Genomic DNA, 142711 nt, shown 5'->3' with positions numbered 1-142711 from the left:
AGAGTCAATTTTGAAATTAGAATAATCAGAGTTTCTGATAAAAGCCATATATCCCTGCACAACTCACTTAACCTTTCAGTGCTTGTGGGGGGAATTTACATGCCTAGAGTCCCCATACAAATAAAATTACCATTGTTACTCATTAATAAAATATGTGCACAGACACTTTTGTTAGTTTTATTGAAAAAAAGTTACAAAGTGAAAGTAGAGTTGACTGATGGACAATTCCACTGGCGTGTTGATGATATCAAGAGACAATAAAAAAGACCTCCATAACATTGGTGGAGCCAATGGAGGGGCATGGAGTAGGATCCCAGGAGATGGGAAGGTAGAGATGATTTATGGTCTGCATCATTGGTGAGAATACCCACACCAGAGGATTCAGATCTGGAAGGGACACCGGAGATTGTTCACACCGATCCTTCTTTATCTGAAAGCCAAATATTAGTTTTCTTTCTTTTAAAAAAAGTTTGATAAAAGTATGTCAAAATAATTATTTCCTTTGTATTTTCCCTTTCATTTTGTTTTATATATTTAAGAGTATATTCTGAGAAGGGGACCATAAGCTTGACTAGATTGTGCAGGGTAAGCAAGGTGGTGCAGTGGGTAGAGAAATGAAGCTGGAGTCTTCAAATCCTGCCTCAGACGCTAACCACACAGCCCTGGGCAAGTTATTTAATCACTGCTTGCCTCAGTTTCCTCAACTATAAAACTAGGGTCATAATAGCGTTTACCTAGCAGAGTTGTTTTGAAAATAAAGTGAGATAATTATAAAGGATTTAGGACAGTGCCTAGTATATAAGTAGATCTTATATAAATACTAATGGTGGTTGTTATTGTTATGGGTTCAGGACATAAGAACTCTTGAATGAGACCAATATTTTTTTTTAGGAAATGGAGATCCAGAGGTCACAGAAGTTAAATAAGTGTCAGAGTCAGGATTTGAATCCAGGTCTTCTGACTATGGCCAATCACCTTTCTACTCTACATTGATGAGATCACAGCTCTCTTAGAATATTGGAAACTATATAGTACATATAGTCAATGTGCATATATAAACATTATATATATGTGTGTTTGTATGTATATATATCATACATACGCGGTATATTCATACATTTATATATATATATATACACACTTAAGAGTTGTGCAGTGTGTTTCAATTTTAATAAATTTAAAACTACACAAGGACTTTATGTATTGAATATGCATATTTTATATGCTCATGTTTGTTATGCATACAATTTCCCTAACACTCCAAGGTACACAAAGCCCTTTTTGTTTTTTGTTTTTTTTTGGCAGAAAACTCCAGGGTGATGAGGAGTGCAAGAATTTCCCGTTTTTCAGCTAATGAAATTGTTATCCAGAGAGGTGAATCAATTTGGCCAGGGTCACACAGCTGGGGAGTATGTTAATCAGGAGTGTGTACGAGAGAATTGCGATAATCTCCTGCCTCTGAAAATGTTGACTGGGAATGGAAATTGATGAAACATACATTCCCTCCTTTCATTGAAGAGATAGGGGACTATGGGTATGAAATACTACATGCATTGTGTCAAATGAAGTTCTAGTGGGACTTGTTTTTGCTTATTATATATATATATGTGTGTGTGTGTGTGTGTGTGTGTGTGTGTATACATATATATATACACACACACATATATAATATGTTTACTTACGCACATTAATTATATATAATAAACATTGTATATTTGCTTCTTTCTTTGTTATAAGAAAAGGGGCTACTGCACAGGGAAGGAAGTGGGTGTGGCAGAAATGGAATATATCCAAAATGATACAAGCCCCCCACAAGATATGAATATAATTTCATTTAAAAAAGAAGAAATTGAATTGGTCTGTTACATGGAAGTCATCTCACGCTGACAGACATGAAATTATCACTCAGGAATCAGCTTGATTTTATCCTTAATTACAAAGTGTCATCTCTCCAGCCCTCCCCGTGCCTGCTTTCCTTCTGTTTGGAAGTCTGATGCAGACCTTAGAGCAGGCACCCTTTGGTGAGCTCTCTTTTGATGCAGGAAATAGTCTGAAAGCTTCTTCCTAGAAGTCGGTCTGCCTTGACTTCTGAATGGAGTCTTTGTAGACAAAGAGAAAAGGAATCAGAGACAAACCCTGGAAAACAGGGTTGAGGAGAAATAAGTGAGAAATGGAAAGGGGGCAGGGAGCAGGGCAAGATGGAGAGGAGAATGAAAGAGAGGGCCACGGGGAAAGAAGAACGTGGAGAGTGAGGAAGGAGACCTCAGTGTTTGCATTTCCATCACCTTCCATTTACTTTGTGTTCATACAGCTGGGACTCAAGGGGATCTGTACTTGGTAAGCTGATCTTAAAGGGCAGAATCACGAGCAATGGGTGAGGAAGCAATTGCCAAGAAGCAGATTTAAGATTGGGAAAGGACAAAGTGCTTATTAATGAAGGGGATCTAGAAATGAAAGAGACTGGCTGTGTCTTTTGCTCTGGGTCTTCAAGCAAAGGCTCGGTGCCTACTTGCGGGTACATTATGATGGAGATTGTCCATCAGGTATGGTGGCTGCTGAGATCATAGGATCATGGATAAATAATTGTAAAGGATCTCAGGGGCCATCTAATCCTTCAATTCACAGATGAAGAAATTAGACTCAGCGTTTAAGTGACATGACCAAAGTCCCACAGACAGTAAGATTTGAATTCAGAAGTAAGATTCTAACTTAGGTTATCTGGCTCCAAACCTGGCTCTTTTTTCTGTTACCCCCTTTCTCCTAGTTCTCTTCCATAGAACCCTTTACTAGGTATGGAATTCTCTGATATACTTGGCCAAACTTCTAGCCTCACCAGGATAGTAGCCAGAAGAACCTTGAAGGTGTGACTTGACTGCTACTGAGCCGCTTTCCCCCAAATAGACTTATGTTTTACCAATAATTCCTGACAATTTCTTCCTAGAGCAAATGTTGGAGGCTGGAGACTAGAATGGAGCAGGCATAGGGTATGGTATCAGGGCTCTCTAAGCAGCAAGCTTGATGGAGCGGAATCATAAACAGGTAGAACTAGCAGAGGTATTTAACACACAACCCATTGCATTGACACTACTACCATTCCTGAGTTCATTCTGAACCAAATTAAAATGCAGTTGAGAAAATGAACAAAATAAAGGAATGCAACACAACATAGATAATATTAATATATGGTCTTCTAAATCAATATGTGGTCTTTAGGCATCCTTGTGGGTGACTTAATATATATTAATTAATTAATGTTAATATGTAATATTATATATGAGTTTAACACCATTGTCCTCCTAAGGCTCCATGAGATTCCCTTAAATCTAGGAAGAAATCTGTCCCTCAGTGAATTTGGTGGATTTTTTGTGGGCACATCAAAGCCCATAATGGGAGATTTGTATGTGTGCGATTCATGCATATGGTAGCCACTCATAATGTCCAAGGAAGGAATCTTATGAAGAACACACAGTTAAAATGTATCTGGGACAGCTGTGTTCTCTATGAATCCTGGGCTTTCTCTGGAATCTGATGCACTCTCCAAAGGCAATTAAAACTTCTTAAAGTTTCCACAAGAGCAGCAGGTCTATTATTCCCTTTCTCTCTCTCTTATATTTCCTATTATTTGCTTACCTTCGTGGTCCCATAATGGAAACATAAAGCAAACCTGTGGCAAGCAGCTGGAGCTGTCCATTTACCGAAGTGCTGACAGTTAGCTGCTACTGGGAACCTGAGAGAGGAGTAAGAAAAACTCAAAAGCAGACATTTGTTAATGTTTTTCAGTCACCAATGATCCTCCAAGACCCCATTTAGGGTCTTCTCAATAAAGATACCAGAGTGTTCTGCCATTGCCTTCTCCAGCTCATTTTACACACACGGAAACAAAGGCAAACAGAATTAAGTGACTTGTCCAGAGTTATATAGCTAGAAGTATGCGGGGTAAGATTTGAATTCGGATTTTCCTGACTCCAGGCCTAGTGCTCCATTCTGTGTCACCTAGTTACACCAAAGCAGACATAGAACTGTACTACCTCAAAGTACTATAATTGATGGTCATAAGAAAACATTAAGTCACGTTCACCAGCATTTTATAAGAGAAATGGCTGACACCAAGGGGAAAAGATTACCACACTTAGGAGACTGAGCAATCGATCTGGGGGGCAGAAAAGCCCAATATTCTTAGCAAGGGCCCAACCCTCTCTCCTTGCTCTCTAAAGTCAGCTTTTAAAAGCAGAGCTCCCCTGACTTCTGAAACCATGTTGCCTGTTTGATAGATAGCACGAGACTCTTAATAAATGCTTGTTGACTGATTGTTTGATTGATTGGTCCTCCTACTGCAGAGTTGAGCGTGTTGTCAGGAGAGAATAAGAGATACAGAGTAAGACTCCTCTATTGAATCTGGTTACCTGGACAATTTTTTCTATGTGCCTGTGTTTGTATTCCTCTGCACTGTCCCTGGGGAGAGCCTTCTGTAATGGCCTGAACTGGAAAGAGTCCAGGAATCACGAGACTTCAGTTCAGAGCTATCTCCAACATTTATTACCTGTGTGCTCTTTGACCCATCATTTAATCTGAATGAGCCTTGGTTTCTTCATCTGTCAAATGGAAATGATGCCATTTTTATTACCTATCCCACAGGACCATTGTAAGGAAAGCATTTGGTGAAGGCTAAAGTGTTACAGGAATAGCTAGGAATTGTTTTTATTATTATTTAACTTATGGTGAGTTTCTGGAGGTCTTGAGACAGATCCTATGCCAAGAGCTGTTCAGTGGTGACTAAGTCATGAGTTCAGTAATAGATGCATTCTTAAAAATACATAATCACATAATTTTCTAGGCGGAAGAGACCTCAGGAGATCATCCAGGTCAACCCATTCCTCACTAAAATTCTCCTTTATTGTTTCACTTTGATAGTATTTTATTTTTCTAAATACATGCCAAGATAGTTTTCAACATTCATCTTTGCAAAACTTCATTCCAACTTTTACCCCCTTTCTCCATTCCCCCTCCAAGACAGCATGAAATCTGATAGAAGTTAAACATATGCAATTCTTCTAAACATCTTTCCATATTCATTATGCTACACAAGAAAAATCAGAATAAAAGGGAAAATAATATGAGAAAGAAAAAAGAAACAAGTAAAAACAACAAGAAGAGCAAAAACGTTCGTGAAAGTACTATACTTTGATTCACATTCAGTCTCCATAATTCTCTTTCTGGATGAGAATGACTCTGTCCGTTACAACTCTAATGGAAGTGGCTTGAATCACCTCATTGTTGAAAAGAGCCAAGTCCATCACAAAAAAAGAAATCAGTTTGTTTATCAAATCTTATAGAACAATAATATTCCATAACATTCACATACCATAATTTATTCAGTCATTCCCCAACCGATGGGCATCCACTCGATTTCCAGTTCCTTGCCACTACAAAAAGGGCTGCCATAAACATTTTTGCATATGTGAGTCCCTTTTTTCTCTTTAGTAATTTCTTTGGGATACAGACCCAGTAAGAGATACTGCTGGATCAAAGAATACGCACAGTTTGATAGTCATTTGGGATCGTTCCAAATTGCTCTCCAGAATGGTTGGATCATTATACAATTTCACCAATGATACATTAGTGTCCCAATTTCCCACATATATACAATATACAATATAATTACCCAAGTATTCATCTAGCATCTGCTTGAAGACCTCCAGTAAGTGGGAGCCCAGTTTCTCTGGAGGCAGATTTTGGGAAAGCTTCAAATTGTTGAGAGATTCACGAGAGAGAATTCCTCTGGGGGAGGAAAGTTGGAGCCCAGTAGAGATTTGTTCTAATGGGAACATCACGAAGACTGTACAAAGCAAGAAAAAAAATTTCCAGTCATCAAGAATCAGGTTTACCACCCCCTTTTGTGACATATCTTTTCTGTTCTTGAGCCAAATCTCTCCAAGGATATTGTATATGCACCCTTGCATTAGTGAGATGTTTCCATCACATCTCTTCTTGACATACCTACTTATTAAATACTCCATCTAAAAGCTAATTAATTCTTGCTAATAAATGATGGGAAGAATACTAATGGGGGCTCATGGGTGACAGTACTCCATAATATCCTGAGGGCAGTAACAGTCAGCCACATTCTTGGCTTTCAATCTACTATTTCTACTGGGAGTTAGGGAAGTAGTCTCCTAGAAGGGATAAAATACAAACTTCGTGTAACCAAAATATTTGACAAACATACTGTCTATTCCTTAGCTTGTTAGCCCTTAAAATAGTTTCTTCAGAATAGCTTTGTGAGGGAGGTTGTACAAATATCCTACCTTCTTCAAAACATTGTTAAAATGTTTAAAAGGAAAGATTTTTTTAAGCAAAATATAAATGGAAGCTATTATTATCACTCCCATTTTACAGCTAGGGAAACCCGGCCACGTTCATTCAATTGTATCACGCTATTGTCCTTTTCTCATATCTTAACTGCTAAGTTTTTTCTAATTTCGAATCCCCTTCATTTAGGATGATTTGCATAAAAAATGCATGTTATTTGGAAAATTGGCCATCTCAGAGCGAATCAAGAAGATTTGCAACCTCCATCTTTCCTGCAGTAGCCAAAGCAGTAATGTCTTTCTCTTGCCCCGGGCTCTCCAAGTTGCTGGTTTCTATTGATTTGAAACCTAAGTCAGGTAAATGCAATTCTCGGAGAAGCATCCAGGAAACTCTCCAAATCCATCCCTGGGCCGCGGCACGAGGGAGTATTTTAGCAGCTAACCTAATAGCCAAATATTCCACTTTGGTCTTGTCTGTGAATCTTCACTTCATCTCTAAATTACATTGGGCTCTGGGAATTGTCTGTAAATTGGCCTTGCTCTGGCCTGAGTCACACATCGGTTAAATCTTAAAAGCTGCGGGGAAGCGAATCCTGTGGCATTTTCCTATTGGCCCCAACAAGAGCCGACCATTTTGCGAATTCAGCCAGGGCCTTCATCTTGTCGATCTCTTTCAAAAGTCAATCTCTTCAGCATCGGGACTGGAAGCAGTTTGAGAGGCACTGCCAGGACAAAACAGGTCAAACTTGAGCATTCTCTCTCCGAGGCTGGGGAAGGAAAGCTCTGTCTCGACAAAACATAGGGAGAAGTTGGGGTTAAGGACTCTGATGTAGGAAAAATGATCCCATTCAAATAGTGATCGATTTGCTCCAATCAGATGAGCTTTTTTTCCTCCTTTCTTCTTGTCTCTCCCTCCCCATTAAAATATAAGCTTCTTGAGAATATGAATTTTTCCTTCTGCTGTATTTATAGCCCCATTACTGTAATAAAGTGTTGAGGTACTTAATAAATGCTTGATCGGCGATTTCTCACACAAAATACCCCATGGCTCAACTCCCTGTCTTGGAACAGGATGTTCCCCGAATCTAAAATGTTTTTCCTCTTCTCTTCTGCTTTGTATAGAGAAAGGATAAAGTTTCTTTCTACAATAATGGCTAACCTTTGGATAGAACCTTAAGGTTTGAAAAGGGTTTTACATAAATGAAGGGATTAGTCCTTTAACTTTTCAGTGTTTTAGTTCAACTCTTCAAGACAAAGAATTTCCCAGAGGGGAGGAGGAGTTTGCTTACCTGGAAGTCCCTTATAATAATGAAATTACAAGTCAGTTTCTTTCCTTATCTCAAGGGTTCCTCACAACAATTGAATAAAGTAGGCAGATTAATAGTCCCATTTTATGGGTGAAGAAACTAAGTATAAAAAGTTGAGTGACTTACCCAGAATCACACCACTTATAAATTCGAACTCAAATCTTGACTCAGTCCAGTGCTTTATCTCCTACCCCTTGTTGCTTCATACCTTCAATTCCATCTTCCCAAGCTCAAAACTAGATATCATCCTCGACTCTTCACTATCTCTCACCCCGATATCCAAGCTCTTGCCAGGATCTGTCATTTTACTTTTGCAACAACTCCCCCAAATTCCCCCTTCTTTCTTATGACTCTGCCCTCCCCTTAGTGTGGGCTCTCATCACTTCACCCCTAGACGACTGCAACAGCTGCCAGGGGGTCTGCTTGCCTCAAATGTCTCTTCACTCCAATTAATCTCACATTCAGTCATTAAAGAGATTTTACTAAAATGCAGCCATGTTCATCCCAACCTTCAGTAAACTCCAGCGGCTTCCAGGATCAAGTACCAAATGCTGTGTTTGGCATTCAAAGCCCTTCATGACCTGTCCCCTCCTGCCTTTCTGAACTTCTCAAACATTACTTCCAACATATACTCTTCGATCCAGTGACAAACAAGATGGAGTCATCCCTGGGCTCTGGGTATTTTCACTGGTTGCTTCCCCCATTTTTGTTTTTTTTTGTTTACTATCTTCCCTGGTTTCCTTTAGTGGACCTTTAGAAATCTACTTCTGCAAGAAGTATGTCCCCCACCCTCTGACATTTATGCTATAAATAACATGCTTTATATACACTTGTTTTGCTTGTTGGGCCTCCAATCACATCCTGAGTTCCTTGAGGGTAGAGCTATCTTTTGCTTTCCTTTGTATCCTTGGTCCTTAGTACACTGGCTGACACATAGTAGGTGCTTAATGTTTATTGACTGACAAATTTAGATCAAAGAACACCTCCTACATGTAGACCTTGGCTCCTCAATTACTAGCATTCTCTCTCACTTAATTCCCTTGAATTTATTTTGTGTTTATTTCATACAGACCTATACACATACATCATGTTTACATATGTGTGTATACATGCATGTTCATGTTCATGTGCCCTCACCTGTTATATGTAAGCTTGCTGAGGATGGAACCCTTTTCATTTTTGTCTTTGTACGGTCATCGCTTCGCACGGTGCTCAGCTCACGACAGGGGCTTTATAAATGATTGTTGATTGCTGATTGAAGGTAATTTAATTTAATTTTTATTAAATGCTTATTAGTCGAGGATACTAAGACCCAGTGGAATTAAATGATTTATCCAAAACCACTTAGGGTAATGGGATTGTCCAGACAATTCTCCAGGACAGAATAAATGAGACTTTTTCATGGCATATTTGGAAGCAAAGCACAGGTCATATTCTGCCTTAAAACGTGAAAGATCTTCCTAACACTTAGCAAAATTGACAATAAAATAGAATGCCTCGGGAGGTAATGAGTTCTCCATTACTGGAGGTATTTCACCTCCACTGGATGGTACATCCAGGTGGCAATGAGTTTTTGGGCCAGAAGCCATACTAAATGACCCCCGATGTCTCTTTTAACTAAAACTAATAGTTTAGTCCAGTGAAATAAACATGTAATGAGCAGGCACTATAGGCAAGACTCCCTTCTTGTCCTTTTGGTTTGTTGTTTAGTTGTATCCGACTCTTTGTGAGTCTGTGGACCACGGGATAACAATACTGTCCATGGCTTTTCTGGCAATGACTCTGGAGTATTTGCCATTTTCTTCTCCAGTGGATTAAGGAAAACAAAGGAGAAGTAAAGGTCCAGCCCAACTAAAGACATTCCAAAGAATGGACCTGAATGATAAATGGGGAGTTTTGAGCATTGGGCACATTGTGGCAGTAAGTGTTTCTCTCATCAAGGGGACAAGTTTCTTTTGTTTATTTGTTTATTTGTTTGTTTTTGGGGCCAAGTGGCTTGCCCAAAGTCACATAAAGGGACTACTTGGAAGGGGAGTGTATACGTAAAGGGCGGAAACTCTGATATACACTGGAATCAGACAACCGAGCACTTAAGGCTAATTACCGTTTGGACAATACTCTATTAGCATATGCTTGGAAAATGACCCTTCCCACTATTCTGTGCTGGCTCGATTTTTTGGTGTATACAGAGAATTGTGGGAGGGATTGGGGGTGGAGGAAGACAAGCCGGGGTCACTTTGGTGACAAGGAGAAATGTGGTCATGGAGATCCTGTGTCCACCCCTTTCACTTCTCCCTCTACAGACCAAGAATAAAGACCGAGGACTTTTGCTTATCCTGACTCGGGCTGATTCCAAGGCATCCTGGGTGCTCACCCGGACTTCACATGTATATATTCTATATTCCTGTTTGATGCTTCACGCTTCCCCAACCAAAGAATTTTCATAACTATTCTTCCATTTTCTATGCTTGGAATGATCCCTTCTAATTTGTTAAAGGTGCTCACTTCCCTTAAACTTCTCTGAGGAGCATCATAGGACACTTCCAGATACACAACCGTTCTCTCCCAGATTTCTCCGAGTATTTGCCGGGTTCTTTCCTTTACATGTATTTTAGCCTCCTTTTAATCACATGGTTCATGTACTGACCTTTCCCCCACTTAGAAGCAGCGTCTCTCATATTGATTTTGGCATTTTTATTTCTAAGGAGGCACCGACAGCTAGGTGGCGCTGCAGTGGATAAAATGCTAGGTTTGGAGTCAAGAATGTGACTTTGATATTCGCTAGCTGTGTGACCCCGCCACTGCAATGTCCGGGCCAGCTCTCTGGAGGCCTCAGGATCAGTCAGAGTCAGGATCAGTCAGAGTCGGGATCAGTCAGAGTCACGATCTTCACGTGTTTAGAGAATATTTCATTCTCTGCTTTTACAAAGATTTTTTTTTTTTTGGCTGAGGCAACTGGGGTTAAGTGACTTCCCCAAGGTCACACAGGTAGGAAGTGTTCAGTGTCTGAGACCAGATTTGAACTTATTTCCTTCTGACTTCAGGGCTGGTGCTGTAACCACTGCGCCCCCTAGCTGCCCCCAAAACCATTCTACAGTATTTCCCTCCCAGATATACCAGGAGTGAGCCAGAATCTAAGTTCCCTGAGGACAGTGATTGTTTTGTCTTTTCTCTCTGTGTACCTACATTATATAGAGTTCCTGGGCTTTTATCCACATTTTTAATTTAATTCATTGTAAAGTGTGATAGAAATATGAGTCCACAGGGTCAGAGGATTCAGAAACATCATCATAATTATTAATATGGATAATTGACATTTCTGTAGCAAGTGAAGGTTCGCAAAGTCCGTTTTACTTAATCCTCCCAACGATCCTGCGGGGCAAGGGCTGTTACAGCCGCCTTTTACAAATGAAAAGAACCGAGACGCAGAAGAGCTAAATCGATGTCTTGGCTCCGAGGTTGCGAGAACTCAAGTTTCTGGAGTGAGAAGAGGCCGAGTATTCACTGGGTCATGCTCCCTCTCAGGGCTGGGCGAAGATCTCACAGAAACACTGACAACTAAGCATTCTAGATAGCGCGGTTTCTATTTTATGGATATGGAAACAATGACTGGCTCAAAGTCCTTTAACTTGTGTCACACGTGGGAATTCAAGGCAATCTTTCTTGACTTTGACACCGACTCTCACTGACACAGAGCATTGAATGATGGGAACTTCTTTCCCTTCCTCCCTCCCACCTTCCCCCCTCCTTTCCTGAGGCAGTTGGGGTTAAGTGACTTGCCCAGCGGCACACAGACAGGAAGTGGTAAGTGTCTGAGGCCAGATTAGAACTCAGGTCCTCCTGACTTCAGGGCTGGTGCGCTAGCCACTGCGCCCCCTAGCTGCGGAGGGGAACAGTTTCAAGCTGGAGGGCACCAGATGCTGTTTTGTCCAATTTCCTCATTTTATAGATGAGGAGGAAAGCGGCTCAGCGATGTTAAATGACCTGTCCGAGGTCACAAAAGTCACCGAATCTTAGACTTTCCCCCTCCTTTATCTAGAACTTTTATTCCCTCTATTTCCAGTCCATTGTCCAGGAGAACTGACAACGCTGGGAGCGCTCATTTCACTCCTGCTTCATCTGAAGCTTCTAGCTCATCTCCAGCACAAATAAGGGAGCTTCTTGTTGAACATAGAGACTGTTTCTCTTTTTAAGGAAGAGACCAGTTATTTTTTCACATTATGATTTTTAAAACAGAAAGAGTTGCTCTGGTTCATCCAAAGCTTCTCCTCTGTCTCGACGTTTTTCAGACAAAGGGAGCTCGGCGCAAAGCGATGGAAGGGAGCTGCCCGGGGCCACCTCGCTAAGAAAGGGAGTCGGCATTGGAACCCAAGACCTCTGGGGGCAACTCCGGCGCTCTGGGTGCCGTGGCCCCTCCCCCGCGGGCCTCGCGCTTCCGGGAGAGGCCGACCTGGGCCCGCTTTCCCGTGAGCCTCCGCGCCAGCTGGCGCGGTCCCCGGGTTCCCGGGAAAGGGGCTGGGTGTTAGAAGCTTTCACATCCTATTAACGTGTATCAGGGATGTAGGGGAGGCTGAGCATTTACTTACCAGTTAAGCGGCCGGACTTTCTCGGGAGAAGCACTCTGTCATGTCGAAATGACTTCTAGGAATAAATCAAATTTCCCTGTGTACTTAGGGGACAGGGAATTATAGAAACGCCAGCCCCGCGGCTGGGCGTAGAGAGCCTGCAGGCCTGACGAGCGGCCACCAGGGGGAGCGCTTGGCTCATCGCTGAGGAGGCTGCGGGCAGGCTTCCCAACAATCCCCGAGCTGTTCGCCCCCCTCATTCTGCCGCTTTCTCCTTCCCCCCTTCCCTCCTCCCTCCTCTCATTTCCTCTCTTTCCTCCCTTCTCCCTCTATTTCTCTCTGTCTCCATCTGTATCTCTCTCTCTCTCTTTCTCTGTCTCTCTCTCTCTCTCTCTCTCTCTGTCTCTCTCTGTCCCTCTCTCTCTCCCCCTCTCCCTTTCTCGTCTTTCTTTTTGTCTCCCTAGTAGCTCGTCTTTCTTTTTACCTATTTTCTCTCTCTCCTTTTTTCCTTCCTGCCTTCCTCCCTCTCTCCCTCTCTGTCTCTCCCTTTCTTTTTCTCCCTCCTTCCCCCTCCCCCACTTCTCATTTTCCTCTCTTCCCCCCCCCTTATTTCTCTGTCTCCATCTGTATGTGTCTCACTCTTTCCCCCTCTCCTTTTCTCTTGCCTTTCTTTTATCTCTCTATTTCTCCCTCTCTTTTCTTCCCCTCTCTCTCATTACCCTTCTTTTTCTCTTTCCCCTTTCTACTTTTATTCCTGTCTCCATCTGTATGTGTCTCACTCTTTCCCCCTCTCCTTTTCTCGTCTTTTTTGTTTCCCTTTCTCTTGTCTTTTTTATCTATTTCTCTCTCCTTTCTGTCCTCCCTTCCTCCCTCTCTTCCCCTCTTTCTCTCTCCCCCTCCTTCTCTTTCTCTCTCCCTCTCTCTCTCTCTCTCCCTCCTCCTTCCTCCCCATACCTCTCTCATTTCTTCTCTTTCTTTCCCCCTCTCCCTTATTTCTCTGTCTCCATTTGTATCTCTTTCTCTCTCTCTCCCTCTCTTCCACTCTCCTTTTCTCTTGCCTTTCTTTTATCTCTCTATTTCTCCCTCTCTTTTCTTCCCCTCTCTCTCATTACCCTTCTTTTTCTCTTTCCCCTTTCTACTTTTATTCCTGTCTCCATCTGTATGTGTCTCACCTTTCCCCCTCTCTTTTTCTCATCTTTTTTGTTTCCCTTTCTCTTGTCTTTTTAATCTATCTCTCTCCTTTCTGTCCTCCCTTCCTCCCTCTCTTCCCCTCTTTCTCTCTCCCCTCCCTCTCTCCCTCCTCCTTCGTCCCCACACCTCTCTCATTTCTTCTCTTTCTCTCCCCCTTCTCCCTCTATTTCTCTGTCTCCATCTTTATGTGTGTGTGTCTCACTCTTTCCCCTCTCCCTTTCTCTTGTCTTTCTTTTTGTCTCCCTATCTCTTGACTTTATTTTTATTTCTCTCTCTGCCTACTGCTCTCTTTCTCTCTCTTTTTATCCCTCCCTTCCGCTTTCTCCCCTCTCTTATCCTCTTTCCCTATGTCTCTTCCTTCATCTCTCTCTTCCCTTTTCTCTATTTTTCTCCTTCCCTCCCTTTCCCCCTCTCATTCCCTTCCTCTCCCTCCCTTCACCTCTGTTTCCTTCCATCCTTCCCTTCTTTCCATCTAGCTTTGTGTTTCTCTCTGTTCCTATTTCTCTCTGCCTCTCTTATTTTATGGGGCCAGCTTATAAATTATCTCTGGGTCCAATAAGAGACAATTATCAACACTTCCTATGATTTCAAGAGTAATATATTCTCACTTAGAGACCCTTGCCCTTTATCCAAATGGTTCTGGGACAGACAATGGGAGCTGGGTAGGGGTGCATGATAAAACATTGGAAAGCCCCAATCGAGGGCCTGATTCCTGGACCCAGGGGCGTCAGAGATCAACCCTGAAGGCAGTGGGAGCTTAATGATTTTAAGGGGAGGGGGGATGGATGGGGAGAAGTCAGAAACCCAGCACTAGCCAAGAGAGATTCTTCTTGGATCCTCCCCATCCAACCGAGCTAAGGCAGAATAATCACACAGAGGCCTAGCTGAATTGATGAAAAGTCAGAATTATAGATTTTGTTTTGGGAAAAAGAAATGTGGTTTTATTATTTTCAATTACACTCCATTCATTAATATAGCTTAACAGCTAACGAGGCTGCCAAGGAGAGGTCTGCCTGGATCCTGCTTTAATATACTCATAGTATGACTGAACTATAAGGGACTTGAGACATTTTCCATAACACTGCCCCTTCCCAGGAAACTGAGGCTGCAAGAAGAGACCCAATGAGCTAGGATTCTGGTCTCTGACCTCACCCATCTCCTTGGGCACTGGTCCAGGATCCTTTCAGAATGGATCTTCATGGCACGTGGGGGCAGTAGCTAAGTACTTGCAGCCTTTTATAAGGAGCAGCACGGCATGATGGGAAGCGTACTGGTTGGGAATCTGTTGTCCTAGGTTTGAATCTCAGTGGGGTTGTTTTCTGCCTGGGTGATACTGGGCTGTCACTTTATCTTTTTGGGCCTCAGTTTCCTGATGTGTTAAATGACTAAAGACTTCGAGGTTCCTTTTTAGCTTTGACTCTATGACCCAAGGGTTCTATTCTCTTGCATTTGTTCTCCCAACTCTTGTTCACACTGCTGTTTTGCTCTGTCCAGACACAGTGCCTGAATTTTTAGACTCATGAGTTCAATATGCCATCAGTACAGTGAAATCACCAGTCCCCTATGCCTTCAAGGTTGCTATTTAGCACAAAGAAAAGTGACAAAGAATATATATATTTGACCCGGGCACACCTGTGTGGGCAGCTTGGCACATCAGGGCATTTTGGCATCTGTTGGACTGGTACTGTGAGTGGATAATGAGTTGGGCTGCTAATTGAATAGGATGCAGAGATCAAGACAAAATCCATGTAGGAAACTGCAGAACTTTCAGCGATCCCAAGCTGGTTGTAGCTGCAAACACCCATTATCCACCTTCCTCTCGTCCCAACAATGCCATATGGCCAGGGATCATGGAGCATCCCGATCTCAGCCGAATTCCGGTGGCAGGTGTGGACTCTGGCAAGGAGCATGGTAGATATGAGCAGGCTCAGATCAGGACGGCAGCACAGAGGACCAGCACAGTACCCTTGATGACTTGTCATCAGCAGGTAAGATATCCCACACGGTGTGAGCTGGGCAGTGTACAATGGGAAAAGGAGGGCGGTCAGTGGCGGAGCAAGAACAGCACAGAGACGTCCAACTTAAGTGTCATATGGGCAGCCCTAAAATAATTACAGCAATAATAACTCACATAAGGATAAGGAACAGAGATATGAATCTATTGATATCTGGACCTCTCATTTAGGGGACTCGATCTCCCAATGCAGAGCAGCATCTTCTCAGCTACTAATAATCTAGAACAATGAGTTTAAATGACTTGGCCAGGGTCATATGGCCAATAGTATCAGGGTGGTAATTGAACCCAAGCCTTTTGGTTTCTGAGACGAACTCTCCATTTATTCTAGCACATTGCTTCTTTTTTGGGAGTTCCTTTTTATGATCTCTTTTATTAAAACTTTTTATTTTCAAAACATATGGATGAATAATTTTTCAACACTGACCCTTGCAAAACTTTCTGTTCCAAATTTTTCCCTCCTTCTCCCCTGGCTGGTAGGTAGTCCAATACATGTTAAATATGTTAAAGTATATGTTAAATCCAATATAGGCATACATATTTATCTTGTTACACAAGAAAAATCAGATCAAAAAGGAAAAAAAATGAGAAAGAAAACAAAATGCAAGCAAACAATAACAAGAAGTGAAAATGCTATACATATTGTTTCTTAATAAATAGATACCAAATAATTATTATGGGTAAGGGGAATTCAGTGTAAGAAATACAAATACTAAAAATAAAGAAGTTCCTACCCTCAGGGAGCTTCTTTTCTCATAGAAAATGATAAAAGATTTTAAATTTTAGGGAAAGCTCCAGCTTGTTGGGGTGATCATCTCTAGAAAGAATGCACTCATGGAGAAGCAGGGACAAGAACCACCCAAGCTAAGAAAGTATGAAGGAGTTAGAGTCTGGATCAGTGGATGCCATGGCCAATTCAGCCAAGTGTTAGCCCATTTGGATTAGAGTCTGCTGCCAGGAAGGTTTCCTCTCCTAGTGATCACACCTAGATGAGACTTGAGATGATGGAGGGAATACCAGAGAAGGAAGAAGTTCCTCGTGGGGAAATCTTGTCCTTTCCAGCTCTGAAGGCATTTCTACTTAACTTCAAAAGTTTCCCATTGGCCTGAAGGTCACATTGATGATAATATTGTTTTACAGAAGTGGAAATGAAGAGAGATTAGCCAAAGGCAGTAGAGGGGCCATGAGGTGGTGGTCAGCCAAAGTTTGGAACTAGAATACACACGTGTTCATCTGTCCATGGCCCCCTCATAGTCATTGTCCTGGATTCACTTAAAGAAGAGAGTATCGGGAGCTTCCCAAAGTGGTTTGTTGAGTGCTTGGCTTACCCAGTTAGCCACTTTCTTGCCATATTCCTAGGGTGGCCCTAATTATAAGATTAAATTAAGAGCTGGAAGCTCAATGAAGTCTCCCCTCTCCCATTTTGCAGATGAGTAAACTGAACATTGGGTAGCTAAATGGTACAATGGACAGATCACTGCGTCTAAAGTCAGGAAGGCTTGAGTTCAAATCTTTCCTCAGACCCCTACTAGCTGTGTATTCTTGGACAAATCATTTCACCCTATTTACCTCAGTTTCCCCTGAAGAAGGAAATGACAAAGTATTTTACTATTCCTGTCAACAAAACTCTGAATCAAGTCATGAAGAGTCAGATATGACTGGAAAACAACAAAAACTGAAGAACCGATTGGTGAAGTGACTTAACCACAGTCACACAGCTCGTAAGTTTTAAGGCAGGATTTAAACTTAGGTCTTTGTGACTCCCAGTACAGAGTTCTAGCTACTGTGCTGCCTTGCTTCTTCATGAGCAGGTGAGAAGAAGAATCTCACATTGGGATTCCTTCTTATAGGAGGGCTATGGAAGCAGATTTATTGTAAGATGTCAGAGCCAGGAGGGACAAAGCACCTAAAATAGCAGATCTGCCAAGGGCCTGAGAGTGCAAAAGCATAAAGTCTGGAGTAGCTTTAGAACCGGTCATTTTCAGAGCTGGACAGGGCTTTTTGTTCCCTTAGAACAGGGAATGTCAGAGCTGGGGTCTATTTTACAGAGAACGCAAACGATATACACTCACATGCTAGTCAGAAGAAGTGATGTAAGGACACTCTCAAGATCTCTCTGAAAAACTTGAGAATCAAAGCACTGGGAAAGGACCATCCAACATGGAGTGCCCAGGGCACTCCCCTCTATGAGAAAAGCAGAATTGCAGTAGCTCATTTTAAAGCCTCTCCGAATATTCATGTGGACTCCTTGTGCCCAATCGGCAGTAGAACCTTCCAAGCTCATGGTCAGCCACAGGGGATCTTGCTGTTCCCTGGCCCCAATTTCGGGATATGGCTTGGTCCTCTGTGAGAGCGAAGGGCAAGAACCATCCTCTTCTTGGATTGACCCATAACTAGCACCAGTTTACTTGGGCTTTACCCCAGAGGCCTCCTCTTCCTCCCTGCAACGGCCGCCATTGCTTCTGCTTTTTTGGAAGCCTTCCACAGGTAGGAGGACCTCAGATACCCTACATTCCCCCAATCCATGACTGTCATCTCTGGAAGGAGATTCCAAATATCTTGTCATCCCTTAGCCCTCCAGTACCTCTGCCCCAACTAAAAATGTCCCGCAGACCAGAATTCCTCATAACACCTCTTTATCTTGCCCCCCTCCCCTTATCCCTTGACTTTCCTTTTAAAATCCAATAATGGCTAGAGAAATCAGGTGGTGTGGTGTAGTGGAGAGAGCTGATTCGATTTAGAGCCAAGGCCCTGGGTTTGAATCTTGCCTTTTCCATTTATTACCAATGTACCTTGGGGGCCTTAGTTCCTTTCCCTTTAAAAGGTAGATGGCTTTTGCCATTCTTTCCAGCTTTAGATTTGTTGGTCACATGTGAACCTGTGACTTCCTGGCTTCAAGAAGGGTTTGAGAAGCACTAAGTACAGTGGAAGGAGAAGTGGACCTGGATTCAAATTCGGCCTCTGTGATGTACAATTTCTGGCAAATCCCTTTACTATCTCAGGGTGGAAGGAGGAAAATTTGGTCCCTATTTCCTGAACTTCCTGACTCTCTGGTCCATAATCCTCTAGCTCAGGAGACTCAGGCAAGCCAGGGTGGCCTTGCCACAGGACAGGGGTCAAATCCTATGCTTTCCTCCGGGTACCTTCTGCTAGGGTATTCATTCTCCTTCTCCACTAGGGACCCTACCCCCATTCCCAGGGCAGTGAAGCATGGTGGCCAAGGCCACTGCTGCTTGAATAATCCAGGGAACTCTGCTGGTTCATTGTGGACCCCATTCACATCGCTGGCCAACTAACATGCCCAACTACGTCATATCTATCACCGCCTGAAAGCCGCTCTCTCAGATGTTCTTTCTTAGATCAGTGTAACCGGCAGCCTGTTTTGTGACAATTCATCAGCCCTCTGGTTCCCTGGTGACTTCGGAAGGGGGAGGGGGCAGGCAGAGGCTATATTTTTCTGCTTTGGACAGTTTAGTTGGATGAAAAGGTTTATGTGACTTGACAAGCTGAACAGGGAAATTGTCAGTCCCCAAATGCCATTGGGCCCAGTGGTAGGGATGACCTGCCTGGATGAGGACCTTGTCCCAGAGGCTCATGGATAGCCAGACCCACCTCTGTGGACTGCGGCAGGCCGAATAATCCATTGTGAGGTTCATATTTGAAATAATAAGCCAGTAGTGAAATCAGAAGAGAACAGCTCTCCCTGGGGATGCAGGAGGCTAGAAAGCATTTTCCTGTGTGGAGACTTCCTCGGGAGCTCAGTTCACAAAGAAAGCTCTTCTCCTTTGAAAAGCAAAAGGGGAGAAACACAGAATGCCTTGACCTTTCACGTCTACCCCAGGTAGCTTGTCAAGTCTGCTCCAAACCTTAAATCCTCAGATGGAGTGCAAGTATGAAACAGTCACCCAGTGACACCTGGGACAGTCCTGGAGGCTCTAAGAGAGATGGATGTGTGGGGAGGTCTCTGTTCCAGCCTCCCAGAGGAAACAGCAGCTCATTGGAGCCCAAGGGTCATTTTCTAGTGGAGAAGGAAGGGAGATGCTGTCTGGTCTAGCCCAACCCAGTCCGGTCGAATGGGAGATGAATTATCTTGTAAGATCTGGAGCTACAGACTTGGCTGCACACAGTGAGGTAGTAAAGTTCCTACCCAGCACCCAGTCTGGAGACAAGTGGGGATTTATGGACCACAGCTGAAGGGAGCTTTCCAGGCGCAGCAGCCGAGGAGGATGACCTCTCATGGCTACTGTGGGGAGGGGGAGTGAATACTGGGACCAGAGAAAAGCACTGACTTTTTTGGACCCAGGGCAAAAGAGAACAAGGGGTACCCCCTGATCATGCAGTGCCTTTACTGGTGATCTGCACAAAGGACAAAAAAGAAGGAAAAGTCTTGTCTACACAAGACTATTTAGCAGCATTTTTGGTAGTGACAAAAAATTGGGAGAAAAGTTAACACGCATTAATTGGGCAATGACCGAAAAAATGATATCATCTGAAATAATGGATTATTATTGTGCTGGAAAAAAAATAATAGACAAGAGGAATGAGAATCCAGGAAAATAATAGGAGATATGGACGAATGGATGAAAAGCAAACTAGAACCAGGAGAGCAACATACAGAAGGAAGGGAAGAAGGGAGGAAGGAAGGAAAGGAGTGAGGGAGGGAGGGAAGGAGGAAAAGAGGAAAGGAGGGAGGAAGGAAGAAAGAAAGGAAGGAAGAAAGAAAAAAGAAAGGAAGGAAGGAAGGAAGGAAGGAAGGAAGAAGGAAAGAGGGAGGGAGGAAAAAAAGGAAGAAGGGAGAGAAGAAAAGAAGGAGGGAAACAAGGAAACAAGTATTTATTAAACACTCATTATAAGCCAAGCTATATGCTAAGTGCATTGCAAATATTATTTCATTTCATCCTCACCATCAACCCTGGGAGATAAGGACTATTATTATCTCTATTTTACAAATGAGGCAATTGAGTCAAGCAGAGGCTTGCCCAGAATCATACAGCTAGTAAGTTTTTAAGACTGGATTTGAATTTAGGTCTTTCTGATTCCAGCCCTAGTCTATCCTTTGGTATCAGAGGACACAAATAGTTTACAGGAGGGGCATTTACTGACTTGGCATCCCATAGGTATCCTTGCCTACAAATGCATTAAATATCAGCAGGGAGAGGCTTTGTGAACTATTCAGAACAAGGCATACCTTCTCCTGGGATCACAGGCGTAAAATCTAAAGGGACTTAGAGATCATCAAGCCTATTTTGCAGATGAGGAAACAATCCAGAAAAGTGAAGTGATTTGCCCAAGACCACGTGGCTGGTAAGTGACAGAACTAAGAACCAATGTGGCCAAGGTGTTGATTTGTTTGACTCGGTTCTATTACTCTTTTATGGAAGAGAGTTTCTTTGGGGCAGGTGAAATCTCTGGGAAGAGATGACAATCTAAAAATATCATTGATAAGCCTTTCTTATTTTTCAATATTATTTTCAATAAAAAATAAAGGGGAAGCTGGTGACCCTCAATAGGTCTTCTGCTTGGGATGTATTTATTGGTAAACAGCAGCTCCTTGTCAATGGAGCTGGTTGCCGGAGCTTCACAGATGTGTTGAGGGGCAGTTGGGTAGTCCAGAGAGACACACTCAGATCAGAGATAGAGTGATGTTCTGGTGGGAGGTCGAGTCTTGGAATCAGGACCATCTGGGTTCCATTCTGGTTCTTTTACTTACTATCCTGGTAAATCTGTATAAGTCACTACATCTGCTGATTCTCTGAAAGTATAGAGATACAAAGAAATTGACAATGATGGAAGGAATTTCCATACTGGGAGTTCTCTTGATGAAACCATGAGCAAAGACAAAAAAAAAAATGAAAAAAAGAAAAAAGAAAGAAAAAAAGAAAGAAGAAAAGAAAAGAAAGTTTAATACATGGTTGTTAAATGAATGAATTATTATTAGGCCTAGAATGTGCTGCTATTAGGGTTTGAGATAAGTGACCTAATCTTGAGATTAGACCTTCCTATACAAGGTTCTATGAGAGTACAGAATGTTATCTCTGAGAATATTTTAATGTTTTAAACCTTTAGAGCTGTTGATATCTAGAATTTGATTTTCTTTTTAAAAAATAATAATAGCTTTTTTATTTTTCAAAATACATACAAATTCATTTTCAACATTCACCCTTGCAAAACCTTGTGCTCCAAATTTTAGAATTTGATTTTCAAAAGCTCATCAATATTATGACCATAAGGAGCCTTAGAGAATGTGATATAAGAGGGATGTTTGAGGGAACTAGGGATGGTTAATCTTTCAGAGGACTCAGATAAGACACAATAACTGTCTTCAGATAGTTGAAGTGCTACATGTAGAACTTGGACCCAGAGCAAAGGACCAGAGTAAATCCAAGAGTGAAAGTTGAAGAAGCAGACCTAGGATTGGTTTAATGAAAAGCTTCTGGAAATTTTAGGCTGACTTAGGTCATAGGTTTCCCCTCACTAAGGATCTTCAAGAGATACTAAACAGACAATTATAGAATATTAGAGAATGAGTTATTTTGTGTTTTGCACAGCCTGGAACATTGTAAGACCTTAATAAATATTTATTAATCTGAGTTTTCTTAGCATAATATCCAGCACATAGTAGGCACTTAATAAATGCTTATTGAATTGAATTGAGGTTTCTTTAACACAGTGTCTGGAACGTAGTAGGCACTTAACAAATACTTATTAATTTGAATTATGGTGGGGCAGCTAGGTGGTGCAGTGGCTAGAGCACCAATCCTGAAGTCAGGAGGACCTGAGTTCAAATCTGGTCTCAGATGCTTAACACGTCCTAGCTGTGTGATCCTGGGCAAGTCACTTAACCCCAATTGGCTTAGCAAAAAACTAAACAAATAAATAAATAATTTGAATTACATTTAGTGCAGTGTTTGACATATAGTAGGCACTTAGGTGCTTATTGAATTGAATTATGTCTAATACAGTGTCTGACACATAGTAGGTTCTCTGTAAATATTTATTGACTGACTGACTTGATGGTCAAGAAGGACCAATCCCTTCATTTTACATGTTTGGCAATGGGAGCTCAGAGAAATGATTTGTTCAAAGTGAAACAGATTGTCAGTGGTTGAGTCAGGATTAAATGCATGACTTCTGACTCCAACGCTTGCTCTTCCTAATGCATGGCTGAGCCTTCCAGAATGACTTGGGGAGTGGGGAAGACTGTAGACACTCTCAAAGAGCATAGTTGGCTGTTGGTAGTGATGGGATCCAGCAAAGTGCAATCACATGGAAGAGGAGGGACGAACTAGGTTGGACAATAGGAAGGGTAGGGCGACGTGAGTCACTGGGAGTTTAAGGTACTGCACCTCAATACAGTGCCCTGGACAGACAACAAGACAACATAATCTGCCCCAAACAGATGCAGGAGGGGGCTAGGCTGAGTTGCTTCTGGGAAATTGCCCAGTTACTTATAAATCACCCCAATTTTCTCCCTGAAACAGAACTAAGCTCTTTCACATCACTGCTTTTTGTATGTTTCCCCAAGACTCTGAGTTATGAAATATCACAATATTCAAAGATGAAAACTTGAGGATGGTACCCAAAATCAGTGGCGAGGTTCATTGTTGGGGTAGGTCGAAACACGTTATCATCCCAGAATGGCAAATGGGAAGGAAAAGGGAGTGGGAAGGAAAAGGGAGTAGGAAGAAAGAAACAAACATTTACATAGTACCTACTATGTGCCTTGTACTGTGCCATGTGCTTTACTAATATTTTACTTAATCCTCACAAGAAGCCTGGAAAAAAGGCATTGTTATTACTTCAATTTTAAGGTGAGGAGACTGAGGCGGACAGAGGTTATAGGACACACCCAGAGTCACACAGTGAGTGTCTGAGGCTGATTTTGAGCTCGAATCTTCCTGATAACATCTCCAGTGCTTTATCTACCGCACTGCTTAACTGCCTCCAAAAGGAAGGAGAGGGGGAGAAAAAGATTTCCTCAGAGAAATGTGTGATCAATGAACTTAGATTTTAGACAGAAATACAAGGTAGGATAAGCGTTAAGTGAACGCCGAAGTGACAGAATCATTTCAGGTACACTAATACCCATAAGAAACTCTGGTTGACAGGGAACACTGTGTTCTAAGGTCTCTCCGGAAGCTGAGAGTCTGTTCCAAGGTGCGATCCATTTTGTATATTCCATGTTCTAAGGTTCCTCCCAGTTCTGACATTCTGAAGCTGTTATCAGGAAGATTCAAGATCCAAATCAGCCTCAGACCCTAATTGTGTGACTCTGGGTGTGCCCCATAACCTCTGTCCGCCTCAGTCTCCTCACCTGTAAAATAGAAATAATAACAATGTCTTTCTTCTAGGCTTCTTAGGATTAAATGAAATATTAGTCAAGCACTTATGCTCTTCTCATCCCGATCCATCAAAAAGTCCCTTCCAAATCTGACATTCCATGTTCTCAGATCCATTCCGTGCTAATATTCTTTGTTCTCAAGTGGTCAGGCTAGGATCAGTTCCTATTTTGGGGAGCTTTTACCTAGCATACAAATAGATGGATGGAGAGATAGATGGATGGATAGCTGCACGAACGGCTGGATGGATGAATTCCTTCTCCAGTGTGAAAGGCCCTGCAGTGTTTGGCATTAATGCTGAAATGCCTTTGAAAAGGAATAAAATCCAGGTTGATGTCAGGAAAGTGAAGGCAGGCGTATTTTTTTTTTTCGTAGGCAGCTGTAGCAAGACATTAAAATTCACCCAGGAGTCACTAGAATCCATTCAACTGGAACTGAGACCAGCTAGGAATGTGACTGACCACATTTGTTTACAGTGTGCTAATCCCTCTCTGTTTTTAGCTCTGCACAGAAAGACTTCAGGAGAAATGTACTGAGTCTAATTACAGACTGTCGGCACTGAATATCTCAGGGGAAAGCATGTCCAGAATAAAAGTATTACAATGGTTATATATGTGGAGTTTTATTTTTTTTTATCCTGGGTTCATACTGCCTTAGCTCTGAAGAATTTCCTAGCTCAAGATAGGAGAACATTTCCATAAAGATTAACTCTGTTCTGTGTCCAGGGGCAGGGTCAATCTCACCTGTTGTTAACAATGAACATCACGGTGGAAGAGTTGGGTTGGGGCTGTTTGCCGGAGATGAATGGCATGGGCTCCACTCAAAGCTTTTTAGAGAAAGAGCAGATATTTATGCTATTTGTGCACTGCCTCAGATGTTGATGTACCCTGATCGAACCAACCTATCCGCCACAATCACTGCAGCCCATGTCAGAAAGTCAGAGGTAGCTCGCAGGTATACCTTGGGGAAGTTTACGGAGTCTCGCCCGGTGTAGTCTGGAGTTTTTATTCTTGTTTGCCTCAGATTTAAATTGTAGGACTGTGGCCCTTTCAAAAGCACAGTCAGAAGATTGTGTGATGTGTCTGTTCTTCTTTATGTAGCTCACAGTCAGGGTCTACACAGATGAGGAAACTGAGTCTCAATGAGAAGATCATAGAACGTAAAAGTCAGAGTTTAGGAAATTGGTAGAGATAATGAAATATGGGAAAAGCAAATGTTGATTGGAGTGTCTCTACATAGGCACACCGGTACATTGGTGGAGCTGTGAATTAGTGAAGTCATTTTGGAAATAATTTTGTAATTATGCAAATAAAGTGACTAAAATATCTGTACCCTATGACCCAGAGAGTCTGCTCTTAGGTATACACTACAAGAAAATAATTGATTAAAAAATGTTCCCCAGAGACACTAAAGTATTTATAGTAGCATTGTGTGTGTGTGTGTGTGTGTGTGTGTGTGTGTGTGTATGTGTGTGTGTGTGCGCGTGCACCAACAGAAGCAGATTTTGTTTGTTTGTTTTAGATCAGACCTGTTATTACATGGGTATAGGGACCTTCCACTGAGGAAACTTCCTCTGCCATTTTTATTCAACTAAGGAAATTTTAGGACTTAGTCTGAGGTGCTGAATGTGTAAATGCCTTTATTCAGATCACACAGTCAGTATGTATATGCCCAAATTTGAATCCAAGTCTGTTTCCAGGACTGGCTCTTTAGCCACCTGCCAGAATGTCTCTTCCTTCATGAAGAGGCTTTTTAAATGTTCAACTCAAATCCTTTCCCTTCCTTCAATCATATCACCAAGATTCCATATGCTCTCAGTGTGTTGCAAGAACTCCTTGGTCTTAGGTGAGGTAGCACGTCGCCCGCTGATGCTTCTGCGGACCTTTTATAGAAAGCTGCAGTACAGATCTCAACAATACTGTGACCGCAGGCAAATATGACACGCAGAATGTGCTAGGCAATAACTCATGCCTGCTGGGAATTGGACACTAGCAACTATTAGTGCAGCGAGTGATGCCATTTCCAAATGGATTGCCTTTTCTTCTGCCACTCTGCTCTGTACCCCAATCTATCTCTAACAGAGCCTGCAAATGAAGGTGAAACCCATGGGGCCTTTTTGTAGGTTCTGCTGTTCACCTCTTAATACTCAGTCCTGATGCACCTGCAGAGGCAATGGGATATGGAGGGGAGGGGTGCTTCTCTGGGGGTCGAGACAAAAGTTCCAAGCCCAGCTTGAAAACTAAGGAATCTTGTGACCTTAGGCTCGTCATTCAGGTTTCCAAGATTCACCTGCTCCACAGCATGCATTTTGTGTGGAAAGTCTTCTAACGCCTCTCTTCTGCCCAATTTCCATTCATATTTCCCATTCCACAACCTGTACCAGTTACTTTTTCTATCTTCTGGGAGTTGCCAAGGCAAAATATTGAAAGTACAAGGCTGAGTCTGTCACTTGTCTATTCATAGATCCCCAAATCGCAACCTTGGAGTCATCCTAGGCTCCTTATTCCACATGACTGGTCACTTGCTCAATGTCACTACTACTTTTTCAGCTTCTAATGTATCTGTCCCTCCTCTGATCTTAATACACAGCTTTTTCATCTTTTCCTTAAATGAAGGTGAGTTTTCTAGTTTCCTCAAGCTACTTTTCCATCTATCCTTCCATTCAGTTGCCAAAGTGACCCTCTTAAAGCCAGATCTGATCAGGTTGCTGCCTTCTGCCTATGAAATAACAATAGAGACTCATCATTATTTCTGAAACCAAATGGAAACTTCTCTGTTTAAAGCCCTTTACAATATGACTACAACACAATTTATGGTATATTACTTTCTTGACTAAAGGTAATTAGATAACTCAGTGGATAGAATGATGGAATCAACATTTAACACAGTACTAGGACATAACTCCTTCCTTCCTTCCTTCCTTCTTTCTTTCTTTCTTTCTTTCTTTCTTTCTTTCTTTCTTTCTTTCTTTCTTTCTTTCTTTCTTTCTTCTTCCTTCCTTCCTTCCTTCCTTCCTTATTTCCTTCCTTCCTTCCTTCCTTCCTTCCTTCCTTCCTTCTTTCCTTCCTTCTTTCCTTCCTTCTTTCCTTCCTTCTTTCCTTCCTTCTTTCCTTCCTTCCTTCCTTCCTTCCTTCCTTCCTTCCTTCTTTCTTTCTTTCTTCTTCTTTCTTTCTTTCTTTCTTCCTTCCTTCCTTCCTTCCTTATTTCCTTCCTTCCTTTTCTTTCTTTCTTTCTTTCTTTCTTTCTTTCTTTCTTTCTTTCTTTCTTTCTTTCTTTCTTTCTTTCTTTCTTCCTTCCTTCCTTCCTTCCTTCCTTCCTTCCTTCCTTCCTTCTTTCTTTCTTTCTTTCTTTCTTTCTTTCTTTCTTTCTTTCTTTCTTTCTTTCTTTCTTTCTTTACTTCTTCCTCTTGAGAAAAATGACTATTAATTACCAATGACTTGGGAAATTCAGAGTTCCCCTTTTTTCTAATATTCTCATTTCTAGGCCGTCTCTGAAATTTGAATTATCATTTTTCTCACTCTTGATTAGACCCAATCTTACAAGGAATTTAATTTAAGGTGGGGGAGTCCATTATGCTCTATACAAGTTTGGGTGGGGATAAATTCTTTGAATAGATTGCCCAAAGCTGGACAATTTAGAAATAATCAAAGTTCATTAGAATAGCTTCAGTCCCTCATTATAATATTCTTTACCCTTCATGATTTGTTAACCAATCAGAGTTGATTGTCATCCTCAGGAACACCCACTTTCCAAGGGTATATAAACTGTGAAGCTGCTGTCACGAGGAGTTCTTTGGCATTTGAGAGTGTCACTCACCCTTTTATTAATAAATTGCTAGCATTGTTAAAGAAACGATTATCTAGAAATTGTCTCAGACTTCTAAATGTCACCCTTCTATTGTCTTGTGAGCCTTGTGAATGAATATTCTTATATTCTTTTATAAATAAGGAATCTGATACCCAGAGAGAGCCAGTAACATCCTTGAGTTCACACTATTGGGTGTGGTCGAGTCTGATCTTGAGACTTTTTCCCTATAATTTGTACGTTCTCTCCACAACACCAACCTATCTAACCATAACTTAGGCTTTTATAGTGGGCTCCATGTATATATAAATTCCGACCAATCTCAGGGCTGAGAGTCTGCAAGCAACAGCTGCCAACTGGACCCCAATGGGGACTTAGAAGACCTTTCACTTGATTGTGCTGGATTGTTGGTGGCTTCTGGTCTGAGGTACAATATACATTCCGGATTCAGGTATGGCCTGCAGCAGAGGTCCAGCAAAACTTTCTGAGAATAAGAAATGTCTAAACATGAAATGGGATGCTTTGAGAGGTGGTGAGCTTTCCCTTTTTGGAGGTATTCCTACTTAATGTCCACTTGTTGGGTTCCTTTTGTGTATAAATTGGATTAGATGGTGATAGAGTACCTTCCAACTTAATTCCAATAACAATGATGGGAAGGAAACTAGATCAGATTTATTTTGGTTCAATATCAAGAAAATCTGTTCTAAAGTGGGATATGTTGCCATGAGAAGTGGAGGATCCCCTTTCCCCCTCAGGAAATCTTCAAGAAAAGAGTGGGTGACCATTCATCAGGTAAATTATAGTAGGGATTCTTTTTCAGGTTGGTTGAGTTAAATGCTCACTGAGATCTCTTCTGTGATCTTATGAATTCAGGCAGCATGTACTCTACACCTACCCCTGTTATTGGTTTGGGAGTTATGAAGATGAAAAACACTCTGGTCGCTGCTTCCAAGGAGTTTACTACCTCATGCTTTTCAGATTTCAGCACTAAAAAAATCAAATATCCTATAAATTAGCTTCCAATTGATTCCTTTGTATTGTATGGCATTCTATCGCTCTCCATATTGAGTAGTGATGTATGAGCCAGCATGGTTTTATCAAGAATGAATCATGCAAGACTAACCTAATTTCCTTCTTTGACAGGATGACTAAAATGAGCAGATAAGAAGGAGGCAGTGGCTATAGTTTACCTGGGTTTTAGCAAAGTGTCTGATCGTATCTCCTACTATTCTTGTGGAGAATAGAGAGATATGGATTGGATGATAATAGGGCTGGGAGGATTCAGAAACTGGCTCCGATGGCTGGTGTCAAAGAGTTGCTGTTAATGGGTTAACATCAGCTTTGCAGGAGGGCCTTGGGAGAGGATCCCAGAGATCTGGATTTGGGCCAGTGCCGGGCCCCCGATTTTTACCAGTGACTTGGTTAAAGGGGGAGATTTGTGTTCATCAGATCTGTGGATGACAATAAGCCGGGAGATATAGCCGATGCTCTGAATGATAGAGTCAGGAACCGAAAGTGAATCGGCAGTGTGACTGGCCATCAAAAATGTTAATGACATCTTGGGACAGTTTGTGGGGATCAGGGAGAATCCCATGATTCTCTGTCTTGTCGGACCTCATTTGGACAGCGGGGTTCAATTTTGATCACCATGGTTTAAGAAGGACATTGATAATCAGAAGAGTATCCAGTGGAAAGCAACGAGGATGATGAAAGACCTTGAGTTTATGATTTATGAAGTGCCATTTACAATTAGCCTGGGGGAAAGAAGACTCAGTGGGGACATTATAGCTGTGTTCAAGTATTTGAAGGGCTACATGTGGAGTAAATGATTAAATTAGCTGAGCTTGTTCCCAGAGGGCAGAATAAGGAACAATGGGTAGAAGATGTAGAGGTCTTCACGGAAGAAAAACATTTCCTATTGGAGAGAGCTGCCTTTGGAGGAGGTTAACCCTCTATTCATATCACCCCCATTTCAACTTGGAGGTCTTCAGCTAGGGGCCAGACGATCACTTGTCAAGTGTTTTCCTTTGTGGATGGTGGGGACTACAGGCCTGCTGACAAGCCTTTCACCTCTGCCGTTCTAAGATTCTATGTGTCTGTGATGTTTGGGATCGGACATCACACTATTGTGTGACTTGCTTGATCCCTGAACCCGAAAGAATCTCTGGGTTCCTAAGGGCAACTAGATGGCTCCATGACTCCGCCCAAAGACTAAGAGGGTGCGCATTGTATGGAGAGCTCCCTAATCCAGATGAACAGTCCAAGATTTGGAGAGGAAGGGAGGCTTCATGATGATTCAATCAGTGGTCCCTCAGCTTACTGAAGGGGCAGTCAAGGAAAAGGAGTTTTCCCAAATGACCTCAGATCCAGTCCTTCCCAATGCAGGTCACTGAATTGGGGTCTGAGCCATCTGGACACATCCAGCCCAGCTGACTTGTACTAAGTCTGCTTGTCTGTCTGCCATCCATCAGTTAATCGCTTTAGAGTCCAAAGCACTTCTCCAGAACTTGCCAAAAGTCAGCATGGTGATAATTTTCTGCTTTTCACCAATCTGTTCAATTCAACAAATTGCTTCTGTGGCAACATCATGGTGGGCCCTGTGGATGCCGCTATCACCCCTGCCCCTAAGGACATTTTAACTGTCAAGCACAACACAACATGGACACAGAGGAGTCCCAGGGTCTAGGGGAAGGAGCTGGACGCGTGGTTTTTGTTTCTTTGTTTGCATGTCGGATATCCCACTGAGATGTGAGCCTCTAGGAGGCAAGGTTCGTGCTTCTGCATTTATTTGTGTCTCCAGTGCTGACTTAGCTCAGAGTGGTCAGAATCTGGCACATGGTAAACTCTTAGTAATGTCTGTGTGTTTGGAATTATCATGTGAGCCAACTCCCTCTAGTAATTTAAACCAGAAACTTTGCTGCAATTTAGAGTTTTCTAGAGCATCAGGTTAAATGACTTGTTCAAGGTCATACACAGCATGGGTCAGAGGTGGGATTTGAACCTGGAGAGTCCAGCTTTCCGTGCCATGCTGTGTCTGCACATAAAATACCTAGACAGTAAAAACAAAGTGATTTAAGGCATTGGGAAGAGCAGTAACACCCGGAGGGAACAAGTCTTATGTCTAAAGTCTTGTTCTTGATAAAGTGAACACATCTATATTGATGAGAGAGAGAGATACACAGAGATAGAGACAGAGAGAGAGACAGAGAGACAGAGAGAGAGAAACAGAGAGAGAAATAGAGAGAGAAGCAGAAACAGAGAAGACAGAGAGACATAAAGATAGAGACAGAGATAGAGATAGATGAATACATCTATATTGGTGAGAGATACACAGAGATAGAGACAGAGACAGAGATAGAGACAGAGAGACAGATACAGAGAGAGAGAGACAGAGAGAGAAAGAGAGAGAGAAAAGCAGAAACAGAGAAGACAGAGAGACATAAAGATAGAGACAGAGATAGAGATAGAGACAGACACAGACATAGACACAGAGAGGGAAAGAGAGCAGACAGAATTTTTGGACTTGCTCTTGTTTAGACTTTTGCCCTCATTTGTGAGATAAGCTCTCATTGTGAGATAAGAAAACTAAAATTGGTTTTAAATTCCCGCTTGCTCAAGGGTTATGTCACTCACTGCTTTCCCAAAGGTTAGGACAGGAGCCTTGGGTGAGCTTGGGGTACCTGATGAATCAATTGTCTCATTAATGATTAATTTTGCAAGGCCAAGCCAGGGTCTTCTGGTAACTCTCTAGTGGAGGCTTTTCAAGGGTAGATCCTGTAAACTTATTTTCCTAAAAGACAAACAAACCTGAAAGCTCCATACCAGAGGGAAAGGTACATCTGTTTAACCTCTTCCACTGTCCTCCTTCAGAACAATGGGGCCATGGCTCCTGAATGGGACAATGGGCTTGACCTTTCTTGTCTTTTGCCTGCTGTCAGACCAGCTTCCCACAGCAGCCCACAATAAGCTCAGGAGGTAAGTGAACTTGACTTCTCCCATCATCCCTTGTAGAATGGTCTTAGCTTGAGTGCATGTCATGTGTGGTGACCACCAGGTCCATACAGTACAGAACAGATCGGAAACTCCTTGTCCAAATTATCACTAGTGTTTCATTTTAGGAGCTGCTTTTCCTGCCAAAAGTTCCATGAGTGGAGACAACATTTTGATTTATATAAATTGATTCTTCCTCAGCTTGGGTTGAATTAAGAGCCTGTAACTGTCTGGACTAGTATCATGATAATATTGCTATACCAGAAGTTCTTAGCCTTGGTCCCCAAAGGATTCAGGGAAAGATTTCAGAGAGTTCATGAAGATCGAAGGGAAAAAAACCGACATCTTTCTTTTCCCAAATCTTTAAATGAAATTTAATATTTCTTTTAATTATTTCAAAACATTGCCCTGAGAAAAGGTTCATGACCTTCACCAGACTTTCACAGGGATCTTTGGGATAAAAACAGTTAAGAATCCCTACTCTATATTCTTTGAAATGTGGTCAGATCACATCATCGCAAATATTGTATTCCATTTAGGGCACCTCATTTTAAAAAGGAAATTAATCACCTGGAGAATATCAATTGATCAATCATTCATTAAGTACTTGCCGAGCCTATGTGAAAGGCCAGGGATACTCAGACTTTCACGTAACACACGCAGAGGAGGACAGCTGGCACGGCAAAGGGCCCTGAGAATTTTGCTTCTGACCCTCCCTAGGTCACCCTGGGCAAGTTAGTTAACTTCCTAGTCCTCAGTTTGTGACTTTTTCAGTTGTATTAGATGGTCTTTGAGTTTTCTTTCAGCTCCAGACCTTGGATCCTGCGGGTACGCCATATTGATTTTTAGCCCACAATTATACAGTGCCTTAAATTTTGCAAAGTACGTTAGACAAATTACCTCATTTGAACCTCGCAGCGGCTCCGGGCTGTTATCATTTCATTTAGACCTCTCAGCTCTAGAAGGAAGCAAAGGTGAGCAGGGATTCATTCCTACCTGTGAGCGGCCGAGTGGTTAATGATAATCGGCTCACGTGTCCATGGCACTTTACACAATGACATTCATACAATTCTGCCACGGGGACCTGTAGAGTAGGGCCGGTATCATCAAGGAGAGAGATAGTAAATGTCTCGGTTTATCACACACTAGTAAACTAGTAGTAATAAAAATAAGAATTTGAATAGCTAGCATCGAAAGTTTTGCAAAGCATTTTACTCTTATCTTATTTGCCTCTCACAATTATATTGGGGGAGAGGTACTAATATTGTCTCCATTTTGCAGTTTGAGGAAACTGAGTCAGGTGGGGATTGTGACTTTCCCGGGTCATAAATTAGTAAGGATCTGACACAGAATTTAAATTTAGATCTTCCTGACTGCGTTTAGCACTCTCCCCATTAGCATACTATCTGCCTTTCGGATGGAGACCAAGACTCTTCATTTTAATGACCATATATGTATGCACACGCATACGCACACAAGTGAATTTTAACTCTAATATCATAATAGCTTTTATATTTTATAGTAAGAGATATTTCGTTTTAGCAACAATTCAGTGAAAAAAAAAGAAGCCCATTTTCTACAACATTTAATTTGCAACTTGTATTTAAAGCAAATACACTTTAGAAAAAAAAATCAGAAAATTCATCACTAATAATTAGAAGATGAAGGCCAGGGAAACTGTGGTAAGGGAAAACCTTTGCCGAGATACACTTAATTATAAAAGCTTATTATTGTAATCCCTTTTGAAAATGAACAAAGAGTCTCAATATTTGATGAACTTATCAAACAAGACAGACCCGGTGAAGAGGCGAATTTTAAGTCCGGGCAGAAGAAGAACCAATTAAAGACTTTGCACAGTGCTGCAGGAGATAATCAGCGGCCCCTTTGTCAGGGAGGGGAAGGACTCAGGCAGGCTTAGTGTGCGAGTGGGGGGCGAGACCCGGCCTGGAGGGCAGCCTGCCTCATTTCTGCTGCCATCTTTAATGAGAGACAATGATCGGTGGAGCCAGTGGGATTGTGGGCCAGTCGATGTGGATCTTTTCCACGGCTGACATGCTTATAGACATCAGGAGTCTCTTCCTTGAGTCCTAGAAGCTCAAAGACAGAAAATGTGGGAATGGAGAATATGGCAAATATGGGTCACAGAGCATAGACTGAGAGAGTTTGCAGACTTGTCCACTCAGGATTTCCCGCCAAGTCTCCCTGATTCTAAGTCCAGCTGCTGTCTATGTTTGTACAGCATTGTTTCACGTTGTCTCCTCATAATAGACTCTTTGAGGATGAGGCTCATTTTTCACCTTTCTTTGTATCCCCAGTGTGCCTGGAACACAGTAAGTGTTTAATAAGTGCTTGTGGACATGACTTGATTGTCTATTGTCGTTGTACCCAGATTCCCATGCAAACAGCATGAGGGAGAGAATATTGATTTTTTTCTTTCAGGCTCATTGCCTTTGAAGGTTAGCTATGGAAGGCAAGGATAAGGCTGCTTGAGGATCGTATCTCTACTCATTCAGGGTCTTTGCTTTGCTTTGGGGAACAGATGCTTTTTGAAAACTTAGCTTGGTCATGCAGTAAGTAAGCATGCCTATGGATTTTCATCCGTCAAATCCTTTGTTATCATTTTGACAACTTCATTGGACAAATGTTTATAGATGATTTCACGAGGAAAGATTCCTCTATTCCCCTTCTGGTTAGCAGGAAGCCGGTGGTAAAAACGGACTACGTATCTCAGCCATGGAGCGGGAGAGACATTTTCATAAGTTCGGGAAATTTGTTTTCTTTGAAAAACTTCTGCCGCTAAGCTACACCTGGTGATGGTAGGATGTCGGAAAAAAAAAGTAAAATTCAATAAAAACTGATAACATGATGGGCAATGGGAATAGTTCTGAACTCTCAGTCAGGGACTTGGATTAGAATCCATACTCTGACATTTAATAGTTGACTGGCTCTTGTGTCAGTCTCTCCCACTCTCTGACTCTCAGTCCAAATCTGTGAGAAAGCTGAGAAAGCTATTCTCATGACATTTTTTACTGATGAGAAATCAAACAGTAGTAAAATAATAGTAGAAATTTCTATAGAATTCTTTCTTTAGGTACGCTATCTCATTGGACCCTCACAACAGGACAGGAGAGAAATACTGGTATTACTATTGATGGTTGATATTGATAGTGACTATGAGTAGTAGTAATAGTAGTAGTAGTAGTGATAGTAGTGGTAGTAATAGTAGTAGTAGTAGTAGTAACAGTAGTGATAGTAGTGGTAGTAGTACTACTAGTAATAGTAGTAGTAGTGGTAGTAATGGTAGTAGTAGGTGTAGTAGCAGCAGCAGCAGCAGTAGCAATAGCAGTCCTAGTAATTGTAGTAGTAGTATTAGCAATAGAAGTAGTAACAGCATTATAGTAGTAGCAGTAGCAGTAGTAACAGTGGTAGTAACAATAGTAGTAGTAGCAATAGTAACAGTAGTAGTGATGGTGGTGGTGGAATGATAATAATAAGAGTAACAATAGTAACAGTGGTAGTAACAGTAGTAGCAGTAGTAGTAACAGTAGCAGTAGCAGTAGTAACAGTAGTAGTAACATTAGCAGTAATAGCAGTAGTAGTGATGGTGGTGGTAGAATAATAATAGTAATAGTAGCAACAGTAGTAATGAGCTGACCTGTGATTTCTTTGATGGTCAGGAATGAATGTATAAGTGAGAGGATGAATGAGGGATAGCACTGCGCTCAGTCCTTCAGATACAAATAGAAAAGAAGCTAGTAGTTCCTGCTCTTGAGAAGCTCCTATTGTACTGGGTGAGATCACACCAGGAGACTTCAGCTGGGGATCACATGGAAAGATTCATGATTCTCAGGGCAAGCAGTAGAACAGATGACCATGTTTCTTCTTTAATGTCATTTCTGTTCATAAAACTATGTCCATTTCTGCCTTTGACTCATGTGACAGAGCCCAGCCTTCGGTAATGAGGGCCCTCTTTCTGGGTCCTCAGTGGCCAGAGCCTCACGGAAGGAGGGACCATTCCCCTGGACTTTGGCTGCAGGGTTTAGCCCAGGATGGCTGGCCAGCAGAGTCTTGAACTTGGCTATCTGTGGTGACGGTTTGCTGACTGGTGATGGCAGCCCTCTGGTCACGAAGGCTTTGTTCCCAAAGATGGCGGAGAGGTCTGTGTGTGTGTCTGAGGGACACTGCCCTTCCTGGGGCTCTCGGCTTAGGCTCCCGAATTGTCTTCCTCTAGTTCTGAGGGGAGCTGGTAGTTGAGGTGGTCCGACTTAGCAGGCTGTCCAGGGCACGGAACAATGAAATTCCTTGTTTGGGATCTCACAACCAACACAGGGTTGAGACTTGAACCAGGTCTATCTGACTCCCTGTGGGAGGGGAGGTGTGATCCGACATTGGAAGGGCACCAGACAGAAGTGAGATGCCCCAGTTCCATCCACTGATCCTCGTGTCCTGTGCCCTGCCAGGAGAAGGCTGGGTATCTGTCTGGGCAGCCATTCCCCAATAGTCATCCGCTTTCAGCTTTGCCAGTTCCGCGGGGGGGATGGATTCCCGTATTTGCCTTTGTTGTAGACATCATGTCATAAAGCTTTTAAATCCACAGTGACAAAGTCTCATTCCACCTAAGCTTTTGGTTACATCCCTTAATGCGCTTTCCCTTATTTCGACATCTTAATAGGGTCTCCATAGACTTGAAATGACATCCTGACAATTCTGCTTAGATGTGCTGAAATATGCCCCTAAAAGTGATTCCTCCCCTGCCTCATCAGATTATTGACTTCTTCCTAATTTTCTCCTTCCTATGGTAACACATTACAGTGGGAGAAAATCCATCTCTTGGGGTCATGGGCCTTGGATTCAAATCCCAGACATCCCACTATTCCCCGTGTCTTCCCTCAGAGCTCAGTTTTCTCATCTGTACGTAAGACCATTGGATTAGGAGCCACTTTTCCTGCTCTCTATCTATGAGACCAGGATTGTTTTGATTTTCCCTTCCTGTCTGGAGGATTTATCACAATGTTTGGCCTGATATTTATAAAGAGCGTTAGCCCAGTGCCAGATACATAGAAGAGAATAAATGACGCTTGTTCCCTTCCCTCCTTCCCTGCTTAATAAATGCTTGCTCAATTGACTTGAGTTGAATATCCTGCACTTAAAAATAATTGTAGCTAGTAGTTGTAAAGCACTTTAAGCTTTGCAAAAGGCTTTAAAAGTTTGATTTCAGGGCAACCCTGGGAGAAAGGTGCTATTATTATTGCCATTCTACAGATGAGGAAACTGAGGCAGACAGAGGTTAAAATGACCTGCTCAGAGTCACAAAGTTAGAAAGTATCTGAAACTGGATTTAAAATCAGGTTTTTTATGCCTCCAAGCCCAGTACTCTGGCTACTGTGCCATTGAATTATAAGAGCTATGGTAGCTAAAATGGAGAAATGGGTACTAGCACTGGAGTCAGGATTCCAAATGCTGCTTCAGACTCTTACTAGTGAGTCATTTCCCTCTATTTGCCTCAGTTCCTTGATCTGTAAAATGGGGATAATAATAGTTTCTACCTAACAGAGTTGTGAGAACCAAATGAGTTCATCCATATAAAAAGGTTTCAGAAACCTTAAAGTATTATATTTACAGTCTATATTCATCATCATTATCAGTATTGTTAATATTGTTATTAATGTAGAACTGGAGGACCTTAAAGCCCATTTAAGTCTGGCCTCCTTTTCCCAGATCTGATTCCTCTGGTTTTAGAATCACTGTTTCAGAGCAGAGTAAGAAGCTAGTGGTGACATATCCAGAGTCCTGAGCCTGGAACAAGAAAACCTCCCTTTAAATCACAAACTTACCAGTTGTGTGACCCTAGAAAAGTCACTTAATCCCTTCCTCAGTTTCTTCAACCGGAAAGTGGGAATAATAATAGAAGCCACTTTGAAGGGTTGTATAAAGATTAAATTAGAGAATATTTGAATAGCACTTAGTCCTGTGCCTGACCATAAATCCTTGTTTCCTCTTAGAAGACAACACAACACAAGAAAAGGCTATTCCTCCAGCAGAATGTAAGCTCTCCGAGAGCAGGGCTTGCCTCGTTTTTGGCTTCGTGTCTTTTGTTAGCCAAACGGCTCTTCCTTTTCCAGGCTTCATGAAGTTCTCTTTTAATCTAAAGAAGAGAACTGACAATCTTTTTCACTGGGATCCACATTCAAAGCAGGCAAGAACCTTAGAGATTATTTAACCTAACTGCCTCATTTTATTTTAATTTATTTTCATTTAATTTTAATTCTTTAACATAATTTCTTTCTATAAAACTAACATTTTAATCTAAAACTAATGAAATGCAGCAGGGAGAGTATCTGACGTCTTCCTTTTTTGAGTAAGCATGTTGTCCGTTGCCTACTGCATTTTCTCTGTCCCCCAATTGGTGAAGGCTCACTTGACTGTGATCTTAACCTAGGTGGGGGAGGTGCTGACTACTGATTGCCCCTGGCTTTTTGTTCTTTGTTGAGTATGGTATTATAGGAGCACAGCAGCACTAGAGCGGGAAGGGACCCCACAGATGAGGAAACTGAGGCACAGAGAAATTACTTCCCTAGGGTAAGATAGTTAGCAAGAAGCAAAATTAGGATTTGAATCCTTATTGAGTCCTGGTCTAACATTCTCCCCAGTGCATCAGCAGACTGGGATATCTCATAGCTAGTCTCCCAAATTTTTACCAACTTCCTCCCTAGAGAATGCATTTCTTAAAAACTCAATCTCCAAAAAAGTTCTAATCGACTTAATTGGTGCCTTTGACTTTTGAGCTAAGTGTTCACACACACACACACAGAGACTCACACACAGATACACTCACATTCACACACACACTCACTCACACACACACAGACACATACACACACACTCACACACACACTCACATACACTCTCACACACACTCACACCCACACTCACTCACACACACTTACACGCACTCACATACATACACACATACTTACACACACTCATGCACACATATATACATACACACACTCACACACACATACACACACACTTACACACACTCACACACATACACACACTCACACTCACTCACACTCACATACACACACACCTCTTTCCTATTCTGAACTCTAAGCACTTGATTGAGGGACCAAGTTTAACACCTCAACTACCCACTCATCAAACACTTACTGGGTATTTACTATGTGCCAGGTACTGAGGATACAAAGAAAAAAAAGCTCCTCAAGGAGCTGTAACCCTGGAATGAATTTATGAGCAAATGAAATAATGAAATATAATAAGTGAATTAATAAATGAGTGTATCAATAAAAAGTGATTCTGGTGGCTCAATATGTGAAAATCGTGTTTAATTTCTCTAAAATAAACCCCCAAATTTAGGTCGATGCATCCTTGTAGTACAGGATGGACATAGGATTGCCCTGAGTGGAAGGTTTGAAGAGGAAAGAGGGTTGGTTCTGGATTCTAAGCTGGGTTTGAATCCGGGTCTTGTCGTTCTTTGGCTGTTCGACCCCTGGCTTATAACTAACTCGCCATTGACACGTGGGGCCTCCCATTATTTGTACAGCCTTGCTCAAAGGGCAGCTAGAGCAGAGCGCTCAATAAACAAAGGGTTGGGGATGGGAGGGCTGCTGAGGCTTGGTCATTAGTGCTGTCATTCATTAAAGCGTGCACCCTCACCCTCACCCAGGGTGCCCACACTCACCCCCACAGCCCGCACAAGTCCTGCTGGTGATGAATCTGCCCTTTCCATCGCTCCCTCTCCTCCTCACTCGGGCATTCGCTCTCACCTGCAGCAGCAGCTCTCGTTTCTCGCTGTGTCCTCATGGAAACCCCAGGACAGGCAGTCAGGAAGCCCTGGTTCTGAGCCATGGCTCAGCCACTTTTTTCTGTACAGTTTCTGGAAAGACAATTTCCCTCTTGCGCCCTCGTTATTCATGTTTATGAAATTGTGACGATCCCATTATTGGCAGATCAGACAAGAAGATGTGGGCAGTGAGCTTTGTGTCTGCAAAACTGCACAAATAAGCCATCGGGGCTGTCCATAGTTTATTTGCTTATTTTTTTATGGCTGTCAGGTCAATAAGCATTTATTAAACTCCTACTACACTTCTGGGAATAAAGAGAAAGGCAAGAAGCCCTGGACCTCAAGTAGCTCATAATGGAAAGGGGAAACAATAAGCAAACAATGGGAAACAAACTAGAGATATCTGGGAAATGGGAGGTCACTATCAGGGAAGTTCCTGAAAACTCTATTGAACAGATTGTGTGTGTGTGTGTGTGTGTGTGTGTGTGTGTGTGTGTGTGTGTACGGGTGGGCTTTTCTCTTTAGGAGAACAGGACGGGCAGATCAACCCTCAACTCCCACCCCAGTGGATTGCCAGCTTAGTGAATGGTCAGCATGGACCGAATGCTTTCCGTGCCAGGGCAAAAAGGTAAGGATTCCGGTCAATATTCAGTCCATTGGACTTATTTTTGCCTTTTAGAGATAACAGAACAATGGACTTGCAGGGCAAGAAGAGTCCTAAGAATGAAAAGTGTCAAAGCTGGAATGAATCTGAGAACACAGACTAATAAAAGTCGAAGAAATCTAAGAATCTCAAAAGTTAGGGGTGAATCGGGAATGTTAGAAGGAAGCAGAGGATTCTGGTTCTAGAAGGAATCTTAGCAACTAGAATGTTACAGGGGAGACGGCCCCTAGAACAGGGAATCTCCAAGCTGGGGGACTTTAGAGCATAAAAGACATTGAAGGGACCTTCAAACAACAAACCACCAATTTTGCAACATTTTTTAATTTATATAATGCTTTACAAATATTATCTTATTTGATTCTCAAATAATCTCGGGAAATAAATACCATTATTTTTCTAATTTAACATATGAGAGATCTAAGGCAGACATAGGTTCAGTGACTTTCCCAGAGCTGATAAATATCTAGAACTTAGATCTTTCTGATTCCTGGAGACGAATTCAGAACACAAAATGCTAAACTTGGAAGAGACCTTAGAGCATAGAATTAAAATCTGGGGTAGAATGGGGCTCCTCAGAATACAGATTATCAATGTTCAAAAGTTAAAGTATCTTAGAATATTAAAGATTAAGAAAACAGAAAAAAATGTTAGCATAAAAAAGCTAGGCCTGGGGTACATTAATCCCAACAGTTACTATAACAGATGTTGAGTCATCAGAACTTCAGAACTTAGAGGTCAGGAGTGATTACCTAATGCCATTGGCTCAAGGTCTCACACATCTACTTCCCTCAAGATTATTAGTTGGGAAATAATTTAATAAGCCAGCCTTAAGAGTAGGGTTGAGTTAATAGACATGGGCTCTTTTTAACAATGAGATTCCGATAGACTTATGATGGAGTGAGCCATCTGCATCCAGAAGGAGGATGGGGGACTGGATGTAGATCACAACATAGTATTTTCCCCTTTTTTGCTGTTGTTTGGTTGCTTTTTTTCTTTCTCATTTTTTCCCTTTTTGATCTGATTTTTCTTGGGCAGCATAATTAATATAGGTATATATATTTAAAAATGATAAGAATAATGGCACATTTAACTTATATTTATTACTTGCAGTCTAGGGGAGGGAGTAGAGGGAAAGGGAGGGAGAAAAACTGAAACACAAGGTTTGGCAAGATGAATGTTGAAAACTATCTTTTCATGTATTTTGAAAATAAAATGCTATTATTATAAAAAAAAAAGAGTAGGGTTGAAACCACCTCCCCTTTACCCCCACCTCCCATCCAGCTTCAGATAAGTTGAGAGACTTGTTTTAGGTCACATAGCTAGGAAGCTGGGTCTCGAACCCAGGTCATCCGTATTCCAGTCCTATTTTCTTTCCATTATACTTTGAAAACTTGGAAATGTCTAAATATGAGCTATAATAATTGTTCTATAGAGCCTTCTCTAAAGGACATTTTTGGTCACTTTCAAAGCTAAAATACTATGATCCTGCCTTATAATTGAGACTTAGTAAAGGGAAAAAAAATAAACAAACAATGAACCAATGGGAGTGGTTGGTGAGATTTTCTGGCTCGGAGAACTTGCCTTTGACAACTTTAAATGTCAGAAAAAGGCAATAGGATTAGTTTTGACTTGGGCAGGCATTTAGCTCGAAATGGCTCTTTGCATTTTGTTAAGGGTCCAACTTACTAGACTGGAGGATGAAGTGAATGCTATAAATAGAGCTTACCTAGATTTTAGCAGAGCATTTCATAAAATCTCTCATGCTATTCAAGTGGAAAGGAGGAAGAAACGTGGCTTGAGTGATAGTATAATTAGATGCATTCAGAACTAATTGAATGGCTGGACCTGAAGAGTAGTCATAAGGTTTCATGTTAACTTGGAAGGAGATTGCCAGTGGAGTGTTCCAGGAATCTGTGCTTTGCTTTAGACTGGTTAACATTTTTATAGATAACTTGGATGAAGTCACAGAATGCATACACATCAAATTTGGCAGAAGACAAAAAGACGCGAGGGAACGTTGATAGACTGAACGGCAAAGCCAAGATTCAAAAAGATGGTGACAGGCTAGAACGTTGGACTGCATTTTAGCGAGCCGAAATGCAATCGGTACAAATGTAAAATCTTACAGCTGGGGACAAAAATCAACGTCATAAGTTGACTTAAATAACATTTTATCTGGGAAAAAAATCAGCGGATTGCATAATGAGTGCAATTCAATGATGTGGCATGGTAGCCAGAATGTGTGAATCTTAAGGAGCATTAAGAGAGACATAGTGTTTAACAATAGGAAAGCAATGGTCCTATTTTTACCTGATTCTGGTGTACTACGTTTGGCCCATTGTGGGGAGTTTGGGTGTCGTATTTTAGAAAGGGCATTGGGGAGCTCAAGAATGTCCCCAGGAAGGCAGTCAGGATGGTGAAAGGGACTGGAGTTCAAACCACACGAGGATTAATTCAAGGAACTAGAAGGGAGTGGTATTTGGCTCAGAGAATAAAATAATTAAGGAGATCAAATAACTATTTTCAAATATCTTAAGGACGAGTATTTGGAAGATGGATTGGCTCCAGTGTGGCTGGCAGAATTGAGAGCAACCAATCATTATGTCTTCTATATGTCAAGTACTGTGCTAGGTTCTAGAAATACATACACACACACACACACACACACACACATATACTGTTCTAGGGTCTAGAAATACATATATAAACATATATATATATATACATACTATGCTAGGTTCTAGAAATACATACATATATATTATATATACATATAGATATAGATATAGATATATACTGTGCTAGGGTCTAGAAATACACACACACACATATACACACACACATATGTACTTAGATAGGTATATGTATATGTACCTAGGTATGTGTGTGTATATACATACACACATATGCATATATTTCTAGAACTTATCACAGTATATATATATATGTATATATATATATGTATGCATTTCTAGAACCTAGCACAGTATGTATATATATGTTTATATATGTATTTCTAGACTCTAGCACAGTATACATATATATATATACACATATACATATATGTATATATATGTCTATATATGTATTTCTAGAACCTAGCCTAGTATATATATATGTGTATATATATATATGTGTGTGTGTGTGTGTGTGTGTGTGTGTGTGTATGTATTTTTAGAACCTAGCACAGGTTCTAGCACAGAAATATATATATATATATTTCTAATTCCATTCCATTCCAAGTCCTAGGATCATTATAAATGCAGATAAAGAAAGAACTGCAAAGGTTCAGCCCCTTCATTTTATAAATGAAGAAACCGAGTTTTCAGGAAGTCAGCTAGAAAGTGACAATGTCGAGATCTAAATGAAGTCCATTGATTCCAAAGCCATGTCCTACAACCCTAAAGGACATAGACTATCTGAGGCTTCCCTTATAAAAATAACTTTGCTAAGAATTCTCATTTCCCTCTGACTTTCTAAACTACTTTTTCTCAATTGTTGCTTTTGGAGATAACTCAGATGAAGGGCTTACAGTTTGGATCATAATTGAATCACTTTTTCTTGGAGCTAATAAGACTGACCTTTCGGAGAGTGACTTTTTTTTTTGTATTTATTAAGCTCTGGTCATGATTTCAGTGGAATGCAGCCAATGTTCTCTTGCACAGTAATGTTCTTCCTCTCAAACTACCCTGCCAGAGATAAGCATTTGGGCAGGAGAAACTAGCAGCTTGAAGAAGAAATTCACTTTCAGAATTACTGAATTTTAGAGGAGGAAGGGATTTCAGAGAACTTCTAGTCCAAGTAATATCTGACCAAGAATCCTTTCCACAATCCCCTGAGCAGGCATTAGCCATCCTCCGCTTGAAGACTTCCTGTGATAGAAAACTCACTTCCTCCTCTGGTTGTCCATAGAACTTTTCAGTGGCTCAGTTTGTAAGGAAGTTTTTTTCTGGCCTCAAATTGAAATTTGTTTCATTACGATTTCCAATCCAAGCTTTTGATTTTGCCTCTTAGTTCAAGGAAATAAGTAACAACCCTCCAAGTATTTGACAAAGTCAGGATCTTGCTCCATTCCTCCTATTCCAAAGCATTCCAGTCACTTAAATGAAATCTTATGAGTCATGATCTTGAAAGCACTGGACTGAAGTTGGTCAAATAAAACTGAATAATAATAAATGTAAAGTCTTACCTACAAGTCTAAAAAATCAATGTCATAGTAGAATATGAAAGAGATATGGCTAAACATCTATTTAGTTTGAAAAGACCTAGGGTTTTAGTGGACTGCACCTTTCATGTGAGCTGATAATGTGATATGGTAGCCTGTCCCCCCAAAACCAAAACTGGGAAGTTTTTTCCATACTTAGTACTGATTGGACCATATTTGGGACATCATATTTAATTATAGCTGCTCTATATTTAATGCATTGTATTCATATCCTTTGTTTTTATATTGCCTAAATTTTCCTCTTTATTTCCCATCCCAAAACCTTGTTTTGTTTTTGTGAAGTAATTGGGGTTACAGGGTCACATAGCTAGTAAGTGTCTGAGACTGGATATCCACTTAGGTCCTCCTGACTTCAGGGCTGGTGCTCTATCCCCTGCACCATCTAGCTGCCCCCATCCCACAGCCTTGTAATGAAGCCTTTTTATGAAAGGAAAACAGAAGAGTAAGAAGAGGAAAAATAATCAGGAAGACTGATCAATATTTTCAGAGTTTCTAGAACAGGGGAAGGAGAGGGTGAAAGAAAGAGAATAAGCATTTACTAAACATCAACCTGGGTAATATTATACACCAGATACTGTGCTGATGTTATTTCAGTTGGTTCCCAAAACCTCCTTGAGAGATAAATCCCATTATCATTTTCATTTTATAGTTGAAAAAACTGAGGCTGAGAGAGTGACTTTCACAGGGTCATATAGCTATTAAAAGCATCTGGATTTGAACTCAATTCTTCCTGACTCCAGAACCAGCGCTTTGTCCGCTGAACAAGGGTCCATGGATAGATTTCAAAGGGTCTATAAACTTGGATGGGAAAAATATTTTCACCAACAGCTGAAATTTGTCATCTCCCCCTTCATAATTTAATCAACACACGTGATTCTGAGGAGGAATTCATAGACTTATTAGATTTTCGAGAGGGTCTAAGACCCCCCCAAAAGTAAAGAAGAAGGTAACCAGAATGGTGGAAGGTCTGATCAGTGAGGGGATCTAGGAATTTGTAGATTTCTTTTCCTTTTCACCTTTCCCTTCCCCAGGCAAATCCCAGATCCTCCCCCTCAGTCTCCATCAGAAAAGGAAAGAGACCATATTGTTGCCCCATGGGACTCACTCTCTGACTCCTTATCCAACCAAAGGATGCAGCAGGGGATGGGAGAGACATGAGCTAAAATGAAGGGCAGGACCTTCCATTAAACACCTTTTGGGTCAGGATGTGGCGCCATCTGGAAAGTATTTATTGGCTCAAGTCAGCCAGGAAGGATTTATTGAATTCCTACTATGTGCCAGGCACTGGGCACATATTAAGCCTCTGTTCTATGGGACTGATTAAATGAATGCTCTTGGAATGAATGGATGAGTGATCTATATGGAGGAATTTCACGATCCTCCGCAATATAGAATGAGCACAATGAAGATTTTCTGTGATGTATGTATTTAGGGGAGTTGTACAACACCCTGTTCTTCTCACATAGTCGGAGAAAGCATCCGGGACAGAAGGGGTCATTCTGGACTCTTGTGCCCTGCGGGGAATGCTCCCCACCAGGAGCTGGGCATTCTTGTCCCCGACCCCCACGGTTCCTCAGGAGATAGTCTATACCCCTTCGATTGATTTGGCAGTGGGATCTTTCCAGGCCATCGCCCAGCCTTGGAGGGAGAAAGGCCGATAACCCAGCTCGGATACAGGGATCAGGCCTTTATTTATCACAACAGGGACAGAGAGTGGGAGGGTAATTAAAATCTGCCCACAGTCCCAAATTGGCCATTAGTTACAACCTCCTACTACATAGGTTATAAACCTTTTTATCATGACTGCTTAACTAGGAGGCAAATGGATGGCTTTGAACTTCACCTCCCCTGCCCTTCTTTGCTTACTTGGCTAATGAGCAGCAAAGAAGCTGGAAGAGGCGGACAAAATGAAGAGTGGAGGAGGGGAGGGTCCGGACAGCTGCCCCATCCACCCGCTGGGCCCCCGCCTGAGAATCCCTGTCCCGGCAGGACAGGCTACTGGGTAGAAGAGAATGTAACTGGTCTCTTCTGCTGGATCTCTTCTTACACTGGCTTTAGCACTATCAATAATTATAACCTTCACAATACACTTAGAATAATATTAAATTACTTCCAGTAAGTTCAATCAACAAACATTTATTAAGCGCCTACTATATACAGACACTGTACAGAGCATGGCGGACACAAAGAAAGAGGTCCTTGTTCTCATGGGGTTTACATTTTGGTGGTTCCATAGGATACAGATCCACATCCTGCCATTTTCATTCAATGGCACAGGTCAGACATTTTTATCCACCTGGGCAATAGATCCTCAAGTCCTAGACATAAAGAATAATAGTAGCCAGTGACTTGTTCCAAGTTAATTTCTCTCTAACTTAGAGGGAAAAGAAAGAAATAATAGCTAAGGTGTATATTTGCTTCATATTCAATGTTTTGCTTGATATATATAATTTATATCTATATAACTATTTGTATACACACATATGTAATTTGTAAATAAATGATATTATCTCACTCATTTGGGCTGTTTATGGGAGGATCTGGCCCTGTGATGTCATTCTTCCCTAATGTCCTTTAAGACCTAAAAAATCCCACCTTCTACAGGAAGTCTTTTAATTTGAAGGGCTTCCCTCTGTTAGTTAATACCTCATTATTCTGTCCGTGGCTTATTGACACCTGTTTGTTTGTTGTCTCTCCCATTGGGTTGTATGCTCTGGAAGGTCAGGGACTTTTCTGGCTCCTTTTTGTGCACAGTGACTGGAACATAGTAATAGATGCTCACTGACTGGTTGATTCTGTAGAGAGTCCCTGGCTTGGAAACCAATACATATCATCCATTATTTTTTAGCTTATGGCCTTAGAGAATTAAATAAAAAACCAATGGTACTTTCCGTGGTTTATCCACCATTACACAGCTGGGCTGTGCCACAAGGAAGATTTGAATCCAGGTCTTCCTGATTCTGAGACTGGCTCTCTATATCTCTGACATCATCCTGACTCTCAACAGTAGCAGCTCCCATTTAGCTGAAGAAATGGCAGGGCATGCTGGGACTGTGCCGGCCTAGGAACCGGAAGTGCTGGGTTAATTCTCTTAACATTGTCCTTAGTCCAAAAACTAGGTAGGCTTTGTTTTGAGACTGAATGGGGGTAATCTATGTGAAGGACTCTGCCATGTCATCATGGCGGGCCAGAGTGGCAAAAAGGCATTCAAGTGGCCTTGGAGTCCGGACAGAGCGAGGTAGCCCACCCTGCCCCAGCTTGCTCACGTGATCAGATACTCAACCCAAGGTGCTAAGGGGCGGAGCAGCTGCTAATACCCATCTAGAGAGAGACTTCCTTCCCACAGCTGGGAGCTCCCTACATTGAGAAACCCAAAATTCAGATAAAATATACAGACATAGAAATGGAAATGCTCAAATGAGCTACGATCCAGCCAAGTCGTCCACGAGTGTTGAGCCTAAAATCAGAAAGACCTGAATTCAAATCTAGCACCAGACACTTATTAGCTGGGCAAGTCACTTCAAGCTATCTGCCTCAGTTTCCTCATCTATAAAATGGGGATGATAATAATCTCATAGGTTGTTGTGAAGAGAAAAGGAAAACACATGGATAAAGTGCTATTTCCAGCTATCATCATCATTATCATCATCGCTGTGTAACAGATCATGGTTGAATTTCACTTTACATCTTGGGATGAAAATCCACATTAATGAGGTCTTAGATCTATCTGAGTATTTGTATTAGCAGACAGACATCCTATTTATGCCTTTCTTTCTGTTCTATGAGTTATAATAACGTGGTAATTTCTGCTAACAAACAACTGTACCCATTGCCAAAAAGCCAGGGAAATCAGAAAGACAAGGGATGTTATCTCGTTTTATAGAGGAAGAAAGATCTGTTTGGGGAAGTCAGGGGACTTATATAAGGTCACAAAGCTAGGAGATGATGGTATCAAGACCAGAAGCCAGGTTTCCTGATTCAGGATCCAGGACTTTTTGTATATCTGACCCCTGATTCCTTGGGGGCTTACATTCTATTGCTTGGGAATAAAATTTAACTCCATCCGAGTTTTCTGAGCCCTCCCTCTGTCTAGAGCACTATGCTAAGCTGGAGAAAGGACACAGGGGCCAAGATGAGCCCCTCTGGAGCCTCGAGGAGCTCAGGAAAATTTCAGCTGAGGAAAATTTCTCGGGAACCTTCGAGGTAGGGCCTGCCTCAGCTGTGGTCACAATAATCTTAGAGAGTCGGAGTCGGGGATGTACAATGGGGGAAAAATCCTCTGGCTCTGGAGGCAGAAGACATGGATTAAAATCTGCTCTCTGATAATTATCTTTGGTGTGACACCGAATAAGCCAATTATCCTCCCTTGATCTCAGTTTCCTTCTCTGTAAAATAAGGTGGTGAGAGTAGATTACCCCACGTCCTTCCCAGTCATGGCCTGGATCTTATAAGTTGTTGGATTCTCAAAGGGAGGATAGTGACTTAGCCAGGACTTATCATTGAGAAATACCAAAAGCAGACTCTAAATCCAGTTCTTTCTGATGCCATGACTGCTATTCCATTCATTGTTGTGGCCTTGTTACTAAAATTATCATTATAAGAGGGCAGCTGGGTGATGCAGTGGATAGAGCACCAGCCCTGAAGTCAGGAGGACCTGAGTTCAAATCTGGTCACAGACACTTAACATTTCTTGGCTGTGTGACCCTGGGCAAGTCACTTAACCCCAATTGCCTCAGCAACAACAACAACAACAACAGCAAAGAAATTATCCTTATAGGAATAGAAGTTACAGAAATTTTACTTGTTTTCTTTTTCTATATTTCATGAGCATTTGCTTCTCCAATTCCTTTGACTAATGTCTAATGCCCTTCCTCCCCAACTAGCCTCTAGGTTCACTGAGGGCAGGGGGCCAAGTCTGAGTCATTATTATGTCTTCTGGAGATCTTAGCACAAGATTTTTTTTATTTTTATTTTTATTTTATTTTTATTGCTGTACTAGCTGATTCATTTCTGTCGTAAGATGAAAAGATGCAGAGAAATTTCAGGTTCAAAAATCTGTTTTAGCATCGCTACAGAAACCTCCTCCAGCCCTCCAAGTTTGGGGGAAACATATGCAGTGGTGACCTTTGGGACGAGGTGGCCTGCACCAGCCCGGAGACCTGTGTGGTGCAGAGCCAGTGTGGCTATGATTTCCAGTGTAAGGAGTCAGGTGAGTAGCACAGGGCAGCCTTTCTTGTGTCAGCATGGGTACACGTGGGACGTTTATATGTACACATATGTGTATGCAACACACGTGCATCGCAGGTGTAGGTGTGAATGTATACATTGATTACACACACACACATATATAAATAAAATATTCCTTAATCCCCAACCCACGACTTTTGACTCTGGGCTCTGAGTCAAAGCAGAACGGAGCATAAGCCTAAAACCTCTTCCACAAGACCCCACTTGGAGGATTTGAATCTGGCTCTTCTCTTTCCCCCAACCTTCAGTCTTCCTTCGCCAGACTAAGCACTTCCATTTATTTGGCCAGTCCTCGTATCCTCATATGTCATAGACTCAAGACCATTCAACAGCCTGGTTTCCCTTTTTGGATACTCTCTGGCTGATCGGTGCCTTCCTTGAACTGTAGGACCCTGGGCCTTCTAGCTCTAAGATCCTGAAAGTCTGATCCTCTCAATCAGATCTGAGCTCTCCCTTAGAGTTTCTAGAGCTCTGTCTGGGTACTTATAATGCCCTATTTCATCCTACTGCGAGTGAGCTGCATTTGGATCCTTGTCATTGCCTGTTTGTGTTCATCTGGCGTATTATTATTTCTGTCGGATTCTTTTTTGAGGGACCTGTATTTGTGTCCGCATCCGATTGTTGCTACTGCTCCTATCCCCGGCCCACCTTGATTAGACTGTTGGCTCCTGGGGGCCGGTGCCCTGTTCTGTTCATCCTTTTATCCCTTAAACCCTAGCAGTGCCCACGGATGTGGGGATGTACCCCGATGGCTGAATCCACAGCATGGGCTGAATGTCACAGACAACGTCAAAATCGAGGACGGTGACTTTCGTTATGTGGAAATCTTTCCTCCGATGCAAATTGTAATTCCGTCTCTGACTTAGGAGACGGATCTTCAGGAGTAGCCTAAGTAGTAATCTCAGAGAGGGTTTTTGCTCCATGCTCACAAAGCTAGTAATCTCAGAGAGGGTTTTTTTGGTCCCATACTCACAAAGCTAATAAGCCACAAATGGGTCTGAATCTCTTCCTAAATCTGACTTCATTACAGCACTTTAATCACCTGTTGACCAATTCTTCATCTTCCTGAAGGCTCTTTAACTCTGTTTCCTTAGCTTAGTATACAGAACCAGCACACCTAAGAGCCCCTCTTGGGCTTTTCAGAAACCCCCTCTTCCATCCCATAATTAAAAGATGGCAGCATTTGTTGGCTTGTCTCAGGGAGGGGGCTATCCCATGATCCACTCTTTTCAGGCCGTTGCATCAAGAGGCGCCTGCTATGCAATGGAGATCGGGACTGTCTTGATGGATCTGATGAGGAAGACTGTGAAGATTCTGGGATCCTTAAAAATGATTGTCTGGACTTCAACCCCATCCCTGGATCAGAAAAGGCAGCCCAAGGGTGAGTAATGACCCCCAAGCAGCTGTGACTTATTAGGCTGTTGTTAAGCCTGCGTCCTGCCCAGGGCCTTTGAGTTTCAGAGCTCCTCCCCGAGCTGAGGAGAGGGGCCGATCAATGCGGCCAGATAAATATTACAGAGAAGGAACGGGGAGGGATGATGCGTCCTTGGGTCCGCAGGAATGGACTAACGGACGGCCATGACGCTGGGGACCGACTCCGGCCCCCAATACAAGCGTGGGTCTTTGTAATAGTAATAATGCATATGATAGTAATTATTTTTTATTTACATAATTTACATTATTTTATTTTTTATTATTTACATAATATTCTAAGACTATCAGAATGCTTTATACATATTTCCTCTGTAATTTCAACCCCTGAATTCAATGTGAGGGAAATCTTTCTAAAATGGCAAAAAGGCAAACAAAGAGGAAAAATTCAGAACTTGAAGGTATTGGAGAGATCATAAATCCCAACTATGTAATGAGTCAGCATGGCCAGAAGGAGACTTGGAGTTGGGGAGATCTGGATTCAGTTTTTGCTTATGTTTTTCCTCACTGTATTACTCTCAGTAGGTCAGTTAACAACAAAAAGAGCTAACATTGAGCATATTTAGCCTTGGGACAAACTTTACACCCATTGTAAATATCGGTATAGTGGGAATTTACATAGCACATTAAGGTGTCAAAGCACTTTAAACATGCTCTTTGGATTTCATAGCAACCTTGTACATAGAAGCTATTATAATCCCCATTTTACAAATGAAGAAACAGAGGCTGAGAGAGATTAAGTGAATTGTGCAGATCACACAGCTAGTAAATGTCGAAAGGAGATTTGAACTCAGACCTTCCCGACTTGGACTTTGGTACTCCACATTACCCAGTTGACTCCCAATGCTGACCCTCCATTTCTCATCTCTAAAACAGTTATAATAATAATGCTTCCTTCACAGGAAAGATATGAGGAGCGAGTGAGAGAATGTGGGAAAAACAATTTTTATATATTAAATAGTTATGTAAAAGTCGGCCTTGACACTTTGTGTTCTAAGTTCCCTTCGAGCTCTAACAGTCCATGCTCCATGTTCACAGAGTCCATGAGATTGGACATTTGGCTTAAATGCTGATGTCTATCTATTTCTATCCATCTAGCTAGCTAGCTATTCATCCATCAATCCATCTATTTGTTTGTCTATCTATCTACCTATCTATCATCTATCTACATATATATATATATCCATCCATCTATCCATCTACCTGCCTATCTATCTATATCTATTCATCCATCCATCTATCTATCTATCATCTATCCACCTGCCCATCTATCTGTCTATCTATCCATCTGTCTGTCTGTCTGTCTATCTATCCATCCATCCATCCATCCATCTATCTCTCATTCTGTCTGATGATGATGGAAAAAAATGAAGCATGAGACCATGTAGACAGTGATACTAAAAGATGCCCTTTCCTTACAGGTTTAACATTCTGACCCAAGAAGAAAAACTGAATGTGTATGACCCTACATTCTATGGGGGCTTGTGTGAACGTGTTTACAACGGAGACTGGAAGTCCCTCAGATATGATGCTGTCTGTGAGAACCTCGATTACAATGAGAAGTATTTCCGTAGACCGTACAACTTCATCAAGTACCAATTTGAGGTAAGGAAGTTTGGTGCGAATAACGACAGGGATGTTGATAGTGGTGACATAATAATTATTATTATAGCTGGCACTTAGGGATGAGAGTTGCAAAGAAATAAATTTAGATTTGATATTAGGAAAGAAAACATGCCTGCAATTAAAATATGCAAAACTTGAATGAGCTGTCTAATCTCCCAATAAACATGAATTAAACATTTCCTTCTTTATGGCAGACTCTGTGCTTGGTGCCAGGAATAAAAAGATGGAAGTGAAACAGACCTTGCCCTCCAGAAGCTTGCATTCTAATAGGGAAGGTGACATGCACATGCATTGGTATATAGAAGATGCATACACAGACAGAATGAGAGATAGATGGCTGGCTGGCTGGCTGGCTGGATAGCTAGATAGATAGGAAGGTGGATAGATGATAGATAGATAGATATATAGATAGATGAATAGATATAGATAAGCAGGTAGATAGATGGATAGATAGATGGATATATATATTATATATATGTAGGTAGATAGATGAGAGGTAGACAGACAGACAGATGGATTGATGGATGAATAGCTAGCTAGCTAGATGGATAGAAATAGATAGGCAGATAGATTATAGATAGATAGATAGACAGACAGATAGATGGATAGATGGATAAATAGGCAGGTAGATAGATGAGATATATGTATACATACATATAGACATACAGACAGATAGATGGATACATATAGATAGATAGGCAGGTAGATAGATAATAGATACATACACAGACAGAAAGATAGACAGATGGATGGATAGATATAGGTAGGCAAGTAGATAGATAGATAGATAGATAATAGATAGATTTTATATATAATATATACATATATATATATATGTACATATGTATTTAAATAGATAGATAGATAGATAGATAGATAGATAGAGAAATAGTTATGAACAGGCTTTAAGATGCCACCAGTTCCCTAAAACTGAAAGTCTTTGAACAAGAACCTAATCATCTGACTTACTTCTTAGTCTGAGTCAATCATTGTGATGGCACTGGGGACTAAAAATAAGCCAAAATCAGTCCCTGCTCTCATTTAGCTTTTGAAAAGAGGGAAGCCACGTGCAAAGAGGAATGGTGGCCAGGGAAAGGGTCTTAGTTTGGAAATTTGCAGAGATGCTAAGTGGAGCCTTGGAGAGTTGAGTCACACACTTTCTAGGAACAAGGGGCAGAAATGCATCATCAGATGGTTCTGGAACTGGAAAATCAGTTATTGAGAGGAAAACGCTAATTGCATATTCCTTTCTGTCACATCCTCCAATTTCAGCAAACGGAGCTCAGCAATGCTGTTTGCATTTCAGGACCTTCTATCTCCCACCTTTCTGTGTGTGTACAGGTTGTGCCCCATGCCGAGAGTGCTCTCTCCCTCCTCAATTCTGCCTGTAGAACCTCTAAGCTGTCTTTAATGTTACTTAGTGTCCACCACCAAATTATTCTGCCTTTATCTGGGATCATAGAATCATAGATTTAGAGAGGGAAGGGACCTTCGAAGACATTTAGTCCAATTCCTTCATTTTACAAATGAGGACACTGAAGCTTCAGGTAGGGACAGTGCCCACGGTCGCACAGCTAGTGAATTTCTGAGATGGGATTTGATTTCAGGTCTCTCCGTCTCCACTTCCGATGCTGTTATTCTATGCTTTGCTGCTCCTCACTTTTCTACGTAAATGTTTTCCCCTAATGGAAGCCTGTTCCGGGGCAGGAATTGTTTCATTCTGGTCTCTGTATCCTTAGAGCCAGTTCCTGGTTTAATGCTTAATGCACCATTAGATAGAGTGTTGTGAATACTATCAAGTAGGGGACCCTGAGTGTTGATTGCCACTGTCTGTCTGTTTTTAGACCCAGGCCCAATATAATCTCCAGTCAAGATTTTACAATCATATTGAAGAGCTAACCAGAGGCCTACATAAGGAAAAATTCAGTTCTAGTAGCTTCTTTGTCGGAATCCCCATCTACGCTGTGATCCTGGGGATAGGATTCGGCTGGTCCTCCGGAGAGGGTTCCCTGAAGAACGTGACCCAGTATACAGAGAAGGTGAGTGTTCACATCCTCAGGTCATTGTCTCTTCCCCACCAGCATCTTTTGGGACTTGCATTCGTGTATTACTTTAATTGCATTAAAAAACTACAGTAGTGATTGTCCCTTAATTTGCTCGTGTAATTGGAAATGTCTGATCAGCCGTAATCCTGTTTGTTTTTCTTATTACACTTCTGTACTCAAAATTATCATGATGGGAATAATTGAGTTACAAGACTGAGAACTCACGCCATCTCCCCGCCCCGTTCTCCGGTCCCTTCCTAGTTCATTGCAGAAGGAAGCCGATTAATGGATGCTTGGAATGAAAAAGCCGTCGTTGGAAGGAGAAGAGGACAAAGGTTTGAGCATCTCAGCTTTGAGTCATAGCTCAGAACCTTCTCTGTGCGATCGGAAAAAAATCACCTCCCGTCTCTGGGGATGGAAATGATGAGGGGGGACCAGGTGATAGCTAGTCCCCCTAAGATCCAAACCCTAATATCCTGAGTTAGAATAAATATTGGATTTTTGTGTGTGTGTATCTGGAAGGCAGAGTTTGTTTTATTTCTATCACTGTATGCCTAGGACTTAGTACTAGAATAGAGCAGAAGCACAAACCATCAGCCTTAGTTAATTAATTTTGCTGAGGCGATTGGGGTTGAGTGACTTGCCTAGGGTCCCATCACAAGGATGTATTAAGTGTCTGAGACCAGATTTGAACTCAGGTCCTCCTGAGATGCTCTATCCACTGCACCAACTAGCTGCCCCCATCAGCCTCCTCTGCCAATCACTACACTAGGGCTAGAGATTCAAAGGCAAAATAAAATTGTCCTTGCCCTCAAGAAGAAGCCATTCTATTAGGGGAGATGACACAGATACGTAATTTTCATTACAGAGGAAAACTTGCTTTTATTTCCCCTCCAATTCCCAATACCGAGACATCCGTTCTCCCCATCCGTCACCCCACCCTGATACCAAGTCCATAATGCCTTTCTCTACTTTTCACACTCACTTCTGCCATTTGAGCTCTAAACAGAATTAAGATGACCACTTCTCAACATAATAATTCTTTGGTGCTTGAAGATAGCTATGAGGTTCCCCACAAATCTCTCAAACCTAAACATCTCTATTTCCTACAAACCGTACCCAGAGACATCACCATTCCTTACATAGTGAGGTAATGTATGTGTATGTGATTTGTAAGCCTTAAAGCACCCTGAAAATGTTACGTTTCTCAAATTAATGTTCGATATATGTTTGTCTGCATATGCATGGTCAGAGTGACACAGGAAAATCACTTTAGAAGTGGAGGGGAGGATGAATTGGGGATGGGAGAGATTTCAGGCAGGAAGACCCATTAGCAGGCTATTATAATGGTCCAGGAGTGAGACAATGAGGGTTCAAAAGAGACAGTTTAATGTGATATCTAATATATAGCATTATGCATATATTTTATACCATATAATTTCTATAATACAATATGCACATATATTACTATATAACATTAACATACAGTCACTTGGGGTGAAAGGAAAGAATTAGAAATTCATAAAAGCAGAGCGAAACTCAATCTCAGGTCCTTTCATTTTCCTACCTCATATCTGTATAACATTTTAAGGTTTTCAAATATTATCTCCTTTTTCTGAAATATTATTCAAATATTATCTCTTGATTCTCACAAGATCTGGAGAGGTAGGTGCTATTATTATGCCCATTTTACAGATGAGGAAACGGAGGCTCAGAAAATTAGGTGATTTGTCCAGGTCGTATAGCTAGTAGATGTCTAGGTCAGGATTTGAATTCAGATCTTCCTCGTTCCAAATCTCTTACTCTATTCTTTGTATCACCTAACTGCCTATACAATGGTGCAATTTACCAGTCCAAGGTAACATTATGGGAAGCAATAACTTGGGAGTTTTAAAGACATATTATAATATATTCATAAAGTCATAGATGTTAGAGTTGGAAGGAACGTTAGACATTATCTACTCCTCCTCCCTCTTTTTACAGATGTCCTGCCATGGAGATCAAATGTCTTCCCCTAGGTCACACAGGACTTGAACCCAGGTCTTTTTCTCTAGAGCCAAACCTTTCCTTTGTACCACTCTGCCTTTCCATTCCTTGCGATTTGCAGAGCATCCCTGTGTATCCCTTTCCTCCTCCCTTCTTCTGCCCAGCCCTCTACCATCATTAGGTTTCCTGTTTGTTGGCAGGAATACGGCTTTATCCACGCCTACACGAAAACCCAGACCGCTCACTTCAGGATGAGGAGAGAAGACATCGTCCTGGACGAGGATATCCTTCAGGCGATCATTGAGCTCCCCGAGCGGTATGATTACGGCATGTACGCCAAGTTTATCGATGACTACGGGACCCATTACATCACCTCCGGGGCCATGGGCGGCATCGCAGAATACATTTTAGTCGTCAACAAGGATGTCATGAGAGCAAAAAGTAAGTAGCCCCGGAAGTGGGCATGTTGACTGGAGAGTTTTACTAGTGATTGTGAATGTAATAGATTTTTTGTATTTTTCTTACTGAATTCCACCATGAAAATACACTGAGTGAGTGAGTGTTCTTATCCTGGACCTATCGAAGCTAAGGGTAGAGTCTACACTTTCTAAATGCACTTTTAAATTCAGCCTTAATTTTGAATTCATACAGATTAGCTGCATCTATTCCCTTCTAACTAGCCATACAATGGCCCTGATTCATCTCATCATCACCTTTCCCTCTGTCTATTGAAGAGGGTCTTCTCCTTGTTTCTGATTTCTCTCCCCTCATCCATCTTCCATATAGCTGTCAAAAGAGGTCTTTCTAAAGCACAGGCTTGATCATGACCTACTCAAGGATCCTCAGGAGTTCCTGATAACCATTAGGATGAATGAGAAACTCTTCAGTATCTATTTAAAACTAATTCAAGCCCCAACCTCTCTTTCCAGATATTTCTTATTACTTAGGTGGCTCAGTGGATGGACTCGGAGAGACCTGAGTTCAAATCTGGCCTTAGACATTTTGCTGGCTATGTGACCCCGGGCAAGTTACTTAACTCCATTTGCCTCAGTTTCTTCACTTGTAAAATGAGCTGGATAATAGAGGGTATCCCAAAACTTTGTGCAACTTTAAAGTTTTAATAGTATCTGTAAGGCACGTTGCCAACGTCAAATGCTATGAAAATGTTAGTTATGATGATTGTTAATACTCCTCTCCATGCATTGTCTGGTCCAATCAGACCAACCTGCTCACCATTCTCACCTCCCTATCTTTTCATGGGCTGTTTCCCAGATTTTGCCAAGCACTTCCTCCTGATCTCAGTCTATTGGAGTTCCTATATTCCTTCAAAGTTCAACTTAGGTGTTACTTCTTATGACAAGATGCTCTCCATTCTCCTAGGACACAGTGTTTCTTCCTTCTCAAATTATATTTTTTCCTCTTTCCCCCCATTTTAAACCTTGGACATAATGTAATCTCTTTGAGAAAAGGGACTCTTTCATTTATGTCTTTCTATCCCCAGCCCCTAGGATAGTGAATGAATGAATCCTCTCCCCACTCACTATTTGTTTACTTAACCCCCCAATTAATTATCATCATCCTTGTTTGTTAGGGCTTGTCTTTGGCATCTGAAGTCTTATCTATTCATTAGAATGCAAACTCCTTATGAGTAGAAATTATTTGATTAATATAATTGTATCTATAGCAACTACCTAGCACATAAGGCAGAAAGAGTGATTTCACTGGCATAGGGAACTTCTGGGAGAAGAATCTCCCTCGACCAATGCTTGAAAACACTATCTCTGTGATTAAATCATGGAGACTTGTTTAAATCACTGAAAAGTTAAATGATTTATTTAAGATCACACAGAGAAGATATGTTACTAGCAAGACTTAAACCCTGGTCTCCTTGGCTTTTAGGTTGGCAATCTAGCACTATTTGTGTGTGGGTATGTATGTATGGGTGTACAGAACACACACATACACACAGAGGTTGTTGTTGTTTTTATATTTGCCCTTCATTCTCGAAGAGGATCATGGTTTTTTAGGGAGGAGATGCCATGACATGCAAGTGAATTTGATTGAAGTGAGGGAGGCTGGGCAAGGTCACCTGCCTCGCTTTCCCCTTCAGAGCCATCTGAGTCCAGAGGCAAGATATAAATCAAGATATGGTCCTGGATGAAATGGGAGATCCAAATACACACACACACACACACACACACACACACACACTGCTCCCTAAAAGTTACCAATGATGAGGCTGGTCAATCTACTTTATCTCCCCTTGCATTGTGTCTACCTTTGTGCATTTTGCCCTAATGTCTTTGTTTCAGCTGTTCCCTTCCTTAGGATCTCTCTTCTGCCAATCTAAAAATCCTTATCCTTTTTTCTTTGATTTATCCATTCAGTTATTCATTAATCTATTTATATATTCATTCATTTATAACATTAATTAAAAAAACTTGAATTCCAAAATCTCTCCCTATCCCCAGTTCTTCACTATCATATTGAGAAGGTAAGCAATTATGCATGTGAAGTCATGCAAAACACATTTCCATATTCTCTATGTTGCAAACAAAAAACAAAAAGAACAAAAAAAAAATAAAGTGAAAAAAAGTGTGCTTCAATATGCATTCAGTTCTCTCTCTGGAAATGGAGAGCTTTTATTTTATTTTTTTATCATGGCTCCTTTGAAATTGTCTTGAATTGTTTGTATTGCTCAGAATAGCTAAGTCATTCTCAGTTGATCATCATACAATACTACAGTTATTGTGTACAACGTTCTCCTGATTTTGTTCACTTCACTTTGTATCAGTTCATAGAAATCTTCCCACATTTCTCATTTTTCACAGCACAATAGTATCCTATTACAATTATGTACCACAAGTTGTTCCGCCATTTATCAGTTGATGGACATCCTCTCAATTTCCAATTCTTTGCCATGACTTTAAAAAAAGAACAAATATACAAATATTTTTGTATCTATGAGTCCTTTTCCTATTTCTTTTATTTCTTTGAGATACAAATATAGTAGTGATATTGTTGGGTCGAAGACCATGCACATTTTTATAGCACTTTGGGCATAGTTCTTTATTTTTCTCTATTATGATTAAACCAGTTTATCATTCCACCATCAGTGCATTAATGTGTCTATTTTTCCACATTCCCTCCATTTGTCATTTTCCTTTTCTGGCATGTTATCCAACTTGATAGGTATGAAATGGTACCTCAGAATTGTTTCAATTTGCATTTTTCTAGTCAATAGTGATTTAGAACACTTTTTCATGTGAGTATAGACAGCTTTGATTTCTTCCACTAAAAACTGCCAGTTCTTATGCTTTGACTATTTATCAACTGAGGAATGGTGCTTTCTCTCTCTCTCTCTCTTTCTCTCTCTTAAATAAATTTGGTTTACTTCTCTATTTGAAAAATGAAGCTTTTATTAGAGAAACTTGCTATAAAACTCTGCCTCAGTTTCCTGCTTTCTGACTTTAGCTATTTTGGTTTTGTTTATGCAAAATCTTTTAAATTTCATGTAGTAAACTTTACTTATCTTGCTTCCTGTTTACTTTTCTAAGTCTTATTTGCTCATATGCTCGTCCCTTATCTGTAGATCTGCCCCGCTAATTAACTTATGCTATCTCCCTTTATGTCTAAATCATTTACTCATTTTGACCTTATTTTGGTCTGACTCCTATTCTTTTAGGACAGTTTCATCCACAGCTCCTCCTAGAAGTCTCCTTTGATTGTGACTCATTTGCCCACGCCCTTCTCTGATTCTTCCTGTACTAAATCATTTAGCATTGGTCTTTCTTATTTCCAAGCCATCATCTATTAGTTAAATTGTGGTCTCAACCTCAACGCCATGAGGAACAGAATTCCCATGAAAAGTTGATATTTCCAGAGATCTTTAAAGTTGGCAAAAAAAAAAGTTGGCAAGTTTACCCACAAAACATTGTTTCATTTGAGGCTGACCAAACCCTATTTTTCTTGTTGTTCACTTATTTGAGTTCTATGTGACAGTTTGTTATTCATTTGAGGTTTTCTTGGCAAAGATATTGGAGTACTTTGCCATTTCCTTTTCCTTCTCATATTACATATGGGGAAAAAGAGGTAAACAGGGTTATTTAACTTAGAGTAATACAATTAGTAAGTGCCTGAGGCTGGTATTTCTGATTTTGAGCCTGGAACTCCCCATTTTATAACATTGAGATACTGTTTTTTTTTTTTTTTTTTGATGTGGCTTACAACATAGCAAATCACTCTGGAAGACCTGGGTTCAGATCCTGTCTGTGTGATTCTGGGCAAATTATTCCCATTCCAGAGAGACAGGAAATTTCCTAAGTTTCAGGGAAGTTGCGGTGGTGGATGGAGTATTTATTTTTAATTCACATCAGGTAAATCATGGAATCTATTTTACACATGATGTCTCAAAGATCTTGACTTACTGAAGGTCATTCTAAGGAGTCCATATCAGAAGTTGGATTTGAACCCAGGTTTTCCAGACTCCAAGTCTATAACTCTGTGAAGTATTTCATACCAAATTACAGAATTTCTAAGGTGGAAGAAACCTTGCAGTCCATGACTGGGAAAATACTTGAATAAACAATTTCAACAGTGACATTTCTGAAGTATGGTCATAGTATCTCTCTTGGGAGACCTCCAAGGATGGGGAACTTCCTACCTCCCACAGCAGTCCATTCCATGCTTTGAGATACTGTCATGAGTGCTGGTACACACCCATCCATATTGTCTGATTTGATCCTTGGGATACTCCAGAGTATGCTTGGGTCAGGTATTTTTACCCCCAATTTTATTTTTGGATCCAGCCTGTGATTACTCTGATAAGGAATGAGGAAACTCTCTATCCATATCATTCTTTCTACCATTATCCATTAAATTATGTTTAAAAGCATTAACAGAATGGTTCCCCAGTTTGTTATTGCTTTTAAACATAGCTCCTAATTTAATAGCACTGAGAAGTTAGAAAACATTTTGGGGAGGCAAGTCTTATTTTCAGATAAGGCAACTGAGGCTCAGAAGTATGAAGAGACTTTCTCATGAAACAGATGGTAAATGGTAGATCGGAACTCCTACCACAGGACTTAGACTGGAAGGCATCCATCTTTATAATTTTGTAGGAGAGGAAGTATCTTTCCTAGAACTAGGACTCAAACCCGGGGCTCTGACTCCAAGCACAGTGCCTTCTGCTACTCTGAGAGTGCTAGTCTAGAATCCCTCTGTAATTTTTATTCCTTTCCCCATCTCGATAGCACCTAATCTTATACAGGGATGGGCAGGTGCCCAGTGAACACTAGAATAGTCCAGAAGGTACATCCAGTCCAATGATGGGACTGTCGGGCCCGCTGGGGGGCTCCTGCAGAGTCTCTGGGTGGGGTCCTGCATCTGGGTCCAGAGGACGAGTCCTCTCTTCTTAGAGATTTTGCCTCTGCTCTGCACAGTGGGGCACCGCAAAACCAACTGGGCCTCCAATTTGGTTAATATTTAAAAGGAGCTAAATAACAAATTGTCCCTGAGATAATTACCTCAGTCCTCTGTTAATAGAAAACCCTGTGTCGATAATGGGCCAATTTGCTGTTTGGGAAGAGCTGATTTTCTATAAATCCGGAAATTTCGTGCTGCTTTCCTATAAATATGGAAATGTGCTAATCATCACCTCATCTGCTTGAGACCGTTAATAAATCAGAATGGCATTTGCATATTAACCTGCAAAGAACAAAACACATCTACCTTCTTCCCTTTGATAAATAGAGCTTCAGCAGGCTCCTCTGTCCCTCCTTTCTTTTCTCCTCTCCCACTCCATCTGGCTCTTTCCCCTGTCGGGCTTATCATCTTTGTCTTTCCCCTCTTTCAATGACTTTGTCTCCTCCTACATAAGTTTTTCTCTTTGCCTCTTTTCTAAGATTCTTTTTTTCTGTCTCTGACCTTCCTCTTCTTCTTGGCTCTCTGTTTCCTTCCTTCTTTCCTTTCTCCCTTCTTCTCTTTTTCTCCCACCTCCTTTCCTTTATCCCTTTCTTCTCTCCTGCCTTTCTCCCTCTCTTCCTCTCTTCCTTCTTTCCCTCCCTCCATTACTCATTTCCTTCCTTTCCTTTCCCTTCCCATTCCTTCCTTTCTCTTTTCTTTTCCCTTCTCTTCTCTTCCCTTCCCTTCCTTTCTTTTCTTATTTTTAAGACTCTCTGTATGTCTTTTCCTTCCCACCTCTCTCTTTGTCTCTTCCCTCTATTCTATGGCTCTATGTGTCTTTGACTCATCCTCCCTTCTCTGCCTCCTGTCTCTCCATTTTTCTCTGTCTAGTTTTTTTCCCATTTCTGTCCACCCCCACTCCCATTCTGTTCTCTGGCTCTCTGTTCCCATTTATGTCTTTCTCCTCTCTTAATATTACTTTTTCACTGTGTCTATGCCTCTCTTTTTCCCTCCCCCTCTCTTTTGTTTATCTCTTTCTCCCTTTTCCTATGACTTTCTTTCTGCCTCTTGTCTGTCTCCATGTCTCTATCTGTCTGTCTATCTCTCCTTTTTCTGAAAAAAGGCTAATTCCCTGCCCCCTCCTCCTATCTGAATGGCTGTAATAATATTTGCTCCATTCAATGACCTTTTCCCAAACCTTCGGCAGGAAGACTGGCTGCTTTCAATGTCCTTGTGCATTGCCCTCCTCGCTCCCCCAGCCTGCTCTGCTGCTGCCCCCGCTCCCAGGACTGGCTTTACCTTTGATTCCTCAAAGGCTGGGCCTAGGCAGAGAAAGATTGAAAGCAAAAAGCATCCCTCGGCTCTGGGGAAATGTTTTGTCCTTGGGCTTGCATCAGATCCTTCGTGGTTTTGTCCCCGAGGATGCATGAGAGACTGTTTTCTTTTAATGCATCTTTTAGAAAAATCCCTCCCCCCAAAATACAGAGGGAAAGTGCGGAACAGAAGCCCAGGGAAGGGTCTTGATTCATGTTAAGGCATCCGTAGGCTTCAGTGACAGTAGAGCACGTCCAGAAGTGTTTTGAATGACAGCCTTCATTTTTTTATCTACAGGAATCAGCAAGGGGTCTGGTACTAAAGAGCGGGTTCCCTCCTCCTTTTAAGGTTTTTATCATCACAGGAATATTGCAGAAGCCCTATCTTAACTGTCAGAGAAATCATATAGTAATGAAAGCCGAGAATGTGTCAGAATTGGAAGGAACCTTAGAAAAGGGAAAGGCGAGTCTGGAAAGTACCTTGAGATCAGGCATTTTGGATCTGGGAGGGGTTTTGGAGCCTAGAATGTCAGACCCGGAAGGATCATGAATGGTATTGTCTTGATCGACTCCATCATTTTCCAAAGAAATAAATTAAGGATGAGAGAGAGAAAATCTTTTGTGAAAAGTTCTTTCGGTATTGGTGACTGTCAGGAATCAAACGGAAGACTCCTGATGTCCATTCCAAAGCTCTTTCCATTAAAATTGCGCCATCACAGGTGCAGCCTGTAATTTTCATGCTGCCCCTGATTCTATTCTTTAGAACAGAGGGGATCTGGCCAAGCCTTTCCTCTCATGGTTACAGAGTGAAATCATAGGGAAAGAGACAGGGCTATACTAGGGGACATCTGACATTTCTTCTAATTCCCCAACCTTGTGACGGCTTTGATGCTAAATGTTCGCCCATGTTGTCCTCCCTTCCCTAAAAACCCATTTAAAAATTAGAATCTCCCCTAATTCCATCCTCTTTCCTTGGATTCTCTGGATGAGAACATAATGGTCATATGGTTATCATCTTGTCCATTTTATGAGTTGACAAAAGAATCACAGAATTATGCAATCTGAAGGTTGGGGATGACCTCGGGGGTTATCCTAGCCTGAAACAGATAGGAGACACATTATCTTTTTTTCAGTCTTTTTTTTTCCCCCTGAGGCAATTGGGTTAAGTGACTTGCCCAGGGTCACACAGCCAGAAAGTGTTAAATGTCTGAGGTCAGATTTGAACTTAGGTTCTCCTGACTTCAGAACTGGAGCTCTAACTACTGCACCATCCAACTGCCTCCAGTCTTTTTTTTTTTTCAGTCATGTCTGACTCTTCATGACCCTATTTGGTGTTTTCTTGACAAAGACACTGGGATGGTTTGCCATTTCCTTCTTTGGTTCATTTTACAGAAAAGGAAACTGAGGCAAATAGGATGAAGTGACTTGCCCAGATACAGCTAATAAGTGTCTGACGCTGGATTTGAACTCAGGGCGATGAATCTTCCTGACTCCAAGCTAGTCACTGTATTCACTGTGCCACCCAGCTGCCTAAATTCCTTCTTGAGCATTCTTAAGAGAGCTCAAAGGAAGGGATTCTCTCCACCTCCCACCATCAATTTGAACAGCTCTCATTAGCAGGAAGTTTTCCCTACCATACACCCATTGCTCCTGGTTCTTCTTTATGGGGACGAAAAGAACACAGACAAGTTGTATTGTTGACATGTTGTCTTGTGTCCTCCACTTGTTCCACATCATGAATTATTCACCATTTTTGTGTGTCATGCAGACCTTTGGTGGTCTGGTAAACTGATGCAAGATTGATTAGAATAATGGCTCATTGCTTACAATTTTTATTGAAAATGACAATCTTTAAAAAAAATCATCCAAATTCATGAACCCTTTGGAATTCACCTCTGGAGGTTGAGGGGCTTAGATCCCTGTTCTACAGGTTCCCCATAGCCTAACATTGGCTTGGACTGAAAATATGTTTAATGTGAACAATATTTCATATTTAGAGTATGTTTTAATATTTACAAAGAGCCTGTCTTTGGAAGCCTTGAGAGGTAGATAAAACAAGTGACAGGTGTTAATTTCTCTATTTTGAGATTCTCTTCATTATAAATTCTCTAAGTTATGAAATCTCTATTTTACCAAAAACAAAACGGAGTTTCATATTAGTGAAGTAATAAAAATGGTTTTAGGACTGAGGCGACAATTCCCACGTCCTCTGCCCTTCTCAGACCACATTTGCTGCATCATGCTCGGTTCTGGGTGCCACGTTTCCGGAACAAAATAAATCATCTCTAGACTGATCAGAGGAAGGGAGTAAATATGGCCAAGGGGCTGGAGATCATGGTATATGAAAATCAATTTACAAGCACATGATATTTAGTAAAAAGTTTTGGGGAGCAGAGGGTCAAGTATCTAAAGGACGTATTTTGTAGAAGAACTGGACTACAACAAAGTGGACTAGTTTACTTGGCGATGTAGTGAGTTTCCCCTCCCAGGATGCCTCCAAATCAATCCCGGACACCATCCTTCTGTTAACTCAGCCAAAGACAGCATTAGCTTTTGTGGCTACTCATATCATACTGTTGACATGTATTGAGCCTGCGATTCTCTAAAACCCCTCCAATATTTTAGACAATATCTCTTTTCTAGCTCTGGCCTCCCATCTTGGACCAGTGGAATTGATTTTTTTTGAACCCAAGTTTATGACTTCATATTGATTCCTCTGAAATATCATCTTATTAGATTTAGCCTGAAGTTCTAGCCTGTTGAGCTCTCTTTTGGATGCTGTCATTCATTAAGTGAGCTGCGACTCCTGGTTTTGCATGACCTGCGAAGTTGATGCGGCATGCCAGCTGTATCTTTAATTCAAGTTGCTTGTCGATACAAAACAGCCCATAGGACCAAAAACACGTTCCTGGAGTGGAGCCCGTCTTCCAGATTGACATCAAAACAGTGACTTCTCTTGGGTCCAACCACTCGATCAATTCGGATCCACCCAATTAGATTATTCCTGAAGTCATGTTATTTAGACATTCTCTAATACCAAAAAAAGATAGAAAACCAATAACTCCAATGTGTGTATATTTGCCTGTTTCTAAATTGTTGATCCATAACACAATGCTGAAAGTTAAATATATTTTAAAACTTATATTAAAAGGTAACAAAAAGTATATAATGAGGATGAAGTACTTTTTGATTCTAGAGTCATTAGGTAACCCCTGGAGTTTGCTAAATAATGGAATAATATGGTTCCACCTTTGCTTTAGGAAAATCCCATTGGCAGATAAGGGAAGATAGACTGGCATAGGAGAGACTTCAGTAAGGCCAATTGGAAGTTATTACAAAAGTTCAAGTGGTAACCAAGATGGTAACCAAGTGAGTGGAGAAAATGGGACAGATGGCATGGATTTTGTGCAGGTAGGAATACGAAGTGATCACTGATTGGAAATAGTGATGTAAAGTGAAGGGAAAATGAGGAGTCAAAGATATCACAGAGATCATGAAGACTTGGGTGACTAGCAAGAAAAGCATGTCTTCAACAACAGTTGGTAAATTTTGAAAATGGGGGGGAGGGTTGGAGGAGAGAGATAATAATGTAATGAAATTTGTGGTCCAGATCCCAAGTCATCTATTTTTATTCATGCTCTATGACCCAGTCATATCTAAAAGGTAAAGGGAAGAAGAAAGATCTTGTACACTGGTCACTAACCCCAAACGCACACGGCGTAGCCACAGGATAATGGTGAGGGGGGCAACTTGGGTGGAGGTCACTGAAGGGTTTTGTGAGATCGATTTGTAACTACTCTGAGGAGCTAACACCAACTCAGAAACTGAAAAATTGTATGCTTTTACACCAGAGAGAAAGGAAAACATAAAAGAGAAGAGTATTGAAGAATAAGGGTAGAGGAAGTCATGTTGTATTTTGTACTGCTGATTGGTTGGATCACATTTCCCTTGGATCAGGTCAGAATCTTTACATTAAAGACCACTGATCAAATGCACATCTCCCCATTATTTTTCCAAAAGAAGAGTATGAATACTCTTGTGAATGTTTGTTCTTCTAGTAAAAAGATGTCTGATGCATTCCTCTTATCTACCAGTTTTCAAATATGGCCATAAAGAGAATCAAGATTTGTATTTTCAATGGAGTCATGCTTCTCTCTTCTCAAAAAAGTTCCTTGCTTTCAATGAGTTCACATTCTAATGGGGAAATGCAAACAACTAAGTACAAATGAGAGATACATGGAACATTTTGGAGATGATTTTAGATGAGAAAAATATTTAAAGAGAACTGGTATTAAGGGGAAGAAGAAAGAAGTGAAGAGAGACAGAACTTTAGGTATTGGGGAAACCCAGTGAAAATATGTTGAATGCCATTTTGGGATTTGTAGTTCAGAGAAACAAGTATTCCTCTTGAGAACTTGAGACTGAAGAGCTACCTCAGATTATTACCATCTTGGAGATGGAAGACAGAATTGACACACTCTCATATTCTTAAAGACACACACACACACACATAGAGTCAGAGAGAAACAGAGAGTTAGTTTAAGATACATGTTAAAAGGAGGAAGGGAGACTTTGGTACCTCAGCAGCAATGGCAATGGGATCAAGGGACTTATTATGTTGAACTCAAAAGAATCAGTGGCATAGGGCAACAAACAAAAGGAGAGAAGGAAGGTTTGGACTGCAGCAGAGAAAGGAGAGATGAAGAAATTTCTCAAGACCCTGAGAAATTTCAGAGTAGAAGGTAATTGTCCCCACTTTTTCAAGGACTAAGGGAAGCTTTTTTTAAAGGCCTGCATTTTCCCCAACTTCCCTTCTTAGTGTTTGTCCAGTAGCAAATTCTACTCACTTATTTACATATTTCTGGTTATCTGAATTTTACTTCATTATAAAGACAGTAGGATTAAGCTAGAGACACACATCAATTTAATTATGGGAGGCAGCCCAAATCTCTATCTAAATGCTAGGAATTTTCCTAACTGGGGGCTCTGAGCTATCGTCATTGTTATAACTTTTTGTTTGATATAAATGACATAAAGCAACAGAGGAGTAGACCACCTTCACCTGAAAGGACATCATCTTGTGGCTGATTAAATCTCCAGAGACAAATTGAATAGGAAGGAGAAGGCTCGTGAGAGCCACTCAATTACATCTTCTATAGCATTTACTTATTCACAATCGCTAGTGTAACACATGCTAGAATTTTGCTGGTAAGAGGAGTAAAGCTCACTGATCCGTAGGTTATAGAATACAGTCTCTGTCTTGGTCCCTCCCTTCCAGTTCTATATTCCTTTTTCAAAAACAGACACAAATATCTATCTTTTGTCATTCTTGTAGCAACTCTTCTATTCTCCACAATCTTTCAAAGATCCTTGACAATGGTTCAGTAATCACATCCACCAGTTCCTTCAGTACTTAAGGAGAGAACTCATCTTGTTCACATGAGTTATTCATATTGCCCAGGTGACTTCAATGAGATCCTTTCCTTCTATCTTTTTAATTATCTTGGGTGCATACTTCCTTTTAGCCACTTCTCCCCCTTATCCTTTTCAGTCCAAAGATGACTCTCCTTGGCAATAGAAAACCAAAGCAAAATAAAAATTGAGCAGCTTTGCCTCCCCTCTGAGGCCCGTGATTATTTTCTCATCTACCTTGAACAACGGTCTTAGCTTTTATTGGATTTTAACCTTTCTTGGATTTTTCTTTTGTTGTCGGCTCCAACATGTATTTTTCAAAAATCCTTTCTTGTCATACTTTGCTTTTATTTCCAGCTTCAGCTAATTCTGATATTGGTTACTGAAAAGCAAATCAACAAAAGCAAAATCATCTAATTTTAGAGTTGGAATTAGCCTCTATGTATATCTAGTTCAACTTAAAATTGAACAAGTGACCCAATTGCAGCAAACTCAATAATGAGGGGAAGCTGATGTATATGTAGAGGTCAGATATGCTGCAGCTTCTTGGACCCACACATAAAATTTGATTGACAGGTAAACACTGAAAGAGAAGCTCTGAAAGGGGCTTGACAAGCCCTCATTCCAAGGGTTCTAGTCATCCCCGAACATCTCACCGCTTTCACAGCAGTTTTCCATGGTAAAACTATCTCAGCAAGTGGGTTAAACCAGGTTGAGGATAACTGGTATAATTAAAAAAAAAACATTGGTGAGTAAGAGAATTTCTACTCCAAACATGTGAAGACTTCCCCTTATGGAATGGGTGGACAAGAATAATTTATTCCATTTGCCATGAAGATGACTGAAGCTTAGAGCTTGGTCAGACATCAAAGACACAAAGGTCATCCACTGCATCCAAGGCCATCACCAGATGACTTTGTGCAGCTCTGCCTCACTTCGATTCAAGACACCATCCTATTATATCTCCGGTCCTCTTTGAAAATGAAAGATGAACAACAAAGATCAGATAACTCATTGGTCTGCTTGGATTTATTTTTAAAGAAAGGAAAGAAGGGGACAAGCATTTATAGATCATCTGCTCCGTTGTCAGGCTCCGTGAAAAAAGATTTGTACAAAGAAGATATCTTTTCAATCTCATAACAACCCTGGGAAATAGGGGATATTATTATCTTTATTCTACAGTGGAGGAAAAAGAGGCAGAAGCAGGTTGAGGAATTTTTTCTGGATCACAAGCTAGAATATATTGGGGGACCATTTTGACCTGAGAAATTCTGGACTTCAAACCTAGCCCTCTATCCACTCCACAATCTAGCTGCTCTGAGGTACCTAAAGAGAAAACCAAAGTAAGAAAAAAATGTCACTTAACCAAAAAAATCAAAATCACCAAATTTTTTTTTAAATTAAAAGGTGTTTTAATTAACCTACTATGTGCTACACATTGTGCTGAACAGGGACATAAAAATAAAAGTTAAATGATTCCTAGCTTCATGGAGCTAACATTCTACCTAGGGAGATTCACTACTAAGCAAATACAGGATGTGTTAGAAAATTACATTTTAGACAATTAAACAATTAGAAAATTGATGGGGTGGGGCATGTGTACAAATAACTGGAAAAATCAGGAAAAGCTTCATTAGGACTGGTCCTTGAGCTAAAGGAAATTAAACTCCAAGAGCGGAGGTGAGGAGGAAGATTATTCCAGGTATAAGGCATAGCTTGAATTAAGGCAAAAAGATGGAAGACAAAATATTACCTATGGGTAACAGCAAGTAAGTCAATTTGATTATGTCACAAAAGTCATAAGGAAGAATAATATGCACTAAGCCTGGAAAAATATATTGGAGATAAAATGTTAACTCCCCAAATGTTAAACATGTTTTTATTTTTTCTTAGAGGCAAGAGGAATCCAGTGAAATTTTCTTGATAAGAGAAGTGATGTTATTGTTGTTTAGTCATTTCAGACTTTTTGTGACCCCATTTTCTTGGCAGAGATAATTGAATAGTCCGCCATTTCCTTCTCCAACTCATTTTACATATGAGGAAACTGAAGTAAATAGGATTAAGTGATGTGCCCAGGATCACACAGCTACTTAAGTATCGGAAGCCTGATTTGAAACTCAGGCAGATGAGTTTTCCAGACTCCAGGTCCAGTGCTCTATTCATTGCACCCCCTAACTGCTCAAGAGAAATCACGGGGTCATGCTAATACTTAAGGAATATCATTTGACAACTGGATAGAAGTTGAATTGGAGAAGGGAGGAAATGAATGAAGGAAAACTAACTATTGCAAAAGCCACGGGGAGAGGGAATGAAAGCTTGTATCCTGGTGGTAGTTGTAGGAGCAGAGAGAAAGGACTGGATGAGCAAAATATTGAGGAGGTAAAATTGACAAGGTTCAGTGAGTGATGAGAAATAGGGACTCTAAGGTTACAATGATGTCTGGATAGATATGGATATCTGGAAGAATAGTGGTATCTTTACCAGAAGTAAGGAAGTAAAGAAGAGGCGAGAATTTAGGGTTAAAATAATGAGTTATTTTGGACATGTAGAACCTGAGATGCATATGGTACAGATGGAGCCATCCAACAGACTGTTGACGATGTGGAACTAGAGCTCAATAGAGAGATGAGTTTTGGACATGTAGAGTTATGTGCATAAAATATATAATCTATAACAAGTTGCTTACAGTTTTAAGGAGGGGAGAGAGAAAGGAAGGAGGGAGAAAATCTGGAAATCAAAATTTTGTAAAGAATAAATGTTAAAATTGTTTATGTGGCATTGGGAAAAATATTATTTGTAAGAAAAGTTATGTGCATAGAGATAATAACTAAATACATGGAGCTGATGAGATCACTGAGAAAGGAGACATCTCAGGGCAGAGCCCTTGACTGAATCTTTGAAAATTCAGAGGATCATAGTTTGGAACCACACAAGGAGACTAGGAAGAAAGATAATGGATGATATATATTAAAAAAGAAAACTGATGTAAGAAGAGCTATTGTAAAGGATTGGGAGAAATCAGTAGTGATGGAAAAGGTGTTAAATATGCATGAAAGAAGGGATGGCTGCTGGAGCAGAATCCCAGGGTAGTGGAATGGAGTAGCAGGCATAGAGTAAATAGTGCACTTCGCACTAACAATCAATAGAAACAATTAGCTCTTAGCAAAAGATTGACTAAGGTAGTATCTTAAGGACAATTTCTACAAAATATTATTTCCAAAAACTTAAGACAAACTTCCTAACAAATTAATTAATTAATTCATTTACTTATTCATTTATTCATTCATTTATCTATCTATTCATTCATTCATTTTTCTATCTATTTATTTATATAGGGTAGTAGGCTCAAACTTAAGGGTACTACAATAATGAGTAATCTTCCTAGAAGATACTTATTCTCCTGGAAGTCCTTTTTCTCTTCACGGAGTCCTCATGAAGCTCAGTTTTGGTTGAGTATCTCCTGAATGGGTTGATCATCTGAGTTCCCACAGTCTCCTCTCCATGATCTGATCCTATATCACAAGGACTGACTCTATCATGAGTTGATAGCCAGCTCTCTTTGCTGCTTCCAGAAATCGTGTTCCTTAACACTACTTTCTCCTTTGGTCTCTGCTTCCTTTTGGTTCAGTAGCTCCCTTTCAAACTTAAATGGTTGATGTGGAGGAAGGAAGGAGAAGGGAAAAAATTTGCTTTTCCACAAGCAGGAGAAGAAAAACATTTCTCTTTCTCCATAGGCAGCTCCCAGGTTCTAATTTTTCCCATTTTAAAATCTGAAATTTGCTCAGGGTTTAGCTATTCAAAGTACCCTGGGGGAAGGCTCATTTATTTGGTCAACTAATCCAGTGGTTCCCTCTTTGACTCAACCGGAGAGTGCTGGAATCTCATAAAGAAACTGCAAGGTGTTAAACCTTGTTAACACATTAAAACCTCAGTCATGTGTGACTACATCAGCTGAACTGGGAGAGCGAATCACTGCCCCCTCCATGCAGGCCAGGAACCAACTGCCTTTCTCATCTGACTGGGGATTTGCTGATTATTCTCTCCCTAAACAGTGAACTACAAAATGGAGATTTCCGCAGGAATTCTAATGAGAGAAATAGGACTATTACTTTCATTCAGAAAGCTTGAACTTCCGGAAAAGAATGGAGCAGCAGGGGGTTCCCCACAGGAGGCATTCTCTTGGCATGATGTGGGCAAAGCCTGGGGCATTCAATAAGTGTTTGTTGAATGAATGCATGAATTCATTTTTAAAAGCTCCCAGGGAGATGCTTCCTATTGACAGAAATTGATTGAACATAAACACCATATTTAGAATCAGACTACGTCCATATCATGGTGAATGTTTTCTATAATAGAAGGTTTTTCTTTCTTTCTTTCTTTTTTCTTTTTTTTTCTTTTTTACTAAAACTTGTTTTTAAGGCAACAATTGATAGATACTTGCATACACATATATTTATTTGCCTGTAGAGGTGGAGTCATATATCCTGATAGATATGTATGGATATAGTATATATACATGTACTATATTCAGATAGGATGTAGGATCCTGAACAAGTTACAGAAATTCTTAGCACTTTAGACCAATCTCTAAATTATGGACTGCTGAAAAAGTGATGACCTGCATTCTTTTACTTTTTTGTTTATTTGTAATCATGTTGGGAGAGAAAAATCAGAGCAAAACAAAAACAATGGGAGAATTGTCTTAAAAAGCAGAAAAAAGAAGTGAACATAGCATGTGTTGATTTACATTCAGTCTCCTTAGTTCTTTTTCTGGCTGCAGATGGCATTTTCCATCCAAAGTCCATTGGAATTGCTTTAGATCACTGAAGCACCGAGAAGAGTCAAAGAATTTCATAATCGATCATTGCACATTCATGCTGTCATTGTGTACAATATATTCCTTGTTCTGTTTGTTTTGTTCAGCATCAGTTCATATAAATCTTTCTAGGCCTTTCTAAAATCAGTTTGTTCATCATTTTTTTTATGGAATAATAATATTCCATTACCTTCATGTACCACAATTTGTTCAGCCTTTCCCCAATTGGGGAATTTTCCAATTCTTTGCTACAACAAAAAGAGCTGCCACAAACATTTTAGCCCATGTGGGTCCCTTTCCCTCCTTTATGATTTCCTTGGGATACAGACCCTGTAGAGACACTGCTGGGTCAAAGGCTCTGAACAGTTTGATAACTTTTTGAGCACATTCCAGATTGCTCTCTAGAATAATTGGATTATTTCACAATTCCACCGACAATGCATTAGTATCTCAGTTTTCCCACATCCCCTTCAATATTCATCATTATTTTTTCCTGGATGATTTGTATTTCTAGAGGGAATTTTCTCTCATGAGAGTTCCTTATACCCATGAAATCATAGAAGTCCAGTCCCTATCTTTATATACTATATAAATGTGTGTGCAAGTATATATACATTTGTATATAATGTTTATGATCATCTATTTGTGTATGCATGTGTTTATATTATACATGTAACTACTTTGATATCAAATGCTATGGCCAATAATAGAAGAGGGGTGAGAAGATCCTCTCCAGAGGACAATTAAGTGGATTCTTCCCTGGTTGTTGGTTTCTACCTTGGCTGTCTCATGCTTCCTATATTTTTGAGGATCCCCCTAAGAGAGCTAATCATTACCATACTATTCTGTCCTATTTGTCTATATCAAAGTTTCTTAAACTATGGCTATTGAGTCACATAGCTGAATGTGTGGGTCACAGAATTATGATTTATTATCATAAATGTTTGCTTTGTATACCTATTTTATATGACTATATACCTGAAGTCATTTCAAAATTTCTTGGCTGAAAAGGGGTCATTGTGAGTGGAAATATTTTAAAACAGCGATCTATAGTAAAGGGATACTAAAGTGATTACATTTTGTTAGCACATTAACACTTAACCATCTGTGATTACCTCCTATGACTATACCAGCAGAGCTGAAGGGAATGGGATCAGTCCTCATAGAAACATTCCAACTTGGAAAATGGGATTCTAGGATTTAAATAACAAACAATAAATATTTGTGGAAATGAGCACAAAATTTCTAAGCCCCTACTACATGCAAAATGTATCTCTGTAGAGGAGCTACAAAGTTTAAATGAGACATTATTCTTGCCACCTTAGATACAGTATATGAAGGGATAATACACACATACTCAATTATATTACATACATTTATATACCTGCCAAATTGATATTCCTAAAAGGCTGTTTTATCTATGTAACTCATCTACTCTAGATACCTCATTGACTCCCTATTGTTTTTTAAGTAAAAATAAAACTCCTCTATTTAGCACTGGTCACCATTCAAAATATGGCTTGTGTCTATCCTTTAAGACTACTTATATATTACTTCCCAAATTAATCTATATATGATATTGCCTATATATAAATCTCTACCTTCCATCTTGGTGGTTTTGTACAAGCCGTCTCCCTTGCCTGGCATTTTGTCTCTGGAACAAAGGTCTATCTTTGTAAGAAAAAATACTTCTGGTAACATTTAGTTATAAATCATGGAATGGCACAGTCTCTGAACAATTAAAATTTTAAAATACCCAAAAGAGAGATGCATGCTGGTTGTGAGTAAATTGCAATCCATTGAAGACAAGGACTTTTGAAGAAACAGTACAAAGGATGTCAAGAACATAAAAAAGATGGGCCCCTTGGTTACAACCATGAGAGATAATTGACGCACAGTCCAAGGTGGCCGTTGCTAAGTACGGAATGTCAAGAGATCCAGAGGATGGCTTCCAGAAAAATGGGTAGGTTACTTATAGAAGACTAGTAGAGAAGATGGCTAAGAATCATTTGGGACTGGTGGGTATGTATTGTCTCTGCTGATTACAGTATTCCATGCTACGAAAAGATATAGAGTCTGCCTTCCAAGTGCATTTATTTTAGAAAAACAGATGAAAACATAATTGAGAATTTGGGAGGAAATATGTGGTCTTGACCTTAAATGGCATTATTTGTAGAACAGATAGGTTGGCATGGACTGCAATGTTTGGGGGAGGCTTTAGGGAAACGATGAGGAGAGATGGAACTTCAAGGACAGCTCAGATTTGGCTAACAGTTTATATTGATGTCTGAACAGAAGCCTGAAATAATGGAAAGAAATTCTTCTGTTTGAATACATGTGAAAGTTTTAGGCTTGGAGACAGAAGTTAGAGTGCTGCATCTTCCACTTGGGGAACTTCCTTGGGGGAAGTGTCTTCATGTCTGAGTCTCAGTTTCCATAACTGTAAAATAAGGCATTAATAAGACCTTAAAATATCTATCTCTTAGACCTCTTGTATTTTCTCAAATTTTTCAAGATCTAACATGTCTCGTGATCAAGGCACTAAACATGATTTTATCTAAATCGCTTTTCTGATACAAGCTATTTCATCCAAACAAATCATCTCATCAATCATGCAATAAGCATCCATTATATTTCTAGGAGGTTCTAGTCACTGCGATGGGTTCTGTGCATACAAAGACAAAAAGAAAGCAAGCCAGTTCTCCAAGAGCTTATGTTGTATAATAAAGAACATCTTATTAGAGTAGATAACATGTGATTATCCAGAAAAGATATAGGTGAAGGGATTTGTTCATCTGTTGGATTTTGTTTTCTTTTTGATGGGGAGGAAAGACTAGCAGTTGGGAGCTATCAGGAAGGCTTCATGTAAATGCCTTCCTTTCCTTATTTGTAAAATGGCAACAATACATATCCCCTCTACCTCTTAGCCCTGCTAGGAGAAAAATGGCTTGGTGGTTTTGAATTGCTATTTGGAGGTGATCTATTATATAGCACTGATAATCAAGTATTCATTCTATGCTGGAGAATCCCACTGAAGTCTCAAAATAATTGAGTAAGCTCAGCAAGAAGAATAAGGAGTAAGTACTATTTCAGAGGGAAAAAAATTAAGACTCAGTGAGTGACTTAGACCTAGTAGTAGCTGTAGTAAATATCACAGATGGGATTAGGAAGCAGGACTTCTGTCTGTAATTCTGGTGTGGTTCCTACTTCAGTTTGGCGTCATTATGCACAGGGGAGGATGTTGGAATCTTTACAAACCAAAGACCAACTATGTTTACAGATGCATCCCAACACAATATTTGTGCTGTATACTCTCATGACTTAACTATAAAGAGAGTAGTCAGAACTCCAATCCAGCTCCACTTTCCATGTAATTAGTTGAATTCTCTCGACTGGGTTTATATATGACTCTTCTGAGAGAATGGGATTATGGGTTTTCTCCCAGAGTGCTCTCTGGCCCTAAGAGCTTCAAGGGAGGTGTGAATTCGGATATCTCTCATACTAAACCCTGAAATCTTCAAAATGTGTGAACTCCAATGAGTAAAGGTATGAACACAAGCATTGTATCAATTAGTTCTACTTAGTACCTTGTTTCAGATTCTGGCCCAAAACATCTCCTTGTAAGATCAGATCAATAATCTATCAACTCTAATGAGTTAGAAATTTGTAAAGATTCCATCATCAGGAAAGAAGATATTCCAGGACAGGAATTGGTGGAAGCATTGGTCTGGGAGCAAAGATGAGTCTCCTTTTTGGAAACCTTTTTTTATAAATAGCTTTTTATTTACAAAGCATATACATGGGTAATTTTTCAGCATTGACCCTTGCAAATACTTCTGTTCCAACTTTTCCCCTCCTTCCCCTCACCCCTCTCCTAGATGGCAGGTAGACCCACACATGTTAAATATGTTAAAGTATATGTTAAATCCTCTTTGGGAACCTAACTGGAAAAGAGAAACTCAATTGGGAAGTTGTAGAAATGAAACCCTAATGTCTCCCTAGGATCTCACAAAATTGGAATTTCTTCACTCCTCATCCCTTAGAGCATTTATTTGAGCTAACAGAATATTTCTCATGTGAGAATCTTTTCCTTAAAAATACGAGAACAAAGTCAGCCTTCACAGGCTGAGAGATGAGTGGGGGTAAAGGGAGCATAAAAACAATTGCATTTTGGGCACAATGTCTGCTAGTGGAGAAATGGCACTGGGTCCTCCCCAGCTCCAAAGCCTATCTCCAGTTGCCATGGTGACGAAGCCACTGAGCAGTGGACATATTGATTGCGGGTCTCTGAGAGCCCAGGCCATGGCCCTAGTTTACATGATGTGGAAACCAGAGTTTTAACTAGCATGTGGTGAATGGTTTTCTCCCAGGATGCTTATATGGGAAAGGATCATGGCTCATCTCACAATCATTGGGTGGTAGAGCAACCGATATCAACTATTTTTTCTGCAGTCTTATGTGACACTCCCCTACTGGTATCCTTGCTTGCTCAACCCCTTCCCCAACTGAATGTCTTCTAGGGCCTGTTCTTTGCATTTTGGGGCTGTGTAATCTGGACCCTTTGGCAGTCTGCTGAAGTTTATTCATCCATTTTCAAAGCAGAACTTTTAAATACATTAAATAAAACACACAGGCACAAAATGAACCAATTCTAGTAAAATAGAGCTATCAAAAAATATTTTTAAAATACCAAGTCCATAGCTCCATGTTAAAAACTCCATGCTCCAGGAATAATAATTACTAATTGGGGCAATAGGATATGTTTAGGGAAGACTATTACCTCCGGAGGATGAGCTGCTGAATGCTTTTCAGTGCTGCTTTCCCCCTTTGTTGTCTACCTGATCCACCTGACTCTCTGAAAATCTATACCATGCACAGTGGCCACACCCCGCATGAGGACTAAACCAGGTTGAGAGTAACCAGGAGGTCTCAAACCCCATGGTGAGTTGAGGGGGTGTTTACCCCAAGCATTAAAGATTTTCTCTAGTGGAAAGAAGATGAGAACAATTTGTTCTAGTGGTCACGAAGGGTCTGAGGTGGGCTCTGTGGAGCTCTTAGAGCTGGATCAGACACCAAGGACCCCAAGATTATCATTGCATCTCAAGCTATCATCTCTCATTTGGACTCTGTTCTGCCAATGAAAACTGAAAATGGATGACTTCATGCAAATCTGCCTCGTTTCAATCCAATTTACACAACAAATCAAAAGGCGTCATCACCGTACCATTTTACCATTTGTAGCTATGGTGACAGGCAAGTGATGAAGCAGCAGGTGTAGAGATGCTTAGAACCTTGAATGCAGGTGGCCCAGACCATAGGATTGCAGTAGTGGGATTCAGCAGTCACCTGAGTAACTGAGCAGCCTTTTGAGGATGGCACTGGTCACTTCATAGTGTGAGGAAAGGTACCCCCAAAGTTGTCTGCTTACCTAAGGTACTTACTGCAGCGGGATCCCATCCTGTGCTTGGAACACACAAAACAGCACACAAACTTCTTCAAAGATGGTTCCACTGTCCATCAGTATGTGGAGCAGGAGCAGACTTCTCGACAACACAAAATCCAGTAGACCCGAAAGATGAACAGCTCTTGTTGTGAGAGAGCCCAGCAGTATCCCCTCCAAATAGCAGCCCTGAGTAAGAGAAAGCTAGCAAATAAAGGCATCTATCATGAGACTGATGCACATGTTGCCAGAGCTGGCTCAGTGTTTGGGAAGCTCAGAAGGAAAGCCTGAGAGAACAGAGGAATCAGCTGACTACCAAACCGAAGGTCTACAAAGCTGTTGGGGGACCTCATTGCTGTAGGTCTGGAAACCTGGACAATCTGCCAGCTCCATGCCAGGAAACCAAAACACTTCCATTTGAATTGTCTTGGGAAGTCTAGAACAGTGGAAGCTCTGGGCCCTCACCCTACTATTACCCTTGGATCCAAATGGAAGGTGCTGTCATTGCTATTCTCCTACATGTTGACCTTAGAGTACTGGATCCTGACATGGGGGAAGGGTTAGAACCACTGAAAGACGCTCAGGAGAGGGATGTGAGCCACTGGGGAGTGAAGGGCAGCTGGTGAGGAGCTGAAAATCGTGTCCCTCGGGCTGCTCTGATGTTGCCATCTGGGACAGTCCCCCAGGGGGACCCACTCTCCGGAGACAGCACACTTGTCTGTGATTGGGGAGAAAACCACAACGGAACAAAGGGAGACAAGTAGTCAGAAGAGCTGAAAGGCTTGTGTTTATTGTGAAGAGATAAATAATGCATCACACCTGCTGCTTTCCACCTGATGGCTTTTAATCTTAGGAGTGACAGAGATTTGCCTTGTTTCAGCTTTCCAGTAGGGGAGGTTTTTGCAAGCTTGTTGAGTCTGCCTCAAAGCCATGTTTATGTAACAGATCAACTCAACCATTAGAATTACAGGTAACTCATGGGTCTGGAGAACTGAAGCAGGAGACAGAGCTGCTCAAGGAAGCGGGATTCAATATCATTTGGGACTCATTTCGCCAGTCTGAAGTTTCAGATCAGAATCATAAATCAGAGAATAGTCGAGAAAGAAGAGACCTCTGAGCAGCAACTGTCAGAACTAGAAGGAACTCAGAATAAGGAATGTCAAGGTGGGGAAGGAACTTAAAACAGAGAATTTCAAAATTGGAAGCAACTTAAAAACATAAAATTCTAGAGGCGGAAGTATTTTGCTGTTAGTTTTTGATAAGACTAGTGTGATTTTATTGATGTAGGGAGGATCCAGGGAGTAAATTTCTCTCTCAACATAGGTCAGCACTTGCACCGAGCAGTTAAGTGACTTGCTCTTGTTAAGAAGTTAACAAATTAAGTTCTTGGTCTTGTGTGTCACTTGTTAAGTGATCCAAACAGTATTTGCCAGAAGTAAAACCTTCATGGAGCACTTCCTGAGCATGTATCCAATTATCTGTCCATTATTCCACACTGCCTTGGGACATCAAATGTTAACACACTCAATATTAGAAGGGACCATCAGAGAATCTAAGCGATGGAAGAGACTCCTCAGACTCCATTAGTCTAAGCTATTTTAACTCTAACATGCAACCCCAACAGGTGTTTAGACTCTTGCTGAAGACCTAAGGCAGTCTCTAAGGAGAAAAAAAAGTAAGGTCTAATCTGGCAAAAGTCCCAATTTTTGAGAGTCCTTCTAAAGGGTTTAGAGAAATGTGCAGTAGAATCTATTAATAGTCTAATATCTTGAAAGGGAAATTGGCTTACCAAGGCTGGGACCCCCTCAAAAAACAAAGTCCTTAAAAAAAAAGTCCAATCAGAAATGATTTTCGCGAGAATAGAATATGGTAGTTGCCTCAGTTTAGAGGTAGGAATGAAGAGGGAGCTCATAAATAAACTCACTTTAAAAGGACACATGTTGAGTTACTTGAAAAAAACAAACAACTGAAGATAAAGGCAAAAGAGTAGGATGCTGAAAGACTGTTGAACAGCATTCTTTATCATTTAAGATTGGTCATTGCATTGATGATAGCTTTTAAATATTTCAACATTGTTCATTATTATAATATTGTTATTGCATAAATTCTTTTCCTTGCTTTTTTCACTTTATTCCCCATTCATTCGTCCAAATCTTCCCAAGTTTCTCAGAACTTGACCTTCTCATTTTTTCTTATGGTACAGTAGTATTCTATTATATTCATATTAATGGCATATTTTTGACATGGCTAATGTGGGGATTTGTTTCAATCGATTAAGGGTATTTGTGAAAAAGGCTTTGTTTTTATTTTTTCAATGGATGAGATTGGCAAAAATAAAAATGGTTAATTGAAAAAATAATTAAAATAAAATCTCAGTGTTGGAAGGGATCTCAAAGGCAATAATAAGTTATCATCCAATTTCAGTGAGTGTGCATTTGCCATCTCTTGGAGCAGCCTTTCCATTTTGGGAAAACTGTAATCTTTTTTTCCTAACGTCCTAACATCAATACAAAATGTGCCACTATCCTATTATTGATCATAGATCTCTCCTCTGGACCAAGCAGAATAAGACTAATTGACAAATCTTTCCTGAGTTTTCTCCTTTCCATCCAGGCTAAATCCCTCCACTTCCTTCAAATGATCCTCAGATGTCAAGGACTTGAGTCACTTCACCATTCTGGTTGGTTTTTTATGGATGACTATAATTTTGCAGCAAGCACAATATAATCCACACTCAGGAGTATCTGGAAGACTTCACCACCCCTACTTATCCAAAAGGAGACCCTTTTCCATTTGACCTGTAAAATATCATCATGATGGTGACAAATACCTTTGACTTGCACATGTCTCCATGCATGATTCCTTGTTTGGGATTGGCAATCAGAAAGTCATGAAGTAAAGATAGTTCCATGATTATATCTTGTGCTTTAACTAGCACATGAAAGAAAAACAATTTAAAAGTTGTATTTTGTTCTAGTAGGTCAAATGCTTTTTAAAAACAAGCAAATGGTAAGTACAATGGGATCTAATATTTTTTTCTTGAGTGTGGGATGGTGGAGAGGACACTGAATTTGGAGCCAGAAAATATGGATTCACAACCCACTGCTGACATGGACTATTGATGGGAATTTAGGCAAACACCTCGACTTTTCTCAGCCTCAGTTTCCTTACTTATAAAATCAGGGTCTTGAACAGGATGAACTCTAAGGTCTTTTCCAGCTCTATAACTTTGATCTTAAGATCAATCATTCCATTATGAGCCTGTGAAGACGGAGATCACTGTAGATAATAATCAGTGAAAGACTGCTACTTCCCTTCATATTTTCATCAAGGATATTCTCAATCAAAGCATGTCTACATCATTCTCATAAAGATTTTATAGAGATGAAAAAGATGAGAAAAAAATTTATAGACTCACAGGTCAGTAGTTACTGACATTTTCTCTTGATTGCCTTTTAGGGGAAAAATAATACTGCCCTTGATATTTTTCTCCAAACGTTTGGTATCTTTCTCTCCTTAGGCTGTCTCGAAAATCAATTCTTTGATGATTCAGAAATGTACTTGTGATTTTTCCATGTATACATGACTTGATCCAGACATTTTTTCCTCACTTCATCTTCTTATAAACAATTTCTATTTCTTGAAGATCAGAGGCATTAGAGTTCAAATGTGTTAGTTCCACAAAAGAAAATGTTTCTTGTTGGATTCAATGTGGGAAGAAATGAATTCCTGGATACTTTTTTTGAGGAGTATATATATGTATTTACTCCATTTAGAAGTAACTTACTTTTTGCTTCTGATTTTATTTATAGCACAATTGTCAATATTTGTAAATTTAACTTTTTTGCACTAGTATGTCAACCCACTTACCGCTCATTGGACAAGGATCACACATGTACAGGTTCAATTTAATTAAATTTAAATTTCTAGATAGTTTAAAAGATAGCCTAAAAACCTTCATTGCATTTTCTATCATCCTTCCCACTATTCTGTCACCTACTTTGTAGAAATTTGTAGAAATGGCACATGTGTGAGTAGCAGATAGTAGTTTTGCTTTTAACAGCAGCTGAAGAATTCACCATCTAGTTCATTTTCCTTTTGGTGAAGAATCTTTCCATATTTATGCCATAGGTCCTTGAATAGTAGACCAAAACAGTTACTGGAATATTATCAATCATTTAATTAATCAAGTAGTAAACATAGTGCTTTATTAAGTACGATGTGCCAAGTACTGTGCTTGTTGCTTGGGATGTAATCGAAACAACCGGTGTGTCTCTCCCATTAATTGCAGAGCAGAGCTAAAAAGGTGTGCAATCTACCTATGTGGGATGGTCAGTTGAGTTGAGATGTAGAGAGCTGGGTTTGAGGAGAAGAAAAATGGCAAGTTGGACTGAAACACAGAATAGGGAGGGGAAATATGTACAACAAATTTGGAAAGCCACTAAGGCTACTTTATGAAGGACTTTTAAGAGCTAAAGAAAAATTTCTATTTGATTCTACAAGCAATAGAATGCTGCTGGAAGTCATTGAGTAAGGAAATGATGTGATCAGATCTGAGTTTAGAAAAAAATACTTTGACAAGACTATAAAGAATGATGCTGAGAGGTGACTCAGTCAGGAGGAACAATGAAGAAGCTGGTGCAATGATATAGATGAGAAGTGATAAAGACCTGAGCTGGAGGGGGGGTCTGTATAAATGCAGAGATATCTGATGGGAGGTTCTGACTGCTCCAAAATCACCTGTATTCTCACTTGCTATTCACATATGGGTCTTGTTTTCTCAATAAGAACGTGATCTCCCTTTATAGGAATGGATCTCAGAAGCCATCTTGTCCAACCTCCTCATTTCCTCATTAACCCAGAGAAGTTAAATGGTTTCCCAAGTTCACATAGCAATAATTCTCCACCTTCATTTCCCAATCCAGCATACTTTCTGCTCTACCAGACTACTTCTATTGTCTGCAGTCCAGTGTGTGAAGAAGAATTTTAATTTAAGTTGTTTTGATCCCAGGCAAAATTAATTTTGCCATTTAACTACCTAGTAGAACTTCAAACATCCCAAAAGATATCAGAGACAGATATGGCTAAAGTATTAACAATCAATGAAAAAGCATTTATTAAATGCCTACTATATTTCAAATTTTGCTCTCCACTGGAGATGCAAATATAAAGAGCAAAGAGGTCTCTGCTCTCAAGGAAATCATATTTTAGTGTGGAAGGCAATGCACAAAGGGAAGCAGTGATCATGGCATATTATGAATTATGATTAAAAAACTTATGAGGAGGGCGGGATGGTAAGTGTGACTGAAGGGGAGTAGATTGACACAACCCATCCAGGAACAATGACCAAGTTAATTGGATCAGGTTCATGGTTGCAGAATGACTGGGGAAGGAAAGAGGAGAAAAAGGAAGGTGGTGAGAGGAGATGGCAAGAGAGTTGGGATTGAAGTGCATGTCTAAAAAGAAGTACTTTGCCTCTCAGGTGCCGAGCAAAAATTTCTCTAGAAGAGGGGAATTTTTCCATTCATGGTGAAATTATACTATGACAGTAGTTGCCTTTTATGCCTGCTTGTAAAGCCACTCATGCATCTCTTAAGGTTGCCAAGAGTATCACCTATATAAGTAGTCAATATCTACTAGAGTTTAAGAGAACCTGTGTTGTCTTAGCTCTGTCTTCTCCGTGGATTTGTGTCTTTACCTTGCTGTATATTATATAACTTTAACTAGCCATCTGACCTGGAGCAAGTGACTTCTTTTTAGGATTAAGTGTACTTGTCTTTTAAATGAATGAGTTGAATTAGGTGATTTCCAAGGTCTTTTTTTGCCCTGTGTTATAACCTTCTCTATCTGAAGTCTCTGAAAGTTCTGACATTATTCTAAATTCTATGTTCTCATATCCTTTTGAGGACTAACATTCTAGCTACTAACGTGCTTTGTCTCAAAGTCCATTCCATCTCTCATCCACTATGTACCATCAAGTATAGGCTGTATGATGTTTGCTTGAACTGACAGCCTATTATAGCCTATCCATAGACCTTTTGTGAACCTAATTACCCAACAGAAGCCTCCTAACTCAATTAATCAGCTGGTAACAACTTTAATTTCTGAGACACTCCACTAAACCACTCACCTCAGTAATCACTCGAGTTTCTGCCAGGGAGCACATCTCACCCACTTTTGTTTATAACTGTTGAAATATTTTTAATCAAAATAATTAAATATGCTAAGTTTCCCTCAATTAGTAATACATTAAAAATTAAAAATGCTTAAATGAAGGCTGGCAGAGAAAAAGCCTTTTGCCTGAAGCTGAGTGCTGGTACTTAACCAGTTAGTTCCCTCCTCTTGGAGCTGAGTCTCTCAGATCTGATTCAACCACTTCAGAATGGTGGTTTTTTTCCCATCCAGGATTTTTCCAAACAATAGCACAAAACATTTTAGTGTTTTTATAGATCTACCCAGCAGCCCCTGGCATGAGGGGAGGAGAGAGTTTGGGAGCTCTCTCAGCTGATGAACTATGTGACATTAAGCTAGCTATCGCCTCTCTTTGGGGCTCCATTTCTGGATCTATCAAATGTGGAGATTCAATTAAATGTTCTCAAATGTACCATCCAGTTCCTCCAATTGCATGCTACTCTAAAAGAGAGGAAGTATGGTAGCCACAACAACAGCTATATTTGCAGTTAGAAGAGCAGAGACAAACATTCAGATTTTGGTCCCGATACATCTTAGCTTTGAGGCTTTGAGTAAGTGACTTACCCTTATAAATGAACTTCCTCCTTTATAAAATCAGGATGAGGATAACTGAAAGTAGCTGGGATCCATACTCTCTTGGCAATCTTACCAACTCCCATGGATTCATCTGTAATCTTTAGGCAGATCTCTCCCAATCATTCAATCAGTATTTAATGTTTCTTTTCCATATCAGATAACGGGGAAAATGGGGCAGCCAGATGGCTCAGTGGATAGAGTGCCGGATCTGAAGTCAGAAAGACCCCAAGTTCAAATGGGACCTCAGATAACTTTTTAACTCTGACCTCACAAATTTGCTGTGTGGACAATTCACTTCACCCTGTTTGCCTCAGTTTCCTCATCATAAAATGAACTGGGGAAAGAAATGGCAAACCACTCCAGTATCTTTACCAAGAAAATCCCAATTGGCATCATGAAGAGTCAGACATAACTGAAAAATGATGGAACAACAAGAACTGAGAAAGGGATCAGGGATACAAATACAATAGTGAGACAGGGCTATTGTTGAACTTATATTCTACTGGAGGAAGACGTTTTCATAGATAAAGAAATATAAGGTACATGAAAAATACATTGTGATGTTGAAGAGGTAATTGGTAGCTCAGGGAATGAGGAAAAGTAGATGGTGATTGAGCTGAAACTTAAAAGTATCTGGGGGTTTGAAAAAGCAGAGATAGGAAAACAGAGGACTTGGACTGAGGTGGAAGAAGGGACATGAATAAAGGGACATGACAAGCAGGTCACTGGCTGAGAGTGTGGACTGTGTGAGGAGGAATCATCTGCAATCACTCTAGAAAGATAGGGAAAGACCTCAGCTCAAAAAGTCTATGGTCTCCCATTGCATGTAGGACCATCACAGTCATCTTAACCCATTTCTTACCACTGGACTCCCATGATCTGGAGGAGAGAGAGAAGAGATTGTTCAGCTTTGCGTCACTAAAATTCAAATCCCTTGCAAGTCAAGACATCACCCAGGATGTCACTGATCCTCTTTGAGAAGGAAGGATGAACAACAACAGAAAAATAGGTTAGAACCACACTGTGAAGGGCATTGAATAACAAAGAGAAAAGTTTGCTTTTTAGTGTGAGGCAAAGGGAAATACAATTCTCTATCCTGAGCTCCATTCCCTAATATCCAGGTCCTAGCTACTTGTCTCTACCTAGGTATCCCATAAATGTTTTCAACTTAACATATCAAAGAAAGAACTCATTTTTCCTGTAGCCCCATCCCTTATTTTACCTTCTCTTTTTTAGTAAAGAGCACACCCAGTTTTTCAGGTCAGCCAGGTACACAACCAAGGGACTTCACTTTTACTCATTCATTCAATCAGTTTTCCTAGGCTTGTTGATTCTAGCTCCTCAATATCTTTTTTCTACTCACATCATGACCACGCTAGTAGAGGTCTTCATCAGCTCTGACTAAACTACTCTAAGCCCTCCATCACTGGTTTTTCTGCATCCAGTCTCTCCCATTTCAAATCCACCCATCATTTTGTTTAGATATTTCAGACATGTCTGACTCTGTGACCCCATTTGGGGTTTTCTTGGCAAAGAAGGTGGAGTGGTTGGCCATTTCCCTCTCCAGTTCATTTCACAAATGAGGAAACTGAGGCAAAAAAGTGATTTCCTCAGGATCACACAGCTAGTAAGCTGTACATGACATTCAATCTCCCACCTCCAGATTTTTGTATATAAGTTGCCTATATATCTATATCTATTTCTATAATATTCTCCTCATCTCTACATCTTGGAACTTCTTCAAGACTCAATTGGATTTGAACTCAGGAAGTTGAGTGATCTTGACTCCAGGCCTGGTGATCTGTGCACTCTGATGTCACCTAGCTGCCAGGTATTTTTAACTATTAAACTCAGGATTTCCACCCTATCCCTCTGCATTGACTTTAGGATAAAATACAAATTCCTATGTTCTCCATCTCAAGCTTTTCACAGCTTGGTTCTAGATTATTTGTCCAGCCTGATAGCATTTTCCTCCTAATCATGGATGCTGTGCTCAAGTCAAAGTGGATTGTTATTTGCTGTACATGACATTCAATCTCCCACCTCCAGATGTTTGGATGTAAGTTGTTCTCTATATCTATAATAGTCTCCTCATCTCTACATTTTGGAACTCCTTCAAGACTCAACTGAAATATACTTTCCAAGATGGCTTTCCTGATTCTCTGAGTTGTTAGGGACTCTCTAGATCACTTTCTTTTTATATTGTTTATATCCTGTATTTGCTTATATGAGAACATATTTCACCCCTTCCTTCACACCAATAGAAGGAAGAAGGTTAAGGGTTTTCTCACTATTACTTTTTCATCCCCAGTTCTAGCACTAGTTTGTTGATAGATTTGATTGAGGTTGAAATGAAATAATTCATTAAAGTACTTTTTTAAAGGGGTAGCTAGGTAATGCAGTGGATAGGGTACCAGGCACAGAGTCAGGAGGACCTGGATTCAAATCTGACATCAGACACTTCTTACTAGCTGTGTGGTTCTAGCCAAGTCACTTAACCTTGTTTTCCTCCATTTCATTTTCTGTAAAATAAGTTGGAGAAATGACCAACCATCCTGTTGTTTTTGCCAAAAAACACTAAAAGGAATTGCTCAGAAACATGACAGAAAATGACTAAATAACAACTTTTGTCAGGCCGTCCTGTAAGCATTTATTAAGCATTAACTATGTGTCTGAGACTACGTTAGGAGCTGTGGATACAAAGACAAAAGTGAAATAGTTCCTGCTTTCAAGGAGCTTATGTTTTATCAGAAATAACCTTTCCTCATTCATGGAACAAAGCAATGGGGCCCTTTCAGGTCTAACATTTGAAGATTCTATTTTTTTGTTTGTTTGTTTTGGTAAGGAAGTTGGGGTTGTGACTTATTTAGACTCACATAAATAGTAAGTATCAAGTGTCTAGATAGGTTTGAACTCAGATCCTCCTGACTTCAGGGCTTTATCCACTGTACCACCTACCTGCCCCTACTTCATGATTCTAATCCCCCTCATATTATAGATGCAGAAATTATGGGCTGTAAAGGGGAAGGAGCTCCCCCTATATTTATGATTTATATTTATTCCTGGAGGTAATTGGAAGCTACTGGAATCTGTTGAGTAAGAATTAGTCATGGTCAAATGTATATTTTTGATAGCACTTTGACAGCTAAGTGGAGAATAGATTGAAGTGGGGGACTTGGAGGGGATGGAGAAACGATGCAGGAAAACCCATTAAAAACCTATCGCCTACCCACTTCTTAACAGAGAGATAATCGGCACAAGATATAGGATGAGATATATATTATCAGACTCAGCTAATTTAGGAATTTGTTTTTCTTGCCTATACATATTTATTTAAATGGTTTAATTTTTCCTTTTTTTTTTTAATAATTGAGGATTCAGGGAGAATTGTAAGGGTAGCTGAAAGAAAAAATAAAAAGAAGATGGCCATTGGTACATTTTAAAATACCAACTTTAATATAGTAAGAAGGAAAAAAAAAACAAGAGATCAGGAAGCTGGAAGAATCACAAACAAAATAGTTTTAAACATTACCTATTTAATTTTGTACATTTTAAAAAGTGAGCTGTATATAATAGAGATACAAAGTTCCTTGACCAATATTTATTTTCCCCTTCTTCCTTTGTTCTGCTATAAAATGTGAAAATATCCACTTTGATGAATAAAATTTAAAAAAGAAAAGGAAGTTCTTCAAGAGTCCAGGAAACAGGTGATGACCTAGGACCCAATATAGATTGGTGGCTGGTCGAGAGATTTAGCAAGTGATGAGCTGGAAGGAAAGAACGAAAAAGTTGAGCTGAAAGTGACATTGAGGTTTTAAGCCTGGGTGATTGGGTTACTGGTGTTTCTGAGAGGATGTTCCTGAGTGTACCAAGGAAGTTAAAAAGAAGCTCAGCCCCGCGATGCATCTAGTGTAGTGAGAATACAGTTGCCAAGAGAGAGTCCATGATTTGGCCTTGGTTGTTTTTGACATCAACTATACATATTTCTCAGTTTTGTTTTTGTTTTTAACATGTCTAATTCATGATTGGTGATATTTTGTCTTCTACTTTCCACTCTTCCTTTTCCTCTCTCCTCCTTTCTCTTTCTCTGTCTCTGTGACTCTGTCTCTGTCTCTTTATCTCTCTTTTTTCCCTCTCTCTTCCCCTCTCTCCTTTTATCTCTGTGCCTACCCCTTTCCTCCTCTTTCTCCTTCTCCTCCAACTTTTTTTCTTTTTTTCTAGAGGTTACTGATGAAGCTATAAGTTCCTGTTTTGGAGCATCCCTGGGTATCCAATTCAAGATAGTGGAAGGTCAATTGATGGGCTCAAGATGTAAGAAAGATGGAACTGGATCCTACAGTAAGTCCCTCACAAACGCCTTAATTGCTTACCAAAACACCAAATTTCCACATTATCCATCACCTCCTGGTTTCCAAAGAATCAGAATCTTGGTATTGGAAGTAGCCTCCAAGGTCCAACTCATATCTGTATAAGAATCCCTTCAATAAACAAATCCAACAATTGGACAGCCAGACTTTGAAGACTTCCAGTGATAGGAGTTTACTATTCCCCAATGCAGCCCATTTTGCTTTTAGAGAGCTCTAAGTTGAATTTTTTTTTTCTCCTTTACCTCAGGCTCACATCCATTTCTCAGCAATGTCCATCCTTGCTCCTAGTTCAATGAAACCAAGTGGCATAGTCCAAATCTTACTCATGACCACACTTTGAATGCTTAGGATCATAAAACTCAAAAGGGCCACAGAGAAGTCTCTTTTAGATTTTTCATTTTACAAATAACTGAAGTAAAGTAATAACAGAAGCGATTTGTCCAATGTCACATGACAAATGAGAGTGAGATAGAATTTGAGACCAGGTCTTCTCACTCCAAAGCTCATGTCTGTTCAACCATAAACTGCCTCTTCAGATAGCTTTTGGGCCCCTCTAAGTCTTTTCTTCCCCCCGGCCTTAATGGCTCTTCAATCTTTCCTTGGATGGCATGAACCTGATTGAGTTCCTTCACCATACAAGTCACACTCTTTTGCATGCTCTCCAGATGATCAATATCCTCTCTAGAATATGGTACTAAAAGATTTGGACCTTTGTCTTTCTTTCTTCTTCTACTTTATCAATTACAAATATTTGTAATTATGCATTCGTAGATATCGGTGAATCTATATCCAATGTCCATTATCACCAGGCTGCCAGGGGTGTGAAGAATTTTTGGACACAAAAATCTCTGGAGCTAAGTTACTAAGTCAATGTGAACAATGTCAACTGGGGTCAAGAAGAAGCATATGAGTCATTGAAAGTAGAGATCATTCAATTAATGTGCATTTATTAAGTGCCATAAGTGTTAAGCCATAGTGGTATGCTCTCATCCTCTAGGAGGGCAAGGATTATGGATCTCTGAAATTTTTGCATCTCCCTCAGTGTCCAGCATGATAATTTGCAGAAACTAGGCATCTAAGAAATGCTATTTGAATTTAAATTTAGGATGATTATTAATGGAGTTGCCCCAGCCTTTCTTGGCCATTCTATCTGATCATTGAATTAGGTTTTTTCAGGGGAGAAGGTGAGGCAGAAGGAGGGATAGAATTGTGGTCAACAGCTATACAAGGTGAGGCACTAAGTAATTAAAATGTGTTACCAAATGATTGATTCAGTTTGGATCCAATTTCAAGAGTTCGAATGACTTAAATTAATCCAGACTCTGATATTTTCTAAGCAATAAATACTCCCTCAATTCAATGATCAATCCATCAGGATGAGTCAACCTTCCTCCCAAATGGATCATGACCCCTTAACTTATTTAGTAGACAGTTTTCAAGAACTGCTGTGCCAAAAGAAAGGAGACAAATCACTCTCCAGCTAATTTAAACACAAGACCCACTTTTTCACCTCCCATCTTTCCCAGACTCTGGGACCAGAGAGTTAAACCCAGCCAGCACTGGATCCCTACCTCCCTTTCCAGCTTAGGAGAAAATGTCAGAACTCGGGTCCAATGGCATGGCCTTTGAAAACATAGAGACACTGTGAAACCTGAATCAATCTTCTTTCTGTCTTTCTGTAACTCCCACCTTCTGCTCCTAATTCTACCTTCTGGGGTCAAGAAAATCAAACCTCTCCTTCTCCAAAAGGAATATTCCAGGATGAATTGACCAGCTGGAGAAAGGGGCTGCAGGGAAAAAGGGCCCTTTCTAGGTGAGAAGGATCCTGGACAGTGATGAAATCTGTAGAATCACAAGTAGTAGTGAGCCAGAGAACTGTGGGACTGTCACCTTCCTGGTCACCATCAAGGGAAGATCTATAGGAGCACAGTGGGAATTCTACACACATGTCAATGCAAAGCCACAGTCCTTTCATATAACATTAAACAACCCAAAGAGCATAGAATAGATCCTGCTTATACATATATAAACATCCTGGTATTCAGGCTGGGATCCCCTCAGCTAGTTCTCATTAGGGTTCCTAATATTAAGGATAATAAAAGCTGACATTTATAGAACACTAAAGTTTGTAAAGTGCTTTCTATACATTATCACATTTGAGCCATCTGAGAAGGTAGATATAGTTATCATCCCCATTTTACAGGTGAGAAAACTGAAGCTGATAGGAGTTCATTCACTTGCTCATGATTGACTGAGCCTGGATTTGTACTCAGAGCTCCTGAATCTAAGTCCAGTCCTGTATGGTCACCTGAGCTTCCAGCTTGACTGGCTCTGTATGTAAATCAACTTCACATTTGCCAGTCAATTGACAAGCATGTATTGTCCAGTACACACCAGACCCTGTGCTAGGTACACAGCACACAAGGATTTCTGGGCCAGTGACTTCTGCTTGACTCATGAGGCCATCCTAGAGCTAAGTTCTTCCGGTGCACCAGATTGAGTCTTTCCTGTATTGTAGTTTGCCTATTTGTTGCCACAGTTTAGTCCATGTGTATACAATTTCCTTTTGAGTCCAATCATCAGAGTGCTGTCCCAGAGAGAAGTTCTATCCAGGCAGAGATTAGGGGAAGGCCTGGATGGGAGTCCTATTGTCCAAACCAAATATTGGAAAGTTCCAAGAACAACAGCAGTAGATTGTGTGTGGATTACCCTTCTGTCACAAAGCCATTTAATTCGTCTGCCCAATATAACTCATCTTTCTGACAGTAGCAGGAGAACCTTTTCCAAACTCTGTATCTTTCCTCAGAGCACAGTGCTCTGCACACAGTAGGTATTTCACAATTCAGGTTTTTTTTTTAAAGAAAGACTGAATGGATGAATGAGTTTTCATCACACATCCCTGAGCTTAGCTATTCTGTCTTTGGGCTTACAATGACATTTTCCCATTCCACCAAGCACTCAGCACGTTCCATTTTTATTTCAGTTTCTATTCAGCTTGCCCTGCCATGAGATTCTATGTTCATGAGACCAGTGCCTATGCTTTCTCTAATTTTCCTTAATTCCCAACAGAATGTTCTGCAGACCTTGGCATTTAATGAGTTTTTTTTTTAAACTGAAAAGAACTCATATTAAGTCAACTAAACTCTATTTTTCATGTCATGGCAGAAAAGGCCTTGGAAGACCTGGGTGTTCAGGACATTATATCACGCGTGCGTGGTGGAATCGTTGGACCAGGCTCTGGCCTTTCCAACAACTGGGCAGCAGAGACGTATCTTTCCTGGGGGAGGTCGTTAAAGGATAATCCCGCTGTTATTGATTTTGAGGTAAGTCTTTTCTCAGTTGAAGAAACTCCACGGCCAGAAGGAATGAAAGTGAAGCAGACCAAATCATTTCACATTTTTTATTATGAGCCCATCAGAGAACAAGATTAAATGTAACGGGGCGCTGACCTGGTAGCCTCCCCTTTGCTTCACCAGAGGGAGTCCATTTCTCACCCAGAGTCCCTGAAGTGAGCTAGACCAGAAACTTCATATCTGGTCTCTGCCCGGATCCTTCTCAGAGGGCCTTGGCAAGTAAGACACTGATGGATAACTCCAAGAACATTCTCGGGGTTGGATTACATTCAATCACTATGCTTCTTGTATCCAAAGGAAATATATAAATAAGGAAAGGCTTGTCTATTCAACTAAGTGTCCTGATTAAAAGCTTTTGAAGGATAATATAATTGAATGTCCAATTCTCCTCCCTTTTATGGTTTTTTTTTAATGTTTAAGTATGTTTAAATATGTAAGTAAGTAAATAAGTTGGGATAGCATGGAAGCTGAAAGACTATAACTAGACAGTGAAATGAAGTATGATGAGAGATGGCTTAGATGTAGTAAGACTGATAAGGCATTCATCGGTCAAGGCACTGGAATCCCAGTGCAGAATACCCGAGATAAAAGCATTGGGTCCTACAAAGCACCATTTCTGATTCCCTGGATATTAGAGAGACAAGTAGTCTTTAGATGACATCTTCATGTCCCTTTCAGAGTTCTCTCAGATATGCTAGGAAGGCAGTGGGTTTCTGCTTAACCATGTTTAACCATATTAATAAACAAAGATTTAAGAGCAGGAGGAGGAAGGAGAGGAAATTCCTTTTTATTGGGTGTTCAAAAATTACTATAATATTTTCATTTCAAAGAACAGCAAATTTTAAGCCTGAGTATTGGCTGCACAAAATTACTTCTTTGACTTTATTAGTATTATTATTTAGTTTTTTAGACAGGCAATTGTGTGATCAGATACATTCACTCTGAGCTCCCAGCTAGGAAATTTCCTAATATTCAAGCAGAGATGATACTTTCTATCTAATTTTATATTTCTCTCTCTCTTTAGTTAACCCCTGGTCTCTTTAGAATAGAGGCAAAATTTCATTCACTGGAAATGTTTGGGTAATTAAGTAACACATTTAATTAGAGAAACTGTGGAAATCACTGGAAGAGAAAGTTTGGCAAAGATCTGACTTTTTCTTGGGACTTCAGTTACCTGGATCTTCTTCTCCAAAGATAACTGTAGAATCAGTAGCTTTCTTTGATATCTCCCTTATCCACAACAACTCAATCCTTTTTTATCCCTCAAAGGTGTGATTATATGACATACTTCAACCTTTTAATTTTAAGCCTTCAGAAACTCTCCTTATGATTCTTAGATAGCTTCTTCCTTTTATACAGTTTCAGTATGGTGTGATCCAGTCTCTCTCATAATTGGTTATGATTGGCTAAGGGAGGTATACAGGCCCTATTCAAATTACTTTCCTGATTATTTGATTTAAAGAAAATAATCTTTAATCAGGTAGAATAATTCATAAAGTCTCATTCATACAGATACAGATAAGAAAGAAAACAGGTTGGAATATAGCTATAGTGAATCTTGAAGCCAAAAAAGTTTGAGTTCAATTCATGCCTTTGATAAATACTAACTGTGTGATTTTGGATAAATCATTTAACCTCTCTGAACTCTAAGCAATTTTCTTTCTTTCTTTCTTTTTAATAGCTTTTTATTTACAAGTTATATGCATGGGTAATTTTATAGCATTGACAATTGCCAAACCTTTTGTTCCGATTTTTCCCCTCCTTTCCCCCACCCCCTCCCCTAGATGGCAGGATGACCAGTAGATATTAAATATATTAAAGTATAAATTAGATACACAATAAGTATACATGACCAAATCATTATTTTGCTGTACAAAAAGAATCGGACTCTCAAATATTGTACCATTAGTCTGTGAAGGAAATCCAAAATGCAGGCAGGCAAAAATATAGGGATTGGGAATTCAATGTAATGGTTCTTAGTCATCTCCCAGAATTCTTTTACTGGTTCAGTTCATTACTGCTCCATTGGAACTGATTTGGTTCATCTCATTGCTAAAGATGGCCACATCCATCAGAATTGATCATCATATAGTATTGTGCAATTTTCTAAGACTATAAATTGCAGTCCTTATTTGGATGTTCCACATATCACTGAAATAGTAATTTCAGTACTAATCTTTAACCTTTACATAAATATAACTTAAATCATAGGGAAGTATGACTTAATAGTCAGGAGTTGAGCCCAAGTTTTCTTGATAGTTTTTTATATACCCTAGGCAGGTGACTTAACAGGGTAGATGCTGGGCAATCCTAAATTTAAAAGTTGTAGAGCATTTGCTGATCTGCATTAATAGAAAATGTTTTCCCACTCTGATGAAATAGCAGAAAACAAAGAAAACTCATTCCAAATAGTTTGGTCATGTTCCTTCTTTTGAAGTAAACAAATATAATTAAACCAAAGATCCATGATAACATTCACCTTTCAATGTCAAATAAATGGAAAATGCATTATAAAGAGATAGGATGGATTAGTCTTAATTTTGTTTCTCTGCCAATAAATGAAAAACTGATTTTGCAGGCACCTGAAAATTGTGGAGGTGCTGGAAATTGCTATCACTGAGTGATGAGTGATTTGGGCCTAAACTGAAAAATTCATATCCATGAATTCTGAAACTTCTGAATTCTGAAACTTCCATGGCCAAAAGCGAAATTCTGTTGCTTTCCTTGAAGAAAACTTCAAGGTAAAGACTGAGAATTATGGTTTAGGTGAATAGTAAATATATCACTTGCTGTGTTCCCGAGAAAGATTTAAGGATTCACTGAAGAGGAAGACTTGGAGGAAGTGAAAAGTAAAGCATGTTTGTCAATATATTCCAAGGGTGACTGGTTGCTGAGATAACTGACTTCTGCAGGGGTCATTCTCTTAACTTCTGTATCAATCAATCCATCTCTATGCTAAGTAACATTCAAAGTCCTAGGATACACAGGAAAATGAAACAATTCCTGCCCCTGAGAAGTTTGTATTGCATTGGGGGAGGTGACATGTACATGTATGAGTATATATAACATATATATAATATCAATTCAAATCTTTTTATTTATGATAAAGAGGCACTTACATCTATGGGAATCAGGAAAAGCTTCTTCTAGAAGGTAGATTACAGTCATACCTCAGAACATTGTGTTTCAGATGGGAATTTAGGAATGGATTCACTTGTAAATCATATTTAATCTCAGGCCATTAACCTGGATTATTTAGTTTATAACTAACCCCTAATTCATTTTAGCCTCCAACAGTATCTAAGATCTAACAGGGTCTCTCCAGGCAGATCAAAGATGTGCCATTGGTCTGCTGGCCTGGTGATAGTCATCTGTTGACAAAAATAGGACATAAATAATCTGCTCCACCAGTAATGGGGGGTTAGACCAACTGATAACTACAGAGTTCTGATTTCTTGAAGTCAATTCCTGTGAGTATTTACTTTCAGTTAATATCTTACGTTCAGTTCATCCAGAATTAAAAGTCACTGAAGAAGTCCTAAATATGCTGAGAGAAGATAGAATAAGAGATAATAATAATGGACATTTCTATAGCCTTTTAAGGTTTCCAAAGCCTCTTACTTTCTGTAAGTCATTTAATTCTCACAATAGCTCTAGAAGGTAGGTACTGTAGGTATTATTGTCTTTATTTGACAAGTGAGGAAAACGTTATTCAGACAGGTGAAGTGATTGATTCATAGTCACCTGTGGCTAATTCTCAAAGGACAGATTCCCTTCCAGTATCTCCTGACTCTCACTTCAGTGCTCTTTCTACCATATTATGACCAGCAGTAGTCAGGGCTCCTTTCCTGCCTCCTATGAGTCCATACTGCTGCTAGAATAGCATCCTCCTACTTCTATTATTATAAGGGCACTTTCACAGCTGCTGGTGATTGTAGTCTAAAAGCAGAGAATCCCTGGCACTAGGGACTATAGTCAAAGTTCAAAACCAGCTTCCATAAATCACAGGTATAGACCTGTTCCCAGATCAACTATCAGTCCTGACAAAGTAGACACAGGTGACAAAGTACACACAGGTCTGATCTAATATCAGCACAAGGAATCTCTCCATGTTGGTTATGATGCTCAGTCTTTTTCTGCTTGGTTGGGGAGTGAGTACACTATGGATGGAAGTTGATTCTGTGAATGGATAGAGCAATGAAATTTGTGTGAGGTCTAGGACCCCAGAGAAAGTATGCTCCTGTAGGATCCAGTGTATTGTTAACATTAGGGTATTTCATTCAATAAAGCTCTTAAGCAATAGTTCCAGCTTTGTTTTCTTTTCCCGTAGGATAGTAAGAACTTTTGGAGGGCATTTTTCTGGTGTACGGATCTCTACTTGAGCTAGATTACCAAGGAGAGCAATTCATGATGATAACTGGTATTAACTGACTGGCCAGACTTATGAGGAATAGTATGGTTCCAAGGTCCCCCGTTCTCTAATGAGAGCTCCCATAAATGCACGCAGGTGCAAGCTTGTCAGATGAGCCCTCAAGGTTAGCACCATGGTCAGCAACTTACTGTAAGCTTCAGTGGCTGGCACAGCTCTCCTATCAGACTCAAATACCCTAGAATCAGAAGTGAGCCTTATAATAGTCTTCACATATTTTAGAAAAAACCAAATAGGAGGAACTTTAGATCTGTTCCATTTGGTCAGAGAAAGCAGAACAATGGATGAAAGTTACCGATAAACCCGTTTAGATTTCATAGTACTGTAGGGATTGAATCCGTGTTTTCTTTGATATAAGGAGCTCCTGGTAAGAAATTTCATCTATAAATGCAGATTGGCACTTTCTCATCAATGTATAGATTTAGAGAATTGCTTAGAGAAGTGAAGGTTAGATAATCTGACTCTGGTGTCAGTGGTAGGATTCAGTTTCCTCTCTTGAAAGCTTCCAAACTATAAACAAAGAAACAAACAACAACAAAACAGCCAAACAAACTATATATATATATACACACATACACATATATAAACCCTCAACCCTCTTAATATCACTATGTAACACCTGAATGGAAATGGGAGGTTTTACATTAGTGGAAACCTTCAATCAAAAGCAAAATGATCACTTGTTGGAGATGTCACATAGCTAAAATTTCAAAAAAGAAGAGGCAAGGTTTTATGGCTGTGGAAGCTTGAACTTGACACGGAAGCATAATTGAACCTTATTTGGGCAGGTAGATAAAAGGGGAAAGGGCAAGTCCTTTGATTTCAGTTTCTTCACCTATGTTTTTAGTCAAGTAAGGGTTTTGAATTCTATTTTTCTTATTTATTACCCGTGGGACTCTGGATAAGTCATTTCATCTTTCTCGGCCTTTGTTTCCTCATTTGTCCATGTGTAAAAAGAGGGAGTTGGACTAGGTAACATCTCAAGTCCTTTAATCAATGATCGTGTGGTCAGATGATCCTATGATTTGGATTAAAATACTGAGTCTGCTGCTTCCTAGCTGAAGCCATGATTCTTTACCTGCTTAATAAAATGGATTGGTTGGACTAAGCGAACTTGAAAGTCCCTATATTCTACAATTGTTCTCTCAATCTTGTTGTTCTACTGAAGATTCCCCTCCTCCTTTGCCTTCTCTTTCCACCTCCCTGTCTCTCTGTCTCTTTATGTCTCTGTCTGTCTTTCTCTCCCTCCCTCCCTCCCACAGCAAAGCTGAACAAACATGGTGGGGAAAACATGATGGAAGTAGCTTGAGCTCCTCTCACCCTCAACCCTATTAGCAGGGTAAATGGAAAATTGTCCCACAGGCTGGGGCTGGCCCTGGAGATAAGAGGCTCCATTAGTGAGAAACCTGCTTTCCTAACTGCCACCCTCGCAGCTGTGGAGTGACCCCATTTCTTCTGTAAATTCCCCAGCAATTGGTGGCCAAATTCTCTGCAATCTTCCTGGAAACCAATTGGCAACCTCTCAGCTGGCTGCCGGAGCAGCCCTCCCATTATGACGGTGGCTGCAGGCCACTGCTGGGCTGCCCCCATCCTCCAAGAAATTTCCTTATCTCAGCCCCAGGCTTATTTGTTCAAGGTCTTTGTGCGGTTTCCCAGGGCTCCATTCAAGGTCACCAGAAGTTATCTGCTGATGTCCTCATCATACTGCTCGGTGTGTGTGTGAGAGAGAAGGAAGTTTCTGTGCTTTTCAGGTCTTGGCGGCCAACTGTGATGGGCATCAAGGCAAGCGGGTTCTGTTTCTGGCCCGGCCATTGACTGGTTGTGTTTTTTCAGGCAAATTTCTTCTTCAGATCTCATTTTCCTCATTTATAATAAAATAGTTTGACCAAATGATCCCTAAGATAGGAACTTCCAGATAGGAAATGAAAAGTTCTGCAATCAATACAGTTAGAAAGTACTTCAGAAGCCATCTAGTTCAACCTTCTCTTAGTTGACAGATGAAGAAACTGAGGCACAGAAAGATTAATTATTTGTTTCCAGGTCACAATAATAATAAGTAGCAGAGGCAGAATTTGAAGACAGATTTTCTGATTCCAAATAGCACCCGGAATATCAGAGACTCATACATCTAACATTTGAAGAGAACTCAGAGATCATCTAGTTTAATGTCTCCATTTTACAGATGAGGAACTTGAGGGCAAGCGAAATTAAATGATTTACCCAAGATCACAAGGCAATGAGTAGTCAAGTTAGGACTTGAACTCAGATCCTGTGATTCTACAATATTCTCTGATACTGTGTTTCTTTAAATTTGGGGCAGCTAGGTATCATCATATTGCATAAAGCACTAGGCTTAGAATCAGGAAAACTCATGTTCATAAGTGCAAATCCAGCCTTTGATACTAACTGTGTGATCCTGGGCAAGTCACTTTACCCTGTTTGCCTCAGTTTCCTCATCTGTAAAATGAGCTGGAGAAGAAAATGACAGACTATTTCAATAACCAAATGGGACCTGAATGAAATGAGTGAACAAGAAGCAACAAAATCTTTGAAATGTCATTTGGTATAAATGCGTTTTCTGAACTTGGAATTGTAGCACCTAGACTCCTACATGGCTGGTTCCATCACTTATTGCCTGTGTGATCTTAGAGAAAATCAATCACCTTGAGTCTTTCCTCACACAAACAGTGAGGATCACCATGTTTGTAGTGTCTACTTTACAGGTGATGGTTGTAAAGTGGAAAAGGCAATACAGATAACTCCATGTCTTATTTCATGAAGCTTCAAAAAGCAGAACAGTGGGTTTCTACCCATCCTACCAGTAGAAAATGGATTTCAATATGCTAGAGAAATAGTTATTAGCTTTCGCTCTCGAAAAGAACCAAATGATATCACCGTGCTAGAGTCCGTTACAGTGTAAATCATTTAATTAAATACTCAAAAAGCTCCGCCGCAGATTGGACACCAATAGTCCCTTTGAACACTTATGGTAGACTCTATAACTTTGCACCTTTTGCATTTCTTCTGAGCTAATTCAATTCTGTTTGGCTCATAGAGCACAGCGTCTTCTGTGATGAGGGCACGCCATGCTGGGGGATCTTGTGCCAGTGCTTCCCATGTCATACAAGTGATTCTAAAGTTCCTAAGAGATATTTTGAGAGTGTCCTTGTATTGCTTTTTCTGACCACTCTGTGAGCACTTGCCCTGGTGCGTTCTCCTTAAAATAATATTTTTGGCAAGCATTTATTTGGCATTTGAACAGTGGGTCAGCCTGGTGGAGTTGTGCTCTCTCTGCAGTAGATTTGGAATGCTTGACAATCAAAAAAGAGCCTCAGTGTCTAGTATTTGATCCTGTCAAGTGATCTTCAGAATATTCCTAAGGCAGTTTAGAGCCATCTTAAATCATGGGCCCTAGGCTATAGAGAAAAGTGTCTTAAAATCAGGCCCACTGAGTATGATTCCCATGACCACATGGGAGCCACTCCCTGAGATAACATTTCAATAGATATACAATTTTATGAAAATTAGAAGTGACTTCAAAACTGGGAAGGTTAAAAACAAAAGGCCCCAAGGATATTTGCATCTTGTGGCCACAGTAGCTGGTATATGGTTGGTACTTAATATATGCTTCTTGGTGATTCGCTATTAAATTTTCCCTTTTCTTACATTTCCAGTAAAGTATCAGTTCCTTGAGCAGGAACTGGGTTTCCTCTTGTCTTTGTATTACGAATGTCTAGCACGATGCCTTGAAAGCAGGAAGCACTATATACTTGGTGAACAGAATTGTATTGGCCAAGGCTCCTTAAGGGGATTAAACTCCACCCTTCTGACTCCATATTCAGTGTATTTTCTACTGTCCCAAACACCTCTCCTGTTTCCAACAGCTCCTGCCCATCTTTACTGTGTTACGCCATAGCAACCTGGGCCACCACGAACGTAAATGGCAGAACCTGAGGCGGGCGCTGGATGAGTATCTGGCAGAGCACGACTCTTGCCGTTGCGGACCTTGCGTCAATAATGGTGAGCCCGTCCTCAAGGGCACCAGCTGCCTGTGCCAGTGTCCCCAGGGTCGATCTGGCTCTGCCTGTGAGAGAATGGAACAACAGGGTAAGTAAGACCTCTCCTATCTCTCTTCTCCTCCATTCCCTTCTCTCCTTGCAGCAGAGATGAGGCTCTTGGAGTCCAGGGATGACTTTGCACAGAATATTAGAATGTCTCTGATTTTGCTTTGCTGTCCCCACGCTTCCCCTTTCTACATCCTCAAAGTCTTCTCTGGGTGACCATTAATCTCCCTCTAGTGTCCTCCTCAACCCATCTCTAACCCTGGTCTTTAAGAGAGAAGCTAAAAGACTGAAATCCAGGTGGAAAGAACACATAAGGGCCGTAACATCCTAGCTTTAGAGCTGAAGAGGACCTTTGCACAAGCTACTATCTGCTCCTCCTTTTACAGAGGAGGAAACTGAGGCTCAAAGGAGGAAACTGACTTTCCAAAGTTACATGGGGAGTAATTCAGATCCACATACACATCTTCTGACTTCAAACTCTCCATGCTTTCCACCAAACTATGGCGTCCCTAATTTAACTGATAAAAATTGGGTTGCCTCTTTGACCAAAGTGGTATACGACCTTAATTCAGGCTCTTATTGCCTTTCACTTCATTTCCTTCTCAGATGCTACTGTCCCTCCTTCCCCTCCAACCCATCGTCCAGCTTTTTACCTGATAATTTTCCATTTTTGACACAGAAGAAGGTATTTGGTGAAATGGGAGAAATTTGGTGAAAATTTGGTGAAAAGTTCGTGGCTTCCCAAGTCAGACTACATCGTATTCACTTACCCTAAAAGGCGGTGTTCTATAGTGTGAATGCCCCTTTTTTTTTTGGAATCAAAAGACCTGGATTCTTGCCTTAGTCCCAAATACCCAGCACTAAACATCTATGAATCTAATTTCTATCTTCACTACTTATGAGCTGGGTGATATTTAGTAAATCCTTTTCCTTTCTGAGTCTCTATTCTCTTATATAAGAAATGGGGCTACCAATTTTTCTCTTCCCTACCTTATGCATGGAGGTAACAGGATGGTTCAGTGGTTAGATCACTGCTCCTCCTGTTATAAAGATCAAAGCTCATATCCTGTCTCACATGCTTATCGATTTTTTGACCACTGCTAGTTGCTGAGTTGGTTTCATCATCTGTAAAAAGTTGATAATAATAGCATTTACTCCCCAAGGATCAAATACTATAGTATTTGTAAAGTATAGTACTTTGCAAATCTTACAAATCACTGTATAAATTCTGTCATTTATAGTATTAGCAAAAGCATTAGTATTATATATTGGTTGAGAATCAGGTGAGATAATGCAAATAAAACACTTTGGAAGTATAAAGGGTCACAGAGATGTGGTTGATGATGATGATGATGATTTTTAGAACTTCATGGATTTAAGAAACTCCCAGATAAGGAAATTCCCTCTACAATATAATCGGGCCCCACCTAAGCAAAGTGCAGCATAAGCCATTTTCCAAGTTAGGTAACATGATTTATCTACTTCTGTATGCACCCAAATCAGGACCCAAATTCAATGCTTCCTTGCTTTGAGTCTGGATCTCCATCCATTACTCCATACTGTCTCTTACTTACTACTATTACTAATAAAATAATATTATTACTATTATCATATAGAAATACAAGGAAGTCACTAAATGTATCCCAAAATGCACACCCAAAATCTTTAGACCGGATTCCCAGGGAAAGCTTTCCAAATATAGAGAGATCTAACAGAAGAGATCCAAATCATGTGAAAATGGAATAAGGGACAGACTTTCCCCACATTCAGTCCCTAAAGCCCCTTGCAGTTCTCACATTCTAAAAATGCTATATTTCTCTCATTTTCGTCACCTTGGCTCTTCGTATCTCTGTGACAAAATGAGATGAGAACAAGATTGTTTGGAAATTTTTTTTTACTGTTGTTGTTATTATTATTATTATTAAATTGTCTTCCTGTGATGTGCAGAATGAGTCCAGTAAAGAAACTGTAGACTGGGCAGTGACACCAAATCAATGGATTGGAGCCGCTCAGCCTCCAGGACAATGATACCCTGACATAGGAAAACAAAGACCTTGGAGAGTTTCTACTTTGATCTTTAGTAAAGATAAGGAGAACAGGCCAAGAAAGGCTCTTAAATGGCCAAATTCTGTGTTTGGGAGAGAATAGACCAAGTCATTATATGCACATCTCACCAGCGTCAGGGAAGGAAAAGAGTGGGAGCTATGAGGGTATCGATCTATTTGCCAGGAAGTATTAGGGTGCTCTTCCAGGGGTCCTGGTACCTTCTGCTGGATTTGTGTTAAAGGGATTAAGCTTCTGTTGATTTCTGGCATCCAATATTGAGATTGTGCTAAGTAGAAAGTGGTCTCAGGAGGCCCGAGAGACAATTAGTTGAATTGGGATTTCTTGGGAAAAAATTAAATCCATGCCTGAAGAGTCAGCACTGAATCAGGACTTATTATCATAAAATGTCAGAACTGGGAGGGGACCCAGGATGTAGAAATTTAGAACTGAAGGAGCTTTAGATAACCTTTAATCCAACCCCATCATTTGATCAATGAGGAAGCTGAGGTTTAGGGAGGATCAGTGACTCACTCAAAACCACACAAATCAAAGATGGATTCAAACCTGGGTATACTGGCTCCAAGTTCACACGGTTGTATTTCCTCAATTTGTTCCACTTGCAAGGTCCTCTCTGAGAATGAAGGAGAAACAACAATAATCTACTTGTTATGTTCTCCTGGAAAAACAAGAAGATACAGAGGGAAATTCAGACTTGATGTCAGGAAAGCTTTCGAACAACGCCAATCGTCTCCCAATGGGCGGCCCATCTCAAGAGTGGTGGTCTTTCTTCAATGGCCATCTTCAACAAGAGACTAGATGTGCCCATTGCACATGTCATGGAGATTCTTTCTGGGAGATAGTTTAAACTAAATTTCCGTGATTCTGTGATTTCCAGCATATAAAAGGAAGTAAGAAAAGACCCAGAGATGGGAAGATTAAAAAAAAAATTTCCTGAGTTGTGTTCTAAAGATTCAAGACCTCTCTACCTTGGGTTCTAGTGCCAGTCCCTCCTCCATATTGGCCAAGAACAGATTTATTTTCCTTTGTGACAAAACTACCTTATTTTCTTTTTCTTCTTTTAAGTTTGTTCTTTCTCTCTCTAAGACTTGCAATATTTCAGTGCCTCCCATTTCTTCTTTTCAATTATATATAACCCATATCACAGTCTTATAAGTAATTTATAGTAGACTCTGATATCTCCATACAATCCAGCTGGGACCCTCCAATGGGAGGCCCTTTGGGCTGAAGAGCTATGTCTTTCTGAAGTTTTGTATATGTCAGGCATTTCAGAAACATTTGCTTTTGAAAGAAAAAAATGGGTATCAGGAAGTGGGGTCCAGAGCAAGGACAAATATGGTCTAGTCTGAAATTTGTCTAGATCATTGCTCTATTTTTCATAATTATTCTCACATGCAAATCAAGTTGCATTATATGTCATATTGATTCTGGGTAATTCATTTCACCTGAGTCTCAGTTTCCTCATCTGTAAAATGGGAATAATCTCTGTAATATCAGCCCTAAATTAATGAGGTCTCTCCATATGTAAAGTGTTTTGAAAATTTTAAAGTGCTATATAAATCTCAGTAACTGTTGCCATTATTATTGGGATTATAAGCTTGAAGGTCTAGAAAGGACCTCAGAGACCATCTATCTAGTCCAGCCTTCTCTTTTTTGTAGATAAGAAAACTAAGGACCAAAAATTTAACCTTACCACATGATAATTTGTTATTATTGAATTTCAGAGTTGAAGGGATTTCAAAATTAGGGGTCAGTGGCTAGATAGTAAACCCTAAAGATGGGCTTGGTTGAGACCAGATAATTAATGCCAGATGCGTGAGCGGCATTCCTAAGCTAATCAAGATATCTAAAAAAAGGTCCTGGGGTCCTTTATCGATATCAGCCTTGGGGGGAAGTTTGTAGTGGGAGCTTCTTTATCATGACCACAAAGTGATGGGAGATTATAACATTAAGTAAGGCAACAGGAGGAGAAAGACTCTCTGTACCTAGAATAGGTCAAGAATTCATCCCATTAAAAACTGCAGGCCTTATCCATCTGATATAGAGTTAACAGTAGGGAAGTAAGACTGCTTCTATGGGTATTAGGATGGCCATTTAGCTCAAGTGATTCCAAATTGGAGCCCTCTCATTATAATCTAACATGAAAATATAATCAAACAACAATATCAAAAAATGAAATTTAAAAATTATCATTCCCCTCCCAGCAGAATAGAAGCTCCTTGAGGGCCTGGATTATTAGTTTTTTGTCTTTTTATGACTCCAAATTTAGTCCATTTTGTGCCATAGAATATGTCAGTCTGTGGAGACTGCTCCCACAGCAGGGGCAGTCTAAACACTTGCTGAATTGAATTGATTGAACTTAAAAGGGACTCAATCACCTGGATGAGCAGGATTTGGATAGGACCAGGACAGGTTGGAATTCACCTTTTTTAGTATAACGATCATGACGTAAATAAAAAAGAATAATAGCAATCAAGCAAACTCCAACAAAGCACCTATTATATGTGAGGCACTATACTAGGTATTGGGAAAACAGGTGCAAAGAGTGACGCAATCTCCCCAATGAGATTAATTTGTATTTCTGTTATCTATAACATATACAACAAAAGAACATCCAAGTTCTTCTTGAATGCCTTCAGTTTTAGGGAAAATCACCACTTCCTCAGGAAGCCCTTTCTCCTTTATTAATATCTCTAAGTATTTGGAAGTTTTTTCCTTATACTTAATTTGCCTCTAATATTCATTCATTGCCATCTGGGTCAGGAAGGGCAAGTCTAATCCCTTTATCATGTGAAATCCTTTCAAATAGTTGAAGAAAGCTACCATATCCTCCTATGAGCTTTGTCTTCTCCAGGAAAAAAAAAATATGGTTCCTTCAAAACATCCTTATATGGCATGAATTCAAGATCCTTTATGACACAGGTTGTTTTTCTCTGTATTTACTCCAACTTAACGAATTCCTTGTTAGACCACGGTGCCTAAAAAATCAACAACATACTACAGTTGTGGCCTGATCATTGTGGAAGATGGGGAACAATCAACATCCCAGGCCAGATATTTTCTCCCTTTTTATGTACCCATTTACTTCATTGTATCATAGGTTCATATTGAATTTATAAGATATTCTCCAGTACTGACAGGGATGTTATTTTTTTCCTGGTGTTTTTGAGGAAATTTCTCTGAAAGCTGTAAAGTCCTTCAGAAGTGTGAGTGAGACTTCTTGCTATTTTCCAGAAGATGAGACTAAAATGACTTTCTTTTCCCTTGGATTGATGATAATTTTTATTGGCAAAGGAAATACTTTTGTACTTGTATAGATTCACCTCCAGGGAAAATGTCACTGTGATGGTCAGCCTAAAACTGTGTCCCTCATCTTGGCATCCTTCCAAAAGAGAAGAAAGAAAGGAATGAAGCAAAACAACTAGTAAAGAAGGAGGGGAAGAATTAGAGGAAGGAAGGAAGGAAGAAAAGAAAGAAAGAAGAAAGGAAGAAAGGAAGGAAAAGAGTGAAAGAGAGAGAGAAAAAGAAAGAATAATGAAAGAAAGAAAGAAGGATTGGATAGAGAACTGGACTTAAAATTTAGAAGAATTGGTCTTCTTTTCCTTCTTCTCTTCTTCTCCTCCTTCTTCTATTCTCCTTCTCCTCCTTCTCCTCCTTCTCCTTCTTCTCCTTCTCCTTCTCCTTCTCCTTCTCCTTCTCCTTCTCCTTCTCCTTCTCCTTCTCCTTCTCCTTCTCCTCCTCCTTTTTCTATTTTCCTCCTCCTCCTCCTCCTCCTCCTTCTCTTTTTCTCCTTCTCTTCTCTCCTTTTCTTCTTCCCTTTTCCTATTCTTCCTCTTCCTTCTCTTCCTCCTCCTCCTTGTCCTCCTCCTCCTCCTCTTTTTTGTTCTCTTCAAAGCAAAGGAGCAATAACTTCTTGTCTTTCCTTAAGGATGATTTCATTCTTCATATAGTAGAGGAGTCAACAGATCTTGTTATCACTAACAAGCAAACACTGGTTGCTGGGATAGAAAGATGAGAATTTGATGGATGACGGTGGGAAGTGAGCATACCATTATAATTGCAATAGAAAATAGGAGGGGAGCCTGAATAATAAATGAATCAACCAGTTTACATATATATTCACTATATGTATATAAATATGGATATGTGCATGTATCTACATTAAATGTGTATACATTTATGTGTATACACATATAATATATGTATTATATAACATATATAATATATGGGTAATACAATGTGTTATCTATAATATATGTAATCATAACAATAAGCATATAAATTTGTATATCAAACACTTGTGTATTATATATATAATACACACATACACATACATATACACGTAAATAGCTTGCTGTATTCCAAGTACTGAGCTAAACACAAGAATAGTTTAAAGGCACATAGTCCAGACAACACGCAAACAATTATGTGTCAATGAGATAGGCTAAATAGGAAATGATTAATAGAAGATATTACTATAAGGAGTGCTGAGAAAGGTCTCTTGCAGAAGATAATTAGCCGACTTTGAAGGAAGTCAAAGAGGTTGGGATGCAGTAACAAGGAGGGAAACAGACCAGAGCAGTCAGGGGGGATGGCCACAAAAATGCTCTGAGTTCAGAGATGGAGAAACCTGTTTGAGGAACAGTAAAAAGCCCAGTGTTACAGAATAATTTAGGCCTTCTAGATTTGCAGAATCCTCCTGGATTCCCTAGCCTTGAGAGAACAGAGATGTAGGAACTCAAGGATTAAAATTCTACAAGGAAAGTGAGACTGGGGAGACGGGCGACTGGAAATTTCATCAAGGATGAAATCCTGAAAGCAAAACAGAGAGGAGCAATACCAATGAGAGGAAAAGGGAGTCATCTAAAGAGATTGATGTGAATGTACAGGCAACTTGTCAAGCAAACTCTGGTTTTAAAAAGACACATCCAGAAGATGGAAGCAAGGGCCTCTAATGAGGGATCAATACAGACCCATGGCATGGTCATAGAAGAAAAATGGCTGGAGCCCTGAGCCTTTGAAGGAGGAAGGAAAACAACCAACAACAACAATGACAATGGGATTTTAAAAAATCTATATTGGGGAAAAGAGGAGAATTAAAAGGGATCAAATGATTCTAACTGGTGGTGAAGAGGAACCACAGCTGGCCAGCTCTTATTTTGTGTCTGTTTTCTCTGCCAAGAAAAATGATCTTTGGATAAGTTAAGGACAAAGCCATAATGGCTAACAGAGAATTGATCATCACGATCAGCAAGCCAGTTGTCAGAGAATGCCAAACTTCCTCTGAGAATTCAGATTTCCAGATGCAGATGAACTGTATCCTGTGGGACTGAAAGAGCCGACTGATGTTGTGGCTGAACTTTGGTCAATGATATTTGGAAGGTCATGTAGCATGAGAGAGTGGAGGAAGGTGAGTGTTGTTCTAATGTCCAAAAAAGGGAGAATGAGATCTTAGAGCTAGAGCTGAAAGGGAACCCAGTGTCTGTTAGTCTATCCCTTTCATTTAACATAGGAGGATAGATGTTAAGTGGCCTGTTGGAAGCCATACTGGTGGTGTAGACCTCCAGTTTGTGGGGAATGGTGGGGAATTTTTACTCAGGCCCCTGACGCTAGAGTCAGCACATGTTTTCCTTATACTTTACCATAAAGTAGAATATAGACTATGGGTTATATAGAATGTGGGCTCTTTAGGAGCAGGGTCTGTCTCAATTATTTGTTGGTATCCCCAACACTTGGCACAGTAAGGGCTTAACAGATGTTTCATTCATTCATTAACTCAGTGATCTTGATTTTAATTCACACACATACACACATATACACACATTTTATTTATATATATATATGTAATATGAAATCATGAATATTCTATATAGCTTATTTTTAATATTTAGCAAATTTGACACATTTTAAACATTTATTTAACTAATTCAACACATTAGTTCCCTATTCCACCACCAGAAAAGTAAAACAAGTATTAGGCTTTTATTCTTGATAAAATTCTAGAAATTCAGTCTTTAAAGGGATGATTAATGAACATTTAGAAAAGAAGCTATGGTAACAAAAGGTGAGGTATAGATTTGTTCAAAAACACATCGCCCCAAATTTATTGACTTTTTAGACAAGATCAGACCTTGTATTAGCAGAATGATTTGGATACAACATTTGATAAAATCTCACATGCTTTTCTTGTAAGAAATGTGGTATAGACAGTTAAGGCTGGCAAAGTGTTTTACAAATATTGATTCATGTTATCCTCACAAAATCCTGTAGGTGGATACTATTAGTATCTCCATTTTAAAGTGGATGAACCTGAAGAAGGCAGTTTAAGGTACTTCTCCAGGGTCACATAGCTATTAAATATCTAAAGTGGAATTTGAAACGAGGCCTCCTTGACTATAAGTCCAGCACTCTATCTGATCAGGGATTTTTACTCAGCCTTAATCACATTGGGTATTGCCTCAGTCAAACTGAATCCTGATAAAGACCTAGCTTCAAAAGGCCCAGGTCTCCCCTTGCATTGAGGGCCATCTCTAGTTATTCTGATCTATATCTTGCCACTGGGCTCAGATGGCTCTGGAGGAGAAAGTGAGTCACAGTCCTCCGTCACTTAAATCCAAATCACTTACATGTCATGGCATCACCTCCCTGATGTCAATCTCTATGAGTAGGAGTAGTGGCTGTCCCACTGGGGACCCAACTGGGAATGCCCATTTGGACAATACAGCTTTTCAGTTCCCTTCTATTCCCTTCCCTTCTCCCTTTCCTCTCCTTTTCCCTTCCCTTCACCCCTCTGACAAAACCCTCTTTCAATGCCAAATATTTATAAAGAGGAAAAAAGAAAAATTTAGCAAAATTAACCATAATATCATTGTTCTATCCCATCATTAGAATGTGAAGGGCTGGCTTGCTTTTCCTATTTTCCTTTCCTTCCTTTTTCTCTTCCCTTCCATTTTCCTTCCCTTCTCTTCCCTTCTCCTTTCTCTTTCCTTTCCCTCCTCTTTATCCTTCCCTTCCTTTCCCTTTTCCCTTTCCTTCCCCTTTCCCTTTGCTTCTCTTTCTTTTTCCCTTCCCTTTTCTTCTCTTCTTTTCCCTTTTCTTCTCTTCTTTTCTCTTTCCTTCTCTTCCCTTTTCTTTATCCTTCCCTTCCCTTCCCACAGTCTATATATGGTATCACACCCTTACCTGAACGGTAGATGTCTGCTCAAAGGAATGTAAATTTTGATTGCTGAAATCTTGCAAGATATCTTTGAGAGTCATTTCATAGATTTTAAAATCTAGAGTTGGAAGGAGAATCGGAAATTATTTTGTCCAAAGCTTTCATTTTACAGATGAGAGAACTGACATCAAGGGAGAAGTGACTTCCCTAAGGCTGCGTGGGTAACTTTAGAAGAACTAGGATTTGAATCCAAGTCCCATAGCTCTACTTTCTGTGTTCCTGCAACCCAAGAGTGAGCCTGTTGAAGAATTTCCTCACATACAGTCTATTATAATATTTTTTTAAAAAATTTTGTATTGATAGCATTTGTTTACAGTGCCAACAGTTTATCCCTCTTCCTTCCCCTTACTCCTCTGACAAAACCTTCTTTCTATAACAAGTATTTATAAAGAAGGGAAAAAAGAACAATTTAGAAAAAACTAACCATAATATTATTGTTCTATCTCATAATTAGAGCCCTCCATGAGGGCAGGGCTGGCTTGCTTTTTCTGTTTGTATCTCCTACAGGTGGAGTGTAGCAAAGACTTTGGAACATTAGTCACTGTTGTTCTGTCTTTTTTTTTTTTTTCAGGAGATGTACCCCAGTACTCATAATAATCTAACCTATTACATGGTGCAATTTAAACAGTTCTAGCTTTGAAGTCAAAGCACCTGAGTTCAAATTCCCACTTTACTACCTGGTAGCTTGTGACTTGGGGGATCAGTCTCCTTGAACCTCATTGTCGTTGTCTATAAAATCCATGGGTAGATTTGATTGCCTTCACAGTGCTTTCTATCACTAGGTCCTTGACCTCTATCACTTGATCAATGAGGGTCAGAGGGAAAAGCTAGTAAATGTCTGAGATCAGATTTGAACTCAGGAAGAGAATTCTTCCTGATTTTAGATTCATCACTACCCAGCTGTTTATGTGAATTGCTTCTATTGATATCTACCATATTAGAAATGAAAATGTTTTACTATTATTATAAAAATAGTTTTGGCTTCATGGACTTCTTGTAAGGGTCTTAGGGATCCCTAGGATTTCCCAGACCATAGCATTGAAAACCACTGCGTTTGCCCATCAGTACATAAGTGGAAATCTCTTATTGGAAACCATAAAATATCTCATCCAGCCTTTGCTTGTAACCCTCTCCATCTGATAAAGTGGCCCCCTCTGTTCTGGGGCAGTTCTAATGGTTGGGAGGTTTTTCTGACATCAAATCAAAATGTCCTTCCTTGCAACTTCTCTCAAATTGTTCCTTGTTCTGTATCCATTGCACTAGGGAAGTGAACTTTGATCATTAACTCACAGTGTGTTAAGGCTGAGAAGCCTTTAGAGATCCGCTTGTCTTGGAGAATTGAGGTACAATGGAAAGTACAACAGATCGAGAGTCAGAGAACCAGTGTTCAAAAACTGGAACTTGCCCACTGTGCCGTCTTGGCAATTCATTGGTCTCCCTAGTCCACAGTTTCCTTCTCTGGATAAGAAGACTTTTGGAGGTTACTTCTAGCTTCAGCTCTAGGATCCCCATTCTCTTCATCATCCTTGATCCATGACAGACCAATCGGAGAGGGACTCCATTTGATTTGTTCCCTGGTGCCTCTCACATGTTTGTTAGTTTAATTGTATTTTTCCTTCCCCATAAGACTTCATCTACAATCCTGATCTCCAAGGCCAGTGGAATAGAGAATAAAGGGGTCTCCAGGAAAGAGTGTGTTGGTGAATTTTGCAATTTGGCAGTCTTCCCGGGTCTTTTGTATGGCTTATTGCTGGCCCTGCTCATTATTCCAGAGAAGGCTTTCTGCCCCTTCGGAATCCCTCTTGTTCCATCCCAGCGGTGCCCTTCCAAGGGCCTGAGCTGCAGCTGCAGCTCTAATTTTGAGGGATGGTCTATGAGCCAGCTTGCTGTGGCTCCACTTGGAGGGAGCTTCAGAAGAATGAGGGGCAGGGAGGCCAGTGGTCTCAGTCTAGCACACCGAAACAGTCCTGAGATGCGAATTGGAAGGGAACAGACAGAGCAATGAGCTCCTATGGAAGGAGGGCTCACTGAGGGAGGAGATTCGATTTAACCTTTTTGGGAAATCTCTGCAGGAAGCCCTGCTGCCGGTCACTGGAGCTGCTGGAGTTCCTGGTCCCCCTGCCAGGAGGGCATCAAGGAGAGATCAAGAAGCTGCAGCAACCCAGCACCCCAGAATGGAGGGGACTCCTGTCAAGGCTCTAGTACTGAGAGACAGGAGTGCTGAGGGTCTTCAGGAAGGTGCTTTACTTCTTGTCTGTCCAGAACACTGGAATGAACTCTAGCAGAATTTGGAGTGCTTGTAGCTTCCAGAAATGACAGAACCAGCCTTGACCAGCTCAAGAGTAAACCTGAGAAGCAGTGGCAGACTTGAGACCTTACTTGAAACTTTCTAAACATCCAGATCTCTATTTTGTTTATTGTGTCTATAAATGACTTCTCCCTTTTCTCACACTCACCCTCCACAACTGTTAATGTCTGTTAATATCTTTTCCATATCCGCTTTGAACCTCTGAGAATTTTGTCTCCCTCTGTTCCTTCACAAGCTCTTCTTTGACAATAAACCCTTTTGTAATCTGTGACCAGACTCAGTTTTATTTGGAGTTGTTTTGGGCCTGGGGCTTCCTTTAACACAGTGATCTCTGCATTGCCAAATCTAATAGTCTTTTCTTAATCCCCTTGTTTCTCAACCTTTCTGCACCAGTGGACATTGAATCTCCTTTCATCGTGGATGCTATTTCCTCTGGATTTTTTATGACACTGAAAGACACCCTTACGCTCCCCTCCTACTTTCCTGACCGTGTCTTCTCACTGTCCTTTACTGAATCATCATCCATACTATATCCCCTGATTGGAGGAAAACTAAAACTCTATCTTAAGATCTCTCTCTGTTCTCTAATTTGGTGGTTTCATCAGCCCTCAGGGATTTAATTATCATATTTTTGGCTTTTACCTTTTGGAATCCCTGCTTTCCTTCAAGACTTGCTTACACACCATCTTCCACAGGAAGCCTTGATTAACGCCCCCATTGCTAGTGTCCTTTTCTTAAATGATGCTGAGGCTAGTTTGCATATAATCTGTATATTCAAAGAATGTAAACTCCCAGAAGGGAAAATATATTCTGCTTCTGTCTTTGTATCATCAATGCATAGTATATGTTGCATTCAATAGGATGGGTACGTAATGAATGAGAAAGCATTTATTATTTACATTTACCATGTACCAGGTACTGGGGAAACACGTACAAAAAAGTCTTTGCTTTCAAGATGCTTCTATTCTAATGGGGAGACAACACATAGAAAGGGCGGTGTCCAGGACAAGGTGTTTAGTTCTGGAGCCAGACAATGATGGTGAGAGCTCATTCTCCAGTCTTCTTTGCTGGATCCTCTTTCAGATCACCTCCTCCATTAGTATCCCTCAGAGTTCAGTCTTTCCCCCTTCATACTACCTCAGTTGGTAAACCACTTTATTCCCATTGATTTGATTACCATAAATTATGGTATATTCTCAAATCTGCCTATCTTTCCTCATCCTCTCTGCTGACCTCCAGCTTCAGATTTCTAACTTTTTTTCAGGTTATCTCAGATTGGATGTTTAAAAGACATTTTAAACTCAAGATGTCCAATGCGGAAATCATTATCTTTCTCCTCACATTTCCCTGTTATTATTCACCCTTTCTAAACTTCCCTACTTCTATAGAGGGCATTACCATCTTGCCAGGCTCCCAGGCTTGATATCTAAAAATCATCCTGGACTCACTTCTCCCTCTCACCTTCCCTTCTCCTATGTCCAAGCTGTTGTTGTCAAGGCCTACTGATTTCACAGAATCTCTCAAATATACCTCTTTTCTCTGATATGGCAACCCCCTCTTCTCATATAGACCCTCATCCTTTCATAACTAGAGTATTGCAATAGCCTGTTTGAAATGAGATGGTCTGCCTGTTTCTAGTCTCTCCTCACTCCAATCTATCCCCTATTCAGTCACAAAAGTGATTTTTCCTAAAGTACAGTTCTGATTGCCTCATCCTTCACCACCTCTATAAACTCTAGTGGCTCCCTAATATTACCAATATCAAACACAAAATCCTCTGGCATTCAAAGTCCTTTATAACCTAGTCCTCATCCACCTTTCCAATCTTCTTACATCTTATTCCCTGATAAGTAATCTTTGATCTATTGGCATTGGTCTTCTGGATATTCCACAAACATGACACCCCATCTCTTGACTGGGCATTTTCTCTGGTTATCCCCTCCGTTTGGAGTGAGCTTTTCAGGGGCAGGGACTGATTGTCTTTTGCCTCTTTATAATCCTACTGTTTTAGCACAGTTCCTAGCACACAGTAGATACTTTAAAAATGTTTATTGACTGCCTGCCTGGGTAGAACCAGAGGGAAGTCCATTAATACATCCTTTCCAGAACAATGATAGTGTGTATTTCATTATAATTCTCAGAAGGAGTATTTTTACCTAGGAATTTTCTATGTGGATGACATCACTATCCCTGGCTCACCGCATTAAATGGAAAAATAGAGGAGAGGGGGGATGTGGAAATCGTACGCACAAAGAACCAGGGCCCCAGATGATTCTATTACAGAGATTCAGGCTAATACATGTTTGTTGAATGATGGATCCATTCTTTGGTTAATTAGTAGGGGAAACAAGACACATCTACAACTGAGTACAGTGGAGATAGAAGTACATGAGACCAAAGCCTCTGAAAGCAGAGAAGGAAAAGGGAGCTTTCATTTCTGGATCAGAAAAAGCTTTATAAAAGACAAGGCGTTTGAGTAGGACCTTCAAAACCGAGCACTGACAGAAGAAGACAGAGGCTTAGAGTTTGGAGGTGGGGAAGATGTCTAAGGGTAGGGAAAATATTTTCTTTCCAGGTAATTATAACCTAATGGTCCCAGATTGGGGAGAGAAATGAACAAATGAATGAAAAAAGCATTTACCAAGCACTTGCTGTGTTCCAGGTATTGTACTAACTGCTGGCAACTGAAATGCACACAAAGCAAGTTGCTGAGGGGGGGCGAAGAGGAGAGGATAGCGGCACATTGAAGGTCTTCTCTGTAATAGTGAATTCCTAACAATGACTTGTGACTCCAGTCGGAACCTGTGTTTCCACTGACTTCAAGCCTTGTAACTCAGCAGATTCATTGGCTAATAAATCATCGTGGTCATCTCTTTTTAGAACATTTGAAGGTTTACAATGCACTTTCCTCTTTGTCTCTACAGCCCTCAGCACTGCTTAGCATACAGAGTTTGAGACTGAATGTGGGGCTTTTTTTGGTTCAGAGAAATCCCAGGTGAGGATGCTCTCTCTACTAATATAGGTCAATCCTTTCTTTTAAACTTAAAATAGTAGCTAATATTTATAAAGTGTTTTACATTTATCAAAGCATTTCACAACTATTATCTCATTTGATCCTCCAACAAGCTTGGGGCAATCAGTCACTCTCATTGCCCTAATTAGCCTCTTTTTATAAATGAAGAAACTGAGGCGGAGAAGGGTTAAGTAACTTGTGTGAGGTAGGAGGCAAACTCGGATATTCCTGAATCTAAGTTCTAAATATTAGCTACTATGCTACCTTAAAGACTTATTTATAGTTGCTTAAAACACTTAGAGGTTGAACTGACTCACCCAGGATCAGATGGTAGGTATTTGAAGCCAGCTCTCCTTGATTCCAGTTCTTTTTTCATCAGCGATAGGGAGCTTGCCACATAGAAAATGTTCCTTAAATGCTTATTCCATGAATGAATACATGAAAAAGAAATCGTGTAGTTGCTATTACATTTCAGAGAGGAGGAAACCGAGGACTCGAGAGGGAAAGGGATTGATGCAAAGTTGAACGGCTCATCTGCCAAAATCCTGGTTCTCTCGATGTTTACAGGACCTTGGACAGGGATTTTCTCCGGGAGTGTATTATTTGGGGACAGAAGAAGGAAAGTAATCCAAACTCAAACCAAGGAGGAAGCCCGGTCAGAGTGGGCTTAACATGCCATCTCTCAACCTTCTAAGGGACTCTGCTTTTACTGGGGATAGAGAAGGGGAGAATGGTGAGAGGGGATGAACCTGGAAATATCCCCTGGCCAGGAAGCTGCTACTCTAGGCTTTTCTTGCTTCATCAGAGGGGAAAGGGGCTCTAAGGACTGATGAGCTAACAAGGTCTCTTGGAGATTATGAGCAATTACACCTGTCAGGGCTTAGAGAAAGAAACTCCAATAAGCTCAGTTGAGAATCCTCTATCTAGGTTAGTTTTTTCCCCCCCTCATCATCCCACCCCCCTTCCCTAGATGAGATAAAGGAAAATATGTTTCTTCTCTATATTAACAGCTTATAATGTGAGATAAAAGCTTCCACCATCACCTGTTTTTAATGAATGGAACCTCCTGTCTCCCAGCATCGTGTCTGTTTGACGGATCTATTTATCCATTCTACTCTTTCAGAGATAACTGCTCCGGAATTTTATCATTCCCCTCCCCCTTCTTCCTTCTCTACCCAGGCACTAGATATGATGAATGCATCGGGCTTGGGGAAAAAGAAACTGGAATGAGATCACTGGGGGATATGAGCAAACTTGCTTATTCACAAAGGGGCCTGGCTCCACGGAGGGGTCAGGAGGGAGTCCTGTAAGGAGGACACAAAGGCTGGATGATGGATGACAGAACACCTGGGGCTGCAAGGTGTAGACAGAAGATAACTGGCAAACAGAGCAGCTGATAATGGGCCCATGAGAGCCTGAGAGGTGTTTTCGACACAGGTGAATGTCAGATAGCTTTACCTGACTCCTTTTGACAATCGTCCAAGAATTCCCAACAGCCCTTGCTCCCAGAGTGATACTTACTTTTCTTTGAGGGGGAGAAGGGAGAGAGATAAGAAACTATATGTAATGTGTGTTTGGGAACAGTCAAACACATTACAGGAATTAGAGCTGGAAGAAACAGTAGAACATATATTAGAATATTGAATGTAGACTTGAAGCTAAAAGAAGGGGTCTTAGAAACAGAATATTGCCCTGACAGGGTAACCTAGAACATTTAATGCCAGAGTTAAGAGGAACTTCAGAATAAGGAATATCATAATTTAGAGGTATCTTGCGACAGAGAATGTCAGAACTAGTAGGGAACTTAGAACAGGGAATCAGGGAATGGCAAAGTTGGGAGGAGCCCTTGGAACAGAGAATGTCAGAGATGGAGAGAGCTTAGAATGGGGAATATCAGAGGTAGGAAAAGATGACATGGCACATCAGGACTGAGAGGGGCTTAGAACATGCAATGCTAAACAATTTCTACAGCCAGTGCTTCTGATAAAAGCCTCATTTATATCATATATAGAGAAGTGAATGAAATTTGTAAGTCATTCCCCAGTTGACAAATTGTCAAAAGATATGAATGGACAGTATTCAGACGAAGAAATTAAAGCTATCTGTAGTCATATGAAAAAATGCTCTAAATCATTATTTATTTATTTTTTTTTTATAAATTTTATTTTATTTAATAATAACTTCGCATTGACAGAATCCATGCCAGGATAATTTCTACACGACATTATCCCTTGCAATCACTTATGTTTCGTCTTTTCCCCTCCCTCCCTCCTCCCCCCCTCCAGGATGGCAAGCAGTCCTATATATGCTAAACATGTTGCAGTATATCCTAGATACAATACATATTTGCAGAACCGAACAGTTCTCTTGTTGCACAGGGAGAATTGGATTCAGAAGGTAAAAATAACTCGGGAAGAAAATCAAAAATGCAAATAGTTCACATTCATTTCCCAGTATTCCTTCTTTGGGTGTAGCTGTTTCTGTCCATCATTTCTCCAATGAAACTCAGTTAAGTCTCTTTGTCAGAGAAATCCACTTCCATCAGAATACATCCTCATACAATATCGTTGTCGAAGTGTATAATGATCTCCTGGTTCTGCTCATCTCACTTAGCATCAGTCCATGTAGGTCTCTCCAAGCCTCTCTGTATTCATCCTGTTGGTCATTCCTTACAGAGCAATAATATTCCATAACATTCATATACCACAATTTACCCAGCCATTCTCCAATTGATGGGCATCCATTCACTTTCCAGTTTCTAGCCACTACAAACAGGGCTGCTACAAACATTTTGGCACATACAGGTCCCCTTCCCTTTTTTAGTATCTCTTTGGGGTATAAGCCCAATAGAAACACTGCTGGATCAGAGGGTATGCACAGTTTGATAACTTTTTGGGCATAATTCCAGATCGCTCTCCAGAATGGCTGGATTCGTTCACAACTCCACCAACAATGCATCAATGTCCCCGTTTTCCCGCATCCCCTCCAACATTCATCATTGTTTTTTCCTATCATCTTAGCCAATCTGACAGGTGTGTAGTGATATCTCAGAGTTGTCTTAATTTGCATTTCTCTGATCAATAGTGATTTGGAACACTCTTTCATGTGAGTGGTAATAGTTTCAATTTCTTCATCTGAAAATTGTCTGTTCATATCCTTTGACCATTTATCAATTGGAGAATGGCTTGATTTTTTATAAATTTGAGTCAGTTCTCTATATATTTTGGAAATGAGGCCTTTATCAGAACCTTTAATTGTAAAGATGTTTTCCCAGTTTGTTACTTCCCTACTAATCTTGTTTGCATTCGTTCTGTTTGTACAAAGGCTTTTTAATTTGATATAATCAAAATTTTCTATTTTGTGATCGGTAATGGTCTCTAGTTCATCTTTGGTCACAAATTTCTTTCTCCTCCACAAGTCTGAGAGATAAACTATCCTATGTTCCTCTAATTTATTTATAATCTCGTTCTTTATGCCTAGGTCATGGACCCATTTTGATCTTATCTTGGTATGTGGTGTTAAGTGTGGGTCCTTGCCTAATTTCTGCCATACTAATTTCCAGTTATCCCAGCAGTTTTTATCAAATAATGAAATCTTATCCCAAAATTTAGAATCTTTGGGTTTGTCAAACACTAGATTGCTATAGTTGATTATTTTGTCTTGTGAACCTAACCTTTTCCACTGATCAACTAATCTATTTCTAAGCCAATACCAGATGGTTTTGGTGACTGCTGCTTTATAATATAATTTTAGATCAGGTACAGCTAGACCACCTTCATTTGATTTTTTTTTCATTAATTCCCTTGAGATTCTCGACTTTTTATTGTTCCATATGAATTTTGTTGTTATTTTTTCTAAATCATTAAAATATTTTCTTGGAAGTCTGATTGGTATAGCACTAAATAAATAGATTAGTTTAGGGAGTATTGTCATCTTTATTATATTTGCTCGGCCTATCCAAGAGCACTTAATATTTTTCCAATTATTTAAGTCTGACTTTATTTGTGTGAAAACTTTTTTGTAATTTTGCTCATATAATCCCTGACTTTCCTTTGGTAGGTAGATTCCCAAATATTTTATGCTATCAACAGTTATTTTGAATGGAATTTCTCTTTGTATCTCTTGCTCTTGGATTTTGTTGGTGGTGTATAAGAATGCTGAGGATTTATGGGGATTTATTTTGTATCCTGCTACTTTGCTAAAATTATGAATTATTTCTAATAGCTTTTTAGTAGAATCTCTGGGGTTTTCTAGGTATACCATCATATCATCTGCAAAGAGTGATAGTTTGGTTTCCTCATTGCCTACTCTAATTCCTTTAATCTCTTTCTCGACTCTTATTGCAGAGGCCAGTGTTTCTAATACTATATTGAATAATAATAGTGATAGTGGGCAACCTTGCTTCACTCCAGATCTTACCGGGAAAGGTTCCAGTTTTTCCCCATTGCATATGATGCTTACGCTCTAAATCATTATTGCTAAAAGAAATGCAAATTAAAACAACTCTGAGGTAATATTTCATACCTATCAGAAAAAGGAAAATGACAAATGTTGAAGAAGATGTGGGGAAATTGTTACACTGATGCATTGCTAGTGGAGTTGTGAGCTGATCCGGCCAAGTTTAGGGTTATGTCCAGGGAGCTGTGAAACTGTGCATGCCCTTTGATGCAGGAGTGCCACTATTGGGTCTGTATCACAAAGAGATCATATAAGGGAGAATGGACCCATATATACAAGAATATTTGTGGTTGTCTTTTTTATAATGGCAAAAAATTGGAAATTGAGGGGCTGCCCAGCAATTGAATAGCTGAACAAGTTGTGGTATATGAAAGTAGTGAAATACTCTTGTTCTGTAAGAAATGAGGAGCAGGCAGATTTCAGCAAGTCTTACATGAACTGATGCTGAGTGAAATGAACAGAACCAGAACATTATCATCAGTAACATCAACATTGTACAATGGTCAACTTCTCAATAATACAATGATTGAAAACAATTCCAAGGGACTCATGATGGAAAAATGCTACCCAAAGCCAAAAAAAAAACCATGGAGTCCTACTGAAGATGGAAGCATAGTATTTTCACTTATTTTTTTCCTTTCTTGTAATTTTTCCTTTTGTTCTGTTTCTTCTTCCACAACATGACTAATGTGGAAATATGTTTAATATGATTATACCTGTGTAACCTATATCGGATTGCTTGTTGTCTTGGGGAGGGAGGAAGGAAGGGAGGGAGAAAATTTGGAGTGTAAAATCTTACAAAGATAAATGTTGAAAATTATCTTTATATGTAATTGGAAAAATAAATTACCATTAAGGAAAATAAAATCAAGAACTTACAATATTGCACTTGGTAGAAAATTTAGAACATAAAAATTGCAATATGAAATATAAGACATGAGAAAAGAAGGTATCTTAGCAATACAAAATTCTTGCTTTATATGTAACATATGCCTACCATTTCCCCTTTTCCCCATATCCCAAGCCTGGGTTATATGCTGCTCTAGGTCTCTATATTATAGACTCTAGATATAGTTGGTGTCTGAAGTTCTCATAACAGTGATGTTAATTTTTAATTTCCATCCAAGTATTCCCAGTCCTGAATCAGGAAAAGCTGATTTTACATTGTAGAAAATTCTGATCTCACAAAGCAATCTTGGATGCCTCTACATAGACAGCTAATTTGAGAGAGGGGTAGTAGAGGACATTGATAGCTATGGGGTATCAGGAAAGTCCTCCCATTTTAGGTGATAATTGAGCTAGAATTGCAAAGTATGCAATCCATACAAAGGGAAATAGATTGGTATGTGTGAGCAATAGCCAAAGGACCACTTGAGGTTGACAGGGAATTTCATGAAGGAGTGTTAGGTCTAATAAGGATGGGGAGCAGAACCAAGATGGCAGAAAATAGGCAGGTCTTTGAGCTCTCCTGGCTTCCCTCAGATCAACAATAGATCAAACCTCTGGATGGGTTTTGGAGTGACAGAACACTCAAATATTTGGAGTGTAACAAATTTCCAGCAAGAATTTTTTGGAAGAACTTCATGAAAGGTCTCTCTCAATTGGGCAGGGGATAGGTGGCCCAGTGTAGGTGCAACACAGGGAGACCCAAGATGGAGAGGCTTCCTTGTGTTGGGGAAATCTAGTGGGAAACTTGTAGCCAAAACACAGCAGTGTTTGCTATTGCTTCCTGGTTCAGAAGCCAGTGGATCAGCAGACTAGACGTGAGACTTCCAATACAACTACAGAAGTCAAATAGTGAGCCCCTAACCCCCAGCATAACAAATAGGACTTGGCCACACCTACCCAGCGGGGGAAGGAAGCCTGCAGCATTGGCCACAGGACAGCATGAAGGCCTGAAATATGATATTCCAGAGGGCAAAGGAACTTGGATTGCAGCCAGGAATCAACTATTGGATTGCAGCCAGGAATCACCTATCCAGCAAAATTAAGCATCTTTCAGGAGGAAAGATGGACATTCAATAAAATAGGGGATTTTCATTTATTTTGGATGAAAAAAATCAGAGCTGAACAGAAAAATTGATCTTCAAATACAGAACTCATGAGAAGTATTAAAGGGTAAAATGAGAAAACAAAAACTATGTTTTTAAAGGTTAAAATGTTTATACCCCTATATGGAAAGATAATATACTTAACTCTTAAAAACTTTTTTTGTTTTGTTTTGTTTTTTGTTGGGGGTATATTTAGAGGGTGTAGTTATAATTTGATTTTACTGTGATGCTATTAAAAAGAAACTAGGGGTGGAAAAGAGATTGTACAGGAAGAAGAGGGAAGGGGAGGCAAAATAGGGTAAATTACTCACATGGAGAGGTTAAAAAAATACCTATTACAGTTGAGAGAAAGAAGGGAGGGGGATGAGCATTGTGTGAACCTTAATCTCATTGAATTTGTCTCAAAGAGAGATTATCAGATATATTTAGTTTAATACAGAAACTTGACTCATCCTATAAGGAGTAGAAGGAGAAAGGGGAGAGTAAAGGGGTAGGTCATAGAAAAGAGAACAGAAATAGAGGGAGAAAGAGATAAGAAAATGGGGAGGGGCTGTAAAAGGGAAGGCAGATTGAGGGAAGTGATGGTCAGAAGCAAAGCACTGGGGAGGAGGAAAAGGGAGAAAAGAAAGAGAAAAGTATGATACGGGGAAAAATAAGATTGTGGAAAATAACTGTGAGTGTGAATGGGATGAACTCTCCCATAAAACAGAAGTGGATACCAGATTGAATCAAAAACCAGAGTTTTGCAATATGTTGTTTACAAGAAACACATTTAAAGTGCATACAAAGTAAAGGTAAAAGACTGGAGCAGAATATATTATGCTTCAGCTGAAGTGAAAAAAGCAGGGGTAGTGATTCTGACCCTAGATCAAACAAAGCAAAAATAGATATAATTAAAAGAGATAAGGAAGGAAACTACATCTTGCTAAAGGTTACCATAGATAATGAAGTCATGTTAATACTAAATATATATGCGCCAACTGGTATAGCATCTAAATTCCTAGAGGAGAAGTTAAGAGAGCTGCAAGAAAAAATATACAGCAAAACTATACTAGTGGGGGATCTCAACCTCGCTCTATCAGAGCTAGATAGATAGACTCACAAAATAAACAATAAAGAAGTTATAGAGGTAAATAGGATCTCAGAAAAGTTAGGTATGATAGACCTTTGGAGAAAACTGAATGGAGACAGAAAGGAATATACTTTTTTTCTTGGCAGTACATGGAACCTCCACAAAAACTAATCATGTATTAAGGCATAAGAATCTCATAACCAAATGCAGAAAGGCAGAAATATTAAATGCATCTTTTCCAGATCATAATGCAATAAAAATTACATGTAATAAAGGGCCAGAGGGAAATAGACCAAAAATTAATGGAAACTAAATAGTCTAATCCTAAAGAACGAGTGAGTGAACCAACAAATCAGAAACCATTGATAATATCATCCAAGAGAATGACAATAATGAGAAAATATACCAAAAGTTATAGGATGCAGGCAAAGCAGTTCTTAGGGGGAAATTTTATCATTAGAGGCTTCCTTGAATAAAATTGAAAAGTAGATCACTGAATTGGGCATACAAGTAAAAAAATCTAGAGAAAAAACAAATTAACCCCCAATTAAATATCAAATTTGAAATTCTGAAAATAAAAGAAGAGGTTTATAAAATTGGAAATAAGAAAACTATTGCACTAATAAACAAGACTAAGAGTTGGTTTTATGAAAAAAAATCAACAAAATAGGATGGGGAAACAAGTTATGAAAGCCTTGTGAAGAGTCTGTAATTAGGGAGCCAAGGAGTGAGGAGATCACACCTGTTCTTTTGGAAAATCCCTTTGGCAGCTAAATAGGAGATGAATTGGAAAGGGTAGAAATGAGGAAGGGAAGTCAATGAAGAGGCTGCTACAATAGTACTGATGTTAGAGAACCCAGGATGGAACCCAAGCTCTCTGATTTCCACCTCAGTGCTTTTTCAACAACTCACATTCATGTAGTATCTTCGAGGTACAAATGCCTTTTCATTGAAAATTTGATTTGTGATTGAGGGATAGGTAGTGTGAGATAATAGTGCTGGAGTTAGAGCCTGAATTCTACTTTATTTATTAATTATATTACCTCAGTCAAATAATTTTTCCTTTTCTGAGCTTCAGTTTCTTTACTGATAAATTGGGGGTAATAATACTTCTAATATTGACCTCACTAAGTTGTTGGGAGGAAAGTTCACACTACCTGAGTGTGAGTTAACTGTTGTCATTATAATAACATTGAAAGGTAGTTATCATAGAAATTTTTATTCTTAATATCTCCATTTACAGATGAGCAATTAGAGACACACAGCACTGAGACGAACATGACAAAACTAACAAAAAGAAGAGCTGGCACCTCAACTCAAACCAGAGGATCAAACACTGAGAGCTAGAAGGAACTTAAAATGTCATGTACTCCAAACCACTCATTTTACAGATTAGAAGACTGAGGCCCAAAATGGGGAATTGTCTTGCTCAAAGTCATAGGGACAGTCTGCGTCTTTGGACTTCAAGTCCAGGGCTTTCTCTCTCTCCCCCCACCCCCCTTACCTTTTTCTCTCCTCCCTTTCTCTCTCTTTTCTCCTTTTTCTTTCTTCCCCTCTGTTTTAGTATCTCGTTCTTCTTTTTCCTCCCTTCCTCCTTACCTTTCCCTATCTCTTTCCTTTTCTCTCTCTCTTCCTTCCTTCCTGTTTGTCCATCTCTCTCTCTCTCTCTTTTACCAGGCTTCCTCTAAAAAGAAAAAAAAAATAGCATGGAACGCCAGCTAGGTAATTGTGGCTTATTTCAGTGGTTTGTGGCCCAGATAATCTTGTAAGTCTCTGAAATCCTTTTACAGGGTTTAAAAATTCAAAATTAGTTTTTTTTTATTCTAAAATGGTACATACCTATAAATATAACCCCCACAAACAAAAACTCTTTAGACAGAACCTCAATCATTTGCAACTGTATAGAGTTACTGGGAACCAAAGTTTGAGGATCACTGATTTATTTGAGTATGAATCAGGTGATGATGTTGCTGCTGCTACTGATGATAGTAATAAGGATAGGGATAATGATGAGGACAGGAATAATGACATTTTTTAAAGTGCTTTAAAGTTTGCAAAGCTCTTTATGGCCTCAATTCGGTCACACTATGCCTCCTGTGACAGATGATAAAATTGAGACTCAGAGGATCGAGCTTAACTGTGGTCACATGGTTGGCAAGTAAAAGAGATAGGCTCTTAACTCTGGTTTTCCTAAATAAAGGGTCCAGAGCATCATTTGCTATTGCCATGACATTTTATTGAGTTAGACCCTCTGCCTGTATCATGTTACATTAATCCAAACAATGATTTCTCTTGGCAGTCCCCTCTTCATTGTCCAACTGGGAGATCACCATCACCATTCACACACACACACACACACACACACACACACACACACACACACATGCTATATACCTAGAAAGGGGATATTAGGATCTAAGTGGCTGTATCAGCCTTTCCTGGCTAATGTTGTCTCCTAGAACATAGAACATTAGCTGTAGAAGGGACCCAAGAGATGTAAAATTCATACGTTATTATTTTTAATCTATGGGTAAGCCAAACAGTCATGTATAAATTCAATTTGTCAGGCCATTTTGAACATAGTTGGGAATAATGGACATCAAGCCCTTAGGCAGATGATAATCCAATTTACATTTGGATTGTAGTTTGATATATAACCTGGACAAGCTATTTATCTTTTCTAGTCCTCATATTCCACATTTGTGAAATAAGAATTGAATCAAATGCTCTCTATTATTCTTTCCAATGTTAAAAAATCTTTAATTCTGTTAATATAACTTCCAAGGGATTGGTGAGGAGGAGTTTATTTTTATCAAAAAGCAACTGGTTGATTATTGGGGGACTCTAATGCTCAGATGAAGTCTAACTTCCTATAATCTTCATCTTTCAGACCAAGTTCTCTTCCACAGAAAAACTTTCACACAAATTTTAAAATTATAATTAGGTCTATTGTATTTTTTCATCTCCAAGCTTAATCACTTCTTTCAATTCAGCTTTGTATTACCTGCTCTGCAGCCAGTCTGACAGAATAAGTGTTTTAAACTGTCTATATTTATCTATCTTTCACTCCCATTGTTGTCCCTCTCCAGATGGATATCTGTGCTTTATCAAATGTTCTTATTAAAATAGAACATGCCAAATTGTCCACAATACCCCTAGTGTGGTCTGACTGTGGAAGAATACATTCACGTCATAACCTTTTTTCTTTGGACTCTAAAATACTTTCAATCTAGCTGTCAAAATCACAGTAACCTTTGTGGTTGAATGAGTCACTCTTGGGCCTAACCCTAGATATTTTTCTTCTTTCTTTCTTTCTATTTTTCTTTCTTTCTTTCTTTCTTTCTTTCTTTCTTTCTTTCTTTCTTTCTTTCTTTCTTTCTTTCTTTCTTTCTTTCTTTCTTTCTTTCTTTCTTTCTTTCTTTCTTTTTGATGTTTGGATGGATATCCATTTTTAAATTATTATTAAAGCTTTTTATTTTTCAAAACACATCATGGAGAATTTTTTAGCATTAGCCCTTGTAAAACCTTGTGTTGCAATTTTCTCTGCCTTCCCTCATACCCTCCCCTAGATGTCAAGTAATCTATGTTAAACAAGATAGAAATATATGTTAAATCCAATATATGCATATGTATTTATACAATTATTGGGCGGCACAAGAAAAATCAAATGAAGCCAGTAAAAAAAAGAAGCAGAATAAAATGCAAACAACAACAAAAAGAGTGGAAATGCTATGTTGTGATCCACACTCAGTCCCCACAATCCTCTCTCTGGGTGCAGATGGCTCTCTCCATCGCAAGACCATTGGAACTGGTCTGAATCATCTCATTGTTGAAGAGAGCCATGGCCATCAGAACTGACCTAGACATTTTTAAGTGAACTGCTGTCTAGCTATGTCATCCTGTCTCATACTTTTCAAGATGATTTGAACTCAAATGTAAAACTTTGCATTTATCCAGATTAAAATGCAAAATTAAATTACATCTTAATAGGTGTGATTGGACTAAAGTTCAGTGCCCTAGCCTGACAAGGTCTTTTGGAAACTGAGTCAGAAGTTAGAGGACGCCCTCATTTTACAGAAGAGGAATTTGAGGAACAGAAAAAGGAAGTGACTTAAAGATTCAAGCTATAACAGCAACGCTTTTGACTTCAAACCAAATTATTTTGCTGCAGCACTGTAAATGACTTGTCCAAGGTCATGATGCAGTAAGTAGCATAGCCAGGCCTTGTGACTAGATCCACTTATTTTTCCTGTATGTTACATGGTATGCATGGACATCCCTGCTATTTCAGGGGATGGTTCAAGGACAGAGAATATTTGTTCCCAGCTATGAAGCTTCTAGTCACCAAGATATGTTGCATATTCAGAATTTCCAGGCCAGTTACCAAAGCTGGAGGCTTGACTTTCAGGAAGCTCTCATAAAGATGTCGATGGGAGAAGTGTTTGTCAACTGTCTCCAGATAAATGACTTCCTTATTCTGTTTAATTTCTACATGAGCTCCAGCATCCTTCTAAACTTATCCGTTGTGCAAATGAGCCACAAGGTGAAAGTTCAGACCACAGATATCAGTGGAACGATTATATATGTTGATGGTGCCTTTGTGTCACCTGGGTATACACTGGCTCTTCATAATTCAATTTGCTCCCATTCAATATCCTACTTAATAAGCTAAACAACCTGTATTAAATGCAATAAGTGTGTACACCATCAGCACCGGTTTCAGAGAAGAAGCGTGGCTCTGATTGAGATTTAAACATTAATTTGGTGTTTTTCTGTTGATGGTTTTATGGAAATATTGCATCAGCCCCTCTTTCTCTACAGCAAAGACAGAAACAATCACTTCTGTCCCTGGGGGGCCTTTAAAGAAGATAGATTATTACTTGAGAAAATGGCCTGGCTTCTGCATGATGAAAAAGATACAGTGTCATTGGATTAGCCTGTCGAAATCAAAGCAGAAAGCAACGCAATAATATTTAACTCGACAAGGGCACCAAGGCTGTCCGAGCAAATATCTGTAAGATGAAACAAAACAAACCCAACCAACCAGCCGAGCTGCCTGGAGAATTCCAGCATCTCTGAGCCAGAAGGGACCTTAGAGGTCACGGGGGCCACGTGGTCCCAGAAGAAGAGCCCCAGGCCGGCTGTGCTCTGCTGGGAAGCTCCCGGTGAGCATGCGGTGGAAGGAACATTTGTTCATCCGTGGGGCTGGGAGTCTCTCCATCACATCTGACCTGTATGAGATCAAGCAGCTGATTTCTCTTTTCTGGCTTCCATTTCCTCACATGCTACACTCCAGATTTTAGTAAGCCACACAGCTTTTCTCATGTCAAAACTCTAACACAATAGCGGCAATGATCGACTCTGATGGACTTAGTTATTCTCAGCAATACAATGAGCCAAGACAATTCCACAAGATGCACGCTGGAAAATGCCATCCACATTCAGAGAAAGATGTGTGATAAAAATGTCCCAAACAAGCCACTAATAATATGAAGAATACAAATTAGATCATCTCTGAGCTCGCTCCTCAGACCCAGCAAACTGCAAAAGTGATGAAAGAGGGAAATAGTCAATTCGGGAAGAGTTCTGGGAAGACAGGCGGGCTGATACATGGCTAGTGAAGTGGTGAATTAATCCAATCCAATTGTGAGTTTGGAATCATGGGGAAAAATCATCACTAAACTGTTCAGATTGTTTAGTCCAGATACCTGACCTTCAAACATACACTCCAAGGAGTCTAAAGACAGAAGGAAGCAGCTCATGTGTAAGAAATATATTCATACCTGTTCTGTTTTGTGGTAGCAAAGAAATTAGAATCAAAGTTAGCTTGTGCTGATGGGAGAGTTACTGAGAAAACTGGTATTATAGACATTTAGGTAACATGGTGGATAGACTTGGAATCAGGAAGACTAATTCAAACCCTGCTTCAAACACTTAGAGCTATATGACTCTTGGCAAGTCATTTAACTTCACTCTGACTCTGCTTCCTTCTCTGTAAAATGGGGATGATTATAGTATTTGCTTCATAGAGTTAACATGGAAAGCATCTTGTAACCCATCAGTCCTAGATAAATACTTTTTGTTGTTCAGTCATTCGTGTGTGTGTGTGTGTGGGTGTGGGTGTGTTGGGGGGGAGGGAGAGAGAGACAGAGAGAAACACACAAGAGAGAGACAAAGGGAGAGAGAGGAGAGAGAGAGAGAAAAAAAGAGAGAGATTAAGAGAAGGAGAGAGAGAGAAGGAGGAGGGGGAAGGAGGGAAAGGAAGAAGGGGTTAGAGGAGGAGAGAGAGGGTGAGGAAGGAGGACAGGAGGGAGAGGAGGAAGAAGAAAGGGAGAGACTCTTTGTGAGCTCATAGATTTGTCAAAGATAATAAAGTGGTTTGCCATTTGCTTCTCCAGCATGTCCCCACTTTACAGATGAAAAACTGAGGCAAATAATAGTTAAATGACTTGCCCAGGATCATACAGTTATTGCCCAAAGCCAGATTTGAACTGAGGTCTTCCTAATGCCAGGCCAGTGCTCTATCCACTGAGCCACCTAGCTCTAGCTATCACTGACAAAGACCACTATGATCAATTCAGAGAGACTTGAGAAAGCATGCGAGAACCCATTGGGAGGAAAAAATTAGAGATCAGTACACTCACTGACCACTCTTCTATAATGTAAAATAGTACTCAAGCCATCAAAGTTCAAATGAATGCAGTCTTGGCCCAAGAGAAGCAAGAATGACCGAGCTAGTAGTTCCCCTTTTCTTTGTAGAGGCAGGGAAGTGAACCTGACAGAGTCTCTCCACCATGGGCAATGTGGACATCTGACTGGCTTAACTGGACTTCTCTTTTGTAAGAGAAGAGTCTACTGAAAACAAGTGCTTTTGGAAAAATGATTTTGTGTGTGAAAAAGTAAAGTATTCATGGAGGATTTTTTAAAAAATGAGAAAAGAATTAAAACAAGAAATGGAACATTAAGCCTCTTGCTTAACTTCTTTTAGATCAGGGCTATTTTTCTATGTCCTGGATCCCTTGGGTAGAGAATGGTGAAACCTTCTCAAAGTAATTGTTTCAAATGGGGAAAATAAAATGAATAAGCTGACTAATTACAGTGAAATATAGTTTATCAAAGTATTTTAGGTCCTTGGCAGATGGGATGTTGGTGATTTGTAAGACTCTCTGAGTACTGATGAGTCCTTGATGACTTCAAATCTCCATGAGTCATTTAATGGATGCAGGTGGGCACTGCCTCGTGAACACATCTCATTTTCTTGGGGTCCTGAAGCATCAAAATTTAATTCCTCCTCTACTCTTAGCCAAACTATCTTTGGATGACTGACATAATCTCGGGCTGGGTCTCTATCCTTTCCAACTTAGAAAGGAAATTGTAAGCTGGCGAATCGCTGACATGGCCTTTGAAATTTCAGAGTCCCTGACATGCTCATTCGAGGATCAAGAGGAGAACTATGGGAAAAATCTGGGAGTCTATTGGCACATCTTTTTAGGAGCAACTTGCTCTTAAACTTCTTATCCAGCCTCCAACTCCAGGTTTTGGCCTAACCACCTACTCTTGAAGATCTAGTTTGCCTCAAAAAAATGAATAGATAAAGGGACTTTGCCTTAAAATGCTATAGAATTTTCGAAATAAAAGGGACCCGAGAATTCAGCTGATCCAATGCATCCTTATGCAAGACTGCACACTACAGCAGCCTACCAAAGTGGTCTTTCATCCAGTCAGTCCCATCCAGAGCTCAGAGGGCTTGGAGACACAAAGTCAGAAAGATCAGAATTCACGTTTGGTCCTTAGACACTTAAAATCTGGGTGAGACACAAGAAATGAATCTTTGTACCTTGCACATAGTAGCTGTTGAATTGAAACATTGAATAAAATGAACGAAGTGCTTAGAACAGTGCCTAACATAGAGGAAGCACCATATAAATGTTTGCTGTTACCTATTATTATTAGATAAAGCATTGAATTTGCAGTGAGAAATATCTGAGTTTAATTCCTGCCTCTTCACTTTTTAGCTACATGATCCTGAACGAGTCATTTAATCTCTGTCTGCCTCAGTTTATTCCTTTTTAAAATGGAGCAAACATAACATCTATTTCACAAGGTTGTTGGGAATATCAAAATTAGGTAATCTATGCAAAAGTTTTGTGGTATTATATAAATGGTAGCTATTATTCTTATCATTATTATTCTCTGTCCTTGCAGATATCCCTGGATAATGTCAGGTTTGCTTTATAAAACCAACGAACCCTCAGCACTCTCCTAGTACCTCTGGTCAGCCCGTCCCTTCTCTGTGCAGATCTCAAACCTACCAGCCCCCTAAACCCTCGACCTACCAAAGTCCCCTTATACTGATTGTCAGTGAGATCTGGTTTCAGAAGGATGGCATGCTCATCCTATACCCCAAGAACAGGATCTAGAATGACTAAGTCCCCCAGGCTCAGATGAAGACTCTGTATTCTCCATGGCTGTGGTTAGCGGGTAGCCAGGCCATGAGTGGCAGGAATTCATAATGGAACATTAGGAACTTGGATAGTATTTTGGAATGTCCAATGCTGATGGTGGCTTGCCCATGCAGGATTTTGCTTTTCCGAGTGAGTGAAATGTCAACAGGGGAAAACAAGACCTTTAAATTTAGGGTTGAGGGCTGAGAGGGTGAACTTTACAAATGCCATCTTATCTTCCTTGCCAGGCTCATCACACTCACGGCTCCTGCAGGTGACTGGGGGGAAGAGGAGGCCTCTGGGACAGCTTTGGGCTCCTCATAAATATCCCAATCATCTTTCCACCTGTGCATATCTGAACTTGATATTTTCCCCCATAAACTGCAGGGGAAAGTTGGGAAGCAAGTCAGAAAATAACACACTAACACTCAAAAAGTACTTCCAAGGTGACAAATCACTTTACATGGGCATTGGATTGTAAGGTAGGTGCTATTTTTACCTCCGTTTCACAGAATAACAAGGTAAGACCCAGAGAGGTTGGATTCCTGGTCCAACATCCCATAGATAACAAGTATCTGAAGCTGGATTTGTACCAATGTCTATTTAATTTCAGGTGCAGTACTCTAGCAGCTCAATCAAAGCAATGATTTGGAAAGCACCTCAATGGTTCCCTAGCCCAGTACCTAAACAGAGATCCTGACAGTGTCTCTAACAGGAGACTACTCAGTCTTCTCTTCTAACTACAAGGATTCTTCTACCCCAAATCCCTTGTTTTTATTTTGCATCTAATTTGTAAGACTGTCTAGGTTTATACATTCTATCTAGAATTAATTGCATGTTATGGGAAACACTGATACATGTTCTCGTGGGATGCTCTCATAGGAGAAGGTGCTATTCTCTGTAAGAAAAGCAGAATTGAATGAGCTTGGAAGAAAGGTGAGCTATGCAAAGCTAGAGAATCCTCCCCGAGTGTTCACAGTGACTATTTGTGTTCGATGTGGAGCAATTTGAGTCAGTATTGGTCTGATCGACCATAGCTGGACGTACCAACTTGACTCAACATAGTGATGTCATTTTGGAGCTCTTCGAGAACTAGAGCAACAGCCCCAGTCATATTCTGTCTTCTCTAAGTACTCAAAGCATAGAAACAAAGGCTCTGAGGTAAAATCCAGGTCTTTCCATGGATTAAAGTTACAGAGTCCAACTGAGGCTTGATGTCAGGGGAAACAAACAAACAAAAAAAAAGACCCAGAACAACCAGAACTTTCGCAAACTGAAGTGGCTGCTTTGGGATGTGGGGGCTTTATTTTCCCTGGAAGTCTTCAAGAAGAGGCTGGGAGATCACATTGCATAGTATAGTCTTTGTTTATATACCCAGTGGTCTAGAAAGCATTGAGAAATGCTTGTTGATTCATAATAAAAACAGCTCATCTTTACATATTGCTTCCAGGGTAGTGAAGCATTCTATAAATATTACTTTATTTTCTACTGGGAGGTCGGTCACATGAGAGCACTGCATCAGTGCAAGGATGTGATCCCAGATCTTATGAAATCCAAGGGCACCACTAAGTCAAACTGGTGATAAATGATTATATGAATACAGATTCATAAGTTCATTTAATGAACATTTATTAAGCAAACATGTGCAAAGCCCTCCACTATGTGCTGGGGGCATAAAGATGAAACTGAATTTAATTCAACTCAAATAAGTGCTTGTTGAACTCAATTAAATGAAATGACAGCGTAACAGGATAGCCTGGGAGCTGGAGGGAACATAGTGATCATCGAGTCGAGCCCTTCATTTTTACAGATGAAGAAACTGAGGCATGAAGAGATTAAAATGATTTCATAGCATCAGAGAGCTAGCTTTAGGATGTACCTCAGGGGCAATCTAGTCCATTCCTCTCATATTAGAGATGGGCAAACTAAAGCCCAGAGAGGATAATCAGATTAGGCAACATCACGTGAGCAATCAATGCCAAAGATGGGGTTTGAATCTAGGTTCTTTGATTTCAAGCTTTTTATTGTGTTACTTTGCCTCCTCCCTTCACTGTCTTTGATGGGCTAACACAATAAATGGAAAAATGAGAGAAAATAAAATAGAGTCCAAACTAAGATATATTTAACATATAGGAGAGATCCAGGGCAGACATTACGAGGGACTGGTGAAAAGTTTTTGTTTTGTTTTGTTTTACATAATAAGCGAACAATTAGGAAAGAATTTGCTAGGGAGGTAACCCTTGAGCTGGCTCATTGAAATAAAAGGACTTTGCCATTTGGACAAGTTGAGGCAGACTCCTCTAGAATAATAGATTTCAAGTTGAATGGAAGTGCAAGACCATTAATGATGGTCATCTCATTTCTCAGAGAGGAAAATTGAGGCCATGAGAGAATAAATAAATTTCCCAAGGCCACATGGAGAGTAAGCAGCAGAGTTAGAATTCAAATCTAGCCCTGACTCTGGAACCAGTACTTCTGCCAGTGTGATTAAGTGATCAAAAGAACCCATGGGTCACTGAACTGGTTTGTCTTCATGGAAATAGACATGACCCATGTCAATGCTGTGGACTGAAAAATACTGGACTTGCACTTGAAAGACCTTAGTTCCAAAACCACCTTAGCCCATATCCCCTGGGTGACCTTGGCCAAATAAAATCATCTCCCTAGATCTCAGTTTTCTCATTTATAAAAAGAAGATAGTCTGATTTTTTTTTTTTTGGTAAAGGAAACTTCCTTATCCAATACAGGTTATTATATTGTGATTTATAATTTTCCTAAGGGGAGCTATCCAAGGTCCTCAGAAGATAAATGACTTCCTCAACATCACAAGCTATGACTCCTACTCTAATCACTCCAGCTACTTCTACTAATAACAGTAAGAACAGTAATAAGAATATGTTCAATTCTAAAATCCTCCCACTACTAAAGAAATGACTTTCTATGGTGAAATTTCAGGAACTGTGACAAAGAATGGGAAAGATAGTTGCAGGTAGAGACTTTCCCAGGTGGGATCCCTAAATTAATATAAAGTATGTAAATCCTCTCTCTTCTGAGAAAGTTATCATTGAAGCCCTCCAGAGTCAGTCTCTCCAGTTCCAAAACGAATCCCCTCCAGCTTTAATCTCTTCCTTTACAAAATCTTTGCTCACCTGTTGGAGTGCAATTAAAGCCTTGACAAGTCACTTTGGGGTTAATGCAGGACATCATGGTGGTACAGGGCTTAGAGTCATCCTTTAGATCATGGGTTTTCCATTGGCCTGAGAAGGCCACAGAACTTTCACACACCTAGTACTGTAACAGAGGAGATCAAATGAAATAACATTTGTAATGTACCGTGCAAACTTTAAAGCTCTATATAAATGCTAGTTATTATTGTTGTGGTTATCACTGTTATTAATGAATGAGGTCTAGACCTCTACTGAATTAATCAATCAGTAAAAAGCATCATTATTGATTAGTCACTGAGTCATGTTTGAATCTTTGTGACTCTGTGGAACACACTGATCATGGGGGTTTTCTTGACAAAGATACCAAAGTGATTTGCTATTTCCTTCTCCAGTGGTTAAATGACTTATCCAGGATCACACAGATAATAAGTGTTTAAAGTTGGAGTTAAACTCAGATGTGCCTGGCTCAGCACTCTTATCTACTGAACCACTTAGCTGCCTCATAAAGAGTATTAGACTAGGTTTGAGCAACCCAATTAATCCGTTTGGAAGGATGCATTGGATGAAATAGAATGATGTTATATTGAAGTATTTTACAATGGTACCAGGGAGATCACTCCAAAACTTCTCTGGATCATGCATAGAAGCTGGATCAGCTACCTCTGGGAACCCAGGTTTCCAGTGCTGATGGCAATTAGAAGAACTTGCCCAGAACTATGAGTTTCACATAAAAGAAACTCATATCCCACATAAAAGAAAGGGATGAACTAGAGCAACAGTATTAAACTCAAATAGAAAACAAGTCACTGACATCTCTGTATTGTTTTAGAAAAACACAAATTAACATTATCTATATTGGATTGTATTTTTATTTGGGCCCCTGAGTCTGACATTTCTGAACTAAGAACTCTGGTATTCCACAATTCCATAATTCTCTGATAACTCCCTACTCCTTATATCACCTATCAACATGGAAGAGACTTTAGAGATCATCTAATCTAGCCCCCTCCAGGAACAAACTGAAGTGAAGAGAATAGAAATAACATACATGAATTCACATAGCAATTTAGGGGCAGGAGGCAGAATTACAAGCACAGCCATGGTGACCTTCTCTCCAGTATTCATTCTCTATATAAGATGCCACCAAAAACTCTTTCCAAGCTCTTCTTTTCCTCTTGTCCTGCAGAGTGATAACCACATTAAGTATATATATGCGTGTGTGTGTATGTGTGTGTGTATTAAGTATAAAGTATATATTAAGTATATAGTATATATACAAGTATATAGAATATATATATAAGTATATAGTATATATAACAATAGGCCTAATAATATATATATATATATATTATATGTAGTATATATATATAAGCATATATTAAATATATAGTATGTTCCACATACTATATACTTAACATCCAGCCTGTGCTTGGATCCTTCTAGTAAGGAGGCACCTGCCACTTCTCTAAATAGCCCATTCATTCCACTTCAGGGTCAGCTTTAATTATCAGGAAGTTAATTCTGACATTGAGCTAAAATACACTGACTTATAATTTCCCTCCTTTCCCCTTCTTCCTTTACCCACGTGATAGCAAACTCTTTTGAAAAGATATTTTTGAATAGTTTCATGACTAAAATTCAAGCACCACAATTAGAAAGGTTCTTCTGATGACATGACAAGCATGCAAGTCTTGGGGGCTCTCACTACTCTGCTCAGGGAATCTTGGACACAGAGAGGACACAGAGTAGATGAATGTTGTCATCCTTCAGTCTTAGGGTCCTTCAAGGGCATTCAGCACTGCCACAGAGGTATAATTAATTAAAACGAGTTATAAACCATTAACCTTGTCAACAGGCAACTCATTTCAGCTGTAACCCATACTCCATGATAATACCTAGGTATGTCATAGCTCCAATGTAGACAATGTATAGCTCTCAGTCTGTGACTTTTTCTATTATTCACAGTTTAATTATGCCTTATTTGAGCCACACTGAAGTGTACAATAATTCAGACTCTGACTTTATTCATACCTGACCCCCTCAGACCCAATGCTGGGCTCCCTCAAGTCTTCCTTGAACATGGCCAAACCTAAGTGGACCTCTCTGAAAAATGAAGGGTTTGAATCAGCTAATATCTAAGGTACATTGCAATTCTTTTATGATGTTCCTCATGGCAACATAATATTGAACAAAGCAGTCTCTTCTGTTTGAGCCTCAGTTTCCCCTGTTAGAAAATAAGAAGGGTTGACTAGAAGACAGTTTCAAAGAGACTATTCCAAATCTGACATTATTTGTTCTAAGGTCCTCTTAAATTCTGACACTCTTTACCCTAAGATTACTCCCAATTCTGATACTCTATTTTCTAAGTTCTCTCTTCATCATGCCATTTACTGTTCTGTCCCCTAAAGTCCCTTCCAAATATATCCATTGTATTAAGTTCACTCCCAGTTCTGATATTCTGTGATCCTATGTTGATGGATGAAACTGAAAGACATAGCCTCCTATTCTCCCAGTCCCAAGAGCAAGGCCATAAAGTCGAGAGAATTTCATGGTCCTGAGAAGACCCCCTAGAGGCTATGAACTCATGGATAAGTCCAGTTAAACTCTCTGATATTCCATCCCAGAGCCTGAAATTAAATCATTAAGGGAAGTGCCATTCCCCAAGCTTTACCATTCAAATTATCCTAGGTATGATTTCAGATGAAGTCATTAATAATATGGCCCCACTTGGCAAGAGCACTAAATGGGAGAAATATGAAGAACCATGAAAGTTGTCTTAGAGCCCCCTAAGAAACCAACAGAGACCAATTGTCTTGTAAAGCAGAGTCTTAACTAAAGGTAAAAGAACCTTTGGGACACCATCAGTGATAGCCCCAGCTTATGTTTCTAAAAGAAGAAACTGAGGCTCACGGTGAAATGATTTGCCATAACTAGACCAGACTATTTTTGCTTCATTTGAAAGGGAAAAGTGGGATTAGGTAGGATTGAGTTATAATAATCCAGGGAGTCCCCAAATTCTTAGAGCAGTTTTAAGCTTTAATAACTGAAAAATAAATGGAAAAAAAGCATTAACATTTTCGAACTATTCTGTTCTTGCTTCACTATTTCACAACATCATGAATTTAAAACTTAGGACTTTGAAAGTTGAACGGCCATTGGGATTTCTTTGCTGTTGCTATACCAGACAATGTCTAAAGTTCCTTCTAGCCCTAATTTGGGAATCTTAAGACTTATTCAGACACAATGTGATCAGTAGCATCTTTGCAACACTATTTTTATTCATGAATCTGTATCGGTTTAACAAAATTGTATTATCTCTGATCTGTTTTGCCTCCTCCCCCTCCCAATCCTATATTTTAAATAGCAGCAGGAAACCCTAATGCTCCATCTCCCCACTGGCTTTAATTACAAAGCAGATGTATTGTCTTTCTTTTTTAGCAGGAAATGCAAGTTGTTTTGTCCCATACCAGCTCAGTGGCTATCACTGAGAATGGGTGGATAAGTAATATCAGCATACTCTATTAGGGCACACAATTATTTTCCTCACTGTGATTTGGAAATATTTTAATGGAATAGATAATCATTTGCAAAAAGAACATTGTAAAAATCTCTCTAATTATAAGGTTTCTTCATTTTTGCAACTAAATTTTCATTACAGAGGTGGCGAAATAATGAGGTAATCAGCTGGATAAATAGTGGATTATGTAAATTGTATTTTATAAGGTTTTTAATAGAATATTAAAACAACAAAATCCATAGGTGAGAAGAGTGTGGTGTAGCATTGTGTTGGAGGCAGGGTTCTTGGAATATGGCTAATTCTCAAGACTATTCCTTTTCTTGACATTCCCTCCTCTGGACACTGGCCATCAAATCACTACTTTCTGCACTAAACCAGAGATATCAAAGAACAGGCCAGATTAAATTGCAATTGGGAAATAGTTAATAAAATAAGTTAGAACACAATGGAACATAAGTAATATTAATCTGATGTTTTCTATGTCAATATGCTGCCTTCAGAGATCCTTTTCTAGGGTTTAATCACCCTTGTTTCTATTTGTGTTTGATAACAATCGAATTAGATCATTTCATTTTGGGATACAAAGTCAAGAAGTTCTTGCTTCAAATCTTGCCTGATTTACTGACTAACATTGTAATCCTAAGCACGTTATTTAACCTCTATCTTCCTTAATTGTCTCATCTCTAAAGTGAAGAGTATAAGAGCATCTACCTGATAGTTGAAATGATCTTTAAGGAAAGCATGATATAGTGGACACAGAATTGGCTGGAAATATGAACTTGAAATCATCTCAGACACTTCTATGCTATGTACCTCCAAGCAAGGAACTAAACTCTCAGTCTCCTTATTTATCCAATGAAGGGTTTTGATTCAGGATCCCCTTCTTGCTCTCAATCAAGAACAGTATGATCTTCTTTAACTTGGACTAAAAGTTGCCTTCTACCATTGTTCCTAGTTTTGAGGCTAAGGAGAATAAATCAAATGGTTTTGCCAAATCAAGTGTGCCAGACTTCTGATATTACTGAAGTAGATAATCATGAGTTATGGAATTGCAGTATTGGAGAGTTGAGAAGGGATTCAGTCGCCATCTAGTCTAGTCCATGTATAACAGTCCAACATATGCTTAAAGCCCTTCAGTGAAAGGAAACCCGTTGATGTTTGAGATAGCCTGTTCCTATTTTGGACAGCTCCCATTTTTAAGGAAATCTTCCCTAAACTCTAGTGTCAATTGGCTTCTTTACTTTCTACCCATAATTCCTTGTTTTACCCCATCCCCACTTCCTGGGGCCAAGTAGAACAAGCCCAAGCCCTTCTAAAGTCTAGGAGAGTGAAAGAGGCATGGGATTTAAAGTTTGAAGTTCTAAGTTCAAATCTTATTTTTTTCTTTCTTTTTTTTCCCATTTATCAGCCAGCCCCATGCATATACATCCACTGTCTCCAGTTCTGAGTTTTATCAGTGCCTATAATATTTGCATCAATAAGGGAATAAATTCTTTTTCTAAAAAAATTTAATGGTATTGTATTTTTCCAAATCCATGCAAAAATAGTTTTCAATATTCACCTTTGCAAAACCTTGTGTTCCAAATTTTTCTCCCTCCCCTCTCCTCTAGATAGGAAGCGATTCATTAAATGTGTGCAATTTTTCTAAACGTATTTCCATGAGAATAAATTCTTGATGGACACAGGGAATGATTCGTACCCACTGAAATCCAGTAGTCAGTCAATAAACATTTAACTATGTGCCAGATATTATGCTAAATGCTGGGTATACAAGAAGAGACAGAAGATAGTTCCTGCCCTTAAGGAGCTCAGAATCTAATGGGAAAGCCAACAAACTGATATGTACAAACAAGCTATAGATCAGTTACATGGGGAATAATTAATAAAGAGGAGACACAAGATTGAAGAAGCATAGGGAAAAGCTTGGGGATCTTATAGATGTGAAGCCTTTTAAAATAAAGATAGATAGATCTGCCATCTGTAGCAGACTCAAGTTCAGCAGGAAGTGATGAGTCGTCAGGTTCAAAAAAGCTCCTGCTGGAGGATTTATTTGCATTTTGAGTCTGAATGCCTTGACACGACAACTTTGCTGCCCTGCACAATTTGCCCTGAACTTGTGTCCTCTTGGTCTTTATTTATGAACAGGCCTGTTTGTCTGGGTCTCTGGAAGAGCCTGACTCTGATAAATGAAGTTTGTTTTGATTTGACTTAACAAGTATTTATCAAGTGCTAGTGAGTATGCTGAGGAAAGAATTAGAACTAGATCCGTGACTTCATTGACATAAGGGACTCCCAGATGAGAAAATTCCTTCACAATTTAGATCTGCACCTTCTCTGCAACTTACAGTCTTAAAAGAGTTGATAGGGTTTGGGGACTTGTCTACAGTCCCAGTATAGGTCAAAGATGAGAATCTGGGGTCACAAATATGATACAAGGACATAATCTCCATGTTCAAGGAGCTCATGGACTGTAAGGGAAACAGAATGGACAAAAGATAGACATACCACATGTATTTTCCTATATCTGTGTCTTATCTAATTCAGCTTGTGCCTGAATATGGATGCTCTCTAGACTGCACTCAACAAGTGGTCTTCCACTCTCATGTGAAGTCTCCTAGTGATGGAAAACTCAGTTCATTCAAGCAGCCTACTTTCCTTGGGAATTGGTCTAACCAGTTGGAGCTCCTTTCCTTCCATTTAGTTGAAATCTGGCTTCCTATATCTTGAATGAATGAATGGATAAGCATTTAGTACTTGCTTAATATGTGCCAGGTACAGTGCAAAGCTCCAGGGATAGAAAAATGAGGAAAAGAGTCCTTTCCCTCCAAGAACTTATTTGTTATTCGAAGATAAAAGAGACTTGGGAGAGAAAAGTGAAGAGGTAGAGGGCATGTGAGCAAGCCTGGGCCATGAGCATGGTTGGGCTAGAAAAGATGAAAGTTCCTTAGTCTGAATTCAGGGATCTGAATCCAAAAGTTCAGGCTTTAGGAGCAGTAGGGAAAGGCCAGAAAGTGGACAACAAAGCTTGGAGATAACCATGAACTGAAGCATATGGTTCCCTGTGCTCTTCTTTGGGGTCAAACACAATAAATCCAATCCCTGTTCTAAATGACAGCTTGTCAGAGAATCAATGACATCTTGTCATTCTCTCCTTCACCTCTTTGTCAAAAAATGTTCTTTTCAGCCTAAATGTCCCCATTCCTTCAACTGATCTTCATAAAGTAGTACAGTATCTGAGGTTTTTTTCATTTGGTCATCCTATTAGCATGTTTCTAGGGTAAACCTAAAGTCATGTTGGATATTCTCTCAAACATCGACATGCCGGGAAAATACTATACTAGAGATTCACCATAATGTCTCAGGTATGGTCTCATCAATTACAAACAATGGGATTATGTATCACCTGTATAACCTGCCATATTTGTGGTATCCCTGCTGCTGTTTCTCCAATTTTGGTCTGATAGCATCAACCACAAAAAGAGAACAC

General features: G+C 39.9%; 1 protein-coding gene across 1 annotated transcript; it reads left to right on the top strand.

The window, feature by feature from the left end:
- The first annotated feature begins 31384 nt into the window (after positions 1–31384).
- Positions 31385–113773, top strand: C8A (complement C8 alpha chain). The gene is made up of 11 exons (XM_051999591.1): positions 31385–31503; positions 39851–39953; positions 49279–49423; positions 50695–50842; positions 52314–52497; positions 54363–54557; positions 56750–56990; positions 89923–90039; positions 93234–93391; positions 101735–101957; positions 113267–113773. The coding sequence occupies exons 1-11, from the start codon at positions 31403–31405 to the stop codon at positions 113416–113418; spliced, it is 1767 nt and encodes a 588-aa protein (XP_051855551.1). The 5' UTR covers positions 31385–31402; the 3' UTR covers positions 113419–113773.
- Positions 113774–142711: the final 28938 nt, after the last annotated feature.

Source organism: Antechinus flavipes, chromosome 4 (assembly GCF_016432865.1).
Source record: "Antechinus flavipes isolate AdamAnt ecotype Samford, QLD, Australia chromosome 4, AdamAnt_v2, whole genome shotgun sequence".
NCBI classification, from domain to species: Eukaryota; Metazoa; Chordata; class Mammalia; order Dasyuromorphia; family Dasyuridae; genus Antechinus; species Antechinus flavipes.
The sequence above is the reverse complement of the archived record's forward strand: the minus strand, read 5'-3'. Positions and strand labels throughout refer to the sequence as shown.

Excerpts from the sequence above, each read along its gene's own strand:
- C8A (XM_051999591.1), top strand. The coding sequence starts at position 31,403 with ATGGGGCCATGGCTCCTGAATGGGACAATGGGCTTGACCTTTCTTGTC. Across the intron at positions 49,424-50,694 it reads TTTCCAGTGTAAGGAGTCAG|GCCGTTGCATCAAGAGGCGC; the intron begins GTGAGTAGCACA and ends CACTCTTTTCAG. Across the intron at positions 50,843-52,313 it reads TCAGAAAAGGCAGCCCAAGG|GTTTAACATTCTGACCCAAG; the intron begins GTGAGTAATGAC and ends CTTTCCTTACAG.